Source organism: Coregonus lavaretus (genome assembly GCF_964263955.1).
Source record: "Coregonus lavaretus genome assembly, chromosome: 29".
In the NCBI taxonomy this organism is placed as follows: domain Eukaryota; kingdom Metazoa; phylum Chordata; class Actinopteri; order Salmoniformes; family Salmonidae; genus Coregonus; species Coregonus lavaretus.
In genome coordinates, this window is record NC_140016.1 from 3,337,642 (window position 1) to 3,441,027 (window position 103,386).

General features: G+C 44.4%; 3 protein-coding genes and 1 pseudogene across 16 annotated transcripts; 1 reads left to right on the forward strand and 3 right to left on the reverse strand.

The window, feature by feature from the left end:
* The first annotated feature begins 23,630 nt into the window (after nucleotides 1-23,630).
* LOC311105108 (G protein-coupled receptor 137Ba-like) lies at nucleotides 23,631-35,077 on the forward strand (annotated as a pseudogene). Its single transcript, XR_014615820.1, has 4 exons — nucleotides 23,631-23,990; nucleotides 24,222-24,277; nucleotides 24,387-25,427; nucleotides 34,133-35,077. The product of XR_014615820.1 is annotated as a G protein-coupled receptor 137Ba-like (transcript).
* On the reverse strand, nucleotides 34,693-47,090 carry LOC311105104 (E3 ubiquitin-protein ligase synoviolin-like). 2 transcript variants are annotated; one of them, XM_084147116.1, is made up of 16 exons: nucleotides 46,667-47,090; nucleotides 45,450-45,601; nucleotides 45,261-45,353; nucleotides 44,788-44,940; nucleotides 44,569-44,617; nucleotides 43,377-43,480; nucleotides 43,072-43,198; nucleotides 40,760-40,859; nucleotides 40,501-40,566; nucleotides 40,237-40,353; nucleotides 39,843-40,003; nucleotides 39,346-39,459; nucleotides 38,900-39,043; nucleotides 38,443-38,626; nucleotides 38,226-38,329; nucleotides 34,693-36,536 (listed from the first exon to the last, which is right to left on the reverse strand). In XM_084147116.1, exons 2-16 carry the CDS (start codon nucleotides 45,579-45,581, stop codon nucleotides 36,331-36,333), a joined length of 1,854 nt encoding a protein of 617 aa, XP_084003242.1. In that variant the 5' UTR covers nucleotides 45,582-45,601; nucleotides 46,667-47,090; the 3' UTR covers nucleotides 34,693-36,330. The 2 variants fall into 2 exon arrangements, with proteins under 2 accessions (XP_084003242.1, XP_084003241.1); XM_084147115.1 differs by having other exon boundaries at nucleotides 46,480-46,939.
* Nucleotides 47,091-50,628: 3,538 nt separating this feature from the next.
* LOC311105105 (mothers against decapentaplegic homolog 5) lies at nucleotides 50,629-65,064 on the reverse strand. 10 transcript variants are annotated; one of them, XM_084147123.1, is made up of 10 exons: nucleotides 64,909-64,998; nucleotides 62,010-62,055; nucleotides 61,756-61,923; nucleotides 61,405-61,607; nucleotides 60,968-61,183; nucleotides 59,377-59,655; nucleotides 56,262-56,363; nucleotides 52,888-53,109; nucleotides 52,219-52,475; nucleotides 50,629-51,910 (listed from the first exon to the last, which is right to left on the reverse strand). In XM_084147123.1, the coding sequence occupies exons 4-10, from the start codon at nucleotides 61,589-61,591 to the stop codon at nucleotides 51,767-51,769; spliced, it is 1,407 nt and encodes a 468-aa protein (XP_084003249.1). In that variant the 5' UTR covers nucleotides 61,592-61,607; nucleotides 61,756-61,923; nucleotides 62,010-62,055; nucleotides 64,909-64,998; the 3' UTR covers nucleotides 50,629-51,766. The 10 variants fall into 10 exon arrangements, with proteins under 10 accessions (XP_084003249.1, XP_084003250.1, XP_084003245.1 ...); XM_084147124.1 differs by lacking the exon at nucleotides 64,909-64,998 and adding an exon at nucleotides 63,020-63,597; XM_084147119.1 differs by having other exon boundaries at nucleotides 61,756-63,162; nucleotides 64,909-65,064.
* A 9,419-nt stretch (nucleotides 65,065-74,483) lies between these two features.
* On the reverse strand, nucleotides 74,484-98,857 carry LOC311105102 (transforming growth factor-beta-induced protein ig-h3-like). 3 transcript variants are annotated; one of them, XM_084147112.1, is made up of 17 exons: nucleotides 98,659-98,857; nucleotides 98,252-98,350; nucleotides 87,910-87,974; nucleotides 87,501-87,658; nucleotides 86,562-86,726; nucleotides 85,966-86,112; nucleotides 85,333-85,474; nucleotides 84,993-85,205; nucleotides 84,313-84,450; nucleotides 83,920-84,062; nucleotides 78,006-78,142; nucleotides 77,385-77,515; nucleotides 76,370-76,494; nucleotides 75,675-75,774; nucleotides 75,520-75,569; nucleotides 75,329-75,356; nucleotides 74,484-75,219 (listed from the first exon to the last, which is right to left on the reverse strand). In XM_084147112.1, the coding sequence occupies exons 1-17, from the start codon at nucleotides 98,772-98,774 to the stop codon at nucleotides 75,158-75,160; spliced, it is 2,019 nt and encodes a 672-aa protein (XP_084003238.1). In that variant the 5' UTR covers nucleotides 98,775-98,857; the 3' UTR covers nucleotides 74,484-75,157. The 3 variants fall into 3 exon arrangements, with proteins under 3 accessions (XP_084003238.1, XP_084003237.1, XP_084003239.1); XM_084147111.1 differs by having other exon boundaries at nucleotides 75,675-75,777; XM_084147113.1 differs by lacking the exons at nucleotides 74,484-75,219; nucleotides 75,329-75,356; nucleotides 75,520-75,569; nucleotides 75,675-75,774 and adding an exon at nucleotides 75,806-75,941.
* Between the last annotated feature and the right edge of the window lie 4,529 nt (nucleotides 98,858-103,386).

Below are 103,386 nucleotides of genomic sequence, written 5' to 3' on the forward strand. Positions count from 1 at the left end.
TGTACTGCCTTTTGACAGAGTAGACATCTAGACATGTCAGTCACCACACACTGACAATGTACTGCCTTTTGACAGAGTAGACATCTAGACAGGTCAGTCACCACACACTGACAATGTACTGCCTTTTGACAGAGTAGACATCTAGACAGGTCAGTCACCACACACTGACAATGTACTGCCTTTTGACAGAGTAGACATCTAGATAGGTCAGTCACCACACACTATTCACAGAATCACATCTGCAGTTATTTTAGTATTTTGTCTTCTAATCCATATCTGATGTCTATCATCATCATCATCATCATCATGTTTGATGTAGCAGAGATAACTGCACAGTGCACACATACAGTTACAATATGATGCAATTGATTATTTCTACTAAATAAGCTACCATAATGTGTTGGGAGAAGTAGGCCTACCAGAATACAAAATGTCACTAATGTCTCGACAACGTGGCAAAAAAAAGATAAATGATATTTAACTGCCTCCTCCAGTTTTCTGCTGTTACCATGGTGAGCTGAGCCTCCAGCTGGCTACCCAGCAAACCAAAATTGGTTCATTGAAAGTTCCCAGAACATTCGTTAGGTTGCGGCAAATGTTCTCACTAAACAAAAACTGTCCAGTCGTGGTGATGATTATAGAATGTTTGTATAGAACATTCGCCTGATGTTGCAAGAACATTCCTAGAACACATTTATTCAGTTCTTTAAAAAGGTTCCCGAAACACAAAAACTTTCCAGTTGTGCAGATGAATCTACAATGTTTCTTTTAGGGTGCAAAAAAAACATTCACATGACGACGAGAAATGTTCCCATAACACACTGGACATTTGAACAGCATTTAAAATCATACAAACACAACCATATTTTTTTACAATTCATATATTGACAATCTGCACGTAGGGTTTAAACCTGCAATGTTTGGTACCCAAGACAGGTCTTCTATCCTCTCTGCCACCAGGGAAGCTCACTTATAGCTTCTTTTTTCAGTATATAGCCATGGCAGTATGGTTGCCATGGCAGTATGGTTGCCATGGCAGTATGGTCAGTCAGGAATTCCATGCTTCCTTTTTAGCCTTCTTAGACATAACTAACCCAGGGAAATACTGGTAACTGGGTTATTCACCATCACTTCACCCATCCTCTTTATATGCTGCATACTTCTGGGCCCTTCTTCTCCGTATGTAGGGTTTTCAGAGGTTCCATTCACCCACAGTTGTATCCATGTCAACTACAGTTCCAACGGTGTATTTTAACGTTTAGAAATGTCAATAATCATCGCTTTCAAACTGGTTTTTCAAAACATATGCTGATATCCCCATTCTCATTTTCAAAAATAATCTTTCAAATAAAAAAATATACACTTACTGTAGCAGTTTTTCACAGATCCACAAGCTGTGTGTGCCTCCAGTTGACAAACTACACTTCCTCCCCAGTTATGCTGACACACAGGTGTTCGGAGCGCGCTAGATAGCTAATTAGCACAGGTGTTCGGAGCGCGCTAGATAGCTAATTAGCACAGGTGTTCGGAGCACGCTAGATAGCTAATTAGCACAGGTGTTCTGAGCACGCTAGATAGCTAATTAGCACAGGTGTTCGGAGCACGCTAGATAGCTAATTAGCACAGGTGTTCGGAGCACGCTAGATAGCTAATTAGCACAGGTGTTCGGAGCGCGCTAGATAGCTAATTAGCACAGGTGTTCGGAGCACGCTAGATAGCTAATTAGCACAGGTGGCCTCCTATGTCTTCAGTCTGTCTTCCGTAAACAAGTGATGTAACATGGAGATATGGCCGAATGGGAACACTAACCCTAACCCTATAAAGATGTGTAGTAATTTAACATTTTTTTGGGGGAAAATTATTTCTCGCTAATATGAAAGATAGGATCCTTATGTTCCCAAAACCATACCGCAAGCGATGCGTTTTAACGTTCAGAACGATTATCGGGGATCTTAACAAAATTCCCCCGACCAGAAGATACTATCGTCAGTAGGTGCCAAAGCAGTTAGCGTCTATCAATTGCTTAGGATCACTTTTGCTTTTCAGATCATAAAAAATAAGCCACAAGGGCCCATATCAAGCGTCTCAAAGTAGGAATTATATTGGGTGCGTTTTTTTATAGTTGAAAAGTACATTTTGACACAAAGTTTTATTTTTTACAGTCAGTCAAAATTCTGACTGGATTTATACAGTGGGGAAAAAAGTATTTAGTCAGCCACCAATTATGCAAGTTCTCCCACTTAAAAAGATGAGAGAGGCCTGTAATTTTGAGAAAAAATGAGAAAAAAAAATCCAGAAAATCACACTGTAGGATTTTTAATGAATTTATTTGCAAATTATGGTGGAAAATAAGTATTTGGTCAATAACAAAAGTTTCTCAATACTTTGTTATATACCCTTTGTTGGCAATGACACAAGACAAACGTTTTCTGTAAGTCTTCACAAGGTTTTCACACACTGTTGCTGGTATTTTGGCCCATTCCTCCATGCAGATCTCCTATAGAGCAGTGATGTTTTGGGGCTGTCGCTGGGCAACACAGACTTTCAACTCCCTCCAAAGATTTTCTATGGGGTTGAGATCTGGAGACTGGCTAGGCCACTCCAGGACCTTGAAATGCTTCTTACGAAGCCACTCCTTCGTTGCCCGGGCGGTGTGTTTGGGATCATTGTCATGCTGAAAGACCCAGCCACGTTTCATATTCAATGCCCTTGCTGATGGAAGGAGGTTTTCACTCAAAATCTCACGATACATGGCCCCATTCATTCTTTCCTTTACACGGATCAGTCGTCCTGGTCCCTTTGCAGAAAAACAGCCCCAAAGCATGATGTTTCCACCCCCATGCTTCACAGTAGGTATGGTGTTCTTTGGATGCAACTCAGCATTCTTTGTCCTCCAAACACGACGAGTTGAGTTTTTACCAAAAAGTTCTATTTTGGTTTCATCTGACCATATGACATTCTCCCAATCCTCTTCTGGATCATCCAAATGCACTCTAGCAAACTTCAGACGGGCCTGGACATGTACTGGCTTAAGCAGGGGGACACGTCTGGCACTGCAGGATTTGAGTCCCTGGCGGCGTAGTGTGTTACTGATGGTAGGCTTTGTTACTTTGGTCCCAGCTCTCTGCAGGTCATTCACAAGGTCCCCCCGTGTGGTTCTGGGATTTTTGCGTGGAGATCTTGCGTGGAGATCTTGCGTGGAGCCCCAGATCGAGGGAGATTATCAGTGGTCTTGTATGTCTTCCATTTCCTAATAATTGCTCCCACAGTTGATTTCTTCAAACCAAGCTGCTTACCTATTGCAGATTCAGTCTTCCCAGCCTGGTGCAGGTCTACAATTTGGTTTCTGGTGTCCTTTGACAGCTCTTTGGTCTTGGCCATAGTGGAGTTTGGAGTGTGACTGTTTGAGGTTGTGGACAGGTGTCTTTTATACTGATAACAAGATCAAACAGGTGCCATTAATACAGGTAACGAGTGGAGGACATAGGAGCCTCTTAAAGAAGAAGTTACAGGTCTGTGAGAGCCAGAAATCTTGCTTGTTTGTAGGTGACCAAATACTTATTTTCCACCATAATTAGCAAATAAATTCATTAAAAATCCTACAATGTGATTTTCTGGATTTTTTTTCTCTCAAATTTGTCTGTCATAGTTGACGTGTACCTATGATGAAAATTACAGGCCTCTCTCATCTTTTTAAGTGGGAGAACTTGCACAATTGGTGGCTGACTAAATACTTTTTTTCCCCACTGTAATTCTGGACGAAATAAAGACATCCTCTCTTTTAGTACAGTGCCTTCGGAAAGTATTCAGACCACTTCCCTTTTCCCACCTTTTGTTACATTACAGCCTTATTCTAAAAATGGATTAAATTAATTCCCCCCCCTCATCAATCTACAAACAATACCCCATAGTGACAAAGCGAAAACAGGTTTTTAGATTTTTTTGCAAATGTATATTTAAAAAACACAGAAATACCTTATTTTCATAAGTATTCAGACCCTTTGCTATGAGACTAGAAATTGACCTCAGGTGCATCCTGTTTTCATTGATCATCCTTGAGATGTTTCTACAAATTGATTGGAGTCCACCTGTGGTAAATTCAATTGATTGGACATGATTTGGAAAGGCACACACCTGTCTATAGGTCCCAGAGTTGACAATGCATGTCAGATCAAAAACCAAGCCAAGAGGTCGAAGGAATTGTCCGTAGTGTTCCGAGACAGGATTGTGTCGAGGCACAGATCAGGGGGAAGATTACTAAAAAAATTATGCAGCATTGAAGGTCCCCAAGAACACAGTGGCCTCCATCATCCTTAAATGGAAGAAGTTTGGAACCACCAAGACTCTTCCTAGAGCTGGCCGCCCAGCCAAACTGAACAATCGGGGGAGAAGGGCCTTGGTTAGGGAGGTGACCAAAACCCTGATGGTCACTGACAGAGCTCCAGAGTTCCTCTGTGGAGATGGGAGAAACTTCCAGAAGGACAACCAATCAGGCCTTTATGGTAAGTCGCTCTGGATAAGAGCGTCTGCTAAATGACTAAAATGTAAATGTAATGGTAGAGTGGCCAGACGGAAGCCACTACTCAGTAACAGGCACATGACAGCCCGCTTGGAGTTTTCCAAAAGGCACCTAAAGATTCTCAGACCCTGAGAAACAAGATTCTCTGGTCTGATGAAACCAAGATTGAACTCTTTGGCCTGAATGCCAAGCGTCACGTCTGGAGGAAACCTGGCACCATCCCTAGGGTGAGGCATGGTGGTGGCAGCACATGCCGTGGGGATGTTTTTCAGCTGCAGGGACTGGGAGACTAGTCAGGATCGAGGGAAAGATGAACGGAGCAAAGTACAGAGAGATCCTTGATGAAAACCTGCTTCAGAGCGCTCAGGACCTCAGACTGGGGCGAAGGTAGTCTGCTGGAGCGCAGACTACGGGTGGGAAGAATGGCGCCGGAGAAGATGGCTGCCGTTTTACAGCCCTCTAAACAATTATACTATTATGTGTGTTTTTCCGCGTTATTTGTAATTTATTTTGTACATAATGTTTCTGCCATCGTCTCTTATAACCAAAAAGAGCTTCTGGATATCAGGACAGCGATTACTCACCTCGTATTGGACAAATATTTTTTCTTCAACGAGGCGGCCGCGAAGGATATCCTACAGACACCCGACAAGGCCGAAATCCCCGTCATTCGCATGAGATAGAGACAGAGATATCATGGACGTAGGTCGTGGTGCCTTGTAAGGATCCGAAGGCGAGCGAGTAAACTGCCTCTCCCATCAATCCTATTAGCCAATCTTCAATAATTTGAGAATAAATTGGATGACCTAAGATTACGGTTATCCTACCAACGGGACATTAAAAACTGTAATATCTTATGTTTCACTGAGTCGTGGCTAAACGACGACATGGACAACATACAGCTAGCGGGCTATACGCTACATCGGCAGGATAGAACGGCTGACTCCGGTAAGACAAGGGGTGGCGGTCTGTGTATATTTGTAAACAACAGCTGGTGCACAAAATCAAATACTAAGGAAGTCTCGAGGTTTTGCTCGCCTGAGGTAGAGTATCTTATGATAAGCTGTAGACCACACTATTTACCAAGAGAGTTTTCATCTATATTTTTCATAGCTGTCTATTTACCACCACAAACCAATGCTGGCATTAAGATTTAAATGAATGAGCTGTATAAGGCCATAAGTGAACAGGAAAACGCTCATCCAGAGGCAGCGCTCCTAGTGGCCGGGGACTTTAATGCAGGGAAACTTAAATCCGTTCTACCTAATTTCTACCAGCATGTCAAATGTGCAACCAGAGGAAAAAAAAACTCTAGACCACCTTTACTCCACACACAGAGACGCATACAAAGCTCTCCCTCGCCCTCCATTTGGCAAATCTGACCATAACTCTATCCTCCTGATTCCTGCTTATAAGCAAAAACTAAAGCAGGAAGCATCAGTGACTCGGTTAATAAAAAAGTGGTCAGATGACGCAGATGCTAAGCTACAGGACTGCTTTGCTAGCACAGACTGGAACATCTTCAGACGGGATTCTTCCGATAGCATTGAGGAGTACACCACATCAGCCACTGGCTTCATCAATAAGTGCATCGATGATGTCGTCCCCACAGTGACCGTACGTACATACCCCAACCAGAAGCCATGGATTACAGGAAACATCCGCACTGAGCTAAAGGGTAGAGCTGCCACTTTCAAGGAGCGGGACTCTAACCCGGACGCTTATAAGAAATCCCGCTATGCCCTCCGACGAACCATCAAACAGGCAAAGAGTCAATACAGGACTAAGATTGAATCGTACTACACTGGCTCTGATGCTCGTCGGATGTTGCAGGGCTTGAAAACTCTTACAGACTACAAAGGGAAGCACAGTCGCGAGCTGCCCAGTGACAAAAGACTTCCAGACGAGCTTAACCACTTCTATGCTCGCTTCGAGGCAAGCAACACTGAAGCATGCATGAGAGCACCAGCTGTTCCGGATGACTATGTGATCACGCTCTCCGTAGCCGATGTGAGTAAGACTTTTAAGCAGGTCAACATTCACAAGGCCGCAGGGCCAGACGGATTACCAGGACGTGTACTCCGAGCATGTGCTGACCAACTGGCAAGTGTCTTCACTGACATTTTCAACATGTCCCTGACTGAGTCTGTAATACCAACATGTTTCAAGCAGACCACCATAGTCCCCATGCCCAAGGACACTAAGATAACCTGCCTAAATGACTACCGACCCGTAGCACCTGACGTCTGTAGCCATGAAGTGCTTTGAAAGGCTGGTCATGGCTCACATCAACACCATTATCCCAGAAACCCTAGACCCACTCCAATTTGCATACCGCCCCAACAGATCCACAGATGATGCAATCTCTATTGCACTCCACACTGCCCTTTCCCACCTAGACAAGAGGAACACCTACGTGAGAATGCTATTAATTGACTACAGCTCAGCATTCAACACCATAGTGCCCTCAAAGCTCATCATTAAGCTAAGGATCCTGGGACTAAACACCTCCCTTTGCAACTGGATCCTGGACTTCCTGACGGGCCGCCCCCAGGTGGTAAGGGTAGGTAACAACACATCTGCCACACTGATCCTCAACACGGGGGCCCCTCAGGGGTGCATGCTCAGTCCCCTCCTGTACTCCCTGTTCACCCATGACTGCATGGCCAGGCATGACTCCAACACCATCATTAAGTTTGCCGAAGACACAACAGTGGTAGGCCTGATCACCGACAACGATGAGACAGCCTATAGGGAGGAGGTCAGAGACCTGGCCGTGTGGTGCCAGGATAACAACCTCTCCCTCAACATGACCAAGACAAAGGAGATGATTGTGGACTACAGGAAAAAAAAGAGGACAGAGCACGCCCCCATTCTCATCGACGGGGCTGTAGTGGAACAGGTTGAGAGCTTCAAGTTCCTTGGTGTCCACATCACCAACGAACTATCATGGTCCAAACACACCAAGACAGTCGTGAAGAGGGCACGACAAAGCCTATTCCCTCTCAGGAGACTGAAAAGATTTGGCATGGGTCCTCAGATCCTCAAAAAATTATACAGCTGCACCAGCTCTAGAGCATTCTGACTGGTTGCCTCACCACCTGGTATGGCAACTGCTTGGCCTCCGACCGCAAGGCACTACAGAGGGTAGTGCGTACGGCCCAGTACATCACTGGGGCCAAGCTTCCTGCCATCCAGGACCTCTATACCAGGCGGTGTCAGAGGAAGGCCCTCAAAATTGTCAAAGACTCCAGCCACCCTAGTCATAGACTGTTCTCTCTGCTACCGCACGGCAAGCGGTACCGGAGTGCCAAGTCTAGGTCCAAAAGACTTCTCAACAGCTTCTACCCCCAAGCCATAAGACTCCTGAACAGCTAATCATGGCTACCCAGACTATTTGCACTGCCCCCCCACCCCCCTCTTTTTACACTGCTGCTACTCTGTTAATTATTTATGCATAGTCACTTTAACTCTACCCACATGTACATATTACTTCAACTACCTCAACTAGCCGGTGCCCCCGCACATTGACTCTGCACCGGTACCCCCCTGTATATATAGCCTCCCTACTGTCACTTTATTTTACTTCTGCTCTTTTTTTCTCAACACTTTTTTGTTGTTGTTTTATTTTACTTTTTTATTAAAAATAAATGCACTGTTGGTTAAGGGCTGTAAGTAAGCATTTCACTGTAATGTCTGCACCTGTTGTATTCGGCACATGTGGCCAATAAAATTTGAGTTGATTTGATTTGATTTGAGGTTCACCTTCCAACAGGACAACGAACCTAAGCACACAGCCAAGACAACGCAGGAGTGGCTTCGGGACAAGTCTCTGAATGTCCTTGATCGAACATCTCTGGAGAGACCTGAAAATAGCTGTGCAGCGACGCTCCCCATTCAACCTGACAGAGCTTGAGAGGATCTGCAGAGAAGAATGGGAGAAACTCCCCAAATACAGGTGTGTCAAGCTTGTAGCGTCATACCCAAGATGACTCGAGGCTGTAATCGCTGCCAAAGGTGCTTCAACAAAGTACTGAGTAAATGTGATATTTCCGGGGGGGGGGGGGGGGGTTGCAAACAATTGCAAACATTTCTAAAAACCTGTTTTTGTTTTGTCATTATGAGATATTGTGTGTAGATTAATTTTAGAATAAGGCTGTAACGTAACAAAATGTGGAAAAAGTCAAGTGGTCTGAATAATTTCCGAATGCACTGTATCTGAGCCTCAATCTTTTTACTTTTTCTATTAAAATAATATGGTTAAAGAATATGTGGGATTGACCCTGCAATCTTCAGATCTGCAGCAAGATCATTAACCCTCTACACTAGGGGTTATATAGCTGTGGCCTTGTGGGTTTTCAGTAAAATGGGGTCAATCAGGACACAAAAACACAATTTCTGAGTTATTAAAATGTTTCCATCCTCTTCATATGCTGTGTACTTGTAACACTGTATTTTATGATTGTCTTTCTTCAACACGTGTTGAAAGTCTTATGAAATGTGATTTTGAAATTGAGAAAAGGTAAAATTGTTTTCTCATTTAGTTTGAAGGTTCTGAGTCTGTATTTAAGAAGCATATTGAATACACAAGAATACAAGTTATTTAAAAGGAGCCCTATCAAACTAAAATCACATTTCATAAGACTTTCAACATGTGATGAAGAAAGGAGTACGGAGATAAGAGACTGGAAAGAGATGAGGCCTGCTGCAAAGCCAAGTGTACAGAGCTAAGAGACTGGAAAGAGATGAGGCCTGCTGCAAAGCCAAGTGTACAGAGCTAAGAGACTGGAAAGAGATGAGGCCTGCTGCAAAGCCAAGTGTACAGAGCTAAGAGACTGGAAAGAGATGAGGCCTGCTGCAAAGCCAAGTGTACAGAGATAGGAGACTGGAAAGAGATGAGGCCTGCTGCAAAGCCAAGTGTACAGAGATAGGAGACTGGAAAGAGATGAGGCCTGCTGCAAAGCCAAGTGTACAGAGCTAAGAGACTGGAAAGAGATGAGGCCTGCTGCAAAGCCAAGTGTACAGAGATAGGAGACTGGAAAGAGATGAGGCCTGCTGCAAAGCCAAGTGTACAGAGATAGGAGACTGGAAAGAGATGAGGCCTGCTGCAAAGCCAAGTGTACAGAGCTAAGAGACTGGAAAGAGATGAGGCCTGCTGCAAAGCCAAGTGTACAGAGCTAAGAGACTGGAAAGAGATGAGGCCTGCTGCAAAGCCAAGTGTACAGAGCTAAGAGACTGGAAAGAGATGAGGCCTGCTGCAAAGCCAAGTGTACAGAGATAGGAGACTGGAAAGAGATGAGGCCTGCTGCAAAGCCAAGTGTACAGAGATAGGAGACTGGAAAGAGATGAGGCCTGCTGCAAAGCCAAGTGTACAGAGATAGGAGACTGGAAAGAGATGAGAGGGAAAGTCCAAACGTACGCACACTGACTGACAGAGGAGAGAGAGAGAGAGAGAGAGAGAGAGAGAGAGAGAGAGAGAGAGAGAGAGAGAGAGAGAGAGAGACAGAGACAGAAGCATTACCACTCCATAGTGCAGCCAGCCAATACTCGAGGAGTACGTTTAAAAAATCCTCTGTCCCTAACAAAAACACTCGCTTGTGAAAGATCCATTGTAGTAATCAGAAAGGAATGGACATTTGGTGGATGGGTGGAGTTGGGGGAATGGGGTTGGAGGTTAGAGGTGGAGGTTTTTCCCCTTTACATACTCAATGTATTGTTACTTTTTGGCTGTGCGGTATGATCATGGTGATCAATGTTTTGTATTTGAGTACTTAAAAAAAAAAAAAAAAATCTTATTTTTGAGTGGCAGCCCATGGGTTGATGTGAGCTAACTATGAAATTATATGAATTTGTGTATTGTGCCTGTAGCCCAGCCACCCCCCAACAAGAAAATGACAAAATGAATAAAGATTTGGTCACAAAAAAAGAAAGGAATGGAAATATGTCAACAGTTAAATTAGGCAACATGATATCAGAGTAAAATTTCATCTTGCTACTTGAGAGCGACTCCTAGCTGGGGTAGTTCGTTTTCAGGCCCTCGACCTGTGCTGCAAGAGGGCGGAGTTAGCCGTTTGAGAGAGAGATTAATGTGATGCCAACAGGCAAATCCGGGAGGCAAATCCGGGAACACAGGCGAACATAATGAACAAACCACTATTCATGATTCCATTTGTTTGCAAAGAGGGCAGGTGCGATTAGAACTCAGTCAGATCAAGAATATAAGCGTTCTGAGCTTTGATCAATGCTGGGAGCAATATTTAGATGTAATAGGCCTGTGATAGGCCTACATTATGATCAAATAGCCACAGTGGCCTACTTGGCCAATGTTAAAACTATAAACATAGGCCAGAAGTTGCACAGAATTTTCACAACGTTCAAGTTTCCGCTCAGCAGTCCTGAAATTTGCTCAGTGCTTTATTAGAGGGAATGTTGCCTCCCGTGACCAACTCATATTTCACCCACATCTGTTTAACTTATTTTGTCTTTTATAATAGCTAGTGTAAATCAGTGGAACGATTTTGAAATAAAAGCGCCTTGGATAAAAATGTCTGCTAAATATATCAATTCTCATTCCTCACAATGGGCTAAAACACAGTGGTGGAAAAAGTACCCAATTGTCATACTTGAGTAAAAGTAATAAAAAATGACTCAAGTAAAATTTAAAGTGACCCAGTAAAATACTACTTGAGTAAAAGTCTAAAAGTATTTGGTTTTTAAATATACTTAAGAATCAAAAGTAAATGTAATTGCTAAAATATACTGAAGTATCAAAAATAAAAGTATAAATCGTTTCACATTCCTTATATTAAACAAATATTTTTTATTTACGGATATCCAAGGTCACACTCCAACACTCAGACATACTGTAATTTACAAACATAGCATTTGTGCTTCGTGAGTCCGCCAGATCAGAGACAGCAGGGTGACCAGTGATGTTCTCTTGATTAGTGTGTGAATTGGATCCTTTTCCATTCCTGCTAAGCATAAAAAATGTAATGAGTACTTTTAGGTGTCAGGGAAACTGTATGAAGTAAAAAGTACATCATTTTCTTTAGGAATGTAGTGAAGTAAAAGTTGTCAAAAATATATAAATAGTAAAGTACAGATACACCACTGCTAAAATATAGGGTATTTGTAAATGTAAATAGGGTATTTAATGTGCTTGTGTCAGCAAGAGCACTTCTGTTATTCTTCATACTTTTATTCCACTTCTTCACAGTTTTGCCGGTGCATCTACTTATTTGAAGTCTGATAGTTGTCTCTTTTGAAAGTAAATGTAATAAGGCTCCCATTTTTGTAGGCATGTTCATGTAACATGTAGCTCAGTTGCAGTGGCGGCTCCTGAAAAAATTCTCAGGAGGGGCAATTTTTCTGATGATTTAGGTGACCTACACACATTTTAAAAAAGATATGTCCAGCAACAACATGAAGACAGGGGCAGCATATAAGTCAATACCAGAAGCATTTATTGACTGATCTGGGGAGATGGATTCCAGTTTCTGTGACAGATTATAAATAATCTCTGATGCCTTTGTTATATTAGCTTTTGGTTGAATGTACTGTCGTAGTAAATATATAATGTTATAGCTTGGTCTGACTAAAATCTTGTGCATGACCCATTTTGTGTTGGGCGTTTGTTTTCAATCAATGCTGTTCCTATCCTATAACAATGGACAAAAGAGTCCTATCTTGTCAGCCTTGTCAGCAGGTGGCCAAGGACAACACCCACGCCATAGGTCTCTCAGTTCTTCCAACTCACGAGTTCTTGCTCTGAGGACACACACACACACACACACACACACACATCATCATCACTGATAACACACACACACACACACATCATCACTGTTAAACACACACACACACACACACATCATCACTGTTAAACACACACACACACACACACACACAAAAATCCCCTCTCTTTAGGCTGAACATTTGAAGACAGAGAACCCGACTCAGAGCCAATGCAACAGTGGAGGGGACCTCGCCCAACTCATCAGGACCAATCAGAAGATCAGAACTACTAGATTCAACCTACATCATTTATTGTATAAAATGTCAGCACACAATGTTTTCGGGGCTCTCTTCAGATAGCTCCCTAAGAGTTTGACGAACGAGTCCGTGCACGCGATTCCAGATATCTTTACCTCTGAATAAACTGCCTTTATTATACCATATCCACCCTGTCCAAAGTCTCTACTTGGTCTCAGTTCTCCAGTAAACTTGTGATTATCAACAGTACACAACGGTAACAAACAATTGGGGGAACTCACGGGGCAGATAGTAAGGTCACAGTGACACAGAAAGCAGTTCAATGTCGGGGCTCGGGGGTACAGAGTCGCTCTCTTACCAGGATCGATTTTCCCTGTGACTGTCAGATCGAGGTCCGCTCCGACCAGGGTGAAGCCGGCCGGCTCCACTTCTCTGTCCGGGACTCTGTCATCCAGCCAAGTCTCCCAGCTGTATTGGATTCCGCTGCCAGCAACGTTTTCATTATTTAGTCCGTTCGTAGCGGGTATGTACACGATCAACAAGATCAGTCCAAAACCCACCACTCGAAATCCATGGTTGGCAGAATGTTTGTAAACTAAGTGTACAAATTAAAAACATAAAATAACGCCACTAAGTGTACAAATTAAAAACATAAAATAACGCCACACTGCAGGTCGCAAAGAGACGCTGCTAGCCGCTATTTGCTTAGTTACGTTCATGGTTACGTCACGTATGACGAAAGCGCGTAAGTGCAAGCCCACAGACACCCATAGAGAATGTATTGAAAGCTTTGAAATTTGAAAAAAATAGATTTTACATGACAGGCTATGAGAGACTTCTGGGCGATTTTCAACCTGACTGAAATCGCCCAAAAACGGGCGGGGCCATTTGAAGCACGACTTTAGCCTGATTTGACATTTAGTGGCAGTCAGATCAGATTACAACACTGATAACTACTGTTGCCGTGATATAATTGATTAGAAAAAAAATCCCTTCCTTTTCCCGTTTGGCAGTGCGTCGCCCATATCGCCCTATTGAACAGGCCGTCCCTGCTCAGTTGGTAGAGCATGGCGTTTGCAACGCCAGGGTTGTGGGTTCGTTTCCCACGGGGGACCAATATGAAAAAATTAAAATAATGCACTCACTAACTGTAAGTCGCTCTGGATAAGAGCGTCTGCGAAATGACTAAAATGTAAACTATGTCCTTGGACAGTGTTGATTGTAAGTCATAAACAAATGAGAAAAGGCTATGTTGAAATGCCCCTTGCCTCACATCTTGTTTTGTCCTTTTAATACTTCAAACCAAGTCGTCAAGTTTGAATGTTAATTTAAACTTTCAAAGCATCCTGAATACACCAGATTTGTGATTTTATTTAAATTCCACCTTTGTCATAGACCTAAGCCTCACAGGAGGAGCTGTGAGTTTAACTAGCTAGTATTCTGTGTTCAAGTTATATTTTCTGAGTCAGCTGCTAGCTTGTGAAGTTGTTTTGACATGCAGGGGGTTAAATTGAAGGGGACAAAGTCGCCCAATGTAGAAAGTAAACAACACCGACTTGGACAGTGATTCATCAGGCTGTAATACACAATTAATTGGTATATACAGCCTGAAACTAATGACTGCAAAATCGTTTAAATGTTTATTACAAACCAGAATGTTGAATAAAAATACATTTGAAAACTTACTCAACCGGTTGCCTGTGGTGTTGGTCCTTCAGATGGTCGAGACAAAACATCCACGATGTTTACCCGACTTTTTAGAGCGCAGGTGTTATTGCCACAGATGGTTTGGTTACGTTTCTACCGTTGTCTAAATGGAGCAGGCCTACAGCTCCATCTAGTGGTCACGTCAGGGACAACAGTTGTTGAAAACTGTAGCGTTGTAGCTGACCCAAACTCTTTTCCTAACCTGCTACGTTAATTCACCTAACATGCGGCGTTAGTTTCCCTAACCTGCTACGTTAATTCACATAATCTCCACGTTAACAAACCATCTGTGCTGACAAATCATCAGTATTACAACACAGGTACTGAAGTAAAACATTTTATCACCTGGCACATGCAAAACCATGTAAACACCTGCTGACTTCAGTTAGACTGGGCTATAATAAGAACAACCCAGTTAGTATGCCATCGCGTGCATGTACTTCCCAGTCTTGTACACATGCCTTCCGTCATTAGCAAACACGTGATGCAAACTAACTGAACTCAGCAGGTACAGTGCCTTCAGAAAGTATTCATACCGACACAAACATCCACTACATCTAAGAGGAACAATGGCGGACTGAAAAACCCTTGAATGAGTAGGTGTGTCCAAACTTTTGACTGGTAGTGTATATATATATATATACATTTTTTTTATTTTTTTTATAACAGTATACAATACAATCGAGGTGAGGGCTTTGGAAATGCTTTTGGCTGTTAATCTGCTTCTGTTCTGTGGTTCTGCCTGTTCTTTTTAAAGGATTGGTCCCAATCTCTCAAAGGCCCTAGGATTCAGGTGGAAAGGGGTGGTCTGCCCGTCCCTGGGACGACAACCCAACTTGGGATAGGGGGGAGGTTTTAGCAGGTGGAATAGTGGAGAACAATTGGAGGTTTACTCAGTAGTAGTGCAAATATCATGGTACAGCTATATGGACACTCAATCATCATTGTACTTTTTAATGGTAAGTTTACAAACATATATTATGATAGTAGGCCTGTGTGGTGTATTAACATTATGACTGTTTTAGAGGAACAGAAGAGGGAATGTTTTAGTGTAACGCCACATACAACAGACAGGAAGTGTGTTGTAGACAGGAGAGACTGGTGATTGGCCAGAAGAGGGAGCCCATCTTTTTGCATTGTTTATAAGTAGGGGTAAACGAAGAAGAGAGGCAGAGCGGCCATTCTGAGGCGTCTCTCCGGGTGTCATGTCACCTGTCACTTATGCTGAAGTTTGTGATCTGAATAAACTTATGATCAAGGATTCAGTATGAGCGGACTCCTTTGTTTATCAGCAATAATTGCCACCACTCACTCGATACGACACCTGATTACCAACAATGACGAGACAGCCTACAGGGAGAAGGTGAGGGCCCTGGGAGAGTGGTGCCAGGAAAATAACCTCTCCCTCACCTACGTCAACATAACAAAGGAGATGATCTTGGACTTCAGGAAACAGCAGAGGGAGGACGCCCCTATCCACATCGACGGGACCGCAGTGGAGAAGGTGGAAAAGCTTCAAGTTCCTCGGCGTACACCACTGACAAACTGAAATGGTCCACCCACGCAGACAGTGTGGTGAAGAAGGCGCAACAGAGCCTCTTCAACCTCAGGAGGCTGAATAAATTTGTCTTGGCCCCTAAGACCCTCAGAAACTTTTACAGATGCACAATTGAGAGCATCCTGTCGGGCTGTATCACCGCCTGGTACGGCAACTGCACCGTCCGCAACCGCAGGGCTCTCCAGAGGGTGGTGCGGTCTGCCCAACGCATCACCGGGGGCAAACTACCCGCTCTCCAGGCACACCCGTTGCTATGGGCGTGAGAGACTGAAAAACAGCTTCTTTCTCAAGGCCATCAGACTGTTAAATAGCCATCACTAGCACATTAGAGGCTGCTGCTACCTATTGAAATCACTGGCCACTTTAAGAAATGCAACACTAGTCACTTTAATAATGTTTACATATCTTGCACTGCTCATCTCATATGTATATACTGTATTCTATTCTACTGTATTTTAGTCAATGCCACTCTGACATTGCTCAATTTAATATTTATATTTCTTAATTCCATTCTTTTACTTTTAGATTTGTGTGTATTGTTGTGAATTGTTAGATATTACTGCACTGTTGGAGATAGAAACACAAAGATTTCGCTACACCCGCAATAACATCTGCTAAATATGTGTATGTGACCAATACAATTTGATTTGATAAATATAATTGAAACTTGTATCTCATTATGGTATGTGGTGAAATAAGTATAGCCAGTTATAATTGTAATGGCTTAGCAGATAATAACAAAAGAAGAACAATATTTACATGGCTCAAAGAGAAGGAATATAATATCTGTTGTTTACAGGAAACTCATTCAACAAGTTGTGCGGGAAAAGGACTGGGGGGCAAATATAAATATAATATATAAATATAATGGATGAAGAAACTCAAAAAGGATGATGATGTTACTTAACAATAATTTTTTTTTTTTTACCTTTATTTAACTAGGCAAGTCAGTTAAGAACAAATTCTTATTTACAATGACGGCCTACACCGGCCAAACCCGGACGACGCTGGGCCAACTGTGCGCCGCCCTATGGGACTCCCAATCAGGGCCGGTTGTGGACACTCAATTACTATGGTATTTTTTATTGGTAAATTTACAATGTACCTCATTATGGTATGTGGTGAAATAAGTATAGCCAGTTATAATTGTAATGGCTTAGCAGATAATAACAAAAGAAGAACAATATTTACATGGCTCAAAGAGAAGGAATATAATATCTATTGTTTACAGGAACCTCATTCAACAATACTAGATGAAGTAGCGTGGAAAAAGGAAGGGGGGGGGGGGGGGGGGGTAAATATACTTCTCCCATGGGCAAAGAAACTCAAAAGGGGTGATGATGTTACTTAACAATAATTTTTGATCAGATCAGAATGTGCAAATTGTCCAAACAGATCCATCCGCAAGGTAGATGGATTCTTTTAAATATGTTATTGGACCATAAACAGATTTGGCTCATTTAATCTATACGGTCCAAATAATGATGATCCACGCTTCTTTGAAAATATATACAGTATAATAATTTATCAAGCCTACAAGCAATACAAGACTGTATTATGGTGGGAGATTATAATATGGTTTTACAGTGAGGGAAAAAAGTATTTGATCCCCTGCTGATTTTGTACATTTGCCCACTGACAAAGAAATTATCAGTCTATCATTTTAATGGTAGGTTTATTTGAACAGTGAGAGACAGAATAACAACAAAAAAATCCAGAAAAACGCATTTCAAAAATGTTATAAATTGATTTACATTTTAATGAGGGAAATAAGTATTTGACCCCCTCTCAATCAGAAAGATTTCTGGCTCCCAGGTGTCTTTTATACAGGTAACGAGCTGAGATTAGGAGCACACTATTCAAGGGAGTGTTCCTAATCTCAGTCTGTTACCTGTATAAAAGACACCTGTCCACAGAAGCAATCAATCAATCAGATTCCAAACTCTCCACCATGGCCAAGACCAAAGAGCTCTCCAGGGATGTCAGGGACAAGATTGTAGACCTACACAAGGCTGGAATGGGCTACAAGACCATCGCCAAGCAGCTTGGTGAGAAGGTGACAACAGTTGGTGCAATTATTCGCAAATGGAAGAAACACAAAATAACTGTCAATCTCCCTCGGCCTGGGTCTCCATGCAAGATCTCACCTCGTGGAGTTGCAATGATCATGAGAACGGTGAGGAATCAGCTCAGAACTACACGGGAGGATCTTGTCAATGATCTCAAGGCAGCTGGGACCATAGTCACCAAGAAAACAATTGGCAACACACTACGCCGTGAAGGACTGAAATCCTACAGCGCCCGCAAGGTCCCCCTGCTCAAGAAAGCACATATACAGGCCCATCTGAAGTTTGCCAATGAACATCTGAATGATTCAGAAGAGAACTGGGTGAAATTGTTGTGGTCAGATGAGACCAAAATCGAGCTATTTGGCATCAACTCAACTCGCCGTGTTTGGAGGAGGAGGAATGCTGCCTATGACCCCAATAACACCATCCCCACCATCAAACATGGAGGTGTAAACATGATGCTTTGGGGGTGTTTTTCTGCTAAGGGGACAGGACAACTTCACCGCATCAAAGGGACGATGGACGGGGCCATGTACCATCAAATCTTGGGTGAGAACCTCCTTCCCTCAGCCAGGGCATTATAAATGGGTCGTGGATGGGTATTCCAGCATGACAATGACCCAAAACACACGGCCAAGGCAACAAAGGAGTGGCTCAAGAAGAAGCACATTAAGGTCCTGGAGTGGCCTAGTCAGTCTCCAGACCTTAATCCCATAGAAAATCTGTGGAGGGAGCTGAAGGTTCGAGTTGCCAAACGTCAGCCTCGAAACCTTAATGACTTGGAGAAGATCTGCAAAGAGGAGTGGAACAAAATCCCTCCTGAGATGTGTGCAAACCTGGTGGCCAACTACAAGAAACGTCTGACCTCTGTGATTGCCAACAAGGGTTTTGCCACCAAGTACTAAGTCATGTTTTGCAGAGGGGTGAAATACTTTTTTCCCTCATTAACATTTTTGACTTGTGTTTTTCTGGATTTTTGTTGTTGTTATTCTGTCTCTCACTGTTCAAATAAACCTACCATTAAAATTATAGACTGATCATGTCTTTGTCAGTGGGCAAACGTACAAAATCAGCAGGGGATCAAATACTTTTTTCCCTCACTGTAAATACCTCAAAGGAAATCACATTACAAACTATCACCCTCATGCACTTAAGGAAATCACAAATATCATGGATATATTGTAACTCGTGGATACAGTGCATTCTGAAAGTTTTCAGACCCCTTGACTTTTTCCACATTTGTTACATTACAGCCTTATTCTAAAATGGATTAAGTTGTTTTTTTCCCCTCATCAATCTACACACAATACCCCATAATGACAAAGCAAAAACAGGTTTTTAGAAATTTTCAGAATTCAAAATAAAATAAATACTAAAATATTACATTTACATAAGTATTCATACCCTTTACTCAGTACTTTGTTGAAGCACCTTTGGCATCAATTACAGCCTACAAGCTTGGCACACCTTCAGTGGCGGCTCCTGAAAAAATTCTCAGGGGGGGCAATTTTTCTGATGATTTAGGTGACCTACACACATTTTAAAAAAGATATGTCCAGCAACAACATGAAGACAGGGGCAGCATATAAGTCAATACCAGAAGCATTTATTGACTGATCTCAAAAGTGTTGGCTTACCAGGGTTGGTGGAGCCCTCAGTTTCATCTTTGCCTCGCAAAGCTAACTCAAACACTCCGCAAAACTTCACACACTGGATTAGCCGGCTGAGGATGTGGCGGTTCTTGCTAATGTCGTAGTAAATATATTTGTTATAGTGAATATGGAATATGATATGTTGAGTAAAATGTTGTGCTAAGATCTATTTAGGTCAGGAGCTGGTTATAAGTTCTGTTCCTATCCAATAACAATGGACAAAAGGGTCCTATCTTGTCAGCCTTGTCAGCAGGTGGCCAAGGACAACACCCACGCCATAGGCCTCTCAGTTCTTCCAACTCACGAGTTCTTGCTCTGAGGACACACACACACACACACACAAACACACACACACACACACACACACACACACATCATCACTGTTAAACACACACACACACACACACACACAAAAATCCCCTCTCTTAGGCTGAACATTTGAAGACAGAGAACCCGACTCAGAGCCAATGCAACAGTGACAGTAGCCTGGAGGGGACCTCGCCCAACTCATCAGGACCAATCAGAAGATCAGAACTACTAGATTCAACCTACTTCATTTATTGCATAAAATGTCTGCACAAAATGTTTCAGGGCTCTCTTCAGATAATAATAATAATAATAATAATATGCCATTTAGCAGACGCTTTTATCCAAAGCGACTTACAGTCATGCGTGCATACATTTTTGTGTATGGGTGGTCCCGGGGATCGAACCCACTACCTTGGCGTTACAAGCGCCGTGCTCTACCAGCTGAGCTACAGAAAGTGGATACTCATGGATGCGCATCGCAATTGTAAAATGTCAACACAATTGGAGACACCACGTCATTTTTGGAGACATGTTATTGACAGTAAACTATTGTAGATGCGACTGCTAACTAAATAAAACATTTTAGCTGGCTAGCTAATCATCTTAGCTAAATGTGGGGCAAACAATTCAGTTATTTACCGTTAATTTGAGGGATTGGGGTGAAAGAAATCGAGTTACATAGTGATACTTTACGATATACTGTATTGACAATATCGCAATATTTTAGCGCTAGTTGGCTGTACCTGCACCAAAACACCATTATTGTTCCTTCATAGCTTGTTCTCAATCTTTTCACATTGGGAGCCAATTTGTTTTCAGCACTTTTATTTCCATGACTGATCAAAACTCGTTCTCATGGCTTTCTGATCCCTCTGCAACAGACATATGGTGCACAATAAAATCACAGTATCGAATCGCAATACGTATAGAATCATGAGACTCGCAATGCATATATCTTATCGTGAGGTTCCTGGCAATTCCCAGCCCAAGTTCATTTGCCACAACAAATCTCTTCGCTAGCAAACGCGATGTCTTCTCCAAAACGGCAATGTGTCTCCAGCAATGTTTACTTTTTTGACGTTCTATGGCATCTCCACTTTCCAAGCATATATGACCACATGTAATATTTTGGTAAGTGATGCAAATAGTGAACTATGTAGGGCCAGGATGTAAAATATATGTAGCTGCAGCAATTTCTCTTATCTGATATGGTAAGTAATGGGGCTTAATGTATAGCTCCCTAAGAGTTTGACGAACGGGTCCGTGCACGCGATTCCAGATATCTTTACCTCTGAATAAACTGCCTTTATTATACCATATCCACCCTGTCCAAAGTCTCTACTTGGTCTCAGTTCTCCAGTAAACTTGTGATTATCAACACTAACCTCATCGTTGTGGCGGCGGACAGCTAGCCTGTATCCCTCATCCAGTTGAGTGGCAATGTCTTTTTTCGTTCGTACCAATTTTTGGAAAATCCTCGGGTGTAGGACTTTCCGCCTTTAGTAGAAACCTGTTGAATTATTAAATTTGGTCTGGGAGGTCCTAATTGTTTCGTTGCCAATTTATCTTCATTTGTTCGCCGACAAAAAGGAACTTCTTTCAAAGACACAATCGAGTTGTTACGTTCATGGTTACGTTACGTATGACGAAAGCGCGTAAGTGCAAGCCCTCAGACACCCATAGAGATTGTATTGAAAGCTCTGAAATTTGAAAAAAATAGATTTTACATGGGAGTCTATGACAGACTTCTGGGCGATTTTCAACCTGACTGAAATCGCCCCAAAAGGGGGGGTGGCCATTTGAAGCAATTGGACATTTAGTGGCAGTGTGGCACTGTGGCAGATCAGACGTCTAGATTACAACACTGATAACTACTGTTGCAGTGATATAATTGATTAGAAAAAAAATCCCTTCCTTTTCCCGTTTGGCAGTGCGTCGCCCATATCGCCCTATTGAACAGGCCGCCCCTGCACACCTTTATTTGGGGAGTTTCTCCCATTCTTCTCTGCAGATCCTCTCAAGCTCTGTCAGGTTGGATGGGGAGCGTCGCTGCACAGATATTTTCAGGTCTCTCCAGAGATGTTAGATCGGGTTCAAGTCCGGGCTCTGGCTGGGCCACACAAGGACATTCAGAGACTTGTCCCGAAGCTACTTCTGCGTTGTCTTGGCTGTGTGCTTAGGTTCGTTGTCCTGTTGGAAGGTGAACCGTCGCCCCAGTCTCTCTGTACTTTGCTCCATTCATCTTTCCCTCGATCCTGACTAGTCTCCCAGTCCCTGCCGCTGAAAAACATCCCCACAGCATGATGCTGCCACCAACATGCTTCACCGTAGGGATGGTGCCAGGTTTCCTCCAGACGTGACGCTTGGCATTCAGGCCAAAGAGTTCAATCTTGGTTTCATCAGACCAGAGAATCTTGTTTCTCATGGTCTGAGAGTTTTTAGGTGCCTTTTGCCAAACTCTAAGCAGGCTGTCATGTGCCTTTTACTGAGGAGTGGCTTCCGTCTGGCCATTCTACCATAAAGGCCTGATTGGTGGAGTGCTGCAGAGATGGTTGTCCTTCTGGAATCTTTTCCCATCTCCACAGAGGCACTCTGGAGCTCTGTCAGAATGACCATTGGGTTCTTGGTCACCTCCCTGACCAAGGCCCTTTTCCCCCGATTGCTCAGTTTGGCCGGGCGTCCAGCTCTAGGAAGAGTCTTGGTGGTTCCAAACTTCTTCCATTTAAGAATGATGGAAGCCACTGTGTTCTTGGGGACCTTCAATGCTGCAGAATTTTTTTGGGACCCTTCCCCATTTTTTTGGTACCCTTTTTGGTACCCTTCCCCATATTTTTACTCCTGACCTTATTTAGGCTTGCCATAAAAAAGGTGTTGAATACTGATTGATGCAAGACATTTCAGCTTTAAATGTTTAATTAATTTGTCAAAATTTGAAAAACATAATTCCACTTTGACATTATGGGGTATTGTGCATAGGCCAGTGACAAAAAAAAATCTCAATTTAATCCATTTTAAATTCAGGCTGAAACACAACAAAATGTGGAAAAAGTCAAGGGGTGTGAATACTTTCTGAAGGCACTGTATTTACATGGTTTTCGGCATGTGATAGAAATATCAACCTCAGTACAAGCGGTCAAAAAAGTTTGGTAAACAATACCTTCCTGGGGATATTTTGCCTCAAATTTTGAGCGGCTGAAGGACAAACCGCACAGACAACCGGTAAAGTTCAAAAGTAATTTTATTAAACATTCTGGCTTGTAAGGAACATTTACACGATTTTGCAGTCATTAGTTTCAATTAATTGTGCATTACAGCTTGATTAATCAGACAAACTTGGACTGTTACTCAGCTAGCTATGTCTCAAACGCTCCTACCAAGGATCCTACCTCTGGCTTGTGGCTAGCTACGTATCGCTCTTGCTAATCTAGTTTTTGATGTTTTACAATAAAGGCACTTGAGCGGTGTTGGTAAAAAAAAACAATGAGCATCGTTCATCTTGTCAGTCAATCAAACAATGTTTTAATGATAACATTCGAGCTGTCATTATCTCTCTTTACAGTTGTCTCTACTTCCTCTACCCACAATGCCAAGTGACAAGTGTTGAGACAGAGGATCATGTTATTCAAACCACTCTAACCAAAGATGGTGTTTTAATCGCTCTTTTTAAAAATGGACACTGAAATCCTCCAGTGTTTATTTTTCGAATGCTAGTAAATGCGATGATATTGATCATTTTGTGATCAATATATCATTTTATATACAAGGAAAGCACTCTCTTATTGCCAGACAGTGAGTGACACAGTATTTTCTCATTAACCTCAATGGAAGCTCCAGTCACACCAACTCCTCTACCCTCCAACTCCACCCTGCCTACACCTTTCCCTCTGCACCGGGCAGTGGCCCCAGCAGTCCGGCTTGGATTCACCGTCCTCTACACTGCTCTCTACGGAAGTCTCTTCTTGGTCGTCTACGTTCGTCTCTGGCTCCTCCTGCTCTGCCGACACAAGCGCTGGAGCTACCAGAGTGTGTTTCTGTTCCTCTGTCTTCTCTGTTCTCCTTCTACTTCCATAACGGCCTGGAAGCCAATCACCTGGCCACAGTGTTTTACTGGCTCCTCTACTGCTTCTCTGTCTGTCTGCAGTTCTTCACCCCTCAGTCTCATCAACCTCTACTTCACTCAGGTAAGACACATTTTATATCTTAGATCACATGACATACTTGCAGGACAAGTTTTTCTGAGTTATGATTTGTTATGAAAGCATTAGTCTGACGCTCGTGACAGATTGTTAAATCGAGTAGCTGGCCAGCCGCATGCAAGATTTGGTTCGAAGTTCAGAGACTATGAAAGTATTTGTTAAAGTATGTGTTTACTTTGTCTATTGGCTGGTTTCTATTCTCCTTTGTTTGTACAGGTATTACTCAACGTGATAGAGAAGTACAGCCCTAACACTGAGCCCAGCAATGGACTGTGAGTTCCACTTCCCTCAAACTACTTGCAGCTGTTGGTGTCCTTTAGAGAGGTTTTGAAGAAGCTTTATTTAAATAATTTGAACTGACAAGTCTCTCTCTCTCCTCAGATGTTGGGCGCGGTGCTTATACGCCACCCTGAGTGGTGTGTTCCTGTGTGTCAACGTGGTGTGTGCTGCTCTTGGCTGGAACGGGGGCAGTGGAGGAGCAGGAGCTATAACATGGAGTCTGGTTCTGAAACGAGGACTGAAACATGGAGTCTGGTTCTGAAATGAGGACTGAAACATGGAGTCTGGTTCTGAAATGAGGACTGAAACATGGAGTCTGGTTCTGAAACGAGGACTGAAACATGGAGTCTGGTTCTGAAATGAGGACTGAAACATGGAGTCTGGTTCTGAAACGAGGACTGAAACATGGAGTCTGGTTCTGAAATGAGGACTGAAACATGGAGTCTAGTTCTGAAACTAGGACTGAAACATAGAGTCTGGTTCTGAAACGAGGACTGAAACATGGAGTCTAGTTCTGAAACGAGAACTGAAACATGGAGTCTGGATCTGATACGAGGACTGAAACATGGAGTCTGGTTCTGAAACGAGGACTGAAACATGGAGTCTGGTTCTGAAACGAGGACTGAAACATGGAGTCTAGTTCTGAAACGAGGACTGAAACATGGAGTCTGGATCTGATACGAGGACTGAAACATGGAGTCTGGTTCTGAAACGAGGACTGAAACATGGAGTCTGGTTCTGAAACGAGGACTGAAACATGGAGTCTAGTTCTGAAACGAGGACTGAAACATGGAGTCTGGATCTGATACGAGGACTGAAACATGGAGTCTGGTTCTGAAACGAGGACTGAAACATGGAGTCTGGATCTGATACGAGGACTGAAACATGGAGTCTGGTTCTGAAACGAGGACTGAAACATGGAGTCTGGATCTGATACGAGGACTGAAACATGGAGTCTGGTTCTGAAACTAGGACTGAAACATGGAGTCTGGATCTGAAACGAGGACTGAAACATGGAGTCTGGTTCTGAAACGAGGACTGGTCAATGACCTGCTTTTCATCTTTGAGGCTGTGTGTCTAGCTGCATTACTGCTCCTCTTAACCAGACATTCTCCATCCACCAGCCCTTACCTGCACAGTAAGGTGAGTGCTGACTAGGTTATTAACTATTCCTTAAAAGGTAATTCAACATGACAATCTTTAAAAAATATATATATATTTCACCTTTATTTAACCTTTATTTAACCGGTAAGCCAGTTGAGAACAAGTTCTCATTTACAACTGCGACCTGGCCAAGATAAATCAAAGCAGTGCGATAAAAACAACAACACAGAGTTACATATGGGGTAAAACAAAACATACAGTCAATAACACAATAGAAAATCTATATAGAGTGTGTGCAAATGTAGTAAGTTATGGAGGTAAGGAAATAAATAGGCCATAGTGCAAAATAATTACAATTTAGTATTAACACTGGAGTGATAGATGTGCAGAAGATGATGTGCAAATAGAGATACTGATGCTTAAAGTTAGTGAGGGAGATAAGCGTCTCCAGCTTCAGAGATTTTTGTAGTTCGTTCCAGTCATTAGCAGCAGAGAACTGGAAGGAATGGCGGCCAAAGGAGGTGTTTGCTTTGGGGATGACCAGTGAGATATACCTGCTGGAACGCATACTACGGGTGGGTGTTGCTATGGTGACCAATGAGCTAAGATAAGGCAGGGATTTGCCTAGCAGTGATTTATAGATGACCTGGAGTCAGTGGGTTTGGCGACAAATATGTAGTGAGGGCCAGCCAACAAGAGCGTACAGGTCACAATGGTGGGTAGTATATGGGGCTTTGGTGACAAAACGGATGGCACTGTGATAGACTACATCCAATTTGCTGAGTAGAGTGTTGGAGGCTATTTTGTAAATGACATCGCCGAAGTCAAGGATCGGTAGGATAGTCCGTTTTACGAGGGCATGTTTGGCAGCATGAGTGAAGGAGGCTTTGTTGCGAAATAGGAAGCCGATTCTAGATTTAACTTTGGATTGGAGATTCTTAATGTGAGTCTGGAAGGAGAGTTTTCGGTCTAACCAGACACCTAGGTATTTTTAGTTGTCCACATATTCTAAGTCAGACCCGCCGAGAGTAGTGATTCTAGTCGGGCGGGCGGGTGCAAGCAGCGAAGAGCATGCATTTAGTTTTACTAGTGTTTAAGAGCAGTTGGAGGCTACGGAAGGAGTGTTGTATGGCATTCTCTAGTCAAGAATGTGATTCTTCCTACAGGAATTCCTGCTTTTATGACATTCATCCTCCACTAACTGTAACTGACCTAGCTGTTCCTAACCTTGTCCCCAGTCTAATTGGAAGGAAGTGTCCGGTGAATGAGATTGACATTTCCCCTAGCCAAAATCCAGTGTTTCCGCTGCACTCATTTAACTGTGTTGCTGTGCCACGGCAAAATCTCTGCAAACAAAACGAGTAATGAATAGAAAAATCTGACAACCCCCACAGTACAATAGTTTATCTACAGTGCTGTGACCCCTCTCTGATTTTCTTTATTTTTGCATATCGTTGATACTGAACGTTATCAGATCTACAACCAAAACCTAATATTAGATAAAGGGAACCTGAGTTTACAAATAACAAAAAATATATACTCATTTTATTTATTTAATTAACAAAGTTATGCAACACCCAATTCCCCTGTGTGAAAAAGTAATAGCCCCCTTACACTGCAACCAAACGCTTCCTGTTGTTGTTGATCAGTCTCTCACATCGCTGTGGAGAAATTTTGGCCCACTCTTGCGTGCAGAACTGCTTTAACTCAGCGACATTTGTGGGTTTTCTAGCATGAACTTCAAGTCCTGCCACAACATCTCAATTGGGATTATGTCTGGACTTTGACTAGGTCATTCCATAACTACAAATGTGTTGCTTTTTAACCATTTTCATGTAGACTTGATTGTGTGTTTTGGATCATTGTCTTGCTGCATGACACAGCTGTGCTTCAGCTTCAGCTCACAGATGGATAACCTGACATTCTCCTGTAGAGTTCTCTGATACAGAGCAGAATTAATTATTCCTGGCGAAAACCAAACACAGTAAGAACCTTATACCAACGGTCAAGCATGGCGGTGGTGGTGTGATGGTTTGGGGATCCTTTGCTGCCTCAGGACCTGGACAACTTGCCTTAATAGAAGGAACCATGAAGCATGGTGGTGGTGGTGTGATGGTTTGGGAATCCTTTGCTGCCTCAGGACCTGGACAACTTGCCTTAATAGAAGGAACCAAGAATTATGCACTGTATCAGAGAATTCAACAACAACAAAATGCTCAAAAGCAACACATTTGAAGTTTTGGAATGGACAACCAGTTATTGAGTGTAAGGGGGCAATTACTTTTTCACACAGGGGCATTGGGTGTTGCATAACTTTGTTTATGAAATAAATGAAATAAGTATGCAATTGTTGTGTTATTTGTTCACTCAGGTTCCCTTTATCTAATATTTGGTTTTGGTTGAAGAGCTGATAACATTCATTATAAACATTTGCTAAATTAGAAAGGGGGCAAATTCTTTTTCACAGCACTGTATTTACCATGTCACAGTGGTGGAAAAAGTACTCAATTGTCATACTTGAGTAAAAGTAAAGATACCTTAATAGAAAATGACTCAAGTAAAATTGAAAGTCACCCAGTAAGTACTTTACACCACTCCCTAGTTGGCCTGTTGTGTGTTCTATGTAAGATAAATATTCCTTTCGAGGCGCATTTCAAGTTACGAGTGCCATAGGGAGGGAAACCTGCATTCTGACAAGCAGTCAATGCACAACAATTCTTGCAGTTTTAATGGCCTTTGTTAAAAAGAGAGTGTTCCCAGCTTTCCATTCCTACTTTTATTTATATCTCAACTCCTAAATATGTGTGAACTGCACCGTTTTAAACCCAAGAGTTTTTAGCAGCGTCATGGTTAAGCACGTTACCACTTGCAATTGGCTGTGAGGGGGGAAATGGTGACATTAAGTGGTTTCTGTGAGAAGTACAGGCTAACAGGTAGACCTACCTAATATTCACTGTGTTTATGCAGGTTTTTTGGGACATAAATTCATCAGTAGGATGCTAACTAGTTAAAATATTAAATTTGGGCTCTGGCTAATGATTAGCCCAATAGGGCACATGCAGATAGGCAACCCCATGCTTCAGCCTATGTACTGTTGAAGTCGGAAGTTTACATACACTTACGTTGGAGTCATTAAAACTTGTTTTTCAACCACTCCACAAATTTCTTGTTAACAAACTATAGTTTTGGCAAGTCGGTTAGGACATCTACTTTGTGCCTGACACAAGTAATTTTTCCAACAATTGTTTACAGACAGATTAATTCACTTATAATTGTCAAGGTCGAGGTAAGGAGTAGACCAAGGCGCAGCGTGATGAACAAACATGACTTTAATTAGTTAAAGCGTCAAAATACCAAACAAAACACGACTCGTGACGTCCACGGTATCAATGACCGAACACGGAACAAAAACCCACAACCACAAAGGGAAAACATACAGTTTAAATATGGCTCCCAATCAGAGACAACCAGCCAACAGCTGACACTCGTTGCCTCTGATTGGGAGTCACTCAGGCAAACATAGAATACAACAAACTAGAATGAACACCAACATAGAAATACACACATAGAAATGAACACACCCTGGCTCAACATAATGAGTCCCAGAGCCAGGGTGTGACAGTACCCCCCCCTAAAGGCGCGGACTGCGACCGCGCCTCAACTAAACAAACCAGGGGAGGGCTGGGCGGGCATACCTCCTCGGCGGCGGTTCTGGCTCCGGCCTTGACCACCACCCTCCAATACACCCCCCATAGTGCCCCTGGTCCAGTCTGGCCCCGCCGGCTGGAGCAGGACTGGACTTAACAGGAGCGATCCTTACCAGGCTGTCGACTCGCACCCCTGGCTTGGTGCGTGGAGGAGGAACGGGCCTTACCAGGCTGACGACTCGCACCCCTGGCTTGGTGCGTGGAGGAGGGACGGGCCTTACCAGGCTGACGACGCGCACCCCTGGCTTTGTGCGTGGAGGAGGAACGGGCCTTACCAGGCTGACGACTCGCACCCCTGGCTTGGTGCGTGGAAGAGGGACGGGCCTTACCAGGCTGACGACTCGCACCCCTGGCTTGGTGCGTGGAAGAGGGACGGGCCTTACCAGGCTGACTTCTCGCACCCCTGGCTTAGTGCGAGTGGCAGGAACAGGCCGGACCGGGCTGGCGACGCGCACCGTAGGTTTGGTGCGAGTGGCAGGAACAGGCCGGGTCGGGCTGGCGACGCGCACCGTAGACTTGGTGCGGGTGGCAGGAACAGGCCGGACCGGGCTGGCGACGCGCACCGTAGGTTTGGTGCGAGTGGAAGGAACAGGCCGGGTCGGGCTGGCGACGCGCACCGTAGACTTGGTGCGGGTGGCAGGAACAGGCCGGACCGGGCTGGCGACGCGCACCGTAGGTTTGGTGCGAGTGGCAGGAACAGGCCGGGTCGGGCTGGCGACGCGCACCGTAGACTTGGTGCGGGTGGCAGGAACAGGCCGGACCGGGCTGGCGACGCGCACCGTAGGTTTGGTGCGAGTGGCAGGAACAGGCCGGGTCGGGCTGGCGACGCGCACCGTAGACTTGGTGCGGGTGGCAGGAACAGGCCGGACCGGGCTGGCGACGCGCACCGTAGGTTTAGTGCGTGGAGCAGGGACAGGCCGGGCTGGGCTGTCGACGCACACCGTAGGCTTGGTGCGTGGAGCAGGGACAGGCTGGGCTGGGCTGTCGACGCACACCGTAGGCTTGGTGCGTGGAGCAGGGACAGGCCGGACTGGGCTGGCGACGCACACCGTAGGCTTGGTGCGTGGAGCAGGGACAGGCCGGACTGGGCTGGCGACGCACACCGTAGGATTGGTGCATGGAGCAGGGACAGGCCGAACCGGGCTGTGGAGACGGATAGGAGGCCTGGAGTGAAGAGCGGCCACCACCCGTCCTGGCTGAATGCCTACCCTCACACACTCTGTGTGAGGCATCCGCACAGGACGTACAGGGCGGTGTACCCCTGGCCTGGTGGCCTTCTGGATCCGCCCCCTTTTCTCCTCCGTCAGCCCCGTCGTCCATGCCGTGTGCCCCCCCCTAAAAATGTTCTGGGGTTGCCTCACGACCGTCCGACGACGACCCTGATCACGCCGTAGCTCCTCTCTACGGCGCGCCTCCACCGTCTCTTCTCCCGGCGCTTCCTCCCATGTCCAGCCCAAGAGCTGCCCCTGGACACGCTGCTTGGTCGTTGCATGGTGGGTTTTTCTGTCAAGGTCGAGGTAAGGAGTAGACCAAGGCGCAGCGTGATGAACAAACATGACTTTAATTAGTTAAAGCGTCAAAATACCAAACAAAACACGACTCGTGACATCCACGGTATCAATGACCGAACACGGAACAAAAACCCACAACCACAAAGGGAAAACATACAGTTTAAATATGGCTCCTAATCAGAGACAACCAGCCAACAGCTGACACTCGTTGCCTCTGATTGGGAGTCACTCAGGCAAACATAGAATACAACAAACTAGAATGAACACCAACATAGAAATACACACATAGAAATGAACACACCCTGGCTCAACATAATGAGTCCCAGAGCCAGGGTGTGACAATAATTCACTGTATCACAATTCCAGTGGGTCAGAAGTTTACATACACTAAGTTGACTGTGCCTTTAAACAGCTTGGAAAATTCCAGAAAATGATGTCATGGCTTTAGAAGCTTCTGAGAGGCTAATTGACATCATTTGAGTCAGTATGAAAATGAATGCACTCACTAACTGTAAGTCGATCTGGATAAGAGCGTCTGCTAAATGACTAAAATGTCAATGTAAATTGGAGGTGTACCTGTGGATCTATTTCAAGGCCTACCTTCAAACTCAGTGCCTCTTTGCTTGACATCATGGGCAAATCAAAAGAAATCAGCCAAGACCTCAGAAAGAAAATTGTAGACCTCCACAAGTCTGGTTCATCCTTGGGAGTAATTTCCAAACGCCTGAAGGTACCACGTTCATCTGTACAAACAATAGTATGCAAGTATAAACACCATGGGACCACACAGCCGTCATACCGCTCAGGAAGGAGACACGTTCTGTCTCCTAGAGATGAACGTACTTTGGTGCGAAAAGTGCAAATCAATCCCAGAACAACAGCAAAGGACCTTGTGAAGATGCTGGAGGAAACAGGTACAAAAGTATCTATATCCACAGTAAAACGAGTCCTATATCGACATAACCTGAAAGGCCGCTCAGCAAGGAAGAAGCCACTGCTCCAAAACTGCCATAAAAAAGCCAGACTATGGTTTGCAACTGCACATGGGGACAAAGATCGTACTTTTTGGAGAAATGTCCTCTGGTCTGATGAAACAAAAATAGAACAGTTTGGCCATAATGACCATCGTTATGTTTGGAGGAAAAAGGGGGGCTTGCAAGCCGAAGAACACCATCCCAACCATGAAGCACGGGGGTGGCAGCATCATGCTGTGGGGGTGCTTTGCTGCAGGAGGGACTGGTGCACTTCACAAAATAGATGGCATCATGAGGAAGGAAAATTATGTGGATATATTGAAGCAGCATCTCAAGACATCAGTCAAGGAAGTTAAAGCTTGGTCGCAAATGGGTCTTCCAAATGGACAATGACCCCAAGCATACTTCCATAGTTGTGGCAAAATGACTTAAAGACAACAAAGTCAAGGTATTGGAGTGGCCATCACAAAGCCCTGACCTCAATCCTATTGAACATTTTTGGGCAGAACTGAAAAAGTGTGTGCGAGCAAGGAGGCCTACAAACCTGACTCAGTTACATCAGCTATGTCAGGAGGAATGGGCCAAAATTCACCCAACTTATTGTGGGAAGCTTGTGGAAGGCTACCCGAAACGTTTGACCCAAGTTAAACAATTTAAAGGCAATGCTACCAAATACTAATTGAGTGTATGTAAACTTCTAACCCACTGGGAATGTGAATCACAGAAAATAAATGACATTTCACATTCTTAAAATAAAGTGGTCATCCTAACTGACCTAAAACAGGGAATTTTTGCTAGGATTAAATGTCAGGAATTGTGAAAAACTGAGTTTAAATATATTTGGCTAAGGTGTATGTAAACTTCCGACTTCAACTGTACATGTAGGTAGAGTTATTAAAGTGACTATGCATAGATAATAAACAGAGTAGCAGCAGTGTTAAAAGGGGGAGGGGGGGGGGGGGGCAATGCAAATAGTCTGGGTAGCCATTTGATTAGCTGTTCAGGAGTTTTATGGCTTGGGGGTAGAAGCTGTTAAGAAGCCTTTTGGACCTAGGCTTGGCGCTCCAGTACCCCATGCCATGCGGTAGCAGAGAGAACAGTCTATGGCTAGGGTGGCTGGAGTATTTGGCAATTTTAAGGGCCTTCCTCTGACACGCCTGGTATAGAGGTCCTGGATGGCAGGAAGCTTGGCCCCAGTGATGTACTGGGTCGTACGCACTACCCTCTGTAGTGCCTTGCGGTTGGAGGCCGAGCAGTTGCCACACCAGGCAGTGATGCAACCAGTCAGGATGCTCTTGATGGTGCAGCTGTAGAACATTTTGAGGATCTGAGGACCCATGCCAAATCTTTTCAGTCTCCTGAGGGGGAATAAGCTTTGTTGTGCCTTCTTCACGACTGTCTTGGTGTTTTTGGACCATGATAGTTTGTTGGTGATGTGGACACCAAGGAACTTGAAGCTCTCAACCTGCTCCACTACAGCCCCGTCGATGAGAATGGGGGCGTGCTCGGTCCTCCTTTTCCTGTAGTCCACAATCATCTCCTTTGTCTTGATCACATTGAGGGAGAGGTTGTTGTCCTGGCACCACACTGCCAGGTCTCTGACCTCCTCCCTATAGGTTGTCTAATCATTGTCGTTCATGGGTGAACAGGGAGTACAGGAGGGGACTGAGCACACACCCCTGAGGGGCCCCCGTGTTGAGGATCAGGGTGGCAGATGTGTTGTTACCTAACCTTACCACCTGGGGGCGGCCCATCAGGAAGTCCAGGATCCAGTTGCAGAGGGAGGTGTTTAGTCCCAGGATCCTTAGCTTAGTGATGAGCTTTGAGGGTGCTATGGTGTTGAACGTTGAGCTGTTGTCAATGAATTGCATTCTCACATAGGTGTTCCTTTTGTCCAGGTGGGAAAGGGCAGTGTGGAGTGCAATAGAGATTGCATCACCTGTGGATCTGTTGGGGCGATATGCAAATTGGAGTGGGTCTAGGGTTTCTGGGATAATGGTGTTGATGTGAGCCATGACCAGCCTTTCAAAGCACTTCATGGCTACAGACGTGAGTGCTACGGGTCGGTAGTCATTTAGGCAGGTTACCTTAGTGTTCTTGGGCACAGGGACTATGGTGGTCTGCTTGAAACATGTTGGTATTACAGACTCAGTCAAGGTTGAAAATGTCAGTGAAGACACTTGCCAGTTGGTCAGCGCATGCTCAGAGTACAAGTCCTGGTAATCCATCTGGCCCTGTGGCCTTGTAAATGTTGACCTGTTTAAAGGTCTTACTCACATCGGCCACGGAGAGCGTGATCACACAGTCGTTCGGAACAGCTGATGCTCTCATGCATGCTTCAGAGTTGCTTGCCTCTAAGCAATTTAGCTCGTCTGGTAGGCTTGAGTCACTGGGCAGCTCGCGGCTGTGCTTCCCTTTGAAGTCTGTAATAGTTTGCAAACCCTGCCACATCCGACGAGCGTCGGAGCCGGTGTAGTACGAATCAATTCACCTGTATGGTTAATGTACAACAACAAATGATTACTGTTCACACTGTTGTCTCTTTTCACCAGCTGGTATGGATCCATCAAGGAGACGACACCTCGTCTTCGGCCAGTAACCCTCCTGACCAGAACCAACACCACACATTTTACTCTACACCACAGAACTAACTGACCCTCTCTCTGAAATGGCACCATATTCTCTTTATAGTGCGCTATATAGGGTAGAGGAAGCCATTTTGGACGCACCCTGGTCCTGTTTGTCTGCAGTGAAATGTTGAAGCGCTCTCTCTCAGGTTGCTGACCACTTGCAGCTGCAGACAGTCAATACCTCATTCCAATGGACTGATGCGTTTTTGCACAAAAATAAACTCTCCGAAAGTTGTCACTAAATTGAGTAACTATGCACCTTTTAAACTGATCAATAGATGACTGACATCTCCAAAGGGGGCCTTGTTTAAAAAAAAAATGTAATTCCTTTGATTGGTCACAATGTGTTTGTCAACTGACCTGTGTATTCATTAGCCAGATTGTGCAATTTCATGTCAACTCCTTGTCACTCAATGTCATGTCAAATGTTTGGCTTGAAAATGAGCAATGGAGTTGGCAAGAGGAAAAACACTGACGCTCAGTCTATATTCATTCCACTATAGAAAGTTTATTTTCTGACAAACCAAATATTTTGTAAAGGTGTTGTTTCCTACTTGCCGACTAGCTAAAAAGGCATCGTAACATCGGTATGACCACTGCCATAAGTAATGCAGACAACAGTAGATTAGTTTGTCATTTTCTGTGATTGTACATTGAAGTAAGCTAACATTTATTCAGATATCACCTCGTCGTTTTAGCATTTATGGACCAAATACCTCTTCCTTCTCACCAGCATTTTCTAGGGGATTCATAGGTAAACGAATATACTCAGATCTGTGTAAATGTCTGATTGTTAATCTTGTACGTACAATGCGTCACAACACATTAAAATGTGAATAAAAATAATGAAGTCTTCCATTTCTTCTAGGTTGGTGCACCGCCCCTTTCCTCAGCTTGGGGCTGGAGTCAATCCATATCGCTGAAGATCCGCATTCAAATTAAAGGTCATTTTCCGATTGAGCTGACATTTGCCGCATTTACCGTGAATGCAGTCTCTGCAACATTGCCTTTAAAAAAATGGTCAATCGCGCTATAAAGCGTATCGACAGTGCTACGGATTGATTTACTACCACTATAGTAAATATGACGAGGGAACACAGAGGCGACAGGTTGGCCACCAGCCGAGTACAGCTCACGTTGGTCTGTCATTTCCTAGATAGCAGAGATGAATATTAAGGTCATGATAGTGAACCCATCCACGTAGTACATCCCAACGAAGACATGACCTGAGCTCTGATAACAGCAACGTTTCATTTCAATGGTTTATTCTGCAGTATGTACAGATCATCCTATTAAAACTCTTTTTACAGTATATACAGGTTAAATCAACCCACTTTCCTAATAAGTTATAATGCCCCCGCCTGCAGCAAAATCTTTGATATCCCAGAAATCAGAGAAAGACATGAAGGGGAAAACAGTATAACGTCGTCCATCACTCGGGGTGCTATGGCTACACCCTATTCCCTAGATAAGTAGTGCACTACTTTCGACCAGAGACCTGTGCACTACATAGGGAATAGGGTGCCATTTCAGACAAAGCCAGACTGCAATTTAACATGGCTTCCTTTAACTCAATGAGTCAGACCTTCCTGTAACACGGTCTGACAAGCTGGGGAATAAGGGTGATCAACTTTACAGTGAAGAAAAATCAACCTTTCACGGTTGGATCAACTCCATGGTAGAAGGAGAAATACCAGTGACCTGAGATTTTTTTTTTTTTTTTTTAACTGTCCACTTTGTTGTCACTGATCAAGTCTGTATTTGAAGAAGTCCGGTCTTAGGTCAGGTCTGTATTTGAAGGAGTCTGGTCTCAGGTCAGGTCTGTATTTGAAGGAGTCTGGTCTCAGGTCAGGTCTGTGTGAAGAGGGGGGAAACAAAACACCTGCAGATGGATCATAAGATGTCAGGCAGTAGAAATCTTGCTTTTATGTCCAACAACAACAAAAAGGTTGTGGAACACAACATGTTCCTTCTTCCTCTTTCTGTCGGAGTTTGAACAGCACAAAACACAGAGCCAGGAGGGGGAAAAGAGAAATAAAATACAGCTATTATTCTAAATTGGTCATCAATAAATGTATTGATTGATAAGTCAGTTCCCAGAATGCACCAGTAGGCATGTATTAGTGGTCAGGAGGAGGGGGTGTGGTCTCGAGTTTGCGGAGACGACGGCGCCTCAGCTCTGAAGGGTTGGGGTCTCCATCTTCCCCGACTTCCTCTCCATCTTCCCCGACTTCCTCTCCATCCCGCTTGTCTTCACTGTCGCCCAACGTGGTAGAGTCTGGCTGGGAGAAACCTGTCGCCCCGTTCACAGCTTCTGGTTCAGCAGCTGGAAAGAAGAGACAGAGGAGAGAAACAAGTGAGAAAATGTGTGTCTACAGTGTAAAACATGCCGCTTCACAGTCTCACTAATGGCTAGTCCGGATTCCTAACGGAATGATTCTGTTTCACTTCACAATGTCAGTCAGTCAATAGGAAGACTTAACTGTACTGTTCTGAGAGTCATTCTCCTGGGTTTCTGCACTAGTGGAGACTTACAGTGCATTCAGAAAGTATTCAGACCCCTTGACTTTTTCTACATTTTGTTAAGTTACAGCCTTCTTCTAAAATGGATTAAATAAATGTTTTTCCTCAATCTACACACAATACCCCATAATGACAAAGCAAAAATAGGTTTTTAACACTGTTTACAAATGTACAGTACCAGTCAAAGGTTTGGACACACCTACTCATTCCAGGGTTATTCTTTATTTTTACTATTTTCTACACTGTAGAATAAAAGTGAAGACATCACAACTATGAAATAACACAAATGGAATCATGTAGTAACCAAAAAAAAAGTGTTAAACAAATCAAAATATATTTTATATTTGAGATTCTTCAAATAGCCACCCTTTGCCTTGATGACAGCTTTGCACACTCTTGGCATTCTCTCAACCAGCTTCATGAGGTAGTCACCTGGAATGCATTTCAATTAACAGGTGTGCCTTCTTAAAAGTTAATTTGTGGAATTTCTTTCTTCTTAATGCGTTTGAGCCAATCAGTTGTGTTGTGACAAGGTAGGGGGGGTATACAGAAGATAGCCCTATTTGGTAAAAGACCAAGTCCATATTATGGCAAGAACAGCTTAAATAAGCATGGAGGAGGTGGTGTGATGGTGCTTTGCTGGTGACACTGTTGGTGATTTATTTAGAATTCAAGGCACACTAGCATGGCTACCACAGCATTCTGCAGCGATACGCCATCCCATCTGGTTTGCGCTTAGTGGGACTATCATTTGTTTTTCAACAGGACAATGACCCAAAACACACCTTCAGAATGTGTAAGAGCTATTTGACCAAGGAGAGTGATGGAGTGCTGCATCAGATGACCTGGCCTCCACAATCACCCTACCTCAACCCAATTGAGATGGTTTGGGATGAGTTGGACCGCAGAGTGAAAGAAAGGCAGCCAACAAGTGCTCAGCATATGTGGGAACTCCTTCAAGACTGCCTTTTACTGAGGAGTGGCTTCCGTCTGGCCACTCTACCATAAAGGCCTGATTGGTGGAGTGCTGCAGAGATGGTTGTCCTTCTGGAAGGTTCTCCCATCTCCACAGAGGAACTCTGGAGCTCTGTCAGAGTGACCTTCGGGCCCTTCTCCCCCGATTGCTCAGTTTGGCCGGGCGGCCAGCTCTAGGAAGTCTTGGTGGTTCTCAAGGATGATCAATGGAAACAGGATGCACCTGAGCTCAATTTCAAGTCTCATAGCAAAGGGACTGAATACTTATGTAAATAAGGTATCTGTTTTTTAGGTTTTATAAATTAGCAAAATTTTCTAAAAACCTGTTTTCGCTTTGTCATTATGGGGTATTGTGTGTAGATTGAGGTGGAAAATGTTTTAATATAATCAATTTTAGTATAAGGCTAACGTAACAAAATGTGGAAAAGGGCAAGTGGTCTGAACACTTTCCGAATGCACTGTACCTGTGCTGTTCTGAGAGTCATTCTCCTGGGTTTCTGCACTAGTTGAGACTTACCTGTGCTGTTCTGAGAGTCATTCTCCTGGGTTTCTGCACTAGTGGAGGAAGGAGATAATCCACTGGCCTCGCCAGCAGCGCTGCTGTTTTCTGACCGAGGAGGACTGAGGAGGAAAGGAGTAGTATAATTATCATATTGCTAAAACAATAAATGGAAAATGTTGACACACTAAAGATGTGGTTTTCCCCACATAAAAATGAAACAAGGCATCATTACGTGAGTGTGGCGACGGTAGTGAGGTAATGGTGGATGTTGAGCATGGCAGCGTCCAGTAGAGTGTGGATGTTGTGGAGACACTGCAGTCTGGCCTCCAGGCCCCTACGGCCCTCCTGCTCCAGCTCCGTCAGCTCAGCCTCTGACATGGTGGACAGGGCCGGGGGAGGAGGGGGCATGGCTGACACTGGGCCGGAACACACAGAGTAACAAGGTTATTCAAGATGCCTGCCTTAATACAGATTTGTGAACATCTCAGCCCTCGGCAACAGCCATCCCTCGGCAACAGCCATCCCTCGGCAACAGCCATCCCTCGGCAACAGCCATCCCTCGGCAACTTGGTAAATAACAACAAACTTGTTGCTTGAAATGTTGAAAAATTGTGGCCCATCTACAGTACATCATGATGGAGGCTTCCTTTATAAGTGAAGGTGTAAGTGGGAATGACTCCAGCTCTTACCAAACGGTGGAGGTGGTGGCATAGTCAGCCACGGAGCTGAGGGGAACAGTGGGGGTGGGAAGGAGGGGAAAGGGGACCCAGGCATAGGGCCTCCTGGAGCCGGAGCAGCACCGACTGTACTGGCCCCAGCGGACTGACTGGTGCCTGATTCACACAAGGAGAAATGATGACTTAATGTTCACAGAATGTTAGGACAGACACTTTAGGGCTGGTCCCCCAGACCCAGAGGAAACATACTCCTGGACCAAAAAGCATGCTCAATTGAAAATCTCTATTGAACGTGCCATTTCGTCATCTAGGTCCGGGAAATTACCTCTTTAATTGGTTAATAGCTAGCTATTACACTAGAATGTGGAGGTTGGCCTGAGTCTACCCTCCCATTCAGAAAAGATTGACATTTTGACAAATGCCTGTCTTAAGTACCAGAGAGTAGAAATGAGACTCACCAGCTCCCTGAGTCTGAGCTGCCTCTGGGGCACCAGCAGGGGGGGCCGCTCCAGGGAAGGGGCCCCAGAAAGGAAACAGCCCTGGGGGGAAGTGGGGCATCATTCCTGGGCCAACTAAAGGAGACAAGAGGGAGACTCGTGTCAGTCAGCTGCTTGGGAGTCAACCCAGTTTATATCTAGTAACTTCATGAAACCATTACTAGGTTCCTATCAGATATCTAGTAACTTCATGAAACCATTACTAGGTTCCTATCAGATATGGTCCTCTGTAGCTCAACTGGTAGAGCACGGCGCTTGTAACGCCAAAGTAGTGGGTTCGATCCCCGGGACCACCCATACACAAAAAATGTATGCACGCATGACTGTAAGTCGCTTTGGATAAAAGCGTCTGCTAAATGGCATATTATATTATATTATATTATAAGATATCTAGTAACTTCATGAACCTATATTTGATGTTAGACAATGAACGTGTTGCTCTGTGTGGCGCTACCCACCGTTCCCAGGTGGACCAGGGACAGGGGCGTTGGCTGGTGCTGCTGGAGCAGGGGGCTGGGCAGGGGCTGGGGCAGGGGGCTGGTTGGGGTTAGAGGCCCGGAGGACATCCATACGACATGTAGGACACGTCTGCTGTCTCTGGAACCAGGAGCGAAGGCAACTTGAGATACAAAATGAAGGAAAAGGTTAGTTAGCTACACCGAGTTGGTGACTTAAACAGCAGAAAACCAACAGGATCAGCCCAAACAATAAACGGGATAGGAATGGTGATGAAATGTATTCATATGACTAGTCAAATATTTAAAAAAAAAAAAACATTTTCTTATCTTATTTTCTACTTTCTGATAATGTTCTGTCTAAAATAAGTATAGCGTAGATGTATCCATAAAATACCTTGAGTGGAAGATATGGTTGCAGGGAAGTTTCTTGGCTCCAGTCACCATCTCTTCACGACAGATGATACACACATTGTCTGAAGCCAGCAGATCTTCAGGAGTGGCATCTGGGTAACTGCAGAGATACAAATAGAGTTCATTGATCATTGACTAGTCCACTGATGTTTAGTCAATGTTATTCATCCTAAATGATGAATATGGTAAGAGGAACGATTTTTTTCATTGTGGATACACAAAATAACCGGATGCATTGCACACTCACAGTGTATTCATGTTGCGGATGGCTCGCCGGGACATTATTGCATCCGTTACGGCTTTCTTGAACTGCCTAAAGAACAGAATCCAGAAATTCAAGTGTTCTAATGGTTACACATCTGCCTCTAATTAAAACTAAACAATAGAGAAGACAATCTGTTGGCCGGATAACATACGGGGTCTTCAGAGAGCCCTTGGTTCAGACTAGGTCCATGAATTTAGAGTGGCATCTTTATTCTAGGGTTCAGAGTAGCTGTGTTGCTCACCTCATAGCCAGGTACATGGGCCGGATGGCGAATAGGGGGAAGGTGTGCACCTTTATCATGATGGTCATGAACGCCATATACAGGAGGACCTTGATGAAACCTGGGAGGGAAGAGTGGGGAGATTTTAATGTCTTAAAACATCCCACTTCAGTATATACAGGACCAGTTTCCTGGACCCAAAACAACCCTAGTCCTGGACTAAAATAGCATGATTTTCATTCTAAGAAATGTGGCTTAATGTGGATCCAATAAACTGGACCTTTAAAGTTGTACAGCATGTGTAGAGTATCTTTAGTGATAAAGGTATCATACCAGTGAAGAGCTCAGTGTACAGAGGATCTTTAGTGATAAAGGTATCATACCAGTGAAGAGCTCAGTGTAAAGAGGATCTTTAGTGATAAAGGTATCATACCAGTGAAGAGCTCAGTGTAAAGAGTATCTTTAGTGATAAAGGTATCATACCAGTGAAGAGCTCAGTGTAAAGAGGATCTTTAGTGATAAAGGTATCATACCAGTGAAGAGCTCAGTGTAAAGAGGATCTTTAGTGATAAAGGTATCCTACCAGTGAAGAGCTCAGTGTAAAGAGGATCTTTAGTGATAAAGGTATCATACCAGTGAAGAGCTCAGTGTAAAGAGTATCTTTAGTGATAAAGGTATCCTACCAGTGAAGAGCTCAGTGTAAAGAGGATCTTTAGTGATAAAGGTATCATACCAGTGAAGAGCTCAGTGTAAAGAGGATCTTTAGTGATAAAGGTATCGTACCAGTGAAGAGCTCAGTGTACAGCGTATCTTTAGTGATAAAGGTATCCTACCAGTGAAGAGCTCCGTGTAAAGAGGATCTTTAGTGATAAAGGTATCATACCAGTGAAGAGCTCAGTGTAAAGAGGATCTTTAGTGATAAAGGTATCATACCAGTGAAGAGCTCAGTGTAAAGAGGATCTTTAGTGATAAAGGTATCATACCAGTGAAGAGCTCAGTGTAAAGAGGATCTTTAGTGATAAAGGTATCGTACCAGTGAAGAGCTCAGTGTACAGCGTATCTTTAGTGATAAAGGTATCCTACCAGTGAAGAGCTCCGTGTAAAGAGGATCTTTAGTGATAAAGGTATCATACCAGTGAAGAGCTCAGTGTAAAGAGGATCTTTAGTGATAAAGGTATCATACCAGTGAAGAGCTCAGTGTAAAGAGGATCTTTAGTGATAAAGGTATCCTACCAGTGAAGAGCTCAGTGTAAAGAGGATCTTTAGTGATAAAGGTATCATACCAGTGAAGAGCTCAGTGTAAAGAGGATCTTTAGTGATAAAGGTATCATACCAGTGAAGAGCTCAGTGTAAAGAGGATCTTTAGTGATAAAGGTATCATACCAGTGAAGAGCTCCGTGTAAAGAGGATCTTTAGTGATAAAGGTATCATACCAGTGAAGAGCTCCGTGTAAAGAGTATATTTAGTGATAAAGGTATCATACCAGTGAAGAGCTCAGTGTAAAGAGGATCTTTAGTGATAAAGGTATCCTACCAGTGAAGAGCTCAGTGTAAAGAGGATCTTTAGTGATAAAGGTATCATACCAGTGAAGAGCTCAGTGTAAAGAGGATCTTTAGTGATAAAGGTATCGTACCAGTGAAGAGCTCAGTGTACAGCGTATCTTTAGTGATAAAGGTATCCTACCAGTGAAGAGCTCCGTGTAAAGAGGATCTTTAGTGATAAAGGTATCATACCAGTGAAGAGCTCAGTGTAAAGAGGATCTTTAGTGATAAAGGTATCATACCAGTGAAGAGCTCAGTGTAAAGAGGATCTTTAGTGATAAAGGTATCATACCAGTGAAGAGCTCAGTGTAAAGAGGATCTTTAGTGATAAAGGTATCGTACCAGTGAAGAGCTCAGTGTACAGCGTATCTTTAGTGATAAAGGTATCCTACCAGTGAAGAGCTCCGTGTAAAGAGGATCTTTAGTGATAAAGGTATCATACCAGTGAAGAGCTCAGTGTAAAGAGGATCTTTAGTGATAAAGGTATCATACCAGTGAAGAGCTCAGTGTAAAGAGGATCTTTAGTGATAAAGGTATCCTACCAGTGAAGAGCTCAGTGTAAAGAGGATCTTTAGTGATAAAGGTATCATACCAGTGAAGAGCTCAGTGTAAAGAGGATCTTTAGTGATAAAGGTATCATACCAGTGAAGAGCTCAGTGTAAAGAGGATCTTTAGTGATAAAGGTATCCTACCAGTGAAGAGCTCAGTGTAAAGAGGATCTTTAGTGATAAAGGTATCATACCAGTGAAGAGCTCAGTGTAAAGAGGATCTTTAGTGATAAAGGTATCCTACCAGTGAAGAGCTCAGTGTACAGCATGTAGACTGCTTTGTTGTCCCAGGGGCTGTCACTCTGGAGGTGGACAGTGTGGAGGGTGTACTTGATGAAGGTGGTGAGCACCATAGTCATCAGGATGGCGTACTAAACAACCAGAGGAACAACTACAGTTATTATTTAGGTATTTCAGAAGTGTGCCGAATTATTACCAACTGCTTAGATTCATCAAGACAACGAATATTACTTCAAAAAGAAATGCGGCAGGCATATATGAATAAAGCGTCACATGACTGAAATTCAAAAAATGTGTAGTTTTACAAACCTCAAATCCAAAGACCAGTTGGACAGAGGCCCCCCGTGTGATGATACTGTGACAGGCATGGTTGACGAACAGGAAGTCCAGAACTCCCAGCAACACCATCAGAGCTATGAGAGAGAGACGCAATGATTTAGATCTCTTCACTCCTACCAGTCATTTTGACTAAACACTAGTATAGGTCTAGACGTTCTTGCCCAGATATGCCAGTTGCGTTATCACTCTTGGATTGCGTCCTACCTGACAGGTCGCTCCTACCAGGTGGCGTGGCGAGAATCTGTCTCCGCACCACGTGCTCTCACCACTGGTGTCCCCCAGGGCTCAGTTCTAGGCCCTCTCCTATTCTCACTATACACCAAGTCACTTGGCTCTGTCATATCCTCACATGGCCTCTCCTATCATTGCTACGCAGATGACACACAATTAATCTTCTCCTTTCCCCCTTCTGATAACCAGGTGGCGAATCGCATCTCTGCATGTCTGGCAGACATATCAGTATGGATGACGGATCACCAACTCAAGCTGAACCTCGGCAAGACGGAGCTGCTCTTCCTCCCGGGGAAGGACTGCCCGTTCCATGATCTCGCCATCACGGTTGACAACTCCGTTGTGTCCTCCTCCCAGAGTGCAAAGAGCCTCACCACCTTCCGGAGACACTTGAAACCCCACCTCTTTAAGGAATACCTGGGATAGGATGAAGTAATCCTTCTACCCCCCCCCCCCCCCCCCTTACCCCACCCCAAAATAATAAAATAAAAAATTCTAACAAATAAAAAATATATAAAATAACTAAAAAATATATTTAAAAAAATAAGGTGAATGCACCTATTTGTACGTCGCTCTGGATAAGAGCGTCTGCTAAATGCCGAAAATGTAAATGTAATCAAGCGTCAAGGTCGATGTTTCGTTTTACTGGTGTGCATCCAGGACCAGGTGCAGTAGTCTGATATTTGCATACAGCTGTAATTTAAGAAACACACTTGGTCCTGAAAACCCCAGTTTCACATATCTGTGAATAAATCAGTAGCACTCCAGAAAGTAGTAAAGATTACAGTCCTGATATACACTGTAGGGTCTATTCAAAGATTATATAACCCATACTGTAATGTAAACGTATACCACTGAAGAGCCCATTACAAGATATTGTATATCACTGAGTGGGCCTTTAACACATTGAAAAGATATAACCCATACTCACATAACACCCTGAAGTGGAAGAGCCAGGATATATTAGGACTTCGCTCCATCTGAGTGAGAAGGTTTGGAAAATACCATAAGAACAGACAGACACTTGCTTTCCTTTCACATTCATTGCCACTTTATGGATGGTAAACATGTTTGTTGTATAGTAACTAAATGGCTTAACTATGTGAAATATCTATACAAATGTGTTTTTTAACATGTAACAGCGTCTCACAAAGTCCACCCTGTCCTCAGCCAGCCAGTGGAAGCACTTGATGAAGAGCAGCAGGGTGAAGAGTGCTACGAAGCGGGGAGAGAAGTCATCTCTGAACACTGTGAAGGCCAGACACGTCTCTGTGACAGCATACCAGGACCGCTCGATCAGGTGCTGAAGGGAGAGGAAGTTGAATATTAGTTATAAACTTTATACACTTATCATACTGACCCAACCTGTACTGGCTTTGATATTTTATTTTCAGATTTTCCTTTCCAGCATGAGTCTAGCAAATATGGTGGATGTGTAATCGAGACAGCGCAGTACAGCTTGGCTTGTGAAGAGGGTATAATGGTTGCAACACAGGCCTAAGCAACAACGGCATTACATTACATAGAAGACCAGTGGTAGTTATTGAGCAATACAGATCTGGTACTCTAGTAAACCAAACAGGAGTAAACAAACACTGAAATAACATATGGATTGGTCCATACCTCCATCTCTGCAGCTCTCAGCTGTCCGAAGAAGACTTTACGCATGAACTTTCCCAACAGGAACACCAACACAAACGCCTGGATGTACAACACCTGCCGCATAGAGGGGGAGGGAGGGAAAGCCACGTTACAGACCACACATCTGATAAACATATCAAAGGGGATGTAGAGAACGGTGTGTGTACTCACCGCCATACTGGGGCTGCTCTTGGTGAGGTAGACCACAGTGGGGTAGAACTGGTGTTTGAGCAAGTAGGCATGGGAAACCACTGCGCCAGTCAGAGCCAGACTGGTGGCAGTCACCAGGGCCGCACGCACCATGGTGCAGGCAGTATCTACAGCTGTGTGGTAGGAAGACAGGGGCAACACAGTCAGGCAGTAATCTACAGCTGTTTGGTAGATAGTGCCTGACTGAGCGGCAGGTAGCTTAGTGGTTAAGAGCGTTGTGCCAGTAACCGAAAGGTCGCTGGTTCTAATCCCGAGCCGACTAGGTGAAAAATCTGTCGATGTGCCCTTGAGCAAGGCACTTAACCCTAATTGCTCATGTAAGTCGCTCTGGATAAGAGCGTCTGCTAAATGACTAAAAATGTAAAATGTGTGGTAGCAAGACAGGGCAACGCAATCGGAATGTAGAGCAGGTTAGGACCTTGTAATTTCATAATCCTGGCTGTTGGACAATCCAATTTGGAAGGTATCCAATTGTTTCCTTATAACTCACTAGATAGCTAACAGCCAGTGAATATATACATGCATGTTGACAGCTGCCTAGGGGCAAGTGTAAACAGAGAGCAATGTTTGAACTAGATTGACACTGACATCAACAAAAAGACATCTTCACTCAATTTGATTTAGCCTTCATTTCGCTCAAACTAAACCTGCATTGTTGAAATGCCAAATTGTATCTATCAAGCTAGGTAGATGTATCGGATGGCAAGTCAATAAGATAGCTAACAAGACAGCTTGCCTAGTTTGACATTTTGCTAACACCCTATTCAACTCAGCCACATAAAGCTAATCCTTAGTTAGCTAGCTAGTTAACAATGCAATATTATAGTTGAAGGGGTGTGTTAGCTAATCTGGCCTGGAAGGGACTGTTCTTTCTCTGCATATCCAGCTAGTTTAGCTAACTACCTAACGTTAGTTAGCTGTACTACTGTTACTGTAGTGCGAAACTAATTTGGACAACTACCTAGCTAGCTAGCTAACGTTAGCTACTCACGGATTCGATGACGTTTTCGCCACGGAATGCACTTTGCTGAGCTTGTTCCAACGCCTTGATTTGGGGGTGTTTACTCTGATTACAAGATGTATCAGCTCCCTCAACTATATCACGACCAATTACGTTTCCATTCTTCGAGCATTTCTCTGTCTAGTTCACTAACATTGATGCCCCCAAAGACGCCTACCTGAGTCTCTCTGATACGTGTTTATCTTTGGCTTGCTCCTCCAAGTGGCCACCTCACTTCCGGGGAAATCCAAACTAGCTAGCTAGCTAGCCAACCAGCAATTCAAGGGGATATGCGTTCGATGGAAACCGTTTAACGTTAGCTGTTGCGCAACGGAAGAAAAGCCGTTGAATAGCAAGCTAACTGACGTAGCATTCCAATATAAACCGTGACACTCAGCCCGCAGAATTCCTGTCAGTGTAGCTAAGAGCTAACTACCTGACTTGTCCTCGATGGGAGTGCATGGGTTTTCATACCGGCGTACCCCGGCGGCGTTTTGGCATTGGATTTGTACCCTGGTGACAGTTAACAGACCATATTTTAGTAGACCTGCGGTAACAAACCAACGCGGACCAATAGATGAACATGTATAACTATTTTACCTATGGGGGTCTGGCAAGTTGACTTCCTACCACGTACTACCGCCAATCAAATTATAGGTTATATTAACCGTAATGATTGTAGTGGCGCACCTCTACAATTTCAGCATCACAACAAAAGTACGCACCAATGCATGTTTTTCAATAGAAGTTGTCCTAACAGACAAGTATGGACAAAACAGTCAAAAATAACATGTGAATAAAATGTAGTCATTGTTACCCATTATAAGTTTACTTTATTGTGCTAATGAAGTTGATCATGTCATATCAGAATAATGCCACTAACTGTACCCTGTACAGTCGTGGTCAAAAGTTTTGAGAATGACACAAGTATTGGTCTTCACAAAGTTCGTTGCTTCAGTGTTATGAGATATTTTTTGTCAGATGTTACTATGGTATACTGAAGTATAATTACAAGCACTCCATATGTGTCAAAGGCTTTTATTGACAATTACATTAAGTTTATGCAAAGAGTCAATATTTGCAGTGTTGACCCTTCTTTTTCATGACCTCTGCAATCTGCCCTGGCATGCTGTCAATTAACTTCTGGGCCACATCCTGACTGATGGCAGCCCATTCTTGCATAATCAATGCTTGGAGTTTGTCAGAATTTGTGGGGTTTTGTTTGTCCACCTGCCTCTTGAGGATCGACCACAAATTCTCAATGGGATTAAGGTCTGGGAAGTTTCCTGGCCATGGACCCAAAATGTCGATGTTTTGTTCCCCGAGCCACTTAGTTATCACTTTTGCCTTATGGCAAGGTGCTCCATCATGCTGGAAAAGGCATTGGTCGTCAACAAACTGTTCTTGGATGGTTGGGAGAAGTTGCTCTCGGAGGATGTGTTAGTACCATTCTTTATTCATGGCTGTGTTCTTAGGCAAAATTGTGAGTGAGCCCACTCCATTGGCTGAGAAGCAACCCCACACATGAATGGTCTCAGGATGCTTTACCGTTGGCATGACACAGGACTGATGGTAGCGCTCACCTTGTCTTCTCCGGACAAGGTGTTTTCCGGATGCCCCAAACAATCGCAAAGGGGATTCATCAGAGAAAATGACTTTACCCCAGTCCTCAGCAGTCCAATCCCTGTACCTTTTGCAGAATATCAGTCTGTCCCTGATGTTATTCCTGGAGAGAAGTGGCTTCTTTGCTGCCCTTCTTGACACCAGGCCATCCTCCAAAAGTCTTCGCCTCACTGTGCGTGCAGATGCACTCACACCTGCCTGCTGCCATTCCTGAGCAAGCTCTGCACTGGTGGTGCCCCGATCCCGCAGCTGAATCAACTTTAGGAGACGGTCCTAGCGCTTGCAGATTTTCTTGGGCGCCCTGACGCCTTCTTCACAACAATTGAACCTCTCTCCTTGAAGTTCTTCATGATCCGAAAAATGGTTGATTTACTAGCAGCAATATCCTTGCCTGTGAAGCCCTTTTTGTGCAAAGCAATGATGACGGCACGTGTTTCCTTGCAGGTAACCATGGTTAACAGAGGAAGAACAATGATTTCATGCACCACCCTCCTTTTAAAGCTTCCAGTCTGTTATTCTAACTCAATCAGCATGACAGAGTGATCTCCAGCCTTGTCCTCGTCAACACTCTCACCTGTGTTAACGAGAAAATCACTGACATGATGGCAGCTGGTCCTTTTGTGGCAGGGCTGAAATGTAGTGGAAATGTTTTTTGGGATTAAGTTCATTTTCATGGCAAAGAGGGACTTTGCAATTAATTGCAATTCATCTGATCACTCTTCATGACATTCTGGAGTATATGCAAATTGCCATCATCAAAACTGAGGCAGCAGACTTTGTGAAAATTAGTATTTGTGTCATTCTCAAAACTTTTGACCACGACTGTACACCAAAACATACCTAGCCTCCACAGGATCCAAAAAGAGGGCACAAAATGGTTAATTAATACAGAAACAGTCACTGTCACTTGAATACATACAGTGCCTTGCAAAAGTATTCATCCCCCTTGGCGTTTTTCCTATTTTGTTGCATTACAACCTGTAATTTAAATTGATTTTTATTTGGATTTCATGTAATGGACATACACAAAATAGTCCAAATTGGTGAAGTGAAATGAAAAAAATGTTTCAAAAAATAAATAATGGAAAAGTGGTGCGTGCATATGTATTCACCCCCTTTGCTATGAAGCCCCTAAATAAGATCTGGTGCAACCAATTACCTTCAGAAGTCACATAATTAGTTAAAGTTCACCTGTGTGCAATCTAAGTGTCACATGATCTCAGTATATATACATCTGTTCTGAATGGCCCCAGAGTCTGCAACACCACCAAGCAAGCGGCACCATGAAGACCAAGCAGCTCTCCAAACAGGTCAGGGACAAAGTTGTGGAGAAGTACAGATCAGGGTTGGGTTATAAAAAAATATCAGAAACTTTGAACATCCCACAGAGCACCATTAAATCCATTATTAAAAAATAGAAAGAATATGGCACCACAACAAACCTGCCAAGAGAGGGCCGCCCACCAAAACTCACAGACCAGGCAAGGAGGGCATTAATCAGAGAGGCAACAAAGAGACCAAAGATAACCCTGAAGGAGCTGCAAAGCTCCACAGCGGAGATTGGAGTATCTGTCCATAGGACCACTTTAAGCCGTACACTCCACAGAGCTGGGCTTTATGGAAGAGTGGCCAGAAAAAAGCCATTGCTTAAAGAAAAACATAAGCAAACACGTTTGGTGTTCGCCAAAAGGCATGTGGGAGACTCCCCAAACATATGGAAGAAGGTACTCTGGTCAGATAAGACTAAAATTGAGATTTTTGTCTGTCAAGGAAACGCTATGTCTGGCGCAAACCCAACACCTCTCATCACCGCGAGAACACCATCCCCACAGTGAAGCATGGTGGTGGCAGCATCATGCTGTGGGGATGTTTTTCATCGGCAGGGACTGGGAAACTGGTCAGAATTGAAGGAATGATGGATGGCGCTAAATACAGGAACATTCTTGAGGGAAACCCGTTTCAGTCTTCCATTGATTTGAGATTGGGACGGAGGTTCACCTTCCAGCAGGACAATGACCCTAAGCATACTGCTAAAGCAACACTCAAGTGGTTTAAGGGGAAACATTTAAATGTCTTGGAATGGCCTAGTCAAAGCCCAGACCTCAATCCAATTGAGAATCTGTGGTATGACTTAGAAAGATTGCTGTACACCAGCGGAACCCATCCAACTTCAAGGAGCTGGAGCAGTTTTGCCATGAAGAATGGGAAAATTCCCTGTGGCTAGATGTGCCAAGCTTATAGAGACATACCCCAAGAGACTTGCAGCTGTAATTGCTGCAAAAGGTGTCTCTACAAAGTATTGAATAGTGATGCACGCTCAAGTTTTTTTTTCACAATAAAAAAATATTTTGCATCTTCAAAGTGGTAGGCATGTTGTGTAAATCAAATGATACAACCCCCCCCAAAAAAAATCACTTTTAATTCCAGGTTGTAAGGCAACAAAATAGGAAAAATGCCAAGGGGCGGTGAATACTTTCGCAAGCCACTGTATGTACAGAGAATCGACAAGCATTGTTGACATTGATAACTTTATTGATGAAAGTTCTCATCTTCTATCTGAAGAGAAGTGTGATGTTTCTAGCTTGTCACCTGTTCAAAGCATTGGGTAATGGATCCCCCCATATCATAGTTGTCAGTTAGACATACTTTATTTAAAAAGGCAGCAAATCAGTGTTTTTTTTCCTAGCGATAGAAACTATAAAAAGGAAACATTTTGTTATGAAATCTGGGTCTAATAGTAAACATATGATATCTATACCTTAAGATGGCAAGTAAGAAAAGTTATCAGAGTAAAAGGAGAAGTAGATTGACTGTCGGTAAAAGGTTGAGTAGTAGTGATATACATTTCATCATTTCTTTTAAAAACTAAAAACGTACAGAAAGAAAATCGTTCACTAACATTTTGAACAAATGTTATGCAAAATCAAAACATTATTAAAAGGTACATGCTTTCCAGTCCTACAACTCTCAATAGAAGAAGCACATGGTTGGTAGTGACGACTCAGAGCATTAGTTTGTCCATTATTTTGTGCTGCTACTCAGAATATTCTTCTGCAGGTTTTACTTCCATCTTCTGCTTGTAGCCTCAGTTTCTCTTTCAACATAATTCTGCTGCTCTGGGTTCAAAATCCCTTCCGCAGCCAGATAGTGGAAACAGTTCAGCCTTTGATGACCTGCTTTTGCTCATTAAACATAGCAAAACAATTATAAAGTTACGGCAAAAAATAAATGTGTAAAATAATCTCCCAGCCTGGCAGGCCACCATTAGGACACTGAAGAGATGGGGTTGAGAGTCTGGTCTGGGGGTACAACCATTAGGACACCGAAGAGATGGGGTTGAGAGTCTGGTCTGGGGGGGGGGGGGGGGCAACCATTAGGACACCGAAGAGATGGGGTTGAGAGTCTGGTCTGGGGGGGGGGGGGGCAACCATTAGGACACTGAAGAGATGGGGTTGAGAGTCTGGTCTGAGGGGTGGGGAGACCATTAGGACACCGAAGAGATGGGGTTGAGAGTCTGGTCTGGGTGGGGGTGGAGGACCATTAGGACACTGAAGAGATGGGGTTGAGAGTCTGGTCTGGGTGGGGGTGGAGGACCATTAGGACACTGAAGAGATGGGGTTGAGAGTCTGGTCTGGGTGGGGGGGGGGGGCAGCCATTAGGACACTGAAGAGATGGGGTTGAGAGGAGAGCCCATCTGTGTCAGCACTTTATCCAGCCACTGCAGAGGGCCGTGAAGGTGCACTTCTATCCAACAGGGGGTGCTGGTGACATCTTGTCGGTGATACTCAGCTCCCCAGCCCTGTGGAGAGGGAGAAAGAGAGAGATAAAGCTGGGTCATATTCACCAAAAGGAAGTACATGGTCAGAAAAGGAGTGAAAAAAGCAAACTTGTCCAATAAGAAATGTTTGTTTTCCATTGCGCAATGTTTTGCTACAGTGTGGCCTAATGTTACTCTCAACATTGCAGATTTGCTCTTTCAATGAAATTAAGTTAATTTTAAAAAACGGTTATTTCCACAATTCTTTTTTTTTTAAATCAATGACCAAGATCATAAAGCAGTGAATCGTACATAGTACTGAAACTAATAGAAATGTAACTGTATATCACCTTTACAAAGCTCATGCGGATGGTGCACATCTTGGTGAGTTCGTAGACAGCCTCAAAGCCGTGGTTAACAGACTGGGCCAGTAGCTGAGCAAATTCCTGGTTGTTAAAGATCTTCAGACTGCAGCCACTAGGGATCTTACACACCGTGGTGGGGTGGAAACCGTGGTGGTAGTTACAGTTACGACTCTGAACGAAGATACTGGTGTCGCTCAGACACTCTGCATAGACCTCACCTCCTACATAGTACAGGTGGACCCCTGGCGGAGGGGGGGAAGTGAGAGGGGAGAGAAAGAGGGAGAGATACAACTCTGAACGAAGATGCTGGTGTCAGACACTCTGCATAGACCTCCAACATAGTACAGGTGGACCCCTGGCGGAGGGGGAGGGGAAAAAAAGCTCAAACGCTTGTGTTTCTAGCTCCAACAGAGCAGTAAAACCTAGGAATAAAAATTAATTAACCATCTATAAATTAAAAAAAATACATGTTTCAATGGAACATCACGCATGTTTCAACTGAATATCACAAACGTTTTTCACCATTCCTTCCCCCCCCCACTTTCTCTGAACCTCATCTCCATTTTCAAGACCTCATCAACTAATCTAGTCATCTCTATGTGTTGCCCTGCTCACCTTTACTGACGTGGGAGGCACATTTGTGTTTATGCTCACCTTTGCCGATGTGGCGGCGTGTGTTCTCTATGGTTGAGTTGCGGTTGACGTTGGACAGCAACCCCAGGCAGAAGCGGTTCTTGTTGTTGGAGGGGTCGGTGAAGCCGTCCACCAGGACGCTGGTAGAAGAGGCATGGTAGGCCTCACCCACTCTGTTGTTCAACTCATAGTACACAATACTGCACCAGTGGCTAGGTTCCTCATACTCCACTGGCTGCACATCTACAGGGAGAAGGTGGAGAGGAGAGAGGGATGAGAGGAGGCTGTTCAACTCATAGTACACAATACTGCACCAGTGGCTAGGTTCCTCATACTCCACTGGCTGCAGGGGTCCTTCTGTATTCTAAAGGAAAAGGGATGCGTAATCTTGAAATGTACAATTTAATTTTATCAATTCATGAATGATGTTGTGCATTTGTAGTGCCCATGGTTCCCTTTCAGTCAGTCAACTTCCGTACAACAAACTACGGGGAGTTGCACTCTCGCGACAATCACGCTGTGACAAGGCCAATGAAATCCGCGCCTCGCTGGAAGTCCCGCCTTCCACAGGTGATAAGCGTGAGGCCCGTCTTCATTCCTTCAATCGTTCAGCTCTTCACCTTGAATGATTCACGCTTTTAAAAAACACACACACACTTACATTGCGCCAACTAAACTGTCCCTTAGTGGTAGCGTGCTAACACCCTGGACATTGTGTGCTGAAGTTTGTATGGTTCTCATAAGTTTCCTAATCACAAACAATTAGTTATTCTTAGAATTGCTTGGCCTGGCTATAGCAATAAAGTAAGATGGCTAACGCGACCGAAACGATGAAGGCTAATGTAGCAGGAGCTGTTTTCACCTGCATGTAGATTATTTGTATGAAGTTCGTGAAAATATTATATTCTCATTCTAAAGGGAATGAGTTACAAGATGTTACGTCGCTATTCAAGGCTCTTATGCCCTCGCATGGTATAAGCAAGCTGGTATTGGTCTGATGTCAAGTTCACCGTTGCCACCATATTTGAGTTACCTTTCACTTATGATTATGGCAAAGATGGTACGCTTCTTTTTGTGATATAACATGTCATAATTCTCATACAAGTCTAGTCTAACTGTCTAAAGTGCTTATTTAATGTGTGTATATATATATATATTTATGTAACTGTGTGAAGATCAGACTATCTCAGTATCTTGATGTATTTTGTATCGTGATGCTAGCCAGCTACCTGGCGCTAAACAAACGTTCTGAATGTTTACTCTGCTAGCTAATGAGGCATGAAATGCCTAACGTCACCACGAGCGGCCAAGACATACATTTACATTTACGTCATTTAGCAGACGCTCTTATCCAGAGCGACTTACAAATTGGTGCATTCACCTTTTTTTTTTTGGGGGGGGGGGGGGGGGGTAGAAGGATTACTTTATCCTATCCCAGGTATTCCTTAAAGAGATGGGGTTTCAAGTTGTGACTATTATATTTTCATGTACAGGAGCTGGAGGAATGCAAATACATAACCGTCTGATTCTAACTTGAACACCTACATTGTGTGCTTTATTGCCAGACTACAATAAACAGGGCACTTGCCAGAACCCGATGATCCTGTATGTGCGTATCAGTCCTGCAAAGCAGCGACAGCCAAGAATCGAGGGGTTACACTAATAAGCTGGGTTCGCAACCATGCCCGTTTGTTGTCTTGTATTTCTCGGCGCATGCTCAGGCTGCCCTCGCCCCAATCAGTTAGTGTGCGAGACTAGGGGACGGCTGGCACCGTTACCCTACTAGTCGGCAGGTAGCTTAGTGGGTAAGAGCGTTGTGCCAGTAACCAAAAGGTCGCTGGTTCTAATCCCCGAGCCGACTAGGTGAAACATTTGTCGATGTGCCCTTGAGCAAGGCACTTAACCCTAATTGCTCCTGTAAGTCGCTCTGGATAAGAGCGTCTGCTAAATGACGTAAATGTAGTCCGCGGCGCAGGTTCTCTTGACAATCGTGTAAGCATTCTTTAGGGGGCTTGGTGTTCCCGATAGTGACTTCCTCTCCCGGGTGCCCGTACCTCAGCTGAGTGTAAGATGAGGGACGCCGAGATGGTTTGGGTGGTTGGTCTGGTCGAATGCCCCTTGCCACCTGTGTCTGCCTTGGTTAAGCACCGCTTGCCTCTCTTCCCAGAAGGGTCCAGGTCCCACCTTCAGGTCCCGGTCCAACGTAGACTTTAGAGATCAAGCTAGCTAACAAGCGCTGCATAGCGTGCTAGCCAGGTTAGCCAACTTGCCGAGGCGAGCTAGCTATTCCGGCTCCCAAATGATGAAAATGCTAGGGTAGCTCGCTTGTTTAGTATATGCTAATTGCTTGGTTATTCTAAAAATGGACAGTGCTGCGGTCAAAGAGGATAGCTAACCTAGCTTAGACCAGAAGCCTTATCATGGCTAACGTCAGCTAGCATGCATCATTTTCGGCAAATGCAGCTTACTAGCTATCCCCCGGGCGTTATGGTAATCATCTCAGACCTGTCTCTAAACCTATTGCGTGCTATTGGACTTGGTTTTGGAGGCATTGTGTGCGGCCCCCTTCGAGCCTCTGAAGTTCCTCTCATGCAAAACCTCCCTGCTTATGGCTTTGGCCTCAGATAAACGCGTTGGGGACCTCCATGCGCTATCCGTACAGCCTTCTTGTACTCAGTTGGCCCCGGGCGACTAAGGTGACGCTGCGTTCACAAGCGGCCTTCGCCCCGAAAGTCATGGCTATGTCCTACAGGTCCTTAGCTTTGAGTCATTTCCCTTTTCACCTCCTCCTTTTGCTTCTTTAGATCAACAGAGGTTACATGACCTATGTCCGGTGTCAGTTTTATGCACGTACATCGAATGGACCCAGGATTTCCGGTCACGTGACCAGCTTTTTTGTCTGTTTTGCTAATCCAGTTTGCGACAGGGCGCTCTCTAAGCAGACCCTGGATTGTGAAGGCTATCTCCCTGGCATATAGCAGCAATATAATATAATAATATAATATGCCATTTAGCAGACGCTTTTATCCAAAGCGACTTACAGTCATGCGTGCATACATTTTTACGTATGGGTGGTCCCGGGGATCGAACCCACTACCCTGGCGTTACAAGCGCCATGCTTTACCAATTGAGCTACAGAGGACCAACAAGGGTTACCTAGTGGTGTACGCGCCGACTCCACCAGGGGTCTGGCAGCGTCTTGGGCGTTGTTTAAAGGGTTGACTATAGGAGATATTTGTGCTGTGGTGAGTTGGGCATCACCACACACTTTCGAGGTTTTATTGCTTGGGTGTCACTGCTCCCAGTATAGCCCACTGTGTGTTTACTGCTGGGACAGGGGGAAAGTCACTAGGCAATAATCCCTGGTAAATAAAGTTGAAAGTCAGACTCCTCACCCCCACTAGGCATGTTCCTGGGCCCGCTGCTGTTGGTCTCCATGGACCCCTCCTGTCCCATCTGCTCGTCAGGGGGCATGTAGGCCGGGGGTGGGGTGTCAGCTGGAGAGGGAAGAACACAATGGACGGATAGTTAGAGGAGACCAGCTGCTGCTGATGACAAATGGCTGTCCACAAACTCACAGCGGACAGACACATACACACACACACACACACACACACACACACACACACAGTCACACACAGCCACTCCGACAACTCCCAAGAGGAGTTGAAACCCATCCACCACCACAGGATCTTTCTCTACCCGGAAACAGGTGCAAGGTTTTCACACACACACATCCATCACATGGTACACTCGTCTATGGATCTATGGACAGTCCCATTAGTGCTGTATTACAGAACCACTTATGGGAGGACAGAAATGGAGATGTGGGTGGGGACTAATTGGTAATGGTTTTTAAGAAGACTGGTCTTCCTACAGACCAAACATTTACAGGTTACCACCGTGCTTAAGAGGGTGGCCAGATTTCTCTGGATAATAACACGGCTGCCCAAACTGACAATTCAAATCAAACAACTCCGCTTTCCTCCTGTTACACCACATAGAAGTGATAACACTAGCACTGTAGTGATTCAATCCTGGGGGCAATTCACCACATAGAAGTGATAGCACTAGCAGTGTAGTGATTCAATCCTGGGGGCAATTCAGCACATAGAAGTGATAACACTAGCGGTGTAGTGATTCAACCCTGGGGGCAATTCACCACATAGAAGTGATAACACTAGCGGTGTAGTGATCCATCCTGGGGGCAATTCACCACAGAAGTGATAACACTAGCACTGTAGTGATTCAACCCTGGGGGCAATTCAGCACATAGAAGTGATAACACTAGCGGTGTAGTGATTCAACCCTGGGGGCAATTCACCACATAGAAGTGATAACACTAGCGGTGTAGTGAATCAAACCTGGGGGCAATTCACCACATAGAAGTGATAACACTAGCGGTGTAGTGATTCAATCCTGGGGGCAATTCACCACATAGAAGTGATAACACTAGCACTGTAGTGATTCAATCCTGGGGGCAATTCAGCACAATTCAAAAAAGACAAAAGGCTATTTTCCCTGCTGCCATTATGCCTGACTGACTACAGCAGCCCATGAATCTGTTGTGGATCTGTTGTGGATCTGTTGTGGATCTGTTGTGAATCTGTTGTGGATCTGTGCATCAGCAAACCTCACTGGCTGGGGATATATCCACCAGAATAGGAGCCGGAGGCCAGGCCAGGCCTATGCTGTATCCAGCGATGGGCACACTGGCTGGGGATATATTCACCAGAATAGGAGCCGGAGGCCAGGCCAGGCCTATGCTGTATCCAGCGATGGGCACACTGGCTGGGGATATATTCACCAGAATAGGAGCCGGAGGCCAGGCCAGGCCTATGCTGTATCCAGCGATGGGCACACTGGCTGGGGATATATTCACCAGAATAGGAGCCGGAGGCCAGGCCAGGCCTATGCTGTACCCAGCGATGGGCACACTGGCTGGGGATCTATCCACCAGAATAGGAGCCGGAGGCCAGGCCAGGCCTATGCTGTACCCAGCGATTGGCACACTGGCTGGGGATATATTCACCAGAATAGGAGCCGGTGGCCAGGCCAGGCCTATGCTGTACCCAGCGATGGGCACACTGGCTGGGGATCTATCCACCAGAATAGGAGCCGGTGGCCAGGCCAGGCCTATGCTGTACCCAGCGATGGGCACACTGGCTGGGGATCTATTCACCAGAATAGGAGCCGGTGGCCAGGCCAGGCCTATGCTGTACCCAGCGATGGGCACACTGGCTGGGGATCTATTCACTAGAATAGGAGCCGGTGGCCAGGCCAGGCCTATGCTGTACCCAGCGATGGGCACACTGGCTGGGGATATATCCACCAGAATAGGAGCCGGAGGCCAGGCCAGGCCTATGCTGTACCCAGCGATGGGCACACTGGCTGGGGATCTATTCACCAGAATAGGAGCCGGTGGCCAGGCCAGGCCTATGCTGTACCCAGCGATGGGCACACTGGCTGGGGATCTATCCACCAGAATAGGAGCCGGTGGCCAGGCCAGGCCTATGCTGTACCCAGCGATGGGCACACTGGCTGGGGATCTATTCACCAGAATAGGAGCCGGTGGCCAGGCCAGGCCTATGCTGTACCCAGCGATGGGCACACTGGCTGGGGATATATTCACCAGAATAGGAGCCGGAGGCCAGGCCAGGCCTATGCTGTACCCAGCGATGGGCACACTGGCTGGGGATCTATTCACCAGAATAGGAGCCGGAGGCCAGGCCAGGCCTATGCTGTACCCAGCGATGGGCACACTGGCTGGGGATCTATTCACCAGAATAGGAGCTGGAGGCCAGGCCAGGCCTATGCTGTACCCAGCGATGGGCACACTGGCTGGGGATCTATTCACCAGAATAGGAGCCGGAGGCCAGGCCAGGCCTATGCTGTACCCAGCGATGGGCACACTGGCTGGGGATCTATTCACCAGAATAGGAGCTGGAGGCCAGGCCAGGCCTATGCTGTACCCAGCGATGGGCACCACTGACTGACACTCACCAGTCACCCTGATGCAGGGCTTTGGTACACTCTTTAGTTGCCATTTTGATTGTCCCCCCTGGCTGTCAGAAGACCCTGGTTTCTATCATGGACCATCATCACATATAGTTAGAAATCAAACCAACTTGTCCTCCACAGATTTCTAATCCCATTTTCTATCAGGAAAACACGTTTCTTTCTTTTAATGGCAATGTTACTTCCCTTTTACATTCTCACATAGAGACCAAAGGCAGTGTGTGACCAGGTGAAGTGTACATCATAGAGGCCAAAGGCAGTGTGTGACCAGGTGAAGTGTACATCAGAGACCAAAGGCAGTGTGTGACCAGGTGAAGTGTACATCATAGAGGCCAAAGGCAGTGTGTGACCAGGTGAAGTGTACAAGTGTGAAAACCCAGTGTGAATATATATGTAATAGGCTAACAGTATATGATATTGTAATAGCAGCCATGGTAACTGACTACCAATAAACACATAGGTGCATGATATATGATAGGAGTGTATACTGACATCTACCTGGAAGCTGGAAGGGGCTGGAGGGTCCGGAGCTGGCAGGAGAGTTGGGGTAGGTGCCCACCCCTCCGCTGGAAGCTGGGGAGGGGGGGTAGGGGGAGTTGGGGGAGATGGGGAAGGAGGTACCACTGCCCCCACTGTGCTGCTGGAAGGACTCTGGGAAGGTGGCGTTCAGGGGCATGTGGGGCTCGTTGTGAGTCATGTTCCTAAACTGGACCAGGAGGCTGTGTTGTGGGTTGAACTCACTGTGGCGAGGCACCAACACCGGAGGGAGAACTGGTGGAGAAGAGATTTTAAAATAAATATACATTGGATTTGAAGCGCCTTTAAAGAAACCTTGGGACACTATAGCATTTCATTTGAAACCAGTGAAAACATAGGTACTACACATGAATGAAGGAATCTTCTCTTCGCATGACCTCTGTTGTCATTAGTGGCTGTTGTGCATGTCCACTGCAAGGATCTCCTCTAGCCTTTACATTTTAACAAAAGTACTTTCAATACCATTGTTTTCCATTACATTCTAAAAACGTGCTATATGATGCAGATCCTATTGATCAGGTCATTTTTAAAGTCCTTGACCTGTGCTCTGCTCCACCCCCTCCTCCCTGACATGTGACTGCTAGCTTTGTATTAACCAAATCAAGGACAGATATCACGTCACTCAGACGAGACAACACATCTATCTCTAGGGTAGCAGACAGAATGCCCCATATTGCTCACCTTGAGACATATTTATTGGAAACGTTAATCTAAATAGTATGAATGGTCAAGGATGCAGTACTCTCCTTCACTTGGCTAAATGGTCAAGGATGCAGTACTCTCCTTCACTTGGCTAAATGGTCAAGGATGCAGTACTCTCCTTCACTTGGCTAAATGGTCAAGGATGCAGTACTCTCCCTCACTTGGCTAAATGGTTGAGGATGCAGTACTCTCCCTCACTTGGCTAAATGGTCAAGGATGCAGTACTCTCCTTCACTTGGCTAAATGGTCAAGGATGCAGTACTCTCCCTCACTTGGCTAAATGGTCAAGGATGCAGTACTCTCCTTCACTTGGCTAAATGGTCAAGGATGCAGTACTCTCCTTCACTTGGCTAAATGGTCAAGGATGCAGTACTCTCCTTCACTTGGCTAAATGGTCAAGGATGCAGTACTCTCCTTCACTTGGCTAAATGGTCAAGGATGCAGTACTCTCCTTCACTTGGCTAAATGGTCAAGGATGCAGTACTCTCCTTCACTTGGCTAAATGGTCAAGGATGCAGTACTCTCCTTCACTTGGCTAAATGGTCAAGGATGCAGTACTCTCCTTCACTTGGCTAAATGGTCAAGGATGCAGTACTCTCCTTCACTTGGCTAAATGGTCAAGGATGCAGTACTCTCCTTCACTTGGCTAAATGGTAACTTAAGTCAGATGAACTTTAGCCTTACTGTGTAATGTACACTTCTTGTAGAAGGACGTGTACAACAGCCACAAATACATCACTTAGAGGCTAGGTCTTGCAATGCATTAGATTGAGTCAATACTATAGTAGGAACGAACATGATTTAAATGCCTGTATGTACTAGCTACAAGCTAGCGATTACATACCTGGGCTCTCTACCCTCTTGTAGTGGTAGGGGTTAATGCAGACCTCCTTCTGTTTGGAGCCGAAGGGGTATTCACACATCTCCAGAGGCTTGAGCTCATGGTGAGACTGCAGGTCGGGCCAACGCCACACTCTGCAGTAGATAACGTGGGGGAGACCCTTCCTGTGGGACACCTGGAGACGACCGTCCAACGACCGAGGAATGGTCACACACTTACCTGGCAGATAGAGAGGGGTTAGGGAAGGTTAGGAACTATCTGGACCAAGTATGACAATGCTTTATATATATATATATAAATATAACTTAGTCATCTAGCAGACTCTATGATATTATGATCCAGAGAGACAGTCTATCTCTCACACACACCTGGCCCGGACCTGACCAAGTATGATGCCGCACACAGTACACAGTGCACTACAGACAGACAGGGTCACTCACTGGGCTGTCCTGGACTGCTGAGGGCTTTCTCCAGGTCCTCCATGGCTCCCTTCTTCTTCTTCAGTTTCTTGACCAGGGCGTCAACAGCCTTCTCAGCCCATTTCTCCTCCTCGTCCCCCTGCTTCCACCCCAGCAGACGCTTCACAGCTGGACTGGTGAAGGAGAACAGGCTGGACATGGAGGTCATGGTGCTGCTGTCGTCTCTGGTGAGAGGGAGAAATGTACCAGGAAGTTAAGGGATTGATGAGTCCTCTTCTTCTTGGATCGCGGTCAACAGGGAGGGAGAGAGTGTGTGTGTGTGTGGGGGGGGGGGGGGGGGGGGGTGGAGAGAGGAGGCTTAGCCTTGCACACCAAAGACAGGAAATAGAGGCAGGACGCAGGCAGGACACAGCTGCTGCTCAGGAAAGGAAAGCCTGCCGTGAGGTGGGATGTACCCTGGAGCTGGGTCACAACCAACCCCCACTGAGGGGAGTGCAGTTTGGGGAACAAGTTCAGCTGAACTCCCACCTCTCTGGGACCCTGAGGATTTACAAACGTAGCTAGTCAATAGGCAGATGTAAAGGAAAGGATCTATTCTCTCTCCTCTTCTCTGGTTTAGTCCATACCATATGATGAGGTGGCCAGAGCCTGGGTAAAGGTCTAGTGTGGAACCTGGGGAAAGAAGAAGAGAAGCTGTGTTAGAAATATTTTGCACAACAGAATCATCATGTTGGGTGACATATCTAGGGCCGGGACGATACCAGTATCACCATACTCCTTAGTATAGTGGCAAGGAAACAAAACACGAAGCGGATTTAACTTCTTTAGGAAAACAGCCCTAACGTTGGAAACAAACATTATGTTGTCATCTAGAGCAGTGGTTCCCAAACTGAGGGGTCCCGCCCCCCCCCCGCCCAAAAAAACGAACAAAATGTAAATTTTTAATGGGACTCAGTCTGGCTTTAAAATCTTACTGTTGAAAGTTGTAATAGTAGAATGCACAAGATGCGATTTAGAACTTAGTGCATCATCAGTATTCCTCGTCATGTTAGTCATTGCATACCTTAGAGAGCTATTTACAACTTATCAAAAATGTCCAGATCAACTAGGCCATGTCAGTCAAGGTTTTTTTTTTTTTTTTTGCCCATAGATGTCATTTTTTAGTCACTCAAATATCACATAAATACACATTAGATATGGCAAAATGTATTGAATTGCAAGAAAATGTGCTTTAAAACAACATTTTCTTTGCACCCCATGACAGAATGTGTAGAATTGCAGGAAATAAGCTTTAAACCTGCAAAATTCTCTCCACCAACAAGGAGGGGTGTGAACTGCGTGTCATGAACAGTGCTTGTGCCCATAGAAATAGACTGGAAAGCCCCCCCGAATGGGAACCCCTGATCTAGTGTCACATTTATTTATTTACCACGCTATATTTACCATGCTATAGCAGGCAATATTTCACATACAGCAGGTTTGCTGTAGAGTTTGCTTCGTGTTTTCATTTTTGCCATGGAAACAATATTGCGATACTGGTATCGTCATAGCCCTAGTGACATCTGTACGCAAAAGCCCCAATCTGGGAGATTTATGGACAGGATAGACAGATAGGCAGATGGACAAAAAGACAGACAAGATCTCTGGGTGGACAGGCAGACAGATCTCTGGGTGGACAGGCAGGCAGACAGATCTCTGGATGGACAGGCATGCAGACAGATCTCTGGATGGACAGGCATGCAGACAGATCTCTGGATGGACAGGCATGCAGACAGATCTCTGGGTGGACAGAGACAGACAGAAACACAGGCATGGCCGCACAGCTGTTGAAAACAGCCCTAGCAGAGAGGATGTGAGGCCACTGAAAGCTGCTTCCTCCCTCTCCCATCCTTTCCCATCATATCCCTCCCTTACAGCACACATCTGTCCAACAGTACCAGGCAGTTTACCGCTTCATCGTTACAATAGGGAAAAAGCACTAGTGGAGCCCTATATGCAATAAAATATACCCTACACTTCAGTCACCACAGGAAAACAATTATGCGCTTTGTATGTGTGATGATGAAGTGAGATGGCAGGGCATACAAGGAGAACAAAATGTAGCAGAGGCTAGGTAGGCTAATCACTGATTCTCTAAAGATGCATGTAGGCCTGTTGTTTCATCCATGAAGATATGGACAACTAGGCTATATGCTACGTAGATAAGCAAGCTCTCTGGACTAAATAATCTGCTGGTTTCTGTTGCTGTGAGGCTGTAATGCCATGTGAGCGATGACAGCAATACAATAACCTTAATGACAGGAAACGAGGTGCACAGATCCCAGAGTCCAGCGACTGATCACATCACACCTCAGTATTTTCCTGCCTGGCTGTCCTGTAGCAGGGTCAGGAGGCAACAACAAACAGTGTCTGGCTGAAGAGACAGTGACAGTCACCATGGGTACCAGGTTTTGAGAGTGCCTCAATTCAATAAACATTGGACAGAAAAACGGAATGTTGTTGAGATTACGTTTAGCGAAAAGTATAGCAACATATTGAGAAAATACTAAATCGTGTTGAAACTATTCTGACATGGCATGCTCTGGCTACAGGGTGAAAGTGAAGGGTTAGACAAAGGATGGTTCAGGTAACTAAGCAAGAGATGTCTCCCCATCCCCACCCAAAGTGATACTCAGGAGAATATTGCCAAATGGATGATCATTTATGACACCAGACACCCACACTATCCCCGAGGTCTGACATCATCATTAACGCAAGGATGATAAACTACTTGACCAATTATCACAACCATTATACCACTGAAGCTTGAAACCAACACAAAGACATGCCCCGATTCCCTACAAAACAACTTTGTAAACGTAGCTAGTTACACTGAACAATATGACAAAATAGCTAACGTTAACTTCCAAGGTACACAAGAACATCTCATGCCTAGCTAGCTAGCTAGCACGTTTAGGTAGCTAGTATTCCATTTGATGAAATACACACAGTTAGCTAGCTATGTGTCTTTTGTGTCAGAGATCTATAATTATGTATGTAGCTATGTGATTATGGCTATGAAGAGGATTGGAAAATATATCAACTCATCCAATTTCGCTTAAGTGAACTTAGCTAACGAAGCTTAGCCAAGTAGCTTCCGTTAACGCTAGCTAGCTAGTTCAACACGCTACAAGTTAATTAACTAGCTTAGCTAGCCAGTTGGTTATCAAGTTGAACCGAATTGATGGTACACTCAAAGTTCTTCGTGTAATTTTACATGGCTGACCTTAACGAGAACACGTCCTATTTTCACCACAAATCCCGTCTTTATCCCCATTCTAGCTAGCGACCTCTCTCTTCCCTATTCCAGAGATAACTTTTTTTTATCACTTCTCTAGCTAGCAGTTAACGTTAGCCGGCTAGCTACACCCCACCCCCTCTGGAAAAGTACCCAAGCCTAACTTTCCTGATTAAAACTTGGTAATTTTGTAGCCTACCCATGGAAACATGCTTATCTAGTAGATAAACTATAATTTCGTCGCATACCTTTGAATAATTGAGGCAGGCTGGTCGCTTCTTTATTCCTTTTCTCTATTTAAAGCAGTCCGACATGAAGCTGTTTTTTAATTTTCTACTTTTTTTCCCTCAATGCCTCTTTCCCCCAATCTCCCTACTCCCCTGTCCTGGCGTCAAGACTGGGAGGCGGAGCGCATATCCCTCCGCTAAATTACTCTCAATTCTTCTTCTTCTCCATCTTTTTACACTTTGTCACAGTCTTCTTCAAATGAGGGCTATTCCATGTTAACAGAGTGATGCTGAGACTCATATTTTTCACTTTAAGATGTATGTCAAAGAAAAACCAATGATTGCAACCATACAACTCTATGCACAGGGACTACTTTAAACAATTTCCACAGAATATTTTACAGAAACACAATTCCTTGAAGAACAGTGCAGATGCAAAGTTTGGTAACAGAATGAGTTTGTGTCATCATTCTGTTACCAAACTTTGCATCTGCAGTTCTAATAATAATAATAATTTATGACATTTGTAAAGTGCTTTTCATTATACAGAATCATCTCAAAGTGCATAAAATAAAAAACAAAAAACTAATAGAACAAATAATCAAATAAAAATGTGTTTTTGTAAAATATTCTGTGGTAATTATTAAAAGCAGTCCTTGCGCATAGAGTTTTATGGTTTGTTTAACTTTGCAATCAATGATCTTTGTTTGATATTTTAAAGGGAAAAATCTGAGTCTCAGCATCACTCTGTTCGGTGGAATTGCCCATCTGTTCTGTGGAATTGCCCATGAGCAGTTTGTGAAAATAAATATATTGTAAAGAAAAATTTTCATAATCGTACATCGTGGTCCGATGAAGCGGACGCTAAGCTACAGGACTGTTTCGCTAGCACAGACTGGAATATGTTCTGGGATTCATCTTATAACATTGAGGAGTATACCACATCATGACGATGACATCCCCACAGTGACCGTACGTACCCCAACCAGAAGCCCTGGATTACAGGCAACATCCGCACTGAGCTAAAGGCTAGAGCTGACGCTTTCAAGGAGCGGGATACTAATCCAGACGCTTATAAGAAACCCCGCAATGACCGCTGACGAGCCATCAAACAGGCAGAACGTCAATAGAATCCTACTACGCCGGCTCTGACGCTCCACGGATGTGGCAGGGCTTGCAAACTATCACAAATTACTAAGGGAAACCCTGCTGCGAGCTTCCCAGCGACGAAAGCCTACCAGACAAGCTAAATGCCTTCTATGCTTGCTTTGCGGCAAGCAACATTGAACCATGCATGAGAGCACCAGCTGTTCCGGACAACTGTGTGATCTTGCTCTCAGTAGCCAATGTGAGTAAGACCTTTAAACAGGTTAACATTTATAAGGCTGTGGGGCCAGATGGAATACCAGGACGCGTACTCTGAGCATACGCTGGCAAGTGTCTTCATTAATATTTTCAACCTATCCCTGACCCGGTCTGTAATACCAACTTGTTTCAAGCAGACCACCATAGTCCCTGTGCCCAAGAACGCCAATGTAACCTGCCTAAATGACTATCGCCCATAGCACTCACATCTATAGCCATGAAATGCTTTGAAAGGCTGGTCATGGCTCACATCAACACAATCATCCCAGACACCCTGGACCCATTCCAATTCGCATACCGCCCCAACAGATCCACAGATGACGTAATCTTTATTGCACTCCACACTGCCCTCACCCACCTGGACAAAGGAACACCATTCAACACCATAGTCCCCTCCAAGCTCAGGACCCTGGGACTGAACACCTCCCTTTGCAACTGGATCCTGGACTTCCTGACGGGCCCCCCCAGGCGGTGAGGGTAGGCAACAACACATACGCCACGCTGACCATCAACATGGGGGCCCCTCAGTGGTGTGTGCTTAGTCCCCTCCTGTACTCCCTGTTCACCCACGACTGCGTGGCCGCGCACGACTCCAACACCATCATCAAGTTTACTGACGACACAACGGTGGTTGGACTGATCACCGATGACAATGAGGCAGCCTATAGGGAGGAGGTCAGAAACCTGGCAGTGTGATGCCAGGACAACAACCTCTGCCTCAACGTCAACAAGACAAAGGAGCCTTTTCATGAACTACAGGAAACGGAGGGGCGAGCAAGCCCCCATCCACACCGACGGGGCTGTGGTGGAGCAGGTTGAAAGCTTCAAGATCCTCAGTGTCCACATCACTAAGGAATTCACTTGGTCCACACACACCCACACAGTTGTGAAGAGGGCATGACAGCGCCTCTTCCCCCTCAGGAGGCTGAAAAGATTTTGGCATGGGCCCTCAGATCCTCAAAAAGTTCTACAGCTGGACCATTAAGAGCATCTTGACTGGTTGCATCACCGCTTGGTACGGCAACTGCAAGACACCCGACCGCAAGGCGCTACAGAGGGTGGTGAGTACGGACCAGTACATCACTGGGGCCGATCTCCCTGCCATCCAGGACCTCTATACCAGGCGGTGTCAGAGGAAGGCCAAACTCCAGCCACCCAAACCACAGACTGTTCTCTCTTCTACCGCACGGCAAGCAGTACCAGTGCACCAAATCTGGAACCAAGAGGGCCCTTAACAGCTTCTACCCCCAAGCCGTAAGACTGCTAAACAAGACTGCTAAATAGCTAATCAAATGGCTACCCGGAGTACCTGCATTGACTCTTTTTTGCACTAACTCTCTTGCACTGACTCTACACACACACTGGACTCTACCCACACACTGACACATACTTACACTGACACCCCAACACACACACACACACACTACTTACGCCAACACACATGACACACACACACACACACACACACACTGACGCCACACTCACACTCTCATACTCACCACACACGCTGCTGCTACTGTCTATTATCTATCCTGTTGTCTAGTCACTTTACCCCTACCTACAGTATACTGCTGCTACTGTCTATTATCTATCCTGTTGTCTAGTCACTTTACCCCTACCTACAGTATACTGTTGCTACTGTCTATTATCTATCCTGTTGCCTAGTCACTTTACCCCTACCTACAGTATACTGCTGCTACTGTCTATTATCTATCCTGTTGCCTAGTCACTTTACCCCTACCTACAGTATACTGCTGCTACTGTCTATTATCTATCCTGTTGCCTAGTCACTTTACCCCTACCTACAGTATACTGCTGCTACTGTCTATTATCTATCCTGTTGCCTAGTCACTTTACCCCTACCTACAGTATACTGCTGCTACAGTCTATTTTTTTGTATCTTTTATTTTATTTCACCTTTATTTAACCAGGTTTAAGCCAGTTGAGAACAAGTTCTCATTTACAACTGCGACCTGGCCAAGATAAAGCAAAGCAGTGCGATAAAAACAACAACAACACAGAGTTACATATGGGGTAAAACAAAACATACAGTCAATAACACAATAGAAAATATATATACAGTGTGTGCAAATGTAGTAAGTTATGGAGGTAAGGCAATAAATAGGCCATAGTGCAAATTAATTACAATTTAGTATTAACACTGGAGTGATAGATGTGCAGAAGAAGATGTGCAAATAGAGATACTGGGGTGCAAATGAACAAAATAAATAACAATATGGGGATGAGGTAGTTGGGTGGGCTAATTACAGATGGGCTGTGTACAGGTGCAGTGATCGGTAAGCTGCTCTGACAACTGATGCTTAAAGTTAGTGAGGGAGATAAGAGTCTCCAGCTTCAGAGATTTTTGCAGTTCGTTCCAGTCATTAGCAGCAGAGAACTGGAAGGAATGGCGGCCAAAGGAGGTGTTGGCTTTGGGGATGACCAGTGAGATATACCTGCTGGAGCGCATACTACGGGTGGGTGTTGCTATGGTGACCAATGAGCTAAGATAAGGCGGGGATTTGCCTAGCAGTGATTTATAGATAACCTGGAGCCAGTGGGTTTGGCGACAAATATGTAGTGAGGACCAGCCAACGAGAGCGTACAGGTCACAATGGTGGGTAGTATATGGGGCTTTGGTGACAAAACGGATGGCACTGTGATAGACTACATCCAATTTGCTGAGTAGAGTGTTGGAAGCTATTTTGTAAATGACATCGCCGAAGTCAAGGATCGGTAGGATAGTCAGTTTTACGAGGGCATGTTTGGCAGCATGAGTGAAGGAGGCTTTGTTGCGAAATAGGAAGCCGATTCTAGATTTCACTTTGGATTGGAGATGCTTAATGTGAGTCTGGAAGGAGAGTTTACAGTCTAACCAGACACCTAGGTATTTTTAGTTGTCCACATATTCTAAGTCAGACCCGCCGAGAGTAGTGATTCTAGTCGGGCAAGCAGTGCAAGCAGTGTTCGATTGAAGAGCATGCATTTAGTTTTACTAGCGTTTAGGAGCAGTTGGAGGCTATGGAAGGAGTGTTGTATGGCATTGAAGCTCGTTTGGAGGTTTGTTAACACAGTGTCCAATGAAGGGCCAGATGTATACAAAATGGTGTCGTCTGCGTAGAGGTGGATCTGAGAGTCACCAGCAGCAAGAGCGACATCATTCATATACACAGAGAATAGTGTCGGCCCAAGAATTGAACCCTGAGGCACCCCCATAGGATTATCTATCCTGTTGCCTAGTCACTTTACCCCTAACTACAGTATACTGCTGCTACTGTCTATTATCTATCCTGTTGTCTAGTCACTTTACCCCTAACTACAGTATACTGCTGCTACTGTCTATTATCTATCCTGTTGTCTAGTCACTTTACCCCTACCTACAGTATACTGCTGCTACTGTCTATTATCTATCCTGTTGCCTAGTCACTTTACCCCTACCTACAGTATACTGCTGCTACTGTCTATTATCTATTCTGTTGCCTAGTCACTTTACCCCTACCTACAGTATACTGCTGCTACTGTCTATTATCTATCCTGTTGCCTAGTCACTTTACCCCTACCTACAGTATACTGCTGCTACTGTCTATTATCTATCCTGTTGCCTAGTCACTTTACCCCTACCTACAGTATACTGCTGCTACTGTCTATTATCTATCCTGTTGCCTAGTCACTTTACCCCTACCTACAGTATACTGCTGCTACTGTCTATTATCTATCCTGTTGCCTAGTCACTTTACCCCTACCTACAGTATACTGCTGCTACTGTCTATTATCTATCCTGTTGCCTAGTCACTTTACCCCTACCTACAGTATACTGCTGCTACTGTCTATTATCTATCCTGTTGTCTAGTCACTTTACCCCTACCTACAGTATTGTCTCCCGAGTGGCGCAGTGGTCTAAGGCACTGCATCGCAGTGCTAGCTGTGCCACTAGATATCCTGGTTCGAATCCAGGCTCTGTCGTAGCCGGCCGCGACCGGGAGACCCATGGGGCGGCGCACAATTGGCCCAGCGTCGTCCAGGGTAGGGGAGGGAATGGCCGGCAGGGATGTAGCTCAGTTGATAGAGCATGGCGTTTGCAATGCCAGGGTTGTGGGTTCGATTCCCTCGGGGGGCCAGTATAAAAAAATTAAATGTATTCACTAACTGTAAGTCGCTCTGGATAAGAGCGTCTGCTAAATGACTAAAATGTAAATGTATACTGCTGCTACTGTCTATTATCTATCCTGTTGTCTAGTCACTTTACCCCTACCTACAGTATACTGCTGCTACTGTCTATTATCTATCCTGTTGCCTAGTCACTTTACCCCTACCTACAGTATACTGCTGCTACTGTCTATTATCTATCCTGTTGCCTAGTCACTTTACCCCTACCTTATTGTACATACCAGTGGAGGCTGGCGGGAGGAGCTATAGGAGGACGGGCTCATTGTAATGGCTGGAATGGAATAAATGGAACGGTATCAAACATATGGAAACTGTTCCATTTATTCCATTCCAGCCATTACAATGAGCCCGTCCTCCTGTAGCTCCTCCCACCAGCCTCCACTGGTACATACGGTAGCTACCTCAATTACATCCTCCTGCACGTCGACTCGTTACTGGTGTTATTTTTTATTTTTTATTGTTATTCCCCGTGTCACTTTTTAAATGTTATTTTTTCTATTTTTATCTTTAACTCCACATTGTTGGAAAAGGACCTGTAAGTAAGCATTTCACTGTTACTCTACACTCGTGGTTCCCAACCTTTTTCGGTTAATGTACCACCAAGTAGATTTTGCTCTGCCCGGAGTACCCCTGAAGTACCCCCTCATGAGCATCTTACCAGTAGGCCTATGGTCTCATCAGTCTTCTCAAGTACCCCTTGTGGATAGGCCAAGTACCTGCCAGGGGTCCTAGTACCCCTGGTTGGGAAACACTGGTCTACACCTGTTTTTTAAGAAGCATGTGACAAATAACATTTGATTTGATTAAAATGAGGAAGCAATAGATTTTGATTCAAGAATAGGGCTAGCTAGAAGAAAGTGTGAATGCATCTCTTTTCATGTTTGACTATATATTTTATGCATACATGCAATAGGCTCCATTCACTGTAACAGTGTATAGTTTATCTAGGCTACATTGTAACAATGTTTCGAGCTTTGAATTCTAGGGTTGTGCTTCGGCTCTGGTACGTCACACAAGTTGGCTCCAGTCTGTCTGGGGTTCACTTCACCAGAGAGGACCGACCAAAGGAGAGTGTCCCGCAGTAATGTTGCTATCCCTACCAAATGAATTACCTACTTGTGTTCCCGCGACCAACACGTTTTTCCAACTGCTATCTTTTCACCTTAGAATGAAATTATGAAGTAATGTGTAGCCTAGTGAGAATCACGTGAAACCGCTTACACACCCCCACAACAAACTGCAACAAACGCCATTGAACAACCACCGACCAAAAAACAGAGTTGGCGTTGGAGAGGTGTTCGCTGCTCGTCTATGTTTGTTGGTTCGTGTTTTGTCTGATTCGACACGTACAATCTGCGTTTGTTCATCAGTGTTATTGTGGCGTTTGTTAAGACAGTGGCTATAGCAACTCCAAAAGATGCAACTGGAAGGGTCAGCCACTAGTGGGCAGTCTTCCTTCACACGTAGCAAGTTCTCTTCTTTTGATGAGACAGGCTGAAAGACAGTCAGACAGACAGACAGACAGGAAGGAGGAGACAGACTGACAGACAGACAGACAGAGAAATTCCCAACAATATATTAGACATTGGAATATTGAAGATAAGTTATAAAAAAACTAAGTATGTAGATGAATTGATGTTTTAATCAGATAATGGACAGTTCATGATACAGCTGTAACCTATGGGAGAACCATGTATCCACCGGTATCCTCAGAATGAAAAGCCTAGCAGTATGGTAATGCTGTCGGGGAGACAGGGGAACCCAACTCCTACAAAGGGCCTAGAAGTCAACAGGCAGAACAGAACTTCGAGGGAAGGCGCTCCTGGATCAGAACGTAACTACACAGCAATGTCAATAACAGATGGAAGGGACATGGTGATACTGTATTTCAAGGCCTGGGGTACAGAAAACCTATTGGTGGCTGTCTGTTTTGTGGTTTTCACTCCCCTCCTTTATCATTCCTTAATGTTCACTCATTTTTTAAGGTTTGAAATAGGCCTACAGTTTACTCTATGTTCTCATTTATTTACTTAGCCTGTAGGCTATTTTTTTAGCCTATAAGTACCATACTGTGTGAGCCACCCATACACAGATACTCTCCCTTTGATGAAAGGAAACTGTAGATCTTTATTGACAGCTCTCTCACATTAACGCAAGAGACACAATACCCATTTGATCTGTTTCCCAAATTCCCGGCCGCGTCTTGGGTGTTCTCCTCTTGGCATAAGTGGGCCATTGTAGGTCAAGCCTGGCCAAGACTGGCCAAGTTAATAGGGTGTATCAGGGGGGCAACAGATGGACCACAGGTCAACCATGGTACAGGGTCTGGAGGCCTTCCGTTCTGGGGAGAAACATCTGCCTCTATCAATACAGAGAGAAGGACAGAATCTTATGTAACAAGTATCAGAGGAGCAAAAGTTTAGCCTGGTCCCGGATCCGTTGATGCTGTCTTGCCAACTTTTATGATCATCAGTATGGTTATCAAAATGATCTTAGGAGTTGGAAATACGGCACAAACTGATCTGGGACCAGGCTATAAAAAGTTTAGGTATAACTGGTGAATGTTAGGTCGAGACAACCTCTTCACTGATGTCGTGAAGACATCCCGCTCTGTCAGAGATGAGTGATCATTGTTGGAATTTCAACTTGAATATAGAAAGAACAAAGCTCTCAGGCTAGGTTTAGTAGGTTACCTGGGGTAACAGCTGTCTTCAGGGATGAAAATGTTATGGCTAGGTGTCTTGAAGAAGTGTTAAAGCCACAGGAACAGGACCAGTAGAGGAATACATGAGGTAAAAGCAGTCCTAAAGCCATGGTGTTTTTAATAGTTCCACATGTGTTCCATGTTACAGGGCAATAACAGGCGCTAGACCGACTTCCTCATAGTCCAGGAGGGCACAGTTAAGGTACAGAATGAATGAAACAGAGGATTGAACTTAAACAATGGGTACATTGACATAGAAACCCTCTGAACTTGCAAGACTATTGCATTTCAAATGGTGCGCCAATCTACCATGTCTTGCTGCAGAATATACTATAGGCTACTAGTAGCATGTAATAAACTACATGACATCCAGCAACAACATTAAGTCACTATATGTTTGGTTACTGATGTAATAGTAAGGATGTAACTACATTATTACTCTTCCTGACCTCGTTTGCTCCATCTGTTACCTTGAGCAACAAGTCTCTTAGAAAATCAGAACTCTGACATTAGAGAGAGTTCTAGAATCCGGCGGGAATTCCAGAACTCTAATGAGTGCTTTGACCTTTGCCTTCTCCATAATCTGTCTCACAATATTTTGACTTGTTTAATAGATTTCTTGGCATCCAGAACAGTCAGTGGCCTTCCGTTCCTGACCAGGGCTCCTAGCCAGTGCTCGCTCTGCCCCCTGTAGCTCCAACAGCTTGGTAGTGTCTGGTCCAGAGTGTAAAACACTTTTGGAATGTTTCATTCATTGTTCCGGATCATTTGCCGGGAGGCCTGCCAACTGGGAGCTGGCTATTGTATGCATATATCTGTCTCTCTCTCTCTCTCTCCCTTACAACACTCCTGTACACGGCCCTTCCCATGGGCTCAACCAAGAAACTGGAAGGGTTCCTATGTTCTAATTTCTTTACAGATAACAATTCTTCCTTTTCCCCCCCTCCAGAGAAAATACATACACAAACTTCAACGAGATTTTAAAACTTAACATTAAAGTCAATGTTCGTGAGTGGTGAATTGAAAGTATTGGTCTTGGATTAAATTATTATTGATATCACATGGATCAGTTTTCAGTTCCTGTACAGTGAGGTGTTGACGTTGTTCTGCAGATGAACCTGTGATGGTGGTTTTCAGCAGGAGTTAGTCTAATTCAAACAGAAGGAAGACCTTGTTCTCAGACATTGGGTAGGCTACGTCCCAAACGGCACCCTATTCCCTATACAAAAGTAGTACACTATAAAGGAAATAGGCTGCCGTTTGGAACGCAGATAAGATGATATAATATTACACAAGTGCCGTGAAACACTTTAGTGTCCTCATGGATAGAACTTTAATAAATCCAAACAAATTCTGTGGCTACAAAATGAACATTTTATTTTTGAAATGTGCAGACATTGCTCTTTGGTTTCCACACAAAATATATTGCTACAGTATGTTACAAATGGAATGCATGTGACTTGAATATGGGTGCATTACTATTTTCAAAAGGTTTAATGAAAAAATGTAAGAGAATCCGAACATGACTTTGACCTCCATTTGCGTGTGCCCAAATAGCTTTTTTCCGTTCCAGGCTAAACATGCAAACATGCTACATCTATCATATCAAAACAAAATACAGTATACATTTCTCAAAAAAAAATCTGCTCTGCGTTTACATTTAAAACAGAAGTCACGTGTGAACATTCAAAACACTTTCATGAAACTACAGTATATGTAGTCATAGCTAGTTGCTGTGCTTTGGTTTACAGTTTTCACATAAAAGAAAACAGACAAGTAATTCTATTAAATTCAAATCTTCGGTCTTTGGTATATGAAAGCAATACTACAACATATTCCACTAAGAGATATCCCATCTCTTTCTTCATCTAATGCTGGGTTATTATTCACGTTGACCATCTTTGACAAAATTTGATCGATAACACTACCTTTGAGAGTTCCAGATAAGAATATATTCCATAAACAAAAGGAACAATCCCCTGATTTGTGTTGATGTACCGTATGTAATTATATTTTTCTCCTCCTTAATTTGTTTTACTGGACGCGAGTCATCGTCCTGCTGGAGAGACTTTTCCTGACCTTCTGGAAGAGATCATCTGAAACAAAACAAAGATCATAACAACATTTAACACCAGTTCAACAACAGTTTGTTTTGTGGAATGCACCACGTGAGACTGTGGGAGATGTAGATAAGAGAATATTTACCATTTTTGACTGCGATTCTTGAGTCCGTCTGTGAAGAAAGGAATACAACAATATTTAGATATAAATCTACAAATACAAAACAAATCTCTTTAAGATAATGTACATTCACATAGCTGCAGCTTTAAAACAACGGTCATCTAATAAGACAGTCAAAAGAGACACGATAAGTGAACTGTCTATAAATGTCTTACTCTCATGGAAGAGATGGGAGCATCAGCCTGTTCCCTGTCAACCTTAGGAGCTGGAGGAGATAGAGAGAGAATGAGACCGTTGGAGGATAATACAGTATGCCATATACAGTAAGGTGAGATGGTTTATTCAGTATTTATAAAGTGATTGCTCTTACGCAGTGGCGTTATGATGGCTCCCACAGCGTGGACAACTCCATTGGTGGCCATCAGGTCGGCTTCAACCACTGGCACCTTGTTGACGTACACTGTCTGGTTCTTCTGAAGGAGAAAGACATATGCCATTTATAAGGTGACACTTAATACTTTCATAACATGGGGTTCAAGACAATCAAGTCATGTTGAAATAATGTATATCAATACATTGTACACAAATTATGTAAGCAATAGAAGTACACAACAAAAGAAAGTACCTCTTTTCTCCACTGAAAACAAAATCATCAATAAAAAGAAAAACATGTACATATTAGTACTGATAGTACATGTTAGTAGGATCAATATCAAACATGTGTTATCGGATCAAATTGTTACAGGATCATGTGTTATCGGATATAATTGTTACAGGATCATGTGTTCTAGTATCTAATTGTTCTAGGATCATGTGTTCTAGGATCTAATTGTTCTAGGATCATGTGTTCTAGGATCTAATTGTTCTAGGGTCATGTGTTCTAGGATCTAATTGTTCTAGGATCATGTCTTCTAGGATCATGTCTTCTAGGATCATGTGTTCTAGGATCTAATTGTTCTAGGATCATGTCTTCTAGGATCATGTCTTCTAGGATCATGTCTTCTAGGATCATGTGTTCCAGGATCATGTGTTCCAGGATCAAACAGTCACGAGGGCCTACTGTACCATGTTCAACTCCAGCTTCTCTCCCTGCAGAGGCTTCAGTCTGGTATGGGAGCCCACTCCTCCACTGACCAGAATCTCCTTAGCCATGTGGTACTTCAACAAACTGGCCAGCTCCTGGGGGTTGCCTAGACAACAAAATGAAATAGAACACCTACCAGATCATATTGTATCACTATGGTCTAGACATTTACAAACAGAGGAAAATCGGAAAACTACCAGCCCGCATTAAAACACTGCTGAGGAATGAATATTGCTTAAAAAGTGAAGAGGAATCGGTTGTGCAAGTTGCAACATGGAACTGATGAATTAAGGCCCTTGGCATAACTTTAGCATTACAGCTACATTCTCATTGCTGTGGCCAAGTCATTGAACATGAAGTCATGATGCTATTTGTCTAAACGTGTCCTGCTCATCTAAACAGTTGTTGCAAAACGGCTAGGCAATCATTAACAAACAGCAGTGGGTTTTTTTTCTCTCGTTATAAATGATTTTAAACACCCAAACAAGCGTAATTGTAGCTGCAGTATACTGTAGGTAGATCATACTGTAACTTTACAACTGGCTCCAGTTAACCACAGCTGTTTGGCATTCATACGCGTAGCAGCATCCAAGATTCATTATTTAATGTCATAATTTCCTGGGTGTAGATAGGTCATTAGGTTTATACAAATAGTTCTGTCTGTCTGCCGAACATATTCTCACTGTGGGTCATATCAGGTTGTCTTTAGGTGCCATTGATTTTTCTTTACTGGAAAAGTACTGTGTTCTGCAAAGCCAGTCATGTGAAACCTGTTCACAGTTTTGGTTGTTTGTCAGGCAGGATGCCAGTCACCAAAATACACCACATATGGCATACACTACATACAACATGAATATGATAGAGCCTGTATGGCCGAGAGGTGTCTGTTATAAATATCCTAGTCTTACATCACCAGACCTCAACCCCCTGTATTCTCGTTTGAGATTAGCTTTGTTCTAGAAAAACTAGAATGTCTGGAGCCAGGGCCGTCCTTACCCATGAGTTTGTTGAGGTCAGCCTTTGGCAAGGCGCTGAAAGCATCGTTGGTGGGCGCGAACACGGTATGGGGGCCGGCCTGGTTCATCAGCTCTGTCATGCCAGCCGTCTGGATGGCACCGACCAACAGACTGGAACAAAGAAGGGAACACACACTTAGAAAGACTATCTTCAGAGCAAGAAAGAGGACTTGACAGTTGACTAATAGGAAAGTTTAAACCACGTCGATGAGTTGTGGTTTCTGATGAGCCTAATGTACCAAACATGTATGAGTTGAATCATGGCAGAACAGATCACTGGTAGTGAAAACATACAGAGAAAACGGAAAAGAACCAGGTCTCTGAACGTGGGTGGAAATGAAGCAGCAGATTGCCTTTCAGCCTTTCAGTTCTGGGAAAACCATTAGACGCTTGAGGGGGAACTTCTCCCCAGGATATCTAGCTACAGAAGCTGAACACATGCTGTGCTACGTAGGCAGAAGCGACCATCTTTTTTGCTCATCCGCTACATGTCTGTTCTTCTTGTTCTTCTGAAATTGAATTATATATGCCTCAAGATATTATTGAAGACAACCTTGGTAATCCTTTTCATTGAATCATTCCCCGATTCATTGACTCTCACCTGAATCGGTTATCAGCCTTCAGGACATCCATGATGGTACCCATTGGCGGAGTCAGGACCTTGTCGACTGTGAACATGCTGCCGAAACGGCCGGTCTTGTCGTGGGCAGCTATACAGGAGTTCTCAATGCACAGGCTCTGTTATTAAAACAGAGAGAGAGAGAGAGAGAGAGAGAGAGAGAGAGAGAGAGAGAGAGAGAGAGAGAGAGAGAGAGAGAGAGAGAGAGAGAGAGAGAGAGAGAGAGAGAGAGAGAGAGAGAGAGAGAGAGAGAGAGAGAGAGAGAGAGAGAAGAGAGAGAGAGAGAGAGAGAGAGAGAGAGAGAGGGAGAGAGAGAGAGAGAGAGAGAGAGAGAGAGGGGAGAGAGGGGAGAGAGAGAGGGGAGAGAGGGGAGAGAGAGAGGGGAGAGAGGGGGAGAGAGAGGGGAGAGAGGGGAGAGAGAGGGAGAGAGAGAGCGGTTAAAGGAACGTTTACTCCCACCCATCACCATGATTTCATCCCAAATGGCACTAATTTTGACCAATGTTCCCTCTAAGCTGCGGGTGCATGCAGCAAGATTGAACTTCACTCAACTTTCTAGTTTTCCCCCTGTTAGTTAACACTATCAACGTTTCCCCTCTACTGTGGGAATTGTGCTCGAATCAACGCAATATCAGCCACTTTCAATGTAACATACCGAAACAAAATGAACTATGCAAGACTTAGTATGCAAAACTAACTGTGCAAGAGATTTTCTTGTAGGCAGAACGCATTGGAGTAGGATTCTATTGCATTGACAGGCATGACCCATGCCCGTAATCTACACAGACAGGTGCGCCATAACCAATCAGAGCTGCGGTAGGCCTATATGCAAATAGCCATTGCCACATATGGATCTGTGCCATTCACTTTGAACTGGACTGTGTTTACAGCATGACCGGTCGCGAGCAGATGCGCTTGTTTTGAGATCACCTGTGCACATTTGTTCATATTCTTTGCTAGTTAGTGAGTTATTAGCCCAGTTATAGCTAATTTCTAGTCAACAATGGAGGAGTTATTGCTTCCTATAAGAGCACAAAATGTGTGCATTTCTAGCCATCTTTGAAAAGCCAGTCAGGTAAAGAGTCTTAAAGGGACAGTGTTGTAATTTGAGACGGTCTTAAATAGGCTTAGTAGCCAATAGGCAGAGAGTAGCACAATTTGTCTGATTCTCTGTAATAATGGTATGGGAATAATAATGAATTGTATTTTGTAAAGTGGTTTCTTGCATCAAACACAGCATTTTCAGTCACCTCCTTGTCTGAAGGACAAGTGGATGAACAGGTTAATGTCAAGCCCTGCATGTTATTTATTTATTTATTTATTTATTTTATTTCACCTTTATTTAACCAGGTAAACCAGTTGAGAACAAGTTCTCATTTACAACTGCGACCTGGCCAAGATAAAGCAAAGCAGTGCGATAAAAACAACAACACAGAGTTACATATGGGGTAAAACAAAACAAAGTCAAAAATACAACAGAAATACATATATATACAGTGTGTGCAAATGTAGCAAGTTATGGAGGTAAGGCAATAAATAGGCTATAGTGCAAAATAATTACAATTAGTATTAACACTGGAATGATAGATGTGCAAGAGATGATGTGCAAATGGAGATACTGGGGTACAAATGAGCAAAATAAATAACAATATAGGGATGAGGTAGTTGGGCGGGCTAATTTCAGATGGGCTGTGTACAGGTGCAGTGATCGGTAAGGTGCTCTGACAACTGATGCTTAAAGTTAGTGAGGGAGATAAGTGTCTCCAGCTTCAGAGATTTTTGCAATTTGTTCCAGTCATTGGCAGCAGAGAACTGGAAGGAATTGCGGCCAAAGGAGGTGTTGGCAGTGAGATATACCTGCTGGAGCGCAGACTACGGGTGGGTGTTGCTATGGTGACCAATGAGCTAAGATAAGGCGGGGATTTGCCTAGCAGTGATTTATAGATGGCCTGGAGCCAGTGGGTTTGGCGACGAATATGTAGTGAGGACCAGCCAACAAGAGCGTACAGGTCACAGTGGTGGGTATTATATGGGGCTTTGGAGACAAAACGGATGGCACTGTGATAGACTACATCCAATTTGCTGAGTAGAGTGTTGGAGGCTATTTTGTAAATGACATCGCCGAAGTCAAGGATCGGTAGGATAGTCAGTTTTACGAGGGCATGTTTGGCAGCATGAGTGAAGGAGGCTTTGTTGCGAAATAGGAAACCGATTCTAGATTTAACTTTGGATTGGAGATTCTTAATGTGAGTCTGGAAGGAGAGTTTACAGTCAAACCAGACACCTAGATATTTGTAGTTGTCCACATACTCTAGGTCAGACCCGTCGAGAGTAGTGATTCTAGTCGGGTGGGCGGGTGCAAGCAGCGTTCGGTTGAAGAGCATGCATTTAGTTTTACTAGTGTTTAAGAGCAGTTGGAGGCTACTGAAGGAGTGTTGTATGGCATTGAAGCTCGTTTGGAGGTTTGTTAACACAGTGTCCAATGAAGGGCCAGATGTATACAAAATGGTGTCGTCTGCGTAGAGGTGGATCTGAGAGTCACCAGCAGCAAGAGCGACGTCATTGATATACACAGAGAAAAGAGTCGGCCCATGAATTGAACCCTGTGGCACCCCCATAGAGACTGCCATAGGTCCAGACAACAGGCCCTCCGATTTGACACATTGAACTCTATCTGAGAAGTAGTTGGTGAACCAGGCGAGGCAGTCATTTGAGAAACCAAGGCTATTTAGTCTGCCAATAAGAATGCGGTGGTTGACAGAGTCGAAAGCCTTGGCCAGGTCAATGAAAACGGCTGCACAGTACTGTCTATTATCGATCGCGGTTATAATATCGTTTAGGACCTTGAGCGTGGCTGAAGTGCACCCATGACCAGCTCGGAAACCGGATTGCATAGCGGAGAAGGTACGGTGGGATTCGAAATGGTCGGTGATCTGTTTGTTGACTTGGCTTTCAAAAACTTTTGAAAGGCAGGGCAGGATGGATATGGGTCTGTAACAGTTTGGATCTAGAGTGTCACCCCCTTTGAAGAGGGGGATGACCGCGGCAGCTTTCCAATCTCTGGGGATCTCAGACGTTACGAAAGAGAGGTTGAACAGGCTAGTAATAGGGGTTGCGACAATTTCGGCGGCTAGTTTTAGAAAGAAAGGGTCCAGATTGTCTAGCCCAGAAGATTTGTAGGGGTCCAGATTTTGCAGCTCTTTCAGAACATCAGCTGTCTGGATTTGTGTGAAGGAGAAGCGGGGGGGGCATGGGCAAGTTGCAGCGGAAAAAGTCTCATGGAATGTAGGCCTACATTGAACACCACACACTTGCTGCTACTGTAGTCTGAATGATAGCATAGCTATTTCCATGTTAAAATGTTATGGGATGCATTTTCTCCATTGTTTTGATGGTAGGCCACTCTGATAGGCCTACATTATGATCAAATAGCCACAGTAGACTACTTGGCCACTGTTAAAACTGTAACTTAAAGCGGGTACAGCCTCAGTGTTCACAGTAAACGCGCGCCGGAAGTTGCACAGAATTTTCACAATGTTCAAATTTGCGCTCAGCAGACCTGAAATGTGCTCAGTGCCCCAAAAATGTTGAGGGAACATTGCTTTTGACTAGAGCCATATGGGCCCGGGTCAAATGTAGTGCACTGTATAGGGAATAGGGTGCCATTGTGGATGAAACCATCAGTCTACCAAGAAGTCTGGCACATGGCTTCCTTCCATTCTCCCCTGCACTCTCTCTCTGGTCTCTCTCTCTCTCTCTGTAAAAAAGCTTTTTGTGGCCATCTGGAAATTCCATTACAAAGCAGAAATGTGAGCTGTGCTGCCGAACAACCATCTGCCACCCAGCAGAGAACGGAGCAGAGCTGTGCTGCCGAACAACCATCTGCCACCCAGCAGAGAACGGAGCAGAGCTGTGCTGCCGAACAACCATCTGCCACCCAGCAGAGAACAGAGCAGAGCTGTGCTGCCGAACAACCATCTGCCACCCAGCAGAGAACAGAGCAGAGCAGTGCTGCCGAACAACCATCTGCCACCCAGCAGAGAACGGAGCAGAGCTGTGCTGCCGAACAACCATCTGCCACCCAGCAGAGAACGGAGCAGAGCTGTGAAAACGGTGTGAAACAGCATTCTGGGTAACTATTCTACAGTATGAGGATGTAGAGGGACACTCTTGTTTCATTGGATGAAAACATGTTTTGGGGGTAAAACTAATTAGGCCTCCTTCTCTGACTCGTTTGGAGAAAATGATGCACAGCCAGAAACTGTTCATTGTTAATATGAAAACAGCACAATCATACTTTGTATAGTTTGGGATAGTGTATTTGGGGTAATCTATGTAATGAGTTGCCTTTAGGAAGAGAGTAATCTATGTAATAAATTAGCCCTCTGGAAGAGAGTAATCTATGTAATGAGTTAGCTCTCAGGAAGAGAGTAATCTATGTAATAAATTAGCCCTCTGGAAGAGAGTAATCTATGTAATGAGTTAGCTCTCAGGAAGAGAGTAATCTATGTAATAAATTAGCCCTCTGGAAGAGAGTAATCTATGTAATGAGTTAGCCCTCAGGAAGAGAGTAATCTATGAAATAAATTAGCCCTCAGGAAGAGAGTAATCTATGTAATGAGTTAGCCCTTAGGAAGAGAGTAATCTATGTAATGAGTTAGCCCTCAGGAAGAGAGTAATCTATATAATGAGTTAGCCCTCAGGAAGAGAGTAATCTATGTAATGAGTTAGCCCTCAGGAAGAGAGTAATCAATGTAATGAGTTAGCCCTCAGGAAGAGAGTAATCTATGTAATGAGTTAGCCCTTAGGAAGAGAGTAATCTATGTAATGAGTTAGCCCTCAGGAAGAGAGTAATCTATGTAATGAGTTAGCCCTCAGGAAGAGAGTAATCTATGTAATGAGTTAGCCCTTAGGAAGAGAGTAATCTATGTAATGAGTTAGCCTTCAGGAAGAGAGTAATCTATGTAATGAGTTAGCCCTCAGGAAGAGAGTAATCTATGTAATGAGTTAGCCCTCAGGAAGAGAGTAATCTATGTAATGAGTTAGCCCTTAGGAAGAGAGTAATCTATGTAATGAGTTAGCCCTTAGGAAGAGAGTAATCTATGTAATGAGTTAGCCTTAGGAAGAGAGTAATCTATGTAATGAGTTAGCCCTCAGGAAGAGAGTAATCTATGTAATGAGTTAGCCCTCGGAAAGAGAGTAATCTATGTAATGAGTTATGCCTTAGGAAGAGAGTAATCTATGTAATGAGTTAGCCTTCAGGAAGAGAGTAATCTATGTAATGAGTTAGCCCTCAGGAAGAGAGTAATTTATGTAATGAGTTAGCCCTCAGGAAGAGAGTAATCTATGTAATGAGTTAGCCCTCAGGAAGAGAGTAATCTATATAATGAGTTAGCCCTCAGGAAGAGAGTAATCTATGTAATGAGTTAGCCCTCAGGAAGAGAGTAATCTATGTAATGAGTTAGCCCTCAGGAAGAGAGTAATCTATGTAATGAGTTAGCCCTCAGGAAGAGAGTAATCTATGTAATGAGTTATGCCTTAGGAATAGGGTAATGTATGTAATGAGTTATGCCTTAGGAAGAGGGTAATGTATGTAATGAGTTATGCCTTAGGAAGAGAGTAATCTATGTAATGAGTTAGCCCTCAGGAAGAGAGTAATCTATGTAATGAGTTATGCCTTAGGAAGAGGGTAATGTATGTTATGAGTTATGCCTTAGGAAGAGGGTAATGTATGTAATGAGTTATGCCTTAGGAAGAGAGTCTTGTCTTTTTCCAGAAGAACAACTGTGCTCAGAGTTACTTTTAGATCGCGCTCTTAATTCAGCTCAATTGAGGCTTTTATATCATCTGATGCCAGCTGTAGGTCCTCTAGAGGGCTTTGATCTGTGGTTCTTACGTTACGGTAGACGAACACTCTGAGTTTGATTCCTCCCAGAGTCTCTAGCTCTTGTCCGTGGTACAGCGACCTGGAAGACAGCTGCTCCTTCAGGATGTGGTTCTTCAACAGCTTCTTCAGCTCACCAGACATCGTCACACCCTCTGTTAACAATAGAGAAGTTATCAGATTGATGAAATGAAATGGGTCAAGAACCATGGCTCAAATCACTTCTGTTTGTTAGCACAGAGAGAGGGGAGAGGGAGGGAGGGAGACAGAGAGAGTGAGAGAAAGAGAGAGAGAGAGAGGGAGAGAAAGAGCGAGACAGAGAGAGCGAGAGACGGACAGAGACCAAGAGAGATGGAGATGGGGGGAGGAAAAAGGTGGAGAGAGATCATCATCGATCGATGTTACCTTTGAAAGCTTCATTCTGAGGGGTCAGGATGGTCAGAGCCTCTGAGCCAGAAAGGCGGGAACTAAGACCAGCGTCAACAAACAGCTTGGTTGCTGTGGTAACGACGGATCCCTGGGCCAGCTCCAATAAGGTCTTAGCTTAAAAAGAGATCAGTACATATAAACATTTATCATCGCACATAGAGATGGAAAACACTCCTCATAAGTAGCCTTGGGGTCTTGTCTCAATAAGAACCATTGAGTTGGTAGAGCACGGCGCTTGTAACGCCAGGGTAGTGGGTTCGATCCCCCGGGACCGCCCATACGTAAAAAATGTATGCACACATGACTGTAAGTCGCTTTGGATAAAAGCGTCTGCTAAATGGCATATTATATTATAATCTACTTCATATTCAGTGCAGTAGCATTCCAGAAAGACAGACTTATACTTGACTCTCAACTCCTATGACCGTCAGAGACCTTTTCAGGCGTGAATCACCATTACTAATAATCTCATAACAGAGATCTTTCTCAGACTAAATCACCATTACTAATAATCTCATAACAGAGATCTTCTCAGACTAAATCACCATTACTAATAATCTCATAACAGAATGCGGAGGCCCAATAATTTGAATTACAGCCTTATATTTGGCGTTGACGCAACTCTCAATTTAAGTCTCTGGCTCTGGTCTGAATACCTGAGTCTGGGATGAGGAGCTCGTTGATGTAGTGGATGACTCCGTTGGTCCCCAGCTGGTCTTTCTTCTGGATGATGGCCTTCCCGTTGAGGGTCATGTCAGCCCCATCACAGCCCACCTCAAGCACAGTTCCCTGCAAGGTCTCCAGGGGAGTACCAGATGTGATGGACTCTGCACACTGCATGTTCTTCAGGATGTGGTAGTTCAGCAGGTCTGGATGGAGAGTACAGACACAAGTAGAAGTTAGTTCATGGTAATAAGTGATTGGGTTTCCTTCTCCAATATCTATCTCCCCATTCTATATCCAAAGATCCCTTAAAAAAAAAAAAAAAAAAATCACCTTTCAGAGCCACGGGGTCTCCCAGGATCCTGTTGAGCATTTCAGGGGGGATCTTATTGAATGCTTCGTTGGTTGGAGCGAACACCGTATAGTGGCCATCGCTCTCCAGCATTTGGGTCAGACCAGCAGCAGCAACAGCAGTCTAAAACACAGAGAATCACACACTGAATCACACACTGAATCAACACTGAATCACACACTGAATCACACACTGAATCAACACTGAATCACACACTGAACACTGGGTCAGACCAGCAGCAGCAACAGCAGTCTAAAACACAGAGAATCACACACTGAACACTGGGTCAGACCAGCAGCAGCAACAGCAGTCTAAAACACAGAGAATCACACACTGAATCAACACTGAATCAACACTGAATCAACACTGAATCAACACTGAATCACACACTGAACACTGCTTTTCTCTACATGATTCAAATTGCACATACAATACAAAAGACTGAGACCACGTCAATGATCAGCGAATGTAACATTATGATAGCTGACATAGCATTGCATAGCATATGTTCAACATGTATAAAATGGTAAGAGAGTTCTGTGTGATAGACTGTTCTGTGAATGGATGAATGAATGGATGAATGAAGCGACAAACTGTTAAACTCATTTACTTACACGAAGAGTCTCCAGATCATCATCGGTGTCGATGAAAGTGTGCACGTCGTTGGTAACGGCGGTGATGACTCTGTCCACAACGTGCACGATCCCGTTGGTAGCGTGCTGGTCTGTCTTCACCAGACGAGCACAGTTCACTGTTACAATCTGCAATGACGAGAGAACATTTGAGATTTTGTCTCGATGATTTAGCTGGCTTTCGAATCGATGGTCAACATGTGACCATTTTGAAAAATTACCAAAACCGTATGGTAAAGATTTTTAGACGACGACATGTCTGTTCATGTCTCTTTTGTTGTTGAGCTGTCTCTCTAGAGGTTCCAACTGGCTTGGTCCCAGATGGGCTATGTCACAACATCATATACCTTCCAATCACAGGAGGCTGGTGAGGAGAGGACGGCTCATAACAATGACTGGAATCAAGTGAACGGAATGGTATCAAACAGATGGAAACCCTGTGTTTGATGTGTCAATACCATTCTATTCATTCCATTCCAGTCGTTACTATAGAGCCCGTCCTCCCCAATTAAGGTGCCACCAGACGCCTGCGCTTCCAATATAAATGCAACATTAAACATCGGACAGATGCTACTCACTCCGTTGGGGTAGTGGTGGATGTGAAGGTTGAAGTCTTGGTACATGGAGGGGAAGGCAGATCCATGCTTCAGGTCCTCAGAGGTCAAACGGCGGTTCACCATGTGGTAGTGGAGTGCGTTGAGCAGCTCAATGTTCACGTTGCTCACCAGAGCATCCAGGATTTCCTACACAACCATAAAAAAAACAGAGTCCTACTTTCATCAGAATAATGATCAGTCACAAGCTAACCATTCATACCATTACATAATACTGACCAAAGACTTGGTTATAGTATCTACTACTTGGATCTTTGGGGGAAAAAATGGATCTTTGATACGCTAACATGGCTGGTTAGGCTGATAACACGTAGTCTGCAGTCAGCATAATACAATGGTCAATGGTGGTCCTCTGTAGCTCAATTGGTAGAGCATGGCGCTTGTAACGCCAGGGTAGTGGGTTCGATCCCCGGGACCACCCATATGTAAAAATCTATGCACACATGACTGTAAGTCGCTTTGGATAAAAGCGTCTGCTAAATGGCTTATTATATTATAATATCTCTACATTTACATTTTAGTCATTTAGCAGACGCTCTTATCCAGAGCGACTTACAGTTTAGTGAGTGCATACATTTTTATTTATTTTTCATACTGGAATTGAACCCACAACCCTGGCATTGCAAACACCATGCTCTACCAACTGAGCTACATCCCTGCCGGCCATTCCCTCCCCTACCCTGGGCCAATTGCGCGCCGCCCCATGGGTCTCCCGGTCGCAGCCGGCTATGACAGAGCCTGGATTCGAACCAGGATCTCTAGTGGCACAGCTAGCACTGCGATGCCTTAGACCACTGCGCCACTCGGGAGACTCTAGATGCAACAGGATTTGGGGTCAATTATACTTCGTTTTCTAGTTTTCGCTCAGTGTATCCCTCTCCTGTGAAGACTTGACACACTCACATTGGGTAGGGCCGCCCATGCCTCGTTGCTGGGAGCGAAGAAGGTGAAGCTCCCTGGTCCCTCGATCTCCTCCCTCAGCTGAGCCCTCTCTGAGTACATCTTAGTGGTGGCAGCTCCAACCATACCCAGGGTGTTGTAGATGTTCACCAATGGCAGAGCTGGGGGGGGAAAAAATAACCACTCTTAACCATCATATGGGGGAATGTATGAAATTCAAATGTTGACTTGATAGATATATATTTCACAACCAAAGTGAGATGCCATATTTTGTTTGACAGGCCTCTGGTCTAGAAATAATTCTCCCAAATTGGTCATGACATGAATTGATGACTAGCTGTTGCATTGTATCGATAGTAAGTGACTGAGCTATAACTTGATTTGCAGGCTAATAAACCATATTTATTCTTACCAGCAGGACAACCCTTCTCTCCTGGAAGCTTCTCATAACCAGGGCAACACTCATAGCTGATCACCCTGTCGACCAATAAGAACACACGTTAAGGATGACTGCAGCCAATCAGAGATGAACACAAACAGGTCAGTTTCTCATGACCCTTTCAAATCAAAAAGACTCTAGCCTTGTCCCAGATCTCGTTTGTGCCGTCTTGCCACAAACAGATCTGGGAACGGGCTACAAAAGATTGAACAATGTGTCTTAGGCTAAATGATGCAACCACATGCTATACACATAGTTCTGTCATTTTGTGCATTTAAGATATTTCCACAATAAATCTAAACTGGGCTCAGCTGGATCCTGGAAGGTCATAAAAGCTCATTTCCTCAGAGTGAGAGAAGGAGCAGAGGAATCCACTGACCCAGGGTTGGCCAAAAGAAACTCCTGAAAGGGGACTAAGGGACTGATACTGAAACATAGGCTCCCGCCAGTAAAAACAAAGAGTAAAACGGTCAAGCGAAGGTGTAACTACTGGATAAAAATGTCAACCTTAAAGTTAAGTCAAAAATAAGTGGTCTATATCCACGAAAAGGAAGCTTTTAACTAGCTACATTCGGTGGCAAGTTCTTCATACAACCAGAAAACAAAAAAAACTGAATAAAAGATGGTAGTCCATTGTGTAAACATTAGTATTGCTAATCAAACAGTGGCACACATAGGTTCTAGTGAGGAACACACAGTGGCAATATTATCAATACATAACACACTCAAAAAAGACCAGGCAAAGCTGTGGAAAGCGATGCTAAAAGTATTTGGCATCTTGCAGCCCCCTGCAGACCCTACACCCCAACTCGAGTACTCCGTTCTGCCAGCTCTAGTCTCTTGGCCCACCCCTACGGGTGTCAGATCCCGCTCAGCCCAGTCAAAGCTCTTCAGCAGAGTCCCTGCCCAACTTCCAAAAACAGCAGAAACCCTACCTCTTCAAAGAGTATCTTAAATAATCTCCCCCACTGATATGTGGTTGTCACACCTAGCTATTTTAAGATGAATGCACTAATTGTAAGTTGCTCTGGATAATAGTGTCTGCTAAAGGACTAAAGGACTAAAATGTAAAAGAGGACCAACTCTGAATCCTAACATTGATGAAAGTCAATGGAAAACTACCTGAGTCAGACATATTGTATACCCACTGAGTCAGACATATTGTATACCCACTGAGTCAGACATATTGTATACCCACTGAGTCAGACATATTGTATACCCACTGAGTCAGACATATTGTATACCCACTGAGTCAGACATATTGTATACCCACTGAGTCAGACATATTGTATACCCACTGAGTCAGACATATTGTATACCCACTGAGTCAGACATATTGTATACCCACTGAGTCAGACATATTGTATACCCACTGAGTCAGACATATTGTATACCCACTTGTCATGTCAACCCTAGTTAACCACCCCATCCCCACCATTCCCTTTAAGCATAATGAACTATACTGTAAAAGCTGTTAAAGACCTCAGACAGGCTCTAGAGCAATCAGCTACTGTTAAACTCCTAGTGTGAGGGTAGGGGTAGCTCAGAAACATAGTTGGGGGACAATCCTAACATTCAGCGAGGTGGAGGGGGAGGGGGGGGGGGGGGGGGGGGTTACGGGGAAACCCTGTAAAACACAGTAGCCTGGAAACCAGACCAGACTGATTATCAAAACAGATGGTAACTCAACTTCGATTTGTTCTCCACAAGCATAAACAAAGATGGTAGCCATGGATTTCTGACAAAATAAACAGTAAGGTCACATAATTCAAACACAGTGTACATTGAGACTTCCAAGTGTTGAGGTAAGCTATCCACCAGACTAAAGTACTAAAGACGAGACTGAAGGTCCATTCGACTTTTATGGGTTCCATGTTGAAATCAGCATGCTAGATAGATTTGGATTTTCCCACACAGTCATCTCTCACTTTGGCTTTATATTCCTAGGTACTGTATCAGAAAATTAGTTTTTTTGCTTCATTGATTAAGAATAGATAACAAAACGTTCCTTTCCCAGACAAAAAAAAACAAGATGTAAAAGTGACTGTGTATAAAGCTTTACAGACTAGTTAGCTTTGGGATTCACCTTTGGTCAAATGTCACGGCGCCGGAGGGGATGGCTGCCGTTTTACGGGCTCCTAACCAACTGTGCTATTTTGTTAGTTTTTTCGCGTTGTTTGTAACAGTTTGTAACTGCTGCTACCGTCTCTTATGACCGAAAATAACTTCTGGACATCAGAACAGCGATTACTTACCTCAAACTGGACTAAGATGTTTTCTTTAACGAGTCCGACGCGAAGGATATACCGCTTTCTCAGGAACGGGCCCAAATCCCCGTCATTTGGGTGAAGAAAAGACGGAGAAAAAGGGGGCGGAGGTCGGGAAACCACGAGCTGCCCAGTGACTCGAGCCTACCAGATGAGCTAAATGCCTTTTATGCTCACTTCGAGGCAAGCAACGCTGAAGCATGCATGAGAGCACCAGCTGTTCTGGACGATGTGAACAAGACCTTTAAACAGGTCAACATTCACAAAGCCGCGGGGCCAGACGGATTACCAGGATGTGTACTCAAAGCATGTGCGGACCTACTGGCAAGTGTCTTCACTGACATTTTCAACCTCTCCCTGACCGAGTCTGTAATACATACATCTCTCAAGCAGACCACCATAGTCCCTGTGCACAAGGAAGCGAAGGTAACCTGCCTAAATGACTACCGACCCGTAGCACTCACGTCAGTAGCCATGAAGTGCTTTGAAAGGCTGGTCATGGCTCACATCAACAGCATCATCCCAGATACCCTAGACCCACTCCAATTCGCATACCCAAAGATCCACTGATGACGCAATCTCAATCGCACTCCACACTGCCCTTTCCCACCTGGACAAAAGGAACACCTATGTGAGAATGCTGTTAATTGACTACAGCTCCCGGTTCAAGACCATAGTGCCCACAAAGATCATCACTGAGCTAAGGACCCTGGGACTAAACACCTCCCTCTGCAACTGGATCCTGGACTTCCTGACGGGCCGCCCCCAGGTGGTAAGGGTAGGCAACAACACGTCTGCCAAGCTGATCCTCAACATGGGGGCCCTTCAGGGGTGCGTGCTCAGTCCCCTCCTGTACTCCATGTTCACCCATGACTGCGTGGCCAAACACGACTCCAACACCATTAAAGTTTGCTGACGACACAACAGTGGTAGGCCTGATCACCGACAACGATGAGACTGCCTATAGGGAGGAGGTCCGAGACCTGGCAGTGTGGTGCCAGGACAACAACCTCTCCCTCAATGTGAGCAAGACAAAGGAGCTGATCGTGGACTACAGGAAAAGGCGGGCCGAACAGGCCCCCATTAACATTGACGGGGCTGTAGTGGAGCAGGTCGAGAGTTTCAAGTTCCTTGGTGTCCACATCACCAACAAACTATCATGGTCCAAACACACCAAGACAGTTGTGAAGAGGGCACGACAACACCTTTTCCCCCTCAGGAGACTGAAAAGATTTGGCATGGGTCCCCAGATCCTCAAAAAGTTATACAGCTGCACCATCGAGAGCATCCTGACCGGTTGCATCACCGCCTGGTATGGCAACTGCTCGGCATCTGACCATAAGGCTCTACAGAGGGTAGTTATTACAGCCCAGTACATCACTGGGGCCGAGCTTCCTGCCATCCAGGACCTCTATACCAGGCTACCGCATGGCAAGCGGTACCGGAGCGCCAAGTGTAAGATCAAAAGGCTCCTTAACAGCTTCTACCCTCAAGCCATAAGACTGCTGAACAATTAATCAAATGGCCACCCAGAATATTTACATTGACACCCCCCCCCCTTTGTTTTTACACTGCTGCTACCCGCTGTCTATTATCTATGCATAGTCACTTTACCCCTACCTACATGTACAAATTACCTCGACTAACCTGTACCCCCGCACATTGACTTGGTACCGGTACCCCCTGTATATAGCTTTGTTATTGTTCTTTTATTGTGTTACTTTTTATAATTTTTTCTTGAACTGCATTGTTGGTTAAGGGCTTGTAAGTAAGCATTTCACGGTAAGGTTGTATTCGGGCTCATGTGACAAATAAAGTTTGATTTGATTTGATCGCTGAGCAAAGCAGAAGAACCAATGCATTGACGTTGAGAGTGGGGCTTTAAAGGTAGCTAGGGGATGTTGGGAGGTTGTTAAGGGGTGTTGTTAGGGTTATTGGTGACTCAGAGTTTTGGGGTCTCCCCTCAAGTGACCTGTGACCTCTCTAGCACCAGCAGCACCACCTCCCCATGGCCTAGCACCACCTCCCCATGGCCTAGCACCACCTCCCCATGGCCTAGCACCACCTCCCCATGGCCTAGCACCACCTCCCCATGGCCTAGCACCACCTCCCCATGGCCTAGCACCACCTCCCCATGGCCTAGCACCACCTCCCCATGGCCTAGCACCACCTCCCCATGGCCTAGCACCACCTCCCCATGGCCTACAGTCGAACCCATTACCTGTTGAGCCCAGTGGCCACTCACAGTCACACAGACAGGGATTGTTCAGTTCAGCACAATGAACGCTGCTACACACCCCAGTGTTCAAAACTCCCCTCTCTATGCAGACCTGGGTTCAAATACTATTTGAAATCACTTAAAAAACGTTCTGTGTTTTGTTTTTTTGTTGCTTGCCTGGCCTAACAGGCCAATAGAATAGTCCCAAAACAGCAACCACCTACTCATCTGACACACCAGACAGGCTAGAGAAAAGGGTACAAGTATTAGACATATTCTAAATAGTATTTTAACAGGTCGGCTCCCTCTTTCCATGGATGTCTGTCTCTGTCTGTAAATGTAATTAAATCCAAGCTGATAAAAGCTTTTTGAAACCTTTGTTTACACAAGCCCAGGTTTGTCCTTTTGAACGCAACTCTCAAACTCCCAGTCCTTTCAAATTGACACAGTTAGGCCTGGCTTGCTATGGAAAAAGTTAAATTTCCTGGCTCCCTTATGAATGATTAGTGTGCGTTTAGGGATGTAAGTCTCTCAACAGTGCCCTCTAAAGCCATCATTTCCTCCAAACATCCAGCGCCCACAGCAAAGTTTCACTTCCTCTTCAACTTTCATGAGATTTCCAATGAAAGAAACACTGTTGTGAATCGCCAGCAAACGTCTCCCGTTACAAAGTCATCAAGTTCGTGTCTGTGGTTACATTCTACAGGAAACATCCAGATAATTTCACAATACTTATCAAGGGAGATCAAATAACAAGAAAAAGCCAGGAACAGAAGACTCTCTCACACACACACACACACACACACACACACACACGCTCCAAGACCCACTTATCCTAAATAGCAAATGCATGTCTACTTAGCACACCAATTCCCATGCACTGCAGGACAAGGCAGTATAATGGTGCAATGGTCTACACATGACTTTCCCATCCCATGCAAAACCTACAACACAATCTCAGAGGAATGTTAGACAGAGCAATAACCAATACCATCTTGCCCCCTGCAGGGATGTTAACATTGACGTCAATCAAACTGCAGCTACTGTGGAGGGCTGTCAGTGCCTTTACTGCCCGTGGTCCAGGACGGGGCCGATCTGGAAAACTGAGGTTGGTAACTTGAGTTGTCCTTTGACCCTCAGAGGTGGTCAAGCTATTTAACACTACCCTGACTGATTGATTAGAGAGACACAAGGTATCCATTATCTCCCATTATCTCCTTCAGCTATTTATCTCCCTCAAACTAACTACCTAGTTAATCCAGCGTTTATCTCCCGCAAACTAACTACCTAGCTAACCCAGCATTTATCTTGTCCAAACTAACTACCTAGCTAACCCAGCATTTATCTCCCCCTAACTAACTACCTAGCTAACCCAGCATTTATCTCCCCCTAACTAACTACCTAGCTAACCCAGCATTTATCTCCCCCAAACTAACTACCTAGCTAACCCAGCTATTTATCTCCCTCAAACTAACTACCTAGCTAACCCAGCATTTATCTCCCCCAAACTACCTACCTAGCTAACCCAGCATTTATCTCCCTCAAACTAACTACCTAGCTAACCCAGCATTTATCTCCCCCAAACTACCTACCTAGCTAACCCAGCATTTATCACGTCCAAACTAACTACCTAGCTAACCCAGCATGTATCTCCCCCAAACTACCTACCTAGCTAACCCAGCATTTATCTCCCTCAAACTAACTACCTAGCTAACCCAGCATTTATCTCCCCCAAACTACCTACCTAGCTAACCCAGCATTTATCACGTCCAAACTAACTACCTAGCTAACCCAGCATTTATCTCCCCCAAACTAACTACCTAGCTAAGCCAGCATTTATCTCCCCCAAACTAGCTACCTAGCTAACCCAGCTATTTATCTCGTCCAAACTAACTACCTAGCTAACCCAGCATTTATCTCGTCCAAACTAACTACCTAGCTAACCCAGCATTTATCTCGTCCAAACTAACTACCTAGCTAACCCAGCATTTATCTCGTCCAAACTAACTACCTAGCTAACCCAGCATTTATCTCGTCCAAACTAACTACCTAGCTAACCCAGCTATTTATCTCCCCTAAACTAACACTAAAACTGAGTCAAACTTCCAGTCCTTGTCGATGTCACAAAAAGAGAAGAGGATACAGCAACAAAGCTGATGACTCAATGATTCCTGGATTAGTCATTTCCTAATTGTTGAGAACCAAACTAACAGAATTGTGTCTAACTCATGAGCTTACCATTATGATCCAAAACTAAACGCAAACCAATTTCCACTACTATTACTACTAATATGTTCATTTGTCAGCCATTCTATTGAAACTAAATAATATATATATATATATATATATATATATATATATATATATATATATATATATATATATATATAATCAGTATGCTTATCAGTATTTTACAAGCAAAATAAAATGGTCCAGAAATAGTTGTCCATGTTTCATGTCGTCTACTACAGCTAGACCAGATACTACTACAGCTAGATCAAATACTACTACAGCTAGACAGATACTACTACAGCTAGACCAGATACTACTACAGCTAGACCAGATACTACTACAGCTAGACCAGATACTACTACAGTTAGACCAGATACTACTACAGCTAGATCAAATACTACTACAGCTAGACCAGATACTACTACAGCTAGACCAGATACTACTACAGCTAGACCAGATACTACTACAGCTAGATCAGTTACTACTACAGCTAGACCAGATACTACTACAGCTAGACAGATACTACTACAGCTAGAACAGATACTACTACAGCTAGATCAAATACTACTACAGCTAGATCAGATACTACTATAGCTAGACCAGAGACTACTACAGCTAGACCAGATACTACTACAGCTAGAACAGATACATTTTAGTCATTTAGCAGACGCTCTTATCCAGAGCGACTTACAGTTAGCACATACATTATTTTTATCGAACCCACAACCCTGGCGTTGCAAACGCCATGCTCTACCAACTGAGATACATCCCCTGCCGGCCATTCCCTCCCCTACCCTGGACGACGCTGGGCCAATTGTGCACCGCCCCATGGGTCTCCCGGTCGCGGCCGGCTACGACAGAGCCTGGATTCGAACCAGGATCTCTAGGGGCACAGCTAACACTGCGATGCAGTGCCTTAGACCACTGCGCCACTCGGGAGATCAAATACTACTACAGCTAGATCAGATACTACTATAGCTAGACCAGAGACTACTACAGTTAGACCAATGACTACTACAGTTAGACCAGATACTACTACAGTTAGACCAGAGACTACTACAGTTAGACCAGATACTACTACAGTTAGACCAGAGACTACTACAGTTAGATCAGATACTACTACAGCTAGATCAGATACTACTACAGCTAGATCAGATACTACTACAGCTAGATCAGATACTACTACAGTTAGACCAGATACTACTACAGCTAGATCAAATACTACTACAGCTAGATCAGATACTACTACAGCTAGACCAGATACTACTACAGTTAGACCAGAGACTACTACAGTTAGATCAGATACTACTACAGCTAGATCAGATACTACTACAGCTAGATCAGATACTACTACAGTTAGATCAGATACTACTACAGCTAGATCAGATACTACTACAGCTAGATCAGATACTATTACAGCTAGATCAAATACTACTTCAGCTAGACCAGATACTACTACAGCTAGACCAGATACTACTACAGCTAGATCAAATACTACTTCAGCTAGACCAGATACTACTACAGTTAGACCAGATACTACTACAGCTAGACCAGATACTACTACAGTTAGACCAAATACTACTACAGCTAGACCAGATACTACTACAGTTAGACCAGAGACTACTACAGCTAGATCAAATACTACTACAGCTAGACCAGATACTACTACAGCTAGATCAGATACTACTACAGTTAAAACAGATACTACTACAGCTAGATCAGATACTACTACAGCTAGATCAGATACTACTACAGTTAGACCAGATACTACTACAGCTAGATCAAATACTACTACAGCTAGATCAGATACTACTACAGCTAGACCAGAGACTACTACAGCTAGACCAAATACTACTACAGCTAGACCAGATACTACTACAGTTAGATCAGATACTACTACAGCTAGATCAAATACTACTACAGCTAGATCAAATACTACTACAGCTAGATCAAATACTACTACAGCTAGACCAGATACTACTACAGCTAGACCAGATACTACTACAGCTAGATCAAATACTACTACAGCTAGACCAGGTACTACTACAGCTAGATCAGATACTACTACAGCTAGACCAGATACTACTACAGCTAGATCAAATACTACTACAGCTAGACCAGATACTACTACAGCTAGATCAAATACTACTACAGCTAGATCAAATACTACTACAGCTAGACCAGATACTACTACAGCTAGACCAGGTACTACTACAGCTAGATCAGATACTACTACAGCTAGACCAGATACTACTACAGCTAGATCAAATACTACTACAGCTAGACCAGATACTACTACAGCTAGACCAGATACTACTACAGTTAGACCAGATACTACTACAGCTGAACGTTTTAAACACTGGACCATTAAGTCATTAACACCTTTACATTTTACATTTGAGTCATTTAGCAGACGTTCTTATCCAGAGCGACTTAAAGTCAGTGAGTGCATCCATTTTTCATACTGCCCCCCCGTGGGAATCGAACCCACAACCCTGGCGTTGCAAGCGCCATGCAATACCAATTGAGCTACATGGGACCATACATACCAAATGCACCCTATTCCCGGGCCTATACAGTGAAGTACTTTTGACCATAACCCTTTGGGCCCCGGTCAAAAGTAGTGCACTATATAGGGAATAGGATGCCATTTGGGACATAACCACTCTCTCGTTTCCACTGGCATCAGACAGTCCTGGCAGGACCCAACTACTGCAGGAGAAGTTCCCGTAACAGGATGAAGAAAAAGCATTTCCCACTTCAACATGCAGCTAGCTGGATACCAACGGAACCAATCTTTAACGAGGTTTTTTAATAACAACCTCAATCTGACCTCACTGCATGTCACCTTTTACAACACGAGTCATTATGGTTAGGCGACTTAAATAGTTGGGCTACTGTTTCAGGAAAGAATTTCACTTATGTGCTCCTTAAACTGTCACCTTCATCATGCGTACTCTCTGAAGATTTAGATTTTTATGCACGCTGGTGTTTTGGACTGGAAAATGCACCAACTCAGCATAATTCAGTCAAATCAATTCCTTCTCACTTGTATGCCGTCTATCTCTATTCTATGGGCACGTCCAAAATGGCACCCTATGAGCCCTGGTCAAAAGTAGTGCACTGTATAAGGAATAGGGTGCCATTTGGGACACATAGGTCATGGTAAAACTCAAGTCTGTTGGTTTCTGACTTTACCCCTGCTGCCTTCAGCAGAGTAGAGGTGAAGGCTAAATGTTTTAGCTACTTTTCTTTCAGCTTGACAATCTTAGTTGGGAGTTCTCCTTCAATAAACCCACATGAAAAGAAAATCCCTCATTTAACCCAAGTGGAAAACTAATAAATCTCGCTTAAAATCTATTGTTTGCGTATCTAAATGAACAATAAAGGAAATGGCCTGCTCAGCACAAATGACAAAAAAAAGTTTGAGATCTTCATTCCTTATGATTGACAGCCTATCCATCCACACTATATGTATAGTCTACCCCAGTAGGCTATAATACCCAACATATTGACGCAACATGTTGTAATAAATCAACTCACTGTCAACCATTTAAAATTAATACGCACGTGAATAACACGTTTATATCACACTCACGTTGGCTTGCCGCAGATCTTGCGATGGTACCATTGCTTGCAGTTGGTGAAGTATTTCTTGTCAGTTCCCTGTATCTTTTGCATAGCGCACACGTTGGGTCTAAAAGAGTTGAGAGAATATTTCATGACGTTTTATTTTGCCGGCACATTACAGTAGACAATTTGAGTTGAGCTATCACTTATATCGAATTACCTGTTCACTTTAACTTCAAGCAGTTGTGAAGTACAACACAGTATGCCATTACAAATCAGTGGCCATAGAAGGCTATATATTTTCTAACATAAAACATAAATCATGCTTTGTAATTATACGAACAAAAGTAATGTTTGCTTTTGCCCTTTGAAAATGCACAACGCAGAACTTTCTATGCTCACATTATCATTGGAATAATAATTTCGGAGCCTTACCCATGCTGTCTGCCTCTTATCCTGCTGTGCTGAAGAACTGATTGATAGGGTGACTTTGCAAAACAAATCGTTGCAATCAAGGTGAGCGCCAAAGTCAATAAAGTTAAGTGCTGCATTTTGGCCTTTTCCCCTTATTCAGTCGGCCTCCGCACTCCAGACAAGTCGGAGAACGGTGCGACCAGGAATATATATAGTGAAGGACTCAGCGGTTATAGGGAGGGGCGTGGGAGTGAGCCAAGACACTTTTGCACACACAAAAATAAAAACTGTAAAACTAACGGAGTCAATCTTAATTTTACCACAAATACAGTAATGATATGGAAAGATTTAAACGAAAATAGATTAATTCATGTGAACAAATATATTTTTGAGATATCATTATTGGTCATCAAATGACTCCCAAATGCAATGCCATCCCTGGCCTGAGACATGAAGACTTGCATCAGCTCCTCAAGCTAATGCCTGGGCTTTAGCTCAGATGCCTAACACATGACCCGGGTTTAAACCTGGTCAGCCATAAATGAAGGGTATTTCACCTTCTGAGGACATCCACTGTAGAGTATCATAGCCAGGACATCTATTTTACCACAGAAAGTCTCAGTTTGACCTCACCAAAGTTGATTCAGTCATTGGCCTGGAGTGGGAAGCCTGGACTGGGAAGCCTGGACTGGGAACTCTGACAAAACTCATTTTTGTTAAATCGTGTGTCTCACCCACCCAGAGTGTTTCAGCAGGGAAGAATGCATTGTTAACGGTTTCATTGGGTTTACTCTGTGGCACAGTTGGTAGAGCACAGCGCCAGAGCAATATTATGATTGTAGGTTCAATTCCTGCTGGTATATATTATTCTATAAATGATGTTTTGAATTTAAAACTGGTAAACCAAACAAAGCACAGTTGAGTCGCATCTCCTGCATCTCCTGCATCTCCTGCATCTCCTGCATCTCCTGCATCTCCTGGGAAAGATGAAAAGTAAAGTTTCATCCAGGAGGACATCATTTCTTTCTGATTTTTTTATGTAACCAACTGAGACCTGAATTACTTTAGCAGACCTGAAGCAGTAGTTACAGTTGGCTTCTTCCCCTGATCGCTACCATAGAAACAAACCACACAACAGAATTCCTTCTGGTAAGGGTTAAGGTTAGGGTAAGGGTTAAGTTACACTGCCAGGTAGACTGGTACATTTACATTACATCATCAAGTTACACTGCCAGGTTGACTTACACATTTACATTTAGTTCGAGAGAGAGAGAGAGAGAGAGAGAGAGAGCAGGGAGGTTGGAGGGAGCAGGGAGGTTGGAGGATCGGGTTAGTTCCTTACAGAGAGAGAGAGAGGGAGCAGGGAGGTTGGTGGATCGGGTTAGTTCCTTATATAGAGAGAGAGAGAGAGCAGGGAGGTTGGAGGATCGGGTTAGTTCCTCTCAGAGAGAAAGAGAGGGAGGTTGGAGGATCGGGTTAGTTCCTCTCAGAGAGAAAGAGAGGGAGGTTGGAGGGTCGGGTTAGTTCCTCTCAGAGAGAAAGAGAGGGAGGTTGGAGGGTCGGGTTAGTTCCTCTCAGAGAGAAAGAGAGGGAGGTTGGAGGGTCGGGTTAGTTCCTCTCAGAGAGAAAGAGAGGGAGGTTGGAGGGTCGGGTTAGTTCCTCTCAGAGAGAAAGAGAGGGAGGTTGGAGGGTCGGGTTAGTTCCTCTCAGAGAGAAAGAGAGGGAGGTTGGAGGGTCGGGTTAGTTCCTCTCAGAGAGAAAGAGAGAGAGGTTGGAGGGTCGGGTTAGTTCCTCTCAGAGAGAAAGAGAGGGAGGTTGGAGGGTCGGGTTAGTTCCTCTCAGAGAGAAAGAGAGGGAGGTTGGAGGGTCGGGTTAGTTCCTCTCAGAGAGAAAGAGAGGGAGGTTGGAGGGTCGGGTTAGTTCCTCTCAGAGAGAAAGAGAGGGAGGTTGGAGGGTCGGGTTAGTTCCTCTCAGAGAGAAAGAGAGGGAGGTTGGAGGGTCGGGTTAGTTCCTCTCACAGAGAAAGAGAGGGAGGTTGGAGGGTCAGGGGTTAGTTCCTCACAGAGAGAGAGAGGGAGGTTGGAGGGTCAGGGGTTAGTTCCTCACAGAGAGAGAGAGGGAGGTTGGAGGGTCAGGGGTTAGTTCCTCACAGAGAGAGAGAGAGAGGTTGGAGGGTCAGGGGTTAGTTCCTCACTGAGAGAGGGAGGTTGGAGGGTCAGGGGTTAGTTCCTCACTGAGAGAGGGAGGTTGGAGGATCGGGTTAGTTCCTCTCAGAGAGAAAGAGAGGGAGGTTGGAGGGTCGGGTTAGTTCCTCTCAGAGAGAAAGAGAGGGAGGTTGGAGGGTCAGGGGTTCTGATCAGTATTAGTAGACTATATAGGGAATAGGATGCTAAACTCAGCAATAAAAGAAACGTCCCTTTTTCAGGACCCTTACTTTCAAAGATAATTCGTAAAAATCCAAATAACTTCACAGATCTTCATTGTAAAGGGTTTAAACACTGTTTCCCATGCTTGTTCAATGAACCAAAAACAATTAATGAACATGCATCTGTGGAACGGTCGTTAAGACACTAACAGCTTACAGACGGTAGGCAATTAAGGTCACAGTTATGAAAACTTAGGACACTAAATAGGCCTTTCTACTGACTCTGAAAAACACCAAAAGAAAGATGCCCAGAGTCCCTGCTCATCTGCGAGAACGTGCCTTAGGCATGCTGCAAGGAGGCATGAGGACTGCAGATGTGGCCAGGGCAATAAATTGCAATGTCCGTACTGTGAGACGCCTAAGACAGCGCTACAGGGAGACAGGACGGACAGCTGATTGTCCTCGCAGTGGCAGACCACGTGTAACAACACCTGCAAAGGATCGGTACATCCGAACATCACACCTGCGGGACAGGTACAGGATGGCAATAACAACTGCCCGAGTTACACCAGGAACGCACAATCCCTCCATCAGTGCTCAGACTGTCCTCAATAGGCTGAGAGAGGCTGGACTGAGGGCTTGTAGGCCTGTTGTAAGGCAGGTCCTCACCAGACATCACCGGCAACAAGGTCGTCTATGGGCACAATCCTACCATTGCTGGACCAGACAGGACTGGCAAAAAGTGCTCTTCACTAACGAGTCGCGGTTTTGTCTCACCAGGGGTGATGGTCGGATTCGCGTTTATCGTCGAAGGAATGAGCGTTACACCGAGGCCTGTACTCTGTAGCGGGATCGATTTGGAGGTGGAGGGTCCGTCATGGTCTGTGGCAGTGTGTCACAGCATCATCGGATTGAACTTGTTGTCATTGTAGGCAATCTCAACGCTGTGGTTACAGGGAAGACATCCTCCTCCCTCATGTGGTACCCTTCCTGCAGGCTCATCCTGACATGACCCTCCAGCATGACAATGCCACCAGCCATACTGCTCGTTCTGTGTGTGATGTCCTGCAAGACAGGAATGTCAGTGTTCTGCCATGGCCAGCGAAGAGCCCGGATCTCAATCCCATTGAGCACGTCTGGGACCTGATGGATCGGAGGGTGAGGGCTAGGGCCATAACCCCCAAAAATATCAGGGAACTTGCAGGTGCCTTGGTGGAAGAGTGGGGTAACATCTCACAGCAAGAACTGGCAAATCTGGTGCAGTCCATGAGGAGGAGATGCACTGCAGTACTTAATGCAGCTGGTGGCCACACCAGATACTGACTGTTACTTTTGATTTTGACCCCTCCTTTGTTCAGGGACACATTATTCAATTTCTGTTAGTCACATGTCTGTGGAACTTGTTCAGTTTATGTCTCAGTTGTTGAATCTTGTTATGTTAATACAAATATTTACACAGTTAAGTTTGCTGAAAATAAACGCAGTTGACAATGAGAGGACGTTTCTTTTTTTGCTGAGTTTATTTCAGTTGCACCACTAGTACTGTAGCATGTATGTAATGTAATGAATGTTCTAGGCTGTGACTTCATTCTGAGATATTTAGCTGGTACTGGAGCTAATAATTAAATTAAATGTTGATTCAGGTCTACCACACAAATATTTGACTGAACACAGGAGGTCTTGCCAAATCAACCAAGGCGACCATGAAGCGTTAGGTTCTAGAGGGTCCAGGAAACAAGACAGACTGAGCTTAAAGCTATAGCTCAGTCCAGCCAGTCAGACAAGCCTGGAGGCTCCAGGGTGCGTCAGGTCTGAAGTGGGACCAATACATCTACAATACCAGTCTCTAAAAGACCTCTCTTGTTCCCCTCCATACCGTCATAATGCTCCATTGACCATGTGGTATTTTCTACTAGCTTACTTACACCCACACACACACACACACAGAGAGCAGGGAAGTTGGAGGGTCAGGGGTGAGAGAGAGAAAGGTTGGAGGGTCAGGGTTTACTTCCTCATTGAGAGAGAGCGAGAGAGGTTGGAGGGTCAGGGGTTACTTCCTCATTGAGAGAGAGAGAGAGAGAGAGAGAGAGAGAGAGCAGGGAGGTTGGAGGATCGGGTTAGTTCCTTACAGAGAGAAAGAGAGAGAGAGAGAGAGAGAGAGAGAGAGAGAGAGAGAGAGAGAGAGGGAGCAGGGAGGTTGGAGGATCGGGTTAGTTCCTCACAGAGAGAGAGAGAGAGAGAGAGAGAGAGAGAGAGAGAGAGAGAGAGAGAGAGAGAGAGAGAGAGAGAGAGAGAGAGAGAGAGAGAGAGAGAGCAGGGAGGTTGGAGGATCGGGTTAGTTCCTTACAGAGAGAAAGAGAGAGAGAGAGAGAGAGAGAGAGAGA

Bases quoted from the DNA above. Each gene is read 5' to 3' on its own strand.
- LOC311105102 (XM_084147111.1), bottom strand. From the start codon at position 98,774: ATGCAGCACTTAACTTTATTGACTTTGGCGCTCACCTTGATTGCAACG. The intron at 86,727-87,500 runs GTGAGTGTGTCA...ATGGTTGTGTAG, and splicing joins CATGGGCGGCCCTACCCAAT to GAAATCCTGGATGCTCTGGT. The intron at 75,778-76,369 runs GTACAGTAGGCC...TTTCTCCTTCAG, and splicing joins AGAAGCTGGAGTTGAACATG to AAGAACCAGACAGTGTACGT.
- LOC311105105 (XM_084147119.1), bottom strand. From the start codon at position 61,591: ATGACCTCCATGTCCAGCCTGTTCTCCTTCACCAGTCCAGCTGTGAAG. The intron at 53,110-56,261 runs GTGAGGAGTCTG...TTCTCCCTGTAG, and splicing joins CAGGAACATGCCTAGTGGGG to ATGTGCAGCCAGTGGAGTAT. The intron at 51,911-52,218 runs GTGATATACAGT...CCCTCTCCACAG, and splicing joins TCCGCATGAGCTTTGTAAAG to GGCTGGGGAGCTGAGTATCA.
- LOC311105104 (XM_084147116.1), bottom strand. From the start codon at position 45,581: ATGGTGCGTGCGGCCCTGGTGACTGCCACCAGTCTGGCTCTGACTGGC. The intron at 44,941-45,260 runs GTATGGACCAAT...CTCTCCCTTCAG, and splicing joins TGAGAGCTGCAGAGATGGAG to CACCTGATCGAGCGGTCCTG. The intron at 43,199-43,376 runs GTTTGTAAAACT...CTGGTTGTTTAG, and splicing joins AACTGGTCTTTGGATTTGAG to TACGCCATCCTGATGACTAT.